This window comes from Diuraphis noxia, unplaced genomic scaffold, assembly GCF_037042655.1.
Source record: "Diuraphis noxia isolate RWA-SAM2 unplaced genomic scaffold, SU_Dnox_SAM2 contig0003, whole genome shotgun sequence".
NCBI classification, from domain to species: domain Eukaryota; kingdom Metazoa; phylum Arthropoda; class Insecta; order Hemiptera; family Aphididae; genus Diuraphis; species Diuraphis noxia.
The window spans coordinates 62,568,797-62,669,723 of record NW_028301713.1 but is presented as its reverse complement, the minus strand read 5'-3'; the positions used below and the strand labels follow the sequence as shown (position 1 = coordinate 62,669,723).

The window sequence follows — 100,927 nt, the reverse complement described above, 5'->3', positions numbered from 1 at the left end:
TGTACCACGGTAGACTACCAAAAAGTAGTAGTAGTTACCAAGGTAAAAAAGTCCGAGGTATAAAAAGTCCGTGGTTAAAAAGTCCGATATAGGTACGTCATATAATTAGGTAAAAGGAAAAATTAATACTTAATTTAATTAAGAAATAATTTTAATATATAATTATATTTTATTTGTATGATTAATTATTTTGATTGTTTTATATATATTTATATATTATAATTATTATCATTGATTTTTTTTTATAATATAATATTATACCGGGCTATTTTATCTCGGACTTTTTAGGCTTAGGGCTTTTATACGGCGGACTTTTTTGCCCGGACTTTTTTTCCGCGATTCATGTACCACGCCCCAAACTTCCAAATCATAACTTTTTCGGCCACAATAGGAAAAAAAATATTTGGAATAATGATTTATCGAGATTTTTTAAAGCCTAGTATTTGGGTTCCCTTATCAATACGAAACCCTCTCGGATTGGTTTACAGAAATTTCTAATTTATATATATCGAAATTATTCGATTTTTTATTCAATTAAAAACGCGAAAAACTATATTATTTTGTAGTAATATCAGTTAAAAATCCATTTCAATACCTATAATTATATACCAATTTATAAGTTCGTTTTTCTCATTGTCTTACAATATGTTTAATTTTGTTTTTAATAATATTATATTTTTTATTTAACTCAGAGATATTTAAGCTTTTTCATTCCATGGCTTCTTCGTCTCTTCACAAAATGTTGGTGGCTCTCGAATTAGTACAAGGACCACGGTTATCTACACAGCCGTGGTAAGGACACAGAAATATTATATTTTAATGTTTAATTATTTATAGCAATTTTTAACTTATGCTATTATACAAACATGAATAATGTCAAAATAACTAATTTAAAAATAATATTGCGTAGAAAACTCAGATTAATTATTTTACGCTTATAACGTTATTCTTCTTCTCTATAAAGGCTCCCTGACAAACATTTAAGATGCTCAGATTTAATACCTCTGGTATTACTGATCGGCTCCGTAATGTACTAAAATTAAGTTCATACAAATATTAATTCATATCTGAATTACAAAATAAAAGTTAGCTTGAATCACGTTTTACTAAAGCCTAAAGGTCACATCAAATAAACTGTCTTAACATACACTTATTATGTTATGTTGAATAATATTTATCCTACAAATTATTTTCTTTACTTGACTTAAAATAATTATCAATCAAAAAATCAATGTGTCATTTTCATTAGACATTTAGCAATGTATCGACATTAATAAATATAAAACCAAAAAAGGAAATTATTATGAAGTGTTTTAGTTATATGTTTAATGTGTATTACACCCACTGACGTAAAATTGGATGGTCTACAGTTGGTATGTGTTTATTGTTAAAAGCTTAAAACTATATAACGCATATCTTGGCCGCTGCCGTGCGAGCCACACACGTTGCTTATGACAGAACTGTCAAGCGCACCGAAGAATAAAATTGCATCCAGGACAAGATAAGAATTATTTATAAATTCATTATCTTATAATAGTCATAGTAATGTTGATATTACATGCAGTATACGCAGTTAAAAATTTCCAGAATGTATGGCTGTTTTGTACCCACCACGATCGCCGCCGACTTGTGGACTTGACTATATAAAATATAAATATATAAACATTGTTTAGTACGAAAAAAAATACATGTAAATAACAACACAAATGAGGCATATTATGTTATGTATACAGTAATAATAATAATAATAATAATAATATTATATATAATTACTAATAATAATATTACATTGGTTTAGCAAAATCATTTAGTGTTGCCCGGCGTATGGTATAGGCAAAATAGGTACATAACTGCACTACTGTAGTATTATAATATTTGTGAATAATTTAATGTTAGCTCTTCGCTATTCCGATCACCGAAAAGATGTGGTTGCACACGAACCAAAACGTACTCCAGTATAAAAAAACCACAGTTCCCGATTCTCAGCTCTAGTAATACGCGCGAAGTAACTACGTGTTTTGCTATAATTATTTTTTAATAAAAGGCAAATAAAAAAAAAAACTACATTATCTTGGTGGACGGAGTATCGAGTGTAGCCAGTAAGGCAGTATAGGTATTAAGTAATAAACTAATAAAGTAATAACTAGGTATACTATACCTATGTATAATACACGCGTATGATGTATTGGATATTGTCTTCAGTTATTATATTCACTGTGTAATAAACTGAACTCAACTAAATATTGATAAAACAGCGTAGTGTTAGTCTATGAAAAATTATAACATTTTTTTATTTATTTATACAATGGTTTCAAAACGCCAATCATGTTTACAATATTATAAAGTTAATTAATTAAGGATTACAAATAAGTTTACGGATACATTTTAGCTTGATTATGAGTTTGGATAGTCCTCTTCTTGAGCTTCAATTGCTTAAAGTAAAACATCTTGTGGTAGCCGTGGATTTAGTCTGTAGTTTTTGGTTCTTCCCCAATGTTGAAGTAAAGAGCGTCTTCTATTGTTTTTAATTTCGTATGAAATTTTTAAATTGTTCATTGATCTATGTAATCAGGTATGGTATTCCATAGTGTCGTTGTGAAATTGTGTGTTTCGTATGTATCATGGAGCTTTAAGAGCTATTCTAAGAAATTTGTTTTGTATCGTTTATAATTTTTGGTTGAGATATGGCTGCCCATGCTGAGCCTTCATATGTAATTAATAGTCTTTGTATTGATGTGTATATTACAAGCGAGCATTTAATCTGAAGTGTTGAACTGCAATTTATTAGGGAGTATACGATTTTCAATCGTGTATAAGCTTGGTTTAATTTCCTATTTATATGCGTTTTCCATGTTAATTTTTCATCAAAGTAAACTCCGAAGTTTATTGATTGATCTTTATTATCCCACAATATAGGCTGATATTTTTGATTTTTAATTGAGTTCGATTTGAATATCTCTTAAGGGTAAATATTTTCGCTTCGCTTTTAATTGGGTTAAGAACTAATTTGATAAAAATTTAAATTTAAGTGAAATGCACAAAAATCATTACATTAATTCCCAAATATTATGAAAACTGTATCAAAAGCTTAGATTAAAATATCACCTATTTATAATTTTTTATAAATAGAGGTAGAGTATTCACATAATTTATCGCTTAATTAGTATTTAGAGTTTAAACTAATTTTTTATCCAATTCATGTACATTTGGATACTCGCCCAGACGCCTTAAAAGGTGTAGGAACCTATCATTGCTTAAAACTTTTCCACAGGGTAATGAGCTACTTGCGCTTCCAGTCCATATATTGTCATCAAATTTACCCTTTATATAACAAAAACAAATTAAATCAATCTGACTTATCAGTAAAGCACGACTGAGCATGCTATACCGGATTGAGCATAGATTATTTTATGCGACGTTGTCGGACATATACTCATACTGTAGACATTTTTTTCACATATTATTACTCCAACTCTTCAACTATTGAAATAGCTAATTTAAACGTACCGAGCTCAGATTTATTGACAATATTATTTAAAGAATAGAATTTAATTTAAAAGATTTCAATCAATATTACAATCGTAAGAAAATGGAATCGATATTTCAGCAAACTTAGAAACAGATACCGTTATATATAAATTATTAAATTTATTATTATTATCAATTTAAAAACAGCAAGCGCAAGTATGAATATTTTATTATTGTTATTGCCATTATTCTGTGTTCAGAACATTTACTGAATTCGTTCACGTTCACGATCAGTTCATTATAAGGTCGTTTATTTAATTCTTTTTTCATGAATAGTTTACAACTAGCAGTTTATCATCAAAACTTTTAAACATATAAGACTCAACACAAAAATGTTAACAAATTTAGACGTTAGACTCGTTAGAGCATATACATTTTTTAAAGTATCAAAATTATATACATATATTTATAAGATAGTAGATAAATTTATCGTCTTAAAAATCATTCAAATTCGTTAAAAACATAAACGTTTTTCGTGTTCTATTTTTAAAAAAACAAGTGCGTTCACGTATCGTTCACTAAATATGAACGCGAACGTTCGTGAGCATTCATGAACGACGTTCTTTCCAAACACTGCTATTATTATTATCAAAGGCAGGCACGTACACAGAATAAAATTGGGGGGGGGGGGGGTTACAAAATATAGCATAGCAATAAAAATTATACAGCAACATAATAAAACAATTTCTTCCAACTTACTCATTATTTTTTATGTGACAATTATAATGCTACATAATAAAACTTTATTATGTATGTCATTTGTTCAGTGTTCAGATATAAATATATTTAGGAAATAGGAATATTAGAAATAATAATAGTAATAAAAATAAATAAAACTTTAAATAATGTGTATTATGAACAGAACAGAAATGTATTTAATTATTATATGCACATACAATTACCTAGGTATATTAAAATTTATATATTTTATATTAAAAAAATACATACTAAAGTATAAAATCCCATTTTCGTGGTAACATTGGAAATATATCGATAATTTCTTCCACATTTCAATCAACATATCGGTATATGTTGAGTAAGGCTAATCCAGTAAGTCTCGTTTCTCCCATACTGTTTCGTAAGTATGTTTTAAGTCTCCGTATAGAGTTGAGAATGACCGTTCAGCAGTAGCAGTTGTAACAGGTAAAATAATGTGTCCATAATTGTCAAAAGACTGTGAATGTTTGGGGAAAAATCATAAGACATTGCAGACAAAGTATAGTCAATGATTTAGTTGGATGGTCTTTATCAGATACATTTTTCCATTTTTGAATCCCCCCCTCCCTGTATACGGCCCTGAATTCAAATGCTACAAATAAATTGACAGATTTATGAAATGTTTATAGTATCGACTGCAAAATTCGTGTTATTTTTTAATTCGTACCGTATTTTAAACTATTATAACAATTAAAAAAATATTTTTTGTATAATAAATTTCATAAAGTTGAAAATTGTCACCCCGTAGAGTTTTTATGCTCTAACATTCTTTTTTGAACTACTATATCCTTTGATTCCCCAACAAATATGCTTAATCATATCGAAAATGTATTTTTTGCACAATCGTGTTGTAGTCCTATCAAAATCATAAGTACTACATTGTGTTCAATAAATGTATATTTAAACTTGATTTTTATATTACGATATTTTTTTACACGAGCGTACTTTATAACCGTAAAAACTTGAACATTTTTAACTAATATCAGCTTTTTTCTGTATATGACGAGTAAACATATGGTTTTAAAAGTGATTCTTGATGTAATCTACATCAAAAAATATTAAAATTTAAAATTCAAATTAGGACGAACATATAGGTATTTAAACGAAGAATAATAACGTAGATATTATTTTTATTTTTTATTTTTGTAATTTAAAAACATAGTCTTTGGCATCTATACCACGACCGATGAACTTATTCACATTGTTTTATGGTAAATTAGTGGTATTGCCTCAAGATTTCAAACAATATAATATGAATGAAATACCGGTAATGATTATCATTTTGAATATAACTATTAGTTAACGAGAATCTCATCGTCAGCATTATAATATTATTCATCATCATCTTATTACATAAATAATATCACACAATATCACACGGATGTTTACACTATAATATAAACAGTGTGATTCTACACTATTATGTCTTTATCTGTGGTGTATGTAGTTCCATAGGCTCGGACGACACCCACCGACGTTCGCCCCAAAATCGGCAGACTCACTCTCGCTAAGTTTGCCCAAGGTGGCTGTTAATTTTTATATGTAGTGACATGTGATATAACAACCTGTGTATTATAATATTTTGAGTCTATTTGATTTTTAAACAATAAACGTATTCTTTTAAATACTTCAAGTATATTATTAATTGTATTTTAATCGATATTATAGGTTATAAATTTATAATAGCAAATAAGTGGTAGGTATACCTATTTCTTCCTCCTTCGTCCATCAAATATATGACAAGTCTGCAGTCAAAATAGGGTAAGTTAATTTATAATATAATTAAATCCTTATACATATAGAGTATAGACTATAAACTATTATAATTATTTTATCTATATAATTAACCATAATAAACGCAATGTTTTCACCATAAATTAAAACCAACATTCCATAATACTGATAGTAAAATAAGTTATTTATAGCAAAATTAACACATCATATAATTATCGGGAAATATATACATCTCCGCTCTGCAGTTTTGATTTTCATATACAATGATATTATACTATTGAACTCAAATTCGACCTATCCAGTAAAAGTGACCCTCTGGCCACTTGACACTTACTGTACAGTAGAGAGTTGCGCTGCGGAAGACAATTGCTTGCGTTTTACCATTTTGGGTATAAAATTGCGTGCAGTACTGCCAGTACTTACCGGAATAACAGAGAACATGATTTTAACTATTCGAAGGTGAACGATTGCTTTTTAAATTGAATGCAACGTTGCTAAATTTATTACAAGTTTCAATTTTTTCATAATTATTTTTAATATTTAAAATTTAAATACATCCATTCAGAAAGTATTTAAATACAATTATTAAAATGTTATTATTACAAGAATATTATAACATTAAAAATTATATCGTTATTAAAAATCAAAAAACTTTATTAGAGACTAAAAAATCGACAAAATATTTAAACAAAACTTTTTTTCATAAATATAGTTCAGATTTGTCAAAAAATAACGATTTTAGTTATTTTGTTGTAATTTAAAAATAATGTATTTGGATACCTGAAACTTTAATAGTAAATTATTATATTGTAAACACCTACTGTTTTACTACAATGTCTAATTGTCTATGAGTACTAAGTAGGTACTCTAGCTATATAATATAGTAAAAAAAATATACTATTTTGATAAAATATATTACAATGTTATCTTTGATATCTTAAGATTTATCTAGTAATATAGACTATGGCCTTATAGATCGAAAATAAGCAGTTTTTAGTTATGTAGGATCAAAACCCTCTAACCTATCTAGATACTATTATAGCAACTATGCCCTCTATGTGTAATTATGGAGATATTTTTTCTGTTGGAAATGGTTAGGTTAGGATAGGAACATGTTAGTGGTAATCAAATACGTTCATTTTGCTTAAAGTAGGGAGGGATTACCCTTTTCGATTCACTTTCCTGGATCCTACCATTGATCCTATGTAAATCCTTATTAATTATATTAAATGCATATCATTAATTATAATAGAAAGCACTTCAGCGTCTGTACAAAACAGCAACACATGGATGGACACTCGTATAGCTATAAATATTCGTTAAAACGGTATTTTTCTCAAACATTTCTAAAGCTTAATATTATAAATTACAACCGTACGGTGTTGTAAACATTCAACTATGTATACAAAACTATAAAAATTTTGTTGCTACGTGGATACTATGAACAGCGGTTGTTTTTTTTTTTTTATTGAATTTAAGTGTTTCTGACATAGGTATAGTACGAACACTATACTGATAGTTTATTATACAATCTAAAAGTTATACCACTTGGCACTTATAACTTATTAAGTTATAACTTAGGTAAGTAGTAAGTACCTTTCGTATAATTTACTGACCGTACCTATATAGATCAGATCAATGTCACTGCTTATTATAATCATTAATCATAGTTTATTTTTTCAATCTTATTGTAAAATAATATATTACTTATATGCTATGTATGTGAAACATTGGTTTTAAAATCTAGTGAATAATAAAATTAATGTTAAGTGATATAACTTTCATTTATGATGTTATATATTAGTCATATCAGTCATATCGGTTAGTTTAATATGTTATCCGTTTTATCCAGTTCCAAAATGATTACATTAAATGGTTATCACTCTATAAAATACCAGTCGTCTAATTGTATTTTTGGAAGTCAGATAAATTCACTCTTATTTCCCTCCCTACAATAAATCCCAATACCCTATAATATTACCACTGATTATAATATTATGCCGTCAAATATTTCATTTCGTATTACGTTATTTTATGTAATAGGTACCTATTATATTTTTACCCAGTAGTGTACGCAGAGCATAGAGTAGTATAGTATAGTACTACTCTATGACGGCGAGGTAGGGTTCTAGGGTTTTAACCCCTTGTCCCTCCCCCCGAAATTTCTTCCTTCGCGAAACAGCGAACCCATCGTTCAGTGGATTACCGGAGAACGTGCCGCGGTGCACGCGGGTATACAGTACACTACCCGTTGCCTTTCGCGCGTATCCTCCGGTCTGTTGCGTCGCTGTCATCCGGTCCAAAGTCTTCTGATAAGGAGTTTGAATTTCGGGAACAGTGAACGTTATTCGCGTGGGCAAAAAAGACAAACCTCGGACAACGCGCGCGTTTGACGCGTTTCCGCACAGCGGAAATCGGTTCCACCGGAGTGGAGCCCATTATCCGAATGTTGCATCCGGATCAATCCAACCAACTAACTCTACAAAACCACTGTTGAACACTTTGATTACTTTGGCCAGCTCAACTTCATCCAATACGTCCCGCACAGCGTCGTCCCTCAGCCGAGTACTGGGCCCATCGCACAGATCGAAGTCGCGGTGCGATCGACGAGCTGCAGCTTAGCGGACTGCTGGTCTCCACCAATCACCAATGTCCAACAAAAAAAAAAAGACTACTCGACGGCTTAACTCTTACAATCGCACGTACCGTCGTCATCTTCCAACATTACGTCACCGGACAGCCCGCCCTCGGGAATCTCAAGTGGAATCGACAGACTGCAGCAGTGCAGCTGTAGCAAGTCCAGGGACGGAGCGTTGTAGCTTGACGCTCGACGACACATAATATATCGTCATATCGATCGCAGTGTTGGCTAAAAAAAGATACCCCACGATCCTCGCTAGATTGATATCATCTTCGTCGTCATAACCAGCGATCATAATGAATATAATCATTTCTTAGAAGATCTAGAGTAGTGTACCTATATAACATTTATTTCGTCAATAATATGGTCAACCGTTATCTTATTTTATCGTTAATGGCTGAAAACTGAAATTCAACGTAGGTATTCGTGTATTCATTTTTATAGACGATAAATCTTACGCGCGTTTGACAATGTTATACTAATAGTTATGTTTGTTTTTAATCCGGTACTGGATCGTATAAAAACCATAGATTGATATAATATACTCCTTTAAAAGGTTGTATCCATATTAGTAGTACTCTAAAATAAAAACCGCCATTCGTATATACTGTAACGGGCACTCCTGCTCAGTGCTTGGTTGCTTGGTACGTTTAGAGGCTGTTGTTCTTCTGGTTCATCAACAATAACGATCTACGATTTCGAAAACTTACGAACATTTCTAGTTTTTCACCTATTTATTCCTTGGATGTTTTAAATATTTTCCGATTATTTTTTTTTACCCCACCCATTATTTAAAAATAATTGTACCATTATTTGTACCTACAAAAATTACAATCAAAAAACGAAGGCAATATGATTTTTGCTCCACTGTATGCAGCTAGGTTCATTATTCTCAAACATGAAGTTTCGCTTTGGAACGACAAACTTTTCACAAAACTTTTATCATTTAATCATTTATAATGTTACATCGTAGACTGAAAATATATAACTACATGTAAGTGTTTCACTGCTTGCTCTAATCGCGCATTCACCACAGTAAATCGTTTAGTGAATTTACGAGTGATTACGACACGCTAAACTTAATCTACACGATGGTACCTATTCAATCATCAAACCTTTGTATTACGAATTTACGAAACTATATAACATCTCGATGATATATTATTATGAGACTATGACTATGTGTTTTGTTTGCCGATTTTTCTCGGCTGTTATGGAATGTAAATCTATTTCGTTCGGTACCCGCAATGTGAATTAGTTGTTCGTCCACGTGAAGTTCCGCAGATCACCCGGCCATCTATACGATTGAATTAGATAGGCCAATAATATGGTATTAAAACATCTCCGCGAATACGCCCGAAATCGTATATATATACCTATATAGTGGAAACGGTTTCACGAACGAGAAACTCAGAAATACATTCAAACATTTTTATTCCAATTTTATTTTTTTAACCTTGTATTATTTAGTGTATATCAGTTAAACAATGAAAATATTATTAGATAACCTGAATCATAACCGAATTGTCCGAATTATAATGATGCATATTTTCCAGTGCTTGAGACGTTCACTAAAAAAATGAATTCATTCACGACTTCGTGTTTATTTCAATTTTCAGATGACCATTCGGTTCACGTTGAAGAAATAAATGTGTTTGTCGGTCGTTCGTTTAAATTATTTAAATTTTATTTTTTTACAATATGAATCATAAGAAATTATGAAGAATATAATTATCATTATAATTAATCAATATATTTAAAACGTATAATTACTATGAAATGGTAAATAAGTAATTGAGCGTCTTAAAAATCGTTCGAATCCATTGAACTATAATCGAGTGATGTTCGCGTATCATCGTTCGCTATAAATATGAACGTGCGTTCGCATGGACGACGGTTGTTTCCTGCAAACACTGTTAACTTCACCTTTTTCTCTTGCAAACATCGAAATAATATATCACATTTAACGACTCGCTTGCAGGAATCGATTCGGACGCTATACCTTTTGCTCGTCGCCACCGGTGCAGTGCGTATACAATTTATACTGAAATAGTGTCTACGACTGCGGTCGCGTACAGCATCAGGTATAGGGTATTATAATAATAATAATATATGACCATAATATGGGTGTTGGGTTTATACCTCTACTACCTGTATTATACTGCAGTGTTGTGGTGCACACACCATCACACACTCGCACGTACACGCACGCGCGCACCGGCCGCACGACATCACCACGACCACCGCGTTATCTCTTATTAATATTTTCGAAAACCTACCTGCCGCGCGCCAAAGAAGACGGTTACGGCGGCGGCGGCGGGTGCCACCACACTGCCGCAGTAGTTGTGTGTCCCGAGAAGTAGTTTTTTCTACTACACTCGGTGGCCGGCGACCGTTAATAACGCGACTACAGCGGCAGTGCGCGCGCGTGTGTGGTTTAGTGCGTTTACATACACTCCGTCGTCGTCGTCGTCGTGTGCCACACCGTGTGGTTGTTTCGGACATGTGAGAGTGTGTGTGTGCGTGAGTGCAACTCGACTTAAATTTTAATATCCGGCATGTGTTTGTGATCGTTTTTGATTATTATTTCGAGTACGTCTGATCCCGATGACCGGTGCAATTTTTTTCGTTTGCGAAATTTTTTGTCATTTTTCTGTTTTTATCCCGTGCGTTTTTCTATAGGTGTGTTACTGTTGTCGTTTCTCGATCACGCCGCGAGTGTTTTTTTTTTTTTATATACTGTTGTTTTTCGATTGATCTGCCTTTGGATTTATACGAAACGTTGGATACATTTTCTCGACTATACAAAGTAAGTTTTTCATGCTGTATAATAATTATGTCTCCATTGTTGTACGGGTACGCGATTGGAGGAGTGCCGTGTAAAGGCACCTGCTTCGGTGTTATATAGGTACGATTCCCTTACGAAAATAATTCAAATTTAAACTGGTTATGTGGGCACTAAAATATATTTTATTGCAATTGCAGCAGAGTATTAATCAGTTAAGGTCATGTAGACTTCTTCATTAGTCTTAAGTCCTTTTTTCGGCGTATTATTACTGTAAAGTTTTAAATCTGAACCGTTTGGAGTTAAATAATCTTATAATAATAATGTTTTTAGATGAACTTCTTAATTTTTAATACGATTAAATTTTTATTTGCCTTTAAATATCATTAAGCCTTCTCCTTTCCTAATTACATGCATATATTATAATTTCTAAATTTATGTTGAGAAGAGCAAAATTAATTATCAAGTAAATGTACCAAAATATAATGAATAATGTGTTTGAGTAACCTTTAAGTATTGAAAATTATTCATACCTGCGATCTTTAATAACTTTTTAAACAATATTATATTATCGTTATGGTAGGTAGGCAGTTGTTTTTTTCATAAAAAGTCCTGTTACAGAAATTCAAAATTGTTTTAGTAACTGTCAGATATAAATTAGTAAACATAAGAACGCACTTAGCCTATTACATGTATTACCTGTATGGCTATATATTTTGGATAGTGTGTAAAAAAATAAATGGATGAATGTATATATTATATGACAAAAATATTTATACAATATATTATATTATTATATATATTGTATCAATGAATAATACATTTATATTTTACAATCGAAAATAGTTTTAAGTAAATACAATGATACATAAAAATCAAAACGTATATTTTATATTATTTCGACGAAAAACAAAAATTATCTACTTTTTATATTTTTGCGTTCTATATCATGGACTATTTATCATGCGTGGGCGTATCAAATAGGTAGTTATAGGTAGTTATCAAAATTAAAAACGCATACGTGAATTAAATTTTAACCTACTTCTCTTTTGCTATTCTTAGTTATGTAGAGCAGAAAAACCTAAACACACAGTAATTTCGTAAGTTTATTGTCAGACACTTGGACGACTAAAAATAATAAATAAGATTACGCTAATGTGTGCAATACAACTGACATTCAATAAAATATGTTTTTTTAGATAAATTTACTAAAGACTATTTTAATTAAACTTATTAAAACGAATTAAGGTTTAAACAAGTGAACCACATCACTAATAATTTGTGCGTATTAAGCTGAGTATTAAGCTTAATATAATTTTATGATCGATTTGTGTATAGTACATGTACATAATGCTTCTAATATAATATTTTATGAACTGCGTCAATAGTCAAAGCATATAGTAAAACCAGACATCGACAATACGTCACAAATCACTATACCTGCAATGACGTAGAATTGTAAATTTATTAATACAATTATAAATCCTAATGTAATTGTTGACTTTCTATGGTTTTCTTCTGGCGGAAAAAAACGATGTTACCTACCTATATGTATCTAACAATCTCATGGCTCTATGTAAATCGGTAGGTAAACATAATTATATTTCCGTGACGGTGGAGAATTATTACACGACCCGGGTTTTGTGTATACCATTGTTCATGTAGTTACTCTAGATATATGCTAGCCAATCGGTATACCACTATACGAGTCATTTCTCATTTATCACTTTTTTAACTTACGAGTATATCCAAGGAAAAGGGGAGATTAATGAAAACAGAACAATTTGAATAAATATTTTGTTGGGGCTATACCTAGTTCCCACCTAGTAGGTACATACTATTGTTCTACGTTCGTTTTACGACCCTCCAAAAGTGTTTTTGTTACCTACATATTATTGTTTATTATTATAGGAATTACTATTTACTATATTATATATAGTTAATGATTATACTACACATGTGATACGTATTAATCATAGTTAGATCTATTAACTTCCTGTGTTTTTCGTTAATAGTTAAGTATAGTTAAGTATTTTAATCAACCTAACCTAACCTATTGGTATTTGGATTTACTGTGTATATACTGAAAGTATTTGATAACTTACGCGCATTACAAGTGAACGTATATATATAGGTACTTATAAAATAGTTTAAACAATGCTAGTATTTTATACGGTATATTATATTTATTGTAGTCTACTATATAGTTTATATAACAAATTATGAGAGTAAATTTAATCAATAAAATTAGTAATTCTTATTTCTTATTGGTAAACATTTTATTTGTTTAAGACTCAATAACTCAACAACCTAATATATATCAAAATACACACATCATCACAACATATTTAAAAATTGAGAAACTATGAATACGACATCTATTTTACATTTTTAATTTGTAGAAAAAAACTTTACACTCAAATAGTAGGTAAGTTTTTTGGTGGATTTTCTTATTCCATTTAGTTCAGATAAGATCCGTATACCTACAGTTCAACAATAGTATTGTAGGTGACGTATGTGTTTATTGTAATAATATACACTAATATACAATAGGTAGTCAATAATACTGTATGGTCAGTTTTACAAAAAATACACAAAAGCCAAATATTTTTCAAATTATATACAGAACAGATTACAGAGTAGCAAAATTCTAATCGATTTAAAATGTCAAATGACGTGTTTATTATATCACTGTTATTGTTTAAAATCACGATATCAAACAAATTCGTACTTATACTTGTATTTATATAATAGATATACATATATTATATTCTGGCATCAGTGGCATCATTCATACTCAACGATGAGTTTTGGAAACGATTCATCCGTTGCTTTAATTAATGTGTTAAATAATATGATTTACATGCTACAACTAGAGACCATTATAATATTATTAAACATCATTATTTTGTCATAAATCTTAATAATAATAATGATTGCTAATGCCCTAATGACCATTCGTGTTGTATAATAAATAATAGGTATAATCCATGTACTGATAATAATATGAATTGGTAAATATTATTTGTTCATTTCGATTTTCGGACAAAGCATAATAATATAAATTATAATAATACAAATCGTAAAACCAATATTTCAAATAATGACTAATTAATTTCGTTATTTTCCTAACTTTGTTTTTGAATTGTCGTTATGCATCATTCACCGAGGCACTGAGCACATATTTTCCACTCGTAGAACCTTCGAACTGTGGTGATTTATTGGTACTACAACACTACTTGTATTTTTTTTATTATTATTATTGCCTCATTAAAATTGTCGACCCAAAATATTATGTAGGTATTTTTTTTTCAATAAACAACAAACCTCTATGTAGATATTTTAATATAGAAGTCTCATCATAAGCGGTGGTTGTGGTTTATATGCGGAGGGGGGCGCTAAGCATCCCAAAAATATTGAAAGCTTCTTGGAATTATTGAACAGTTTTCAAAATCCCTGATTCTTAATTTTTAGAAAGAATGATTTAAGCTCCCCCCTCCCAAGAATATGATCAAATGTTCGTTTCAAATCTTTCAAAAAGTACGTTGGACCGATCCGAGTGTGTGTAAAATATGTCTCTCAGTAAACGACGATGCAATAAATATGTAGGTTTTCTCCAACACGACCACACACGTGTGTGAGTATTTATCTCGACAATTTCTGTTTGCTTAAACGGACTCGAGTGGTAGATTCTTTATGCCTACACGGCCGAGGTGGGTCGATGACGATAATAATAAATAACAACAATAAATTGCGCAACTCGACGACGGTCGGTCTATGGCGGAGAATGATTTTCGACCGGAACACGTGAATCTATAAACAATAATAATTCCGCGTGAATATCACGTGGACCCGTTTTTCAGTGCGCACATAGACACCGCGTGCGATATAGTGTAATAATTGTATAAATTTCGGCAAATTGACCTTGAAAATTAATGGCGAGTTGAAAAATGAATGAAGCCGTCGCCGTAGCCACGACGGCCAGTTCGGTGTGCATGGGAAAGTTCACGTGTCTAGTGTGCATAGCTGCCCGGAGGCAACTCGACGGCCGGCCGGTCAACCTACTTACACGCTAAATCCACCGGAGATACAACATTCCTCCTTCCGGATCTATACAACACGCGCATATTACCGGCTATACGTGTGTATATTATCGTACCTATATGCATACGATTTTTATGACGTCGCTATTGCTATAAGTAGGGATCACCAGGATACGGATGATGATAATTAATAACACAACATATTATAATAGTGGTATTCAAAAAATTATCCCCCGTTCCACCCACCACACCGCGTTCATGAACTTTCTATTATTTCGCCGTTATTACCAATAATAATAATAACAATATTACATTTAACGTATTTTCCGCCTCGATCGCGTGTCTGGATATAGGTATATAATATTATGATGTAGATACGTCGAAGGAGGTATGTCGTACACATATAATATCATGTATATATAATATGTAGGATGTAGCCGACCGACACGATAGGCAGCTGAACCCAATTACACAGGTGTATGTTTAATGTCTATATAGTATGGGTAAACTATATAAAAATCGTGTTATAATATATTCCGTTTTGGTTCCGAAAGCAATTGTCTGCGGTGTTACCGGAAGCCGTATATTGGTGTCGTTGCAGGATCTATTGTCGATGGCGGCGTATATATGTTGCTTGTAATGATGGGTACGAGCGATGACCGGCTGACTGCTGCAGGAGCAGGACTATCGTATAATAATATGTAGAGCTTCACGACAACACGGTTTTCGCCGTTCGATGGTTTTGTATGTGTATACAATAATATAAAATAAAATTATATAAAGTTTGATCAATACCTGGTGAATGGTGGGCAGGTACCTATAGAAACTAGAAACATATATTAGAAACGATGAGAGGAGGAGTGCAGTTGATTAACCGTGTGTCGCGGAGCAGTGATGAATACGATGAATATATACGATGTTTTTCGACATCTATATAATATTTTACTGTAAATATTATAATAATATTATATTATCCTATGGCCATATAGGATTTTGTAATGCGCGGAAGGTAGATAATAGAATATGATATTTTATATTACATAGGCATGCGTATTTACAATACCAACGAGGAAAATTGGTTCCAAGGGCGATGGTTCTACATATACACGAAACGGTTCGAGACGATTATGTAGGTTGTTGTGTACACGCTGTATTTTTTTTCTTCTCGAACGTCTCAATCGAGTGGCTTTTTTTATTAACATCGTTTTGGAAACTGGTTTTTTGTATAGATGTAGGTATATATCTGAATAGTAGCCGTCCTATAAGAAAATGTGAATTTTATTATAATGAAAACGATTTCCCTTACGAACTATACGCGCATAAAAATGTCATCGGTTCACGGAACTATTACTATTACTCTTTTTATTTTTGTTTGGATTGTAACCTACTTATTTTATAGCTGCATTCAATTCAATTAGCCTTTTTGATGTGTTTTCTAAGTGTTTTTTGAAATATCAAACCACTATCATTATTGACCTCTACAACCGAGTATAGCAATCGCATTAATATGGGTATACACAATATACACAATACCTACCAACTTAAAAAATAAGTAGAATACCTATTGGATATTACCTATTATTAGTGTATATTATGCACCTATAACTACCATATATTAAAAAGTAGAATATGTTATAAAACGTAAGATTAATGTTACGGTCAAGTATGGTACAAATGTACGACCATCGTAAAACAATAAACATAGTTTTTACTTTTAACAAAATGATAATGACATTTTACAATTTTATCACTGCATGTGGTGAAAAAAATAAATCGTGCTTGATGTATCATTTAATTAATAATTCTATTAACATTTAAATTGTCTAATGACCTTCGTTTTATGATCAAATTATATTCCAATTTATTTAGGTATCTTTTCATTCACATCAAAATCTGAGTAGTTTTATATTCTATATCTTAAAACTAAATGTGTGCAGTAAAAACGATGTGACTATGATAATATTAAACAAGCATATTGTAGATAATAAAAAATAGTGTTGTGTAGCAACTACAGTAACAATACCTACATGCCATTCTATTAAAATGGTTATTTTCTTCTTTTGTTTATATAGGTATCGTTTTTCCTGATCCTGACAATACGACCGTAAAACTATACAAATGAATAACTACGATTGACAATCAGAAATAAAATCATCATTTATACCTTTATAGTAGTTCGTTATAGTACATTATAGTATAGTGAATAGTGATCATAATTGTAAGATCTGATAATAAGAATTACACGATTAAATAGATTATGGAATATATTATGCAAACAGATATTAGAATAAATAGGTACTCTATGGCATAATACAATATTTTTACAAAAAATATGATAATAATTTATAGTTTGTTTGTAATGCTTCAGAAATTATCATTAACAATAGGCGGTAGATATTATATTTTATTCGATCTAAGCGTTCTATGGAACTAAACTGATAATACAGGCAACTAGAAAAAAATAATGTTTTTTCATTCACTTTACGGTTTACTGCGGTTAGTCTTTCACATAAAATGGTCATGCAACAAAATATAATGTTCAATTTTTTTGCTTAAAACATGGTGCTACTGCTACAACAAAAACATACCTATGGTTCTTTATATTAGGACATAGTCACACAAGTACACTCTAAAGTGTGCGCACTGGATAATCGGTTGGTCTATATTGACTTATCTGTTGGCATATTTTTTTTTTTAGGTATCCCATATACACAATTTTATAGGTAATACATATTATTTGTGTTATACGTGACATACATATATATAGTGTGCAGTGTGCACTAATAATTTTCTATTCTGAGAAAAAAATTATAAATTATGATATATTTTTTGTTGGCATAAGCTATGGGAATGTAACTAGTGACCTTTAGTAATGTATGTATACTTTTAGTAACGAAACATTTTACATAATATTTTATTGTATGTAACATTGTCGTGATAATCTATTGTGGTTAGTATGGGCATTTAATATTATTTTTATTGTATTTGTTATTTATTGAAAGTATTATGGGCTAAGAGCCCAAATGATTATATTACAAGAAACATTTAAGCACTTGAAATTTTAGCATACAATAAAAGACATAATAATCAATAAGAAACAAAGATTTATGATATACAACAAATAGTAAATATATGAAATGAGACACTGTAAATTTTTAGAGGAGTGAGTGAAACGTTTAAGTATTGGTAGTCCTCATTATAAAGTATTAAGAGTGATTAGTGCTTAAAAATATACCACCCTCCTGAATAGTTAGGTTAGATTAGGTAGGATTTATCATATTATAGATATTGAACAAAACATAAATAAAATAAAAAAGGCGGGTAAGTCGTGGATGTCGGTCTGCTGTACAGTAGGTTACAAGAGGGTTACTGTAATGGATGGAATTAAATTTGAATCCAATAATATTATATCATTGTATACGAAAAACGATTCTGAGCGAAGACGGTTTATGTTTATCTGTCTAGGATATATTATAGATTATTAAAAATTTTCAAATCTTAGATTTAAAAAGAAAAATTTTTAATAATTTCTATAGTTTAAAATAATTTGTGAATTTTCGTGATTTTTACATATGTTGTTAAAATTCAAACATTGAATACTTGTAAAAAAAATTGTGCCAATATATTTCATTTATATTTCACCTCTGCTATTGTAAAAATATGATAGGAGCCATGTATTAAATTTTCAAATCTTAGATATAAAAGGAAAATTTTTTATGAACTTCTAGCATAAAATAATTTAAACATTGCCGTAATTTTTACGTATTTAGTCAAAATTCAAACTTTGAATGCTTATAAAAAAAAATTGTGACAATGTATTTCTTTTAATTTTCAACTGCTATTGTAAACATATGTCAGGAGCCATGTATTAAATTTTCAAATCTTGGATATAAAAGGAAAATTTTTTATGAATTTCTAGCATAAAATAATTTAAACATTGCCGTAATTTTTACGTATTTTGTCAAAATTTGAACTTTAAATGCTTATAAAAAAAATCGTACGTACGTATTTTTAATATTTTTTAACTACTATTGTAACAATATGTTAAGAGCCTTGTATTAAATTTTCAAGCTTTTCTGCCTAACAAATAAATTTTTATCGATATTAATTTTAAAAAAACCAATAATGATCGAAAATTTCAAATGCCTATGAATAGTTCAACTTAGGTCGAACATTTTTGAAAATTGCATGGTGGATAGAATATATTTATATAAACATTCGGCGAAAATTTCATGTATCTATGGTCATTTGTTTTAAAGTTACATCAAAAACCAAAATCGATTTTGTCGAAAAATGAGTGTGCGTAAAATTTCCCATTTTCCCCTTAATTTTTAGTTTGTTTTTTCTCGATTATTTAGAAAAGTATTAAGAATTTTTCACTTTTGACCCCCCAAAGTACCAACTAGATTCACTTTCTGATCGAACGAGGTACTGAAGTCAAAAATCGAAGCACTTTTACTGCCCCAAAACATGATGACAGACACAAAAAAAAAACACACACATCATGGTAAAATCAATACATTCATCGCTCCGCTCAGAATCTAATACACAAATATTATTTATGATTATGACTATAATTGTGCGCAAATTATGTCTAATATTATGGTTACATTTTAAAGACATTGTATTTAGTTTTCGTTTTGTGGTTTTACCTAAAACATAATCAAATAATATATGAAGTGTCAAAACTTTTCTTTACATTACCAGTACTCTGCAGTATCTAGGCAGTAGTCAGAACCCTCTTCAATTTTCATCTCTTATTTCAGAAGTGCCTAAGCTACAAATACTTAACTACTGTAAATAAACCTTATAAAATTTAATACATATTCCTGTGTCGAGATTTTTAATAATCAATAAAGCATTAAGTAAAAATGTAAATACTTCAATGGTTCATAAGGATTATCTGTGTAGTATTAACATTTCTTCGAATAACAAATAATTAAAAAAAAATCCATATTTTGTTGTAAAAAAATGTATCTCATTGAAAGCTGTTACCTAAGTATATCATTTAATATTAATAGATGTAGTACATGATATAATGTTTATAAATAAAATGTCAATTATACTAACAATGTAAGTATATATATGTACATATAGGTACATTTTATATGTATACTTCATATCTTCATACCACTTTTTAAAATGTTCCTATAAATTGAAATGCATTCATTGATTCAATTTTAAATTAAAATTGTTGTTCCCTCATTTTTAAAACATAATATTATTAAAAACATCAATATTTTAAAATTTTCACTATATTTGTAAATATAATTAAATTATTGTATCATCTTATTATAGGTATAAAATGTAAATAAAATTATTATATCATAATTACGTATGTACATTACTTACATTTAAATAAAGGCTATAATATGGTAGGAGGTATTAGATGAACCATTCAACCATATCATTGTACAGACTTGTGAAATACCCTAAATTATAATAATAATAGATAGATATAAAAACAATAATGACTCAACGAAGTAATAAGTTTTAATAAAAAAAAGAAAAATATATATATATAATGTTGTGCATCTAGAGTTTATATATAATAATATGCACTATACAGTCATACATATACTATAGGTACTAATAAGTTTTTACTTAATATGAATATCTAAATATAATATTCAATATTGCAAAATATGAACGAACATTGAATTATTCGTGGACACATAATATATATCCACATAATGTCAAAGTTAATCACACAATAATATAACATTTTTTTAACTGTTTCATTTATAATATTGTTCATAGATCCTATTGCATTGTTGTAAGTTGCGGTTTAACTCGGTTCATAAATTATTTTTCCTACCAACACAAATGATGGTTATTATTTAAATATTTCATTGGCGAAATTTCTCGGCAAAGGTAAAAACGAAGGTATATCAATATTTCTTTTCTTTCGACGTACGAAAAGAATACATATATAAGGGTTCCTCCATAAATAGTATATATACACAGTAATCTTTTATAATACTGAATCACGCTATAAAGTAAATAGGGTGTGTTACCAATCATGAAATGGCTTCTAATCTTGTGTAGACGTCAGGCTGAAGTCTAAAACCAATATAATATGCGTTACTCACGAATATTAAAATACACTTTAGGTATACAATATAAAATAAACTATTGCGTAAAATAAGATTAATAATTTAATAATATCATAGTTTTTACTGTTATCCCCAAATAAAATATCGGTTATTAGTTATTATATTTATTAAATATTGAGCGATAGCATACCGCATACAAGCGGTATTATACTTACGTCACTTACGGTCAGACCAACAAGGTTTTCAACTAAAGGGAAAAAATTGTAAATGATAAATTGATAACTATAAGAAAAAAATAAACCCACTTTTTTAACTTTGATTTATACCCTTAATAATAGCTGAGGTAACAGACATCAAAACTAACGAAAATACCTATATGGCCATATATGTACGTAATTTTACGTTTTAAGAAGTCTGCGAAAAAAAAATCATATAATATTATCTTCCGTCATAATGGAGTGTAATTCTTATATTTCAGATATCATACACAAAATAATATTGTCCACCGATGAGGTTATAATATTATGGTAAATAACATAATATAGTAACAGCTAAGATTCAATTACGTTACAAAAATAATATATACTCTTAGCTGCACCAATAACTATAAGTAAAAACAATATAATATTATGTCTCCCACCTATATATCTCTCTCAAACTACAAATACAATTCTATACTATATCTATGCTATATATATATATGTATATATGTATATATGTATATATGTATATATGTATATAGGTAGTTCAGTTATTTCAGTCAATAAAATGTGATATGCGTCATGTCTCATGTACTTATATACTTTTGATTTTCAAATGTACTCATTACATCTTACATCTTTGAGTACATTTTTTAAAAACACTTAAAAGTTACAATAGTAGAGTTTTAATATTATTATTAACTCATAATTGATTAACGCGTAAATGAATAGTCATAATATAATATATATATATATAATCATAAAATATGTGGCACATAGGAGCAGGCACATTGTTGTTCCGATTTTGAACTTTAACGATGGGCAACAATCCATTATCCAACCATCAGTAACTAAAATGATGAATACCCGATACGAAAAATGATACTAGCTTAGTGACTTGTGTGTATATAACCAAATAAAACAAATGAAATAAAATAAAATATCTGCAGAGTCCTACTGCTAAAGCCTAGAGGATGTCGTGAACGGTGAATGGTGCACGTGCCGCTTACATCTCTCGCATAAGTGTATAACACTATGAAATATGTACCTATTATATACACACAGGTCAGATAGGTATAGTCGACTCACACGATAATTATTACCCACTCGTTCTAAGTACCTATATCAATCGTGTCTGGACATGTAACTAATAAGCCAATGCTTATGGGTCGTACATGGTCGATATCAGTGATATATATTTACCCTGATATATTATAGACTATTTATAATACATTATGTATATCGAGAGAGAAGTAATGTTTGTGTGTGTGAAATTGCGTCGGGTCGAAAAAAATGGTTCGTCGATGCGCGTATAAACACGATAAACCAACAACGTTGAAAAAAAAAGCTTGAGATATTGCGGGTTTCTTCACGATGATGGTAAAATAAAAAACGCTTCATTGATATAGTAAGGGTCGTTGCGTGTGGAACGTATTAAAAAAAAGATAAGAGTACTTGAATAGCCCTTTTGATGATTGTGACGACCCGTGTCGTATCTTCATCGGGTCGGTAAACATTTTTGAAACATCTCTCTCGTGTAAGTGCCTAGGTATAGGTAGATATAGATGAGATAAGTACAGAATGTAGATGATATCATACAGTCTGCGAGTGGCAGCTCGCTGAAAAAGTCATGATTTCAAAGGGTGCAGGTGGTAGGGTAGGGATGGAATTTCGTGTAAATATATATATATGTGTGTGTGTGTGTGTGTGTATGTATGTATGCGAGTAGTTATAACGTACACACATAAATGCTTGAGAACTCATAAAGAAAATATTCCCAGTGTGTTTGGCGAACTGAGACGGTGAATGTTGCTGCAGCAGTTATAGCACACAAACACACGATTGCACACGGCGGGAAACGTTTTAATAACGGTCGACCAATGTTTTGAGACCGTGTAATTACCGTAAAAACAAAGAGTGTTTCCGACTCACTGCCATACGGAATTTCACTTTTATACAATGAAAAATTAACAGCAATGTGTGTATAGGTACCTATATATTTTTTGTAGTGTTTAAGATATAAACGATTTTATGTAAAATGTAAAATGTATATTAAATATTATATTATAATATATATAATATATAGTTTGGATGATTCACCATGCAGTTTCAAACCCATTTTTTCATTGAATAATTGATTAACATGTAATCAAATTTTTAAGTAATACCATTGAGTATAGATATAGACTATATATTATAGACTATCTATACTCAATGGTAATACATATAAAGACCATATTTTCAGATTAATATTTATTCAATTTAAGGAGTATCCTGTGGTAGTGTGGCTATATGTATAATAACTTTTTTTTTAATTCGTAAACCACCCTTTTTTTATTATAAATTGTTATGGAGTAACCTAACCTATACCGGCTATACCTATACCTATACCTATTCTAGACTAAAATATTTTACACTTTATGTTATTGTGAATGACATAATTATTAAAGTCTATATTACTGATAGTAGATATTAAGGCTAATAACTCCAAAATCAATCGATTTAGATGCATATCCCAATTTAATCATCTGATTAACAATATGTAGGTAATAAAAAAATTGAGATTCTTTTTTGATCAAAAGAAGTTTGTAATTTGTATCGTATAACAAATAAACATAATACCTATTCCTTTTAAATCTAAGAACCTGACTTGTGATATGAAGACTTGTGGTTTAGGAACTCGATAATCATAATTTGAATTTGAACGAACAAATTATCAAATAATCAAACGATGAAAGGAGGCTGAATCTTACTTGGAAAATCACTCTACTATATTTGGTTTACAAGTATTTCGATTTCGACGGACAACTCAAAATATTTCGTCAACTCGTTTAAAAAACACGTACCTTAACGTCCTTAACAATCATTATATTTACAACTTATAACTATAATATATTATTTTTTTAGTATTATAATGTCTGCAAATAACGTCGAAATGCATGTAAACAAACGTGTGCTAAAAAAAAAACACGTTCCTAACCAATACCTACCGATAATAATACATATCTACTAATTTATACGCGTGATAGAACGCTCGCAATATGGAATGAGGTACAATATATGCTTTATCAGCATCCGTTTGGCAGATATCTCGAACGGGTTGGACTCGATCGGTGTCGGGGTCTCTCAACTCTGGGCCCATCGATCGTATATAATATATACGTATAATATTAGTACACTTAACAGTCTTAATTTTTAAAATATCACCGTAATTTATATTTGACTATTTGAGAGTTGTTTGTATTATCGTACGTTCGAGTTGACTTGTGTACCTATATATATATACCCACCTCTCGTCATCACAAAAATCAAACGATACATAATATTATCATTTAACGATCGTAAATTTTGATTTAATTATATTACAATTTGTGCGAATAGTGAAGAAACAATAAAGTTAAAAAAAAAAACACTTATCAGTGTTGAGTTATTGGAACAAAATTATTAAGTTTCCGATTTAGTAAGCCATTTACAATATTTGCTGCATATATAATATTATGTGATGAGATCATTAAGTGATTTCCAAAAAAAAAAAAAAAACAAATACTACATGTATAGCATACAATAACGAACAATAAACTTCAACACATTACACATACCTATACGTAATAATATATTATATACATTGTATCACTATTGTTTAAGTATTTAACCTATAATTCGTAATTAAAGCCTTGTCCTTGTATTAATATGGGAAAAGTAATAAAATAATAATAATAAAAAATTATCAGCCACGTATATAGAATTTCGCAATAATATATATTATTATTGTAGAAATAGTTCAATAATAAAATACTAGTACTTATACAACTTAACGAGTATATAACACTATAACAATCTATTTTCTTTTAAAAACGTTTAGGTACGACCTACCTAATATTTAATATTAAAATAATAAAATTACATTTCGATGATTTTTGAATAAAATATCATTAATTTTAAATTTATATAATATTAATATTTTATTTTGTATACTACTTTCAGACATGGATAGTAAAATATAACAAGTCTCATTTTACTATACCCTCTATAAAAATGACGACTGTATTACACTGTATAAACGCGGGGTTTATAACGTAATAATGTTATAATATTATTATAATAACAGTCTTGTTATTATTAACTTTGCACTCCACTATATTCTGCAGATAATTATCAATTTTATTTTGGCTTAATACTAAAATACAACTATACAACTATATATTCGTATATCTTCATGGTCATATGCTCGTATAATCATATGCCATGGTCACGGAGAAGGTACCCTATAGGGGAACTTACGCATGTTTCTTCTGCCCTCCAGGACACCTCTTTCCGAAAGTTAATTCAAAATGATGATTAAAATCAGGAATATTCAGTATAATCAAATCCATTCTGGAAATTGATTTGAAATCAAATTTATGCAATAAAGGAAATGCATTTAGATACAATATTATCCAATATATATTCTTATCCCGTTCACCCTAATATAATATTATGCACATGCTGATTTTTAATATAATAATACTACCTATATAGTTTTCAAATATTACAGTTTCAGCGTTAAAATTGCCAAAAAGGCAGATTATCGATGGTAGGTATATTATCAACTATCGTAATAAATAAAAGTTGAAATTACTTTTAACAATTATTTTATTACGAAATATTTACTGTACTTCACACCATTCATAACATATAAAGTAATTAAAGTATAATTTTTTATTTAGTCTAATAATTTATATCCAACTGCCCCAGCAATACTCAAATCCCAAAGGAAATGTATAAATAATTAAAATAATGTATTTTTATAAGTTATCAAATATTTTATATTTATTGATATAAATCTGAAGAAAAAACCATCATAACTAATAATTATAGCAGTATTAATATTGGTAAATAGGTATCTTTATTACGTTGTAATTGATTGAATTAAAATTAATAGGTTACTCTATAAACAATTGGTGTTAGTTGTAGTGCAATTATTATAATATTTTTTTTATTCAAACTTTAAATAATACCTATGTTACTATAATTTTACTTTAACGGGAAAAAATTTTTGGGAAAAAAACCCATTAGAATAAATAATTATATGCTTTCAATTACAGTGTTATCTTGCATACTAAATATTTTACTTTGGTTAAGGTTCTATTCGAAAGTGAGTGCCTTAAATAAGTTAGCCGAATGTCAAGGTTTAATGTTAATTACCGACAACATTCTATGCATATATTATATCCACAGATAATTTATAAAAGCATACAAGTCTTGGAAAAAGAAAAATATAAACAATAGACCAAAAAAACATATATTTTTTAAACAAGTTCATTAAAAGATTCCAATCAACAGTGCTAGTTTTAACCTTAATTTTCTGGCAAATAGTGGTACAATTCGCGTAAGGTATTGTAAAAGTTAATAATAGTTAATAGCTTGTTAAATATACGTAATCTGTGTGTACCCGGTACCTAATACCTATATAATGTTATTTTATTGTATTCTTTACTGAAAAAAAAAAACATTCCATTCACGCCTATAATAACTTCTCAAAAAAATTTACAATTCATGTCTTTAAGACTACAAAATACGTATAAAAATAATAATTACATAGCTGATACAAATCATTATATCAATATTCATTTTAAAAATTATTTTATGATATTAAAATAAAATATGCTAAAAAGTGTATTAAACATAATATTGCGTCTATCGAATTCATGGATAATATATTAAGTATAACAAGGTAGGTTTAGGACATATGTATATTGTACTTATGATGATGGCTAGTTATACGCCATTCAATATTTTTTAAATATTCTAAAGCGTTTTCTAGATAAATCTGTTACTTTTTATAATATAATGATATATGTATTATTTTAATGATAGGAATATAATATAAATATATTGTCAAAACAATCATATATACCTACCTCTATTTTATTTTTTAAATTAAAATTATATAACTTGAGGATGTCTCACAATTATTATTTTTTTATAGGGTTACGTTTTTAATGAGTAGGTAACTACCTAAACAACGTCTATTGCAACTGTATAATATACGTACACTGCTGCAATACATACCTATATAATACATGCATATGGGAATGTTCCCACACATTTTTGAATTTGATATATATTACGTGTATAATTCTTTTTTCTATGTTATTTTTACTTGGAAGATTTCCAGTTATTCAACATTATACTGACAAATCGTGTGTATTTTCAGATTTTGCTGAAAATCATAAATGGATAACAAAAAAACACCGTAGCAGCAATGATATACCAACAGAAATATGACCAGTGATCCTCACTTCCTAAAGGCCCTCAAGAGACATCCGGACAGGAGAACTTTACAAGTATGCACCTGATAAACTTACTAAATTTAATTACGCTAAAACTATATATGGTATTAATATAATTTATTTACCAATAACAATTTTAATTCACTGTATCTACAGTTCATAATAATTAATTTCTGCGATTATAATAAAATACAGAAGGTATTTTAAAATATTTTAATATATCAAAAATATAAAAATAATATAATATAAGTGGGTAATTTTTTTAAGTAATATAACCGTTTGACGCATGTTTTTTCGGCACTTCTTAATACTATCTTAATTAGTTACTTATGTAATTTAGATAATTATTAGTCTTCAACGATTATATTTTTAGATTTTGAGCCTCGCAAAGAATATATTGATTTTATAATGAAGTGGTTTTTTTTATTGGTTTTTCTTTATATCTGTCGTTAGTTTATCACCTTATGAGCAATAAAAATTCTTGAATTTTCAACTTCAATATTATTTCTGGTAAGAAAGTGAATTGGTACTAAATGCTTTAGTCAGATTCACTTTCCCACCAGAAAAGATACTGAAGCTAAAATCGAAAGATTATTTTGACTACTTATCGTGGTGTATAGAGTATAGACAACAAAAATACAAAAACCCAACATTGTAAAATCAATACATAATTATGCTCAGAATCTAAAATTGTAATGCAGCCATGCAGGCAAAAAAATTTATACTTTATAGTTTTTGTATCTTGTCTGGTTTTAATAAAAATACGACTTGCCTTATATTAATGTAATAAACCAAAAAGGTAGTCTAATCTTTAGGTTAAGTTCGTAATGTACCCTGTATACAGTATAATAAATAAACAATAATAGTACTTATACATATTTTGTACATCATAATAGTAATCTTTAATATTTACAACGATTACTTACTAAAAATACTTAGCTTACATTTTTTATAAGGTCCATTTTTTAACGATGTGTAAGTAACATCTTTACTTTGAAAATATTTAATTTGTTTCTTTTACTTCCTACAACCATAAAATTTGTGTCTAAAAATAGTTTTATAGCTTTAAATAAATCCCATTTTAAAATGCAAATATTAAAATCTGTTTTAGTAACACTATTATTTATTTAAAAACAAACACATTTTTTAAAAATTTATATTTTATACCTAAGTTTTTAAGCGACAAAAATTACAGCGATTAGAAGAATATTTTTTAATGTTGACTGATTATCTTTTTGATGATAAGGTAATGAATTATAGTTGATTTAATATTTATTTGCTTGTATTTGATTCAGTCCTCTCACAACACGTTTTAGGCCTAATAAAATTTGATTTGATATAAAAAAAAATATTCCTTTCGAAATTTCAACATTTCAAAAATTAAAAATTCATTTCAACAAGCCCCCAAAAAAGTCTAGCTCCTGAACTCCAGGTCCAACAGCCTTCCCCTTTTGTAAGGGCTCTGACTTTATTCGTGATCTTCTGTATCCGTGTTTTCGTCTAAACATTCATATTTAGTATAAGATGTAATCAGTGATCAAAAAAGAATCATATCATTTAATCCCTAACTTGTAGATAGGTCTCAAAATGTTGTTTTGGGGCATCACCAGGTATACCGGTCAAGAACCGTTAAAAGGCTCGGTTTGTAGTCACTACAACCGCTAGCAGCTATAAAATAACTATAAATAGCAACCCACCAATTCATTAATCTATTCATCATTATTTTTTAGGATCTTCAAATAATTTATTATGGACTTCAAAGTTTGGAAGCATTATATACCTACAGAGATTCCGCATTGCGCACTCTATGCAAAACTGTCAGATATGAACACCACGAAGCCAACGATGTATTATATTTGTACGTATGGAATTTGAAAACATATATATTTTAAATAAAGTCGTGCGCATGTGGTATACTAGGTGGGCCACTGCCCACTCTGCGAACCATTCTGTTGTCTATATATTTTATACACATTGCGAGACATACCTATGGCTAAACTTTGATAATAACATGAAAAATTACAATTTTTAATGATTATAATAGTAACTATAAATGCATTGAAAAATTGAATTGAAAAAAAATTTAAAGTATCTTAATGATAATTGGCTTGGTCCACCCTGCCAAAATTTATTATGTCACTGAAGGTACTACTAAAATACATTTTATAGTATTAACACGAGGTTAAATAAAGCAGAGGTTTCACCCGTTTTTTGACTGACAGCACCTTAGTTAAGTATTTCCTAAAAATCTGTGACTCTATTAGTACCTAGTACATCATGTACCTATTTATAATATTTTTTATCTTTGATCAACATGTTTTATATAACCCGTGTTATTATATTTTGCACTAACACTATATCTTTGATACATTCTTTTTTTAACTGTGAAAAACACACATGATTACTTTATATTTGAAATAATTACATAGTATTCTAAATTCAAGTTTGCGGCACCTTAGTTGGAAACTTGGAAATCTATGTGATAACACTCTACTTAGTACTTATAGTTTGTTTGTTTTTTAACTGTCTATACCTATATGCAATTAATATTAAATTTCTACTTAATCTAAAATTTACTAGTAAATGTCGTATTATTCCTGATTAATATTTTGGCTAGCATACTCCACCAACCACTGATCCACTACAATACTTTATACAACTTATAGCCTTAAAGGTATAAGTACATGATTGTTGAGCACCTACGTAATACAATGCATTAGAAGTACACTCGTTACAAATATCTACAATGAACACATTATTGAAACGAAGTTAGGTGTTACATATGTAAGAAATTTGTTAGAACCGTTTAGATTGTTAAATACTTAAAGTATTAACCTCTCTATCCATGTTACATAATATATGTCCTCGGCAGTCCTCTTTTAATTTTTATTGTCCCAAACCTGTGCCAATAGTTTGTGTATCTACCATTTATACTCGTGGTTATGACAACAAAAGGTTTGGTAGTGCCGGACATTTGCCAGAACCATTTCCCACAGTCACCACACAGACTATTTTTGGGTGCAATGCCAATATATTTGTGAAACTCTAAAAGATATGCCTGCTAGAGGTAGCTTTAGGGCATGTTTAAAATGAAATTGTATAATGGATCGCTGGTATAGCGTATTTGTTTCCTAATATGTGTTTAGCATTTAGATTTTAGATCCACTAAAGTTTGTGTCATAAAGTTTTTGTGGCCTTATAGCATATTAAAAAAATATAAAATAAAAATATTTTAGACCTAAGTACATAATATTATACCATCATAATAAATAATAATAACTACACCTTTAGTTAAATTGTATAAGTATATTTGAAATATTCATATATACGTATACTATTATATATAAATATTATACTCTTTCTGGCACATTCTTTAAAATATATTTACAAGTTAAGATAATTTTTGAGTATGAATAATATGATAACAATTTCAAATTCCCAACATTAATATTCAGTATCGTAATAATATTTTTGAATAAATAATGAGTATATTTAATATATATAAAAAAAGTCAATGTGCTGCCATCTAGGATTTTCTCAAGCAACTGTATCTTCTAGCATTTTACGCAAATATTCACGTATAGATAGCAATCTCTCTCGGTGATCCAATTTAGACATTGTAATACACTTTTTATTTCAAAGTTTTAAATGAACAAATTTTATTTTTACATAATTTGATGTCGTTTAAAAATAATATTTCTAAATATTAGTTTTATTTTTACAATATTTAGTATCGTTATTATTTTTAAGGTTTTCTACTTTTTTAAACGACATCATACCCTTTAATTTTATATTATTATGGTGCAGAATATTTTCGGGAATATTTCAATCTATAAAGATTAATTTTCAGACAAGTAGTTCATTAGTTATAAGCATTTAATGTGTATATGAGTGTAGTAGTGTGTATAACATTGGGGTACCCCGCTTCAATCACATTGCTAATTTGAACTTAAATGGTCATAATTTATGAACTACTTGTTCGTAAATTGATAACGTAGTATAGTAAGTTAATTTTTTTGCAAAATGTCAATATTAGATATTCAAATTTTTCAGTACCGGAGAGTTGGCGATGTGTTGGTTCGTGTTGTTGTCGGGTTCCGTGTTCATTGACGGAAAACTGTTCCTACCCACGTCCAGGTAAGATCTTTTAAATACTTGATCGGACATAGGCGCAAATAGCCTAAATATTAATATCCCCCACCCCCTAAAACATTTCCTATTTCTTTTTTTAAATTTTAACCACAACTAAAACATAAAATCTAAGGCTACCCACAAACATTGCATAGCAGTCACTCTTCATTAATTAGTGTTTAAATATGTTTTTTCAAGAATTATTTCAACATAGGTACCTTATTAGTTTGTTAGTAAAAAATTCTTTGATAAAAATAAATCACCTATCTACTAATGACTAATGACAATATAAATTAACTATAAACTACTAAATATCATATTTTATCATAAATAATATAGGCTGACACGCCTAATGCACTCATCATGATTTGTTTTTCATGTATGCAATGATTTATCATCGAATCCAAATTTAATATACCATTATTATTACTACAGTGCCGAGGTATACTTCAAACCTACTATAATCTGAGAAAATCGAGTAGGTACTTAATCAGGATTATTTTTTGCTCCTTAGAAAAACGGACGTACAATTACGTACGTAATCATTTTCCAGTGTTTGTCTGATGTTGAATCAAACCGTTTTTTTTTTTTTTGTCATCGCTGCCAATAATATAAAAGAGTTATTTCCATTTAGTTAGGTATGTTACTTGTAAGAGTATGTACCCCAATACTCATACCGCTATTTTATACCATCCATAATAATTATTATTATCTACGCATTATAAATAGTGGTGTCATGAGGCCCATGACATTCCAGTGAAACGAGTCTTATTGTGCTGACTTAAGTTTTCGAAACTCGTTGACTACAGTCCGACAAACTGCGACACCCATTTTATAGGGATTACCAATGCGCTGTGCCCAAGCTAAGACGCATATTCTATATAATTTACAGCTTCCTTGATGTTTAGATGGTTTTATATAAATGCCTTCAAGACTATAACTTAGAATTTATAGTGTTAACGTACAATTTGTTTGGCTTGGTTTGGTAAACCCTAATGTATATCCTTAGGAAATATAGTCACTTACGGCATACCTAATAACAAGCTGTAGTATGACGATTTATATAGACTACTACGAAATAACAATAAACCATGACTTAAATATTTTATGTAAGACAATATAAAATAGTATAATGTATAAACCTAAACCATATGTTTTTATATCACAATAAACTATACAATTATTTCCTGGTAAATATATTATGTATTTACAAATTTTTTGCATAATGTAATGTCATTATAAAAATTAAAATTGAGAGAAGAAGAATTATTGATAAATATTTAAAAACTAGATGAAGATGATTGTAGATACGGAATTTATACTGGGTTAATATCTTGTGCAATAATAAGTGATGCCTACCCCTTTACACTCCAGTCCATTTATCAAAATTCTCAGTAGATTTTAAAAGGCACCTAAACCCTAACAAAATTTAAGCAAAAATTGAGATTTTTAGTTTAGTTAGGCAGTTAATGTTTAGTCACCGTGTCTACGAGTTATTCTTATAAGCTTTATTACTTTCATGTTTCAAGTGATAATATAATTTATAAACATCATCAAAATAACAAAATATTCATACCAGAGTTACAATATTAATACAAATTGAATTAAAATATATAAATCATATTCAATACAAATAAAAAAACAGTAATTTGTATAGGTTTTAAAATATCAAATAGCGAATATATATATACGCGTAAGATATTATAAAATTTGACTTACATAAAACACAAGTATTTGCTGAAATAAAAAATTGGCATTAAAAAATATTTACCAACATTGAAATAATATTTCATAAATGTTAAATAAAGAATAATTATTATTTATTGTCTTCTATAATATATCGGATATTGAAAAAGCATTAGATAATCATTATTATAATTAAATAATTAATATTAAACATTAACGTTTTTTTTAGTTAACTAAATGTAGACGTGTAATAAGTACTAAGTATAATAATTTTATTGGGTTATTGTTATACGCCTGAGTAATAATTATAACCTAAAAAGTAAAAATTAATAATTGAAAATTTATTTATTTAAGTAATCAAATATCTATATTTTTGTCACCACCGATTGATTTATGTGAATCGGACGTTTAATTTTTCGACAAACCGGTTTATAAATCATACAAGTTAGGCGTTTATGCTGCAAAATATATTAATGTGTTATGAAATGTATCACATAGTTTCCAAGGCGTCGTTATATACTCGTAAATAATTGTTTTGTGAAATTACCTATTGAGTATCATAGAATCATCTATCAATCAGTTGAATATAGTGATTTTCTATTATCTATTTTATTATGAATAATAATTCATGCTTTTTATTTGAGAATTTAGTTAGTAATATTTATTTTGGATCACGACTGCTTAAAATTGTGTAACTATCAAGTTACTAATGTTAGTATAGTCACTATACCGTATTAATGATTAAATATTTTTGGTGTTTAAAAGAAGACATTTTAATACAAAAATATAATATTGGTTAAATGTTAAACCTAATGATGTTAGGTAACAAGTAATTGTTATTCATGCAGCAAAAAATAGAATAATTCATTTTATTTTTTAAACCAATAATTATTTATTTATAACTTATTTCACTTATATAATTTATACTGTATAAATAATTATTATCACAAAATTTATTTTGAAGTCAAAAATAAAATTTAACGTTGTAATAAATAACGATTATAGTTTAGAATATTTTGTTCAACGTAATCGATGTGTATATTATATTTTAAAGTCAATTTATTTCTAGAATGTTTTGAAATTATTTTCTCTTATCCTGTCCTGTAACGTAACGTCCAGTAACTCCCTCGGCAAATACGTAAAACAAAAACGCCCTAGCACACACTGTCACCGATAACTTCCTCTTTTGTTGTGTACATATTGTAACTGATAAAAAAATGATTCTATTCGGTGTTTTGCATTCTGTTTATTTATAAAACGCAAATAATAAAAATCGATTATAAATCAATAGTCTTGTATTACACTGTCACACAGTTATAAACAAATATTAATTATTTAAAAATGTGTATACACGTATATTTTATATTAAACTCGTATAAAATGCTGATCTTGTACATTTTTAACAATGCTCAATACAATATATTTTATTTCGTCGTAATTGTCTTCGGTTTGATTGTCTCTAAAAATTTTCTGGTTCATAAACGATTAATACCAATGGGTTGGTAGGTACTTATTGTAATACGGCACGAGTTGTTAAACACTTAACGAATCTAACCGAGTAAGGGGATCTTGACGTGACGTGATACGCTTACAATAGGGACTAGAATTGGACTTAATGCTCGCCCACTTTTGGGAATCAAGACCCGATGCGGGTTCGGATTATGGATGATTTTAAAGGAGGACTGTGGTTCGGGCCAAAAAAAACGCCTCTGATAAACCAGAACGTTAATAAACTTTTTATCTTCGTCCTACGCCATATATAGTACAGCAGATTACTTGTCTCCTTATTTTTTTTTTTTTTTTTGCTACATTATAGAACAACATGTGGGAAGTAATATGGAACTTATTATTACACGTGTTTTTTTAAAGGGAGTTATAAAAACAAAACAAAAAAAAACATTCACGGACACACGGAAATATTACTGACGAATAGACAAATATAACGTCGTACTTATATAAAAATAATAATAAATATCATATTAACTCGAATGTGTGGCATCTGTATATAAAAATACAATATTTATATTATTGCGCTACTAGCATTTTTTTTTAGGTAGGTAGGTATAAAATTATAATGTATAGGTATTTTGTGTTTATACTTTAATCTAGATTTCGAAAAATACAAATAATTGTATATAATAATTATTGCATGGTATTTTTCTAATATCGTTTAATATATTATTATTATTATTGTTATTGTTATAGATATATTTTTTATAAGGAAATAATTTGAATTCAAATATTTCAGTGTAAAATAGTACAGATTTACAATTACATGTACTACTTGATTAATTATGATTTATGATTATCGACCGTCGTGGATTTCGATTGTCAAATTAAAATTCATCGTTGTTTTTGCTAAAACGTTCTAATTTATATGAATGTTTACTATACATATTATGTAAATTTTTCGGAATGAATGATTTCCTAACATGAAAAATTATTGGAATTTTACCGTACAATCCGTATGTGACATATAATTATACTGCGTAGTGCAAGTCATTTTAATTTTGCACACAATGGTTTGTGAGTTGTGTAATATTATTTATAGACAGCGTTTCTCAGCCTATAGTATGCGCACCACTTGTGTTAAGTACTCGGAACGTTCATGGTTGGTATGCTAAAAAAATCTCCCTTCAAAAAAAAAAAAAAAAAATGGAATGGGTCATTAAATATATTAAATATTATTTGGTTTATTTGATATTAATAATAAATAATGAATAATGATTGCACATATTTATAAGGAAAAAGTCTATAATATCTATAGTAACACATAAGTACACGAATAAAAAAAGTTTTATAAACACAGATATAAACAGTTATTATGTTAGACATTATACCCCACGAAAAACCAACATTGTAGGGTAGCAAGTCAGTCAGTCGTTAAAACTGTAAATACCTATTACCTTCTCTATTAGAATATTCTATGAAGTAGTTTACTCCGATTGTAATTTTATTATAATACAGTTATTTCTGAGACACCAATGTTCAAACAATATAATATTAATTATAAATTTTATCACTCATTAGTTTCATTCTCATCAGTCTATACAAACAATCTATATATTTCGTTTTAAACAAAATCATCATTTTTTTTTTTGAATAATTTTAAATATTGAATGTTCTAAGTATTGTAATATTATAGCGTATAATTTAGTACTAATATGTATTATTGTAACATATTTTCTAATAAGTATCCATATTCAATAGTATCGTTATTAATTACCGATATAAAGTGAATAATAATTATTTCAACTTTAAAGTTAATCAAATTTAAACAATAAATAACAATTGAAAAATAAATTTTGATAATATTTTTTTTTCGTTATTCGACTTTCATCAAAAAATTAGATCTTTGACATTTCACAAATCATATAAAAATATAATTATGTTCTCATGGAATATAACAATAAAAAAATCAGTTTAAATCTTTGACATTCAAATTAAATATTTATTTTTTTATTATTATTTAACAAATACGCCTCAATTGTCGGGATTATTGGCGTTTCAAAATACATATTATAGTTTACTTAATTTTTTTACAAAATAATAAATTGTAAATAAGTGAAAAATTGATACAATAAGTTTTAAGAGAAATATGTTTACATTTTGTGTGATATTCTATAAGTGTTGCTAATGCTAATTATATTTTATGCAGAAGGTTGGTCTCTTTGAGAAATTCTAAAGGTGATGATGTTCTCTCTTGAATTTAATATTTGATACTATTAAAAAGCACACATTTAATTTTATAATTTATAATTATTACATCATTATGTACACGCGTGATGTGTTTATTCTGCTGATTCGAATTAACTGTAGAATATCAAAAACGTGTAAATTGTGTACTGTGTAGGATAAAATCATTTAGACGTTGTTGTTTTGAATATAATACTTTATTATAATAATATCCTCTCGGTAATCCATACGCCAAGATTCTCAATGTAGTATAATATATTTTATCATATCCTACATAGTACATAAATTCAAGCGGCATTCATTGTATTAGCTATAGGTACCTATATTATGTATACTGTAGATCCTGCGGGTCATGTGGGATGACATTATAATATCCTATAGGAAATAAATTTAAAATACGTCAAAACTATGGTGCGGGGTAAACGCCCTTATTAATATTATGCAATATACATTAACACCACCAATAAATCTAGTTGCATTATATAGACAACTACCCGCGACAATATATAATATTGTGCAAGTATACTCGTGGGTTACCTAATCAGATACAGACATAGAGAGGAACTAAAATATCATAATAATTATGACATACTATAATAGATTACTATGTGGTATGTGCACTATGCGGGGTCGTCCTTAGGTGGTTGTGGGTGTCCGGGTGGGCAGGCCCGGGATCTAGGCCCTGCGTTTGAAGAACAAAAAAATTAAGAGAAATAGATTAAAAAATTATAATGTTTCATAAAATTTTAAATGTTTAAATGTTTAAAATCTAAATTTCTATTTCTAAATTTAAAATGTTTTTAGAGGATCAGTTAAGATATTTTTTAGAAATAAAATACCTAGAGATTTATACTTAATAGTATGTATGAAATAAATATGATTGTTACAATCAAGACAAAGCAAATGTACATACATGATAGGATAAAACATTGCGGTTGTAGTTATACTTTCAGAAAACCCTAGAACTCATTAATTTACTTTTTGGAAATACCAGTTGCTAAGACTTTTTTACTGTGATTTAAAGATAACAGATGTTTTTCTTTTTTTTCCAAAATATGAACAGTTCTTCCGAAGTCCATCAATTATTTTGAATCAATAAATTATGATACTAAAAATGTGGATATTTAAAAAAAAATATACTGAAAAAAAGTAGGAAACAAAAAATTTTTTTATCATTGCTTTTTTCCGATTGTCATTGACACTTGTAAATAGTAAATGTATGTTAAGATTCTCAATTATTTTCGTACTGGGCCTTGAAAATCCTTAGGACTGTTAGGACAACCCATCTACTGCTGCAGTGTGCCAGTGTGTATAAAATTATAAGCTATATAACTATGTAAGTACAAGACGTATTCGTGACATTTATTGTAATTTATATAATATTTCTACATTATATGAATAATAGTCATGTTTAATATGTCAACGAAAAAATACGTCACCACGAATATTCGTTTGTCAAAATGTGTGGATGTATTATTGCTCTAGGCGAATGTATAAATTATACGTGCAGAGCGATCGAAAATACAAAGAGATCGGTCTCGATTACAGTCAGATATACGGATTGTTAGTAGTTTATACTGTTTATAACCGGATACGACAAATTGAGTTTTTCGTTTTTCTGTATCGAAAAATAAAACGAAAGTACACCACACAATTATAAAAGTATTATTATAGCTATTTGACCCTCGAAACACGCGGGGCACGCGCGTTCCGTCGTCTCAAGGTCCCTATGCTGCAGTCATGTTCGATATAATAGTAATTATAGGTACCTACTAATTTATCTATTTCTACCTACCTACCAGTGCTTTACGACGATAAGACTTGCAAATTAGACTCAAAACGTCGTTGGTGTGTCTAAAGAAATCGGCGCGCGATTTACTAACCCGTCACCCGTTTTGTATACGAAATTGTGTCGTCGGGTGACAATAGGAGTCGCTAGGAACGCTGTGTATGATATACGTAAATACTGACGTATATACAACGAACGCCCGCAAAAGTTTACGAGAAACAAAAAAATCGTCGTTTGACCTCGACCTTCGCACGGCGAGCGTACTCGGGGTATCCACCTATATAACACAGGTCTTAAATTTTCATCAAAGACCACTTGTTTGAACGCAGTGGTGTTTAACACATATTTTAATATTTTTAAAATTTTTTTCAGTGGCCCAGGGCCCTCCATGGTTTTTTTTAATTTGATTAGTGAATTCTGTTTTTACGTATGAAAACAAACTGATTTTAATTAATTTATAGTATTTGTATTATATTAGTATTTTTTAATCAATGGTATTATATATAGTATTATATTTATACACAATACATTTAATTTGTAAGTGTAATTGAATGAAATTGGTACATTTTTTAATACGGCATTACGGCAAAGATATAGTTTAGCTATTAAACATTATTTGAAATCCAATTGAAACAGTTTCGATTTTTAAAAAGTTTGTAATTGGTTAAATATAAATATGCTATTTAAAGCTAATAGATAAAATTAAAGTCATTAGATTATTAATTAGGTAGTAAATTAGTAACAGATAATTCTTCTTATAATTTAATATAAGTAAATAATATCTATAGTTTGTTTATGCTGTACCGCAAGTAGTAATTCGGTTTTTATCTTTTAAAAACTTGAAAGTGTTACTAACTACTATATTATGTTATTTAATGACTAACTGTAATAATATGATATTATAATACATATATTTTTGGGTCTAAAATAATTAATGTAAGTAGTGTTATGCATGGTTAGTTCATTAATGTAAGATTATCGTCTAGTGTTATAAATATATTTGGTGTTAAAAGTGAAATTAATTTTTACAGTGAAAAGTACAGAAGCTTTGTAGAGTAATTTTATTTTACTAGTACGGTAATTAATTTAACTGTACTAAGTATTTAAAGCGAGTACTTGAGTCCTCAATAAAAATAATTTTCAATACTTCATTCGTAATACCAAAATAATATATTATGGACCCATCGGGATGTGACACGATCCAGATTCCAGATACATCATAGGCGTGCGCAGGTCTCTTTTTCAGGATATGCATGGACAAATATTAAAATATCAACAGCTTAATTTAAAAAAATAAATATTGTAACAAATACCATGACGAAATACAAATTACATACGTAATTCGCAAATACTCGGTAGTTGATAACTGATGACTGGACGTTTCAATTTTCTAGATCCGATTTCGGCCCCTTAAAGAGCTTCAGGGTAATGCAGCTACATACCCTGCATACCCCTGTGCACGCCTATCAGATACATTCAATAAAGACTACTGATCTGCAACGATACCGCAGCGACCGCGGTGTATACGCTCGCACTTCGGCGGCGGCGTCTCGTCGTCATTGTACTGTGTATTGTAATATACAATAATAATATTATAGTAGTAGTATAGTATTGTAGGCGCGTCATCCCCGTCACGGTGCGGCGGCGTGTGCAACGAGTATACACACGCACGCACGCGGACGCCACGAAAGGGGCCCTTTGGCAAATGAATGGGGCACGTTGACAACGACTGGACGATGGCGTGCCCGGGATCCAGGTGGAGCGGTGTTGAACGGTCGCGGAATGGGGCGGTATGGATGGGGCCTCATGGTGGGGATGGGTATGAACGGTCGACGGTGATGACGACGGTTTCACGGATCGCGCATCTCCCTCGACGCCGCTCCCGCCAACCGATGTGCCCCCACTCCGCCTACACGTCGCACCGTCGCGCCCATCGATGCCGTTGCATGCACGCACGCACGCACGTACGTTCGTACGTAACGAAACGCGACGGAGAGTTGCGCAGGCGCACAACCGAGAAATGCAACACCGAGAGTCCGGCGGCATGGCGTGTTGTCATACTCACACACCGCTCGGCGCTCGCACACACACGCACAGAACCGACGACTACGATCGCGCTACTACTACTACTACGTTACGTCGTTTACTTCTCTCAGCAATCGAGTGGACTAGAAATAATATTCACTCAACAACCACGACGATGATTTTAGATTGCTGAGAATTAATGCGAAATAAATAATTTATTATTAAATACGATATGATTAATAATCCGTCTTTAGTAGTTTTCTCGGTGTTCGTGCTCGGTTTTTGAGTGTGCGTGCGTGCGTGAGTATTATCAAGTGGAAAAAATAATATTTTCGTTATCGTTATCATCGCGATCGGGCGTTCGTCGTGTCAGCCGCGCGCACATTAGTGCACACTACACACTCGACGTGTGCGGTACGTTTCGTTTCGATTGCAATTTTGTTGTTGTCCGTCCACGGCGTTCGTAAAATTGACGATATCTGTTCGTTCCTGTCGGTTTGCTACTCGTCGTGTATTTATAACCTAACAAAAACTCGGCTTCGGTAGTGGTGCGCGCGCGCGTTTATGCCATGTTGTGTTATTATTATGTGCGGCACCGCGTGTGGTGATTTTACACGCAAAAACAATGATGTTGGCCGCATCGACACAACAACAACAGCGACGACGACGACGACGACGGCGATAACGGAACGGTGAAAGGATTAATTCACGTTCGTGCGGTGTGCGTATATATCTCGATATTGCCGAGACGTGCCTACCTACCTATTTAGTTCGGTATTTGGTTTTTTCCAAACTCACGACCCGGTATTCTGGACAAACGTCGATCGCCTTCGGAAAATGAAAGGTAAAACGTTTGCACTGTACCTATCCGTAATAGCCATCAGGCACTACTGCTGAATTTACGTGGACCGTGTTGTATAATTTAATTTGTATGTAGTTCGTACGTTTAGGATAGGATTTTATTGTGTGAGCGCGCATGCGCGTCCGTGTACATCTATGTGCAATCGTCGACAGAAACAACAGTTTTGAATATCATTATCGTTATTATTATTATCGTCATTATCATCATCATTATAAATACTTGTATTATTATATACACTGCGTTCCACCTGGTCGTCGTCGTGATACACAATGTACATGTTTCGGCCGAGACAAACGACCAGTGACGACGTTAGATACGCGCCAGTCTTACGGCGCATAGTACAACTGACGAACAATATTGTTAGATCACCGTCTATAATCATATGATGGTGATTGTGTGCCATTCACAATATTCCCGTAACTTCTCTGGCCGCGGCGACACGTCCTCATCAGTGTGCGCGCAGGCGAAAGACGGTTGAACAGTGAGAACAAGTCGCTTGTTAATTATAGACCGCCGAACACGACGTTAGAATTACTTGTGTCGCTAATTATGGTGTAGATGGTTGGCGAAACTAAGTGATACCATTAAGTGATAACCGCCGTTATAAATATTGAATAGGCCCTGGAATTATGTGGTGAAATAAATCGCCAATGAAGTGTTAATGATTGCTAAGAAATAATATGCAATGACAAAAAAATCATTCGTTTAATATAAGCTAATAAAATAAATACCATTATAATACCTACTAAGATTATGAAATTAATTAACTGCGCGCCTACCATTATAATTATTGTCATTAAAACTTGGCCTATTGCGAACTGTATTATCTTCCTCCCTGGACTGAAGTTGTAGCATACTTATGATGTAAACTAAATAATCAAAACTATTTAACTATAAATTAATTTTATGTTTAATGCAATGCTATTATGAATGTCTATATTGGTGTTTTGTGTAATCGTTCGTAGGCTAATATAATACATATATAGGGAAATACATGAATTAATGTTAGTGATGATTTCACAAATATAAGGTTTTCCTTCTATTTTAAATCACATTCAGGGGAAATATTTAAAAAAAGTGTATGTACTTCATTATGATAAAAATGATATTATACTCATGTTTTATGTATGACAACTTATCTTTCTATTGAACTTTCCGACTAAACATATTTGCAAGCTGAAACAAAATCCTATCAGTTAATTATTTTATGTCTACACAGAGATAAATAATGAGAAAAAATCAGCATTAAAATAAAACGTTTTTGGTTTTTCAGTTATTTCCCCTCCACTGCCCCGATTTAAATCCAACTGAGTATTGTGTACCTATTAAAGTGATTAAATCGAGCACATAAAAATAGTGTCGTAGAGATCTTCATCCAGTTAGCACGCTTGACTGTGGAATTCGACTTGAACATGTTCAATGTTACATCATTTGTATTCATTGTGATGAATCAATGACGAGCAAAGTTCAACCCATTTTAACCTAAATAGCGTGTTGTTAATCATTGTCTACGCCGGCCTCAACAGATTCGATTATTTCCATGATACTATGATAGTATTAATATTATGTCCTCTTCATCATAATATAATATGTACATGGTTTTATTAGTTATAAAATATGTATAACCCATAAACCAGAAATGTATAGGCTACTGGGACATAAATACATAATGTTATTATAGATTAATATCTATTTATATCCGCTTATACATCATTATCGTTGAACAAATTGTTTCTTCATATAAATCTGTGTAAAAAATGTTGTTAAAATAATTTTTGAATAATATTTAAATACTATCACAGTATCAAAGGATATTGCTTCCAAATATTGATTAATAAAATATGTTATATTGTATTTATATTGTTATATTATATTACTACTACTTAATCGTTCATAAAACACACCATCACCTATTTAAATATTTATAAATTTCGAATAATATATATTCATCACTATATTAGTATATCAATGTTGACGAAGTGATTAATTATAAATATTAATTGAATTATATTTTCAATTGAGTTATATCTTATTTTATCAAATGCTTAATATAATTTGGAACATTACAGTATCTACCGATACATTTTTGGTGTTTAATATCCAGAGTATGTGGTATTATGGTAACTTTTAAAACTGTTTGTAAAAAAGCAAAATATTTTAATATTTATGTATAAGTTGAGAAGGTATTGAATTAAATTACATACATTTACACGTTGTATGCATACATATTTATAATATTGTTCTTGTATAGTTATAATATGTATGTTAGTAATTTCTGGTATCTATACTGTAATAGTTTAATGATAAATGATTATTGATTAAGTAGTGATTACTATTATTTAGTTAATTTATTTGATGAATCGCTCGTTTTTCAGTGAATATGTTTTATATTATATAGTAAAAATGTACAATTGTCAGCAAAAAACAGGGTTATCTTGATCAATAAAACCAAGCAATATAGCTGGTAACGAATCGAGTTTGTACAATTTGGGAACCAATCATTCGAGATTCTTAGCATAATAATATGTTAAATTACATTTAATTAGCTCCTCGCGTTTATTATTTTTGTCTCGGCGCATTAATAATTGCCGCTTTGTGCAGTTTGGCGTTAATTTTACTTTGCTAACCCAGTCTAGGTGTTAACGAATTTATTGTGAGTTAGAAATTTTAAACACGAATTGATTACGATCACCCACCTGGTTTATGTAACCCTTTTGTAATCACACATATAGGTACCCAATAACCATAGGTAATAGGTATTATTATATCCGACATCAGTGAACCGTTGAGAAATTCGTAACTGAATTTTCCATATTGAAGCCCACTAAAAATGAGCTTGTTTCTTCGATGATAAAGCAATCCTACGATATATTCATTTTTTCGAAGATATTAATGAAACCCACAACGATGACGATTGGATGTGGATCGATTATTTAATAACTATTGTCGAAACTAGTGCGTCATACAATCGGCATTCGGATTCTAATAATATAATGCTATCATTTTATCGACTAAAACCAATTTTATGTTTATTGTACATTATTGTCCTCGTCCGACCAGTGTTGAGTTTAGATAATATTATTGTATTCATTCCAGAGTATTAGCTAATGGCTACAGAGTTCACACGGACGGCAATTAGTCAAAGTGGCGAATTGATTAATGCATTAATCAATTCGCCACAGCTGCCAATAGTTGAGTATTTGGTATATTTAGGTGTATAATATGAAACTCTGATATACATGCATAATGTGTGTTTGGATGGAATGTAGAAGATTGTCGCCAAACGGAGAAATCAATACAAATTGCATTATGTCGATGTACAATTTTTGCCTCGATTTTTGTGCTTTCTCTCTTTTTCCATTGTCGATTTATGGTATGTACGACCAGGTTAGGTTAGTGATTTTACATGATCGTGAATGTCGCTACATTGTCGTTGCCGCACACATTTTGTAAGCGATCGACAACGATTTTAATTTGGATTTTTTCTACCGTGATCGCGTTTAAGTGCGGAAGTGAACATAACTCGTTTTGCGGACGCGTAGCGAATTCAAATTTAATATGATTTCGCATCGGAGCAATGTAATAAAACGACGGCGGCCCGGGGAAAGCGGATTGTCGCCGACACAAAATCGCGCCAATATACCCACCGATGATGAAGTTATAGTACTTTCTAATGGTTTCTACGTGTTTGCAGTAGGTACATTCGACCTATCAGCCGTGTCTTTTCTACGTTTTGCAGGCCTCAAATGAAATTTGAAAACGTTTTACTGGTAGACGCGATGCAAGATTTCTCGAAATCGCCTTTTGCGGTTTCCGCAGTATACACCACAGTCTTACGTGGTATGCATTTTCGGTGTTCTCCGTATAGATTCCGTTATTATAATATTATCTTCATGTTTTACATTCTTCGTTAAAAATAAAAGTCGTTTGATGTGCCGACGATAGAGTATTGAGGTTGACGCAGTTAACTTACACTTTTAGTATAATTAGAAAAACTCATGTTTGATAAACACAATTTGTAATTTTTTATTTGTTTTGTTTAAAAATTAAAAAATTGTGTATGTAAAATAACATTGAAGAATATTTTAGCAAAATAGAAATATAAGAAAAAATATTATATAATATTGTACAGTAATATATAAATTGGAATTGAATAAAAAAAAAACAAACATTAAAAAGAATTTTTATATAAATGAAAATACTTTTTGCGATAACGTATACTTTTACAGTTTTACACAAAAGAGTTACAGTATGCGCGGTAGTCATTGTTTTTAATGGTCTTTATGTTATTTCTCGCTAAATCGTATACGTGTTATAATAATCTCTCGAGTAGTTCATAGGAAGTGAATCACCGCTCATTGTTTTCGATGCGTGCACTTAATATTATATTATACCTAGAGTGGACGCCGCGAGGGTATAGTATTATAATATATTATTGTTCTTGAGGCAATTTCTTTGATTGGGCCGTATTAAAAAGGGTCGGGGAGAAGGGAAATGCGACTTTTTTTACCCGGCTTGGTCAAATTAAAAAAGGGCGATTCTATATCATAATGAATCAATGAAATTAATAAAAATAAACAAGTTGACTATAATTTCACTTGATTACTAAAATATTATAGATATTATAGTCTGCAGCAACGCCAGCAATTAGCCATGCACGAATTTAAAGTATATAGGTACATGATTATTACTTTACTATAAAAATAGGTACCGTTCAATAATTAGTTACCTATTTATTGATAATAATAACGTTTATGAATGTTTGAATGTTTGATACCCACTAAAATAGTTTGATACTATTTATGGAGTGAAGATTGGTGAGTTAGGAAAAAAGTTTGAAACAATAATGATATTTATACCGTTTTTCTAAAGTAAACACTATTATAATGAACTACCATTTTTGATTGGGGTGTTACCTCTCATAATCCGTATTGTGGTAGTGGTGCAAGAGGGGAGAGAGGTGCTTATAAATATAATTACATACGGTGTCACACATGCTTGCCCAATTTCCGAAAATATAATAAAATAAATCTTTCCTATATACCTATGTCTGCAGAGTGTAAACACTATTTCCCAACGAATATTCGAAAGCAATAGCTACCGATTAATATCAACTATTAATTAAAATTTAAAAGTAATAATAATTCTATCGACAGTCGTGTCCAACGTTTTTAAATTTCGGGATATCGTGAGCACAGAAAGTTTCTGCAGCCTGCGTGTCAATTTTACGTAATGCACCATCCCGCCGCGCCGGTTTGGATAACCGGTAACCGTTTAAAACTGCCTGCAGCATAATAGATATTTATATAATAATATTATATTACATTGCTATTATAATATTATACTATCCAAGCCGAATGCATCAATATTTAACAATTATATTAGGTATATTATTATTATGTTGCGTACACTCCTCCATACTTAACAATATTATTACGAATTATAAATTTTGATTTTCTTGCTTCGTCGTGTGTGTTCACCGTTTAGGCCATCGCCACCGCCGCCGCATGACGAAAAATGTACCTACAAGTGTACAACGATATTATTTTTATACGTAGGTTGTCCTCACCGAGTTTAAGAAAAGTATTGTCTATTTTTTAACTTCCATGCACGCGTTGGATCGCGCATATAACATAAAAAAAAAATAATAATAATAGGTAGGTAGTGGAATTTCTATCCCGCTCCTCTATTGCCGCAATAATAATAATCGTATCGCGACGTGTGCAATGTATTTTTGTTGTTGTCGATGATGATGATGATGATGATGATGATAATGTTGTTGTGCAGTGTAATAATAATGATATATAATATATAGAGCATAAATCATACATTGCGACAGCATTGTAAATTTGTAACGGATCTCTTGTCTCACACACGTATACTTGTCTATGAGGTACCTACGGATATTATATATTTACAATGTACGTCGCACCGTTTTCCGGTCGACGACGGCTATCGGTGGGCCGGAAATTTCCTGCCTGGCTGTAGCACATTATATTATAATAGCTGTAGAGTGTACAGGCGGTGGTCTCTTCTCTTCAACGATAATAATATATTATGTACACATGCACCCACTCTCGTCAAAGTGTGGCACTCGAAACCATCCGCAGCGCCTTAAATTTATCGAATTAATAATATTATTAGTTGAATAATATTATATAATTGAAAAATAATTATTCACAGATCACGGTGTGCACAATCTGTTGGAATAATACGACTCCATGGCATTTTCTTCTTAAATAATTATTGTTTTCACCCAAGAGTGAAAAAATTGCTCGTGTCTGGGCGAAAATGTCTCTTAAACCTAATTAAAAACTTTCGTGGAGACAATATCTACATATTATATACCAAATCGCTCTTTTTAGATACGTACCACATGTATCAATTTTAGACCCACGCATCGTATAAGTATTTTACGCGACGAAAACGACTAGCGGCTAAACGCAATAATAATATTGTTACATCTTTGTGCGTATATACCTACATAATAAATAATATTATAATAGTACAAATGTACAATAATATTATGTAGATGTACGACTGATTGTAATAACGGCGGCCCTCTGCTGGGCGAGGCGTCACGGATCGTTCGGCGCATTCTTCGTTTTTATTATATATAGATGGTATACTTATTGTTGTTGTGTAAAAAATTTAGTTGACCGGAATCAACCTTTTTTAAAAAACTTTAATATGTGACCAAATAACGCAAATGGTCAACGGGAAGAAAGCTCTCGCGCTGATTTCGCAATCAGATTTTTGGTAATATTATACCAACATTACAATAATATTATTATCATGACGGATTTCCGCAAATTATAACAGTAGTTATTATTATTATTATTCGTGTACAAAAACATAAGCACATTAAAGCTTTAGTGACGAGCACAATAGGGGCATTATGTGTAGGAATAATGCATGTGACGCTGTGAAAAAAATTACATCTCTGTTTAATATGATGTTAATAATTATTATTCATTAATTACGTTTTATTTTTTTTAACGAATTATTGTTTTCCTCCTTTGGAAAATGTATGTCGTACAAGCATGACGTAGGTACTATATAGCCACTAGTTATACGGTATACATATTAATATATTATTATATTTTAAAAACTATTTATATTAACGCGATAATTATTTTCTCTTCGTCACATAATAAAATAAAACAATACATAATATACTAAGAAATCAGACGTACTTATAAAACTTTTACAATGTCTAATGTTTTATTTTATCTATTTAAAAAAAAAAAAAATTATTTATCAATGAATTGTACATAATAGTACTATACTATATTGCTCTAGTTTTATGCTCGACTTATAGTATTAATTAGTTCGTTCTAATTATGCGTTAAACCTTGATAATACAAATCATGGAATCGAAATTTGTATGTTAAATTATTACATCTCTAATTCATAGATGGAGGGCGATTCGCCCCTTTGTTATCGTATTGGTTTTATGTTTATTTCGTAAACAAGGTTGTAAACTGAACACAAAATATAATTACGATTGGAATCATTTTGAGCCAAACCGATTTTTCATTGAATTAGTTTTCAAAATAAAATGAATTTTTTTGTATGTTAAGATATTTTAATATTACCTATAATAATATAAACAAATGAATTAAAATATTATACATAATGTATTGTGTTTATTTCTTCAAAAACTGTCAAAAACAAAATTAATAATTATATTCACTAAATTTTACATTATTATTATTTATTATATTACACAAATTTCGATAATATTTCAATATCTGCCATGCTACTTCTAAAATATTAATATTATTTTACTCGATTAATTGAGTAATTTTGGCTGTAAAAGAAAACTGATAATTTATCCAAAAAGTGCGATTTTGACCGAATGGTCATCAATATTAATTTAAATTAATTGTTTTATCCATTAATATTAATGTCCTGTTTGAACTTCTTTAATTAAAAATACCCTCAAGTTATTCATTTTAAAATCTACTTCACATTATCTGTACAGTATGACGTATATATTTCACATAAAGTTTTATCGTTTTTTCTAGTAAGTAGTATATTTAATATTATATGCCATCACTTTTATTACTTCGAATAACAACTATATATTACGTGTGTACACACACAATTATACAATTATTATTCTTAAATTCTGATAAATTGATTGATGTCGCAGACCTTGTAACATCATTTTTATTTCGAATATACTTTAATTTTCATTTAATTGAATTTGAGCGTTTGACAGTTGATGATGATAATTACAGTTCTAAGCTTATGAGTTATGATAAATGGTAAATTGAATCGTATTTTCGAGGTTTATTTTAAATTATAAATACGAGCAATATATATAAGTATTTGATTGTAATTTGTAATGAATAAAAAATATATGCATGCACAAAGCGTTCAAAGACCGTGCACGGTGTGTTATATATTGCGTAATAATATTATATGTTTGTAATATATTTGTTTATTGTATATCTATAAAAAAAAACATGCAATGTCACCGACATCCGGGGCCTGCCACTGAACGATAATACTACCGACATTGCAACACGATAATATTATATTATTATAAAAATGAAAAATAACGGCCAACACAACCGTTCCCTTGACGGTTACAACTAAAACAAAAAAATTTATCCACGGAAATTGGACCGCACTCGATTGGCTACATTGTTTCGTACACGTACATAGTTTTCGGACACTGGCCACTGCGGCTTTCACTACTATACAGAATAATATAATGAATACAATATTATTTTACAATAATATTCTTCGGAAACGGTAATTTATATTATAGGTGACGACAGAAAAATCGAAATGCCAAATATTCGTTAAGTTATACAGGATGGTTCACCAATCATGACCGTCCTCATTTATTCCTTTAATAATGAAGAATTCTGATTTTTGGAATGGAATTTTTAAGTATATATTTCAGAATCGTATTTACAATTATTTAATTTTTTTTTTACATACCATTTAAGAGCGTCCTGTGGTGATATTAACTTACTTTATCAAATGAGTACCATCTCGTTTTACTGTAAAAACAGTTGATTCTATCAAAATATTTTTGCATCTCTTTCTAAACTCAGATGAGAAGTTTTGAGTATTGATTAAAATGTATATTATGTTTGTATAAGAATAGTAATTTTTAAAATTATTTTACTTACAAAAGTATAAAATCATCATACCCTCTCCCCATATCTTCCAAAGCTATAATGATCGTTAACCAATTTGCCCTTGTTTAATTCAAAAACTAACTGTTAAAACTTCGACTGAGGTACATCAACATTTTCAATAAATCCTCCTGCTTAACACAATCGTTCTATTTGGAAAAAATATAGTAAATTTTATGAATTTTATTGTCACGAGACCCTCCTTAAATCAGGGTTCTTCGACCCACCCTATCTTTATTCGATGCTCGTGAGCACATTAGTAATTACCTAAGTATTTTTAATCGTTTCATTTAATACGAATGCAGCCGTGAGATTGTTTCAAGTTAATAGGTGGTCCACTGCAATATGATTTAAAATGGTGATTGAAAATTTAATCTTTTGTAAATATACACTCAAAAATTCCATTAAAAAAAGAATTCAAAATGATAAATTCATCATTTAAGGAAAAAACGGGGGCTGATCTCGGCTGATGAATCACCCTATTTAATATTATTACATCGTGTAAAGAGGTATTTCAATATTTGCCGTTTGCGATCCGGATTCCAGGCGTTAATATCGATTCCGAAATATCTCGTTTATGTGGTGGCGTATGAACCTAATCGTAAAATCCCGATCATTTTCAATGAGTTGATGTATAATGCGTATTGTATATTATATTGTACCGGGTGGCAGATGCAAACACAATAATATTGCCCCGAAAATTTGATGGCGGATGGAGGGTCGTAAACTCTACGGTTTACATAAAACAAGCGCGCGTGTAGTTAGGGTTGCCACCTTTCCTGGTTTCTCCCGGATACTCCGGTTTTACAAATAAATCTACGGGCTACGGGTTCAGTGAATTATTCTCCGGGTTATCGTAAAATTAGTTCTAATTTTTAGTATTTAAGTATTTCATCACTTCAGCCAAATGAGCAAGCAAGGTTGAAAAAAAAGGCTAATGAAATGTAAAAAAATTTATCGATTAGGTATTTAAAAAAATTTTAAATACTTCAATTAAGAACTTTAATTTAAAAATTAAATAATTGAGTATGGCGATGCAATAAAATCTGTAAACCCTATTAAGTTTAAATGATATTGAAGAAGACCGACTTTACAACGAAATAAAACATGTGCAGAGAGTGTGGGCTGCAAAGCTTTCAAAAATAAACATATCTTCAGATTTAATGTGGGTAGAACAGTTCAAAAAATATGATTTCAGTGAACTTCTAAAAATTGTTGGAAAAATATTTTCAATACCTTTAAAATATAAATAACGGTTTTGTAGAACGTGTATTTTCTTTGATGGGGAATTTGTGGTTTGAAGAAAGAAATCGGCTATCAGTGGAAATGGTGAAATCCGAATTATGTGTCAATTTAAATTATAATATAAATTGTCAAGAATATTTGCAGTTTTTGAAAAATCCTCAACAAGAAAATTTATTTAAATGTGCAACAAAAAATGTAAAGTACGATTTTAAACTTAAATAAACATATATTGTACTTTTAAATATCTAATAAAATATGTGATGAAATGAACTTTTTTTCAAATTGTTATACCGTTTATTAATTATATTTTAATTTTTATCTGTTCTACGCATAGGCATATAATATAGTACAATTTTATTTTTATTTTTATTTTTTGCTTATCAGCCTATTTCATCTCCGGGTCTGCCCTCTTTCAAATCTGGCAACCCTACGTGGAGTGCACATATATAAAAATTCTGAATCTTTTTTCAACGAGAGAACACGCCGCGGACCGTCAAAAATTCATTCTTCTGCGCATCCCCACGCGACACCCTACCACATGGAACCGGTTTCGATGGCAGGGTGTCGCGTGGGTATTCGCATGATCGGCACGTACTCTCGGTGACCGAGTGTACGACGTGTACTCGCCCCGAGCCGTAGTATTGTATTGAATTATTGTAATTATTACGCTACGTATAATGTATTTATATAATTTTATAATTTTTTTATTATTATTGCCCGTTACATCGTCGTACCCATAGTACAATAAATACTAAATAAATAAAAAATGTATTTTACTATGGTCGTGCTGATGTGTGCCGACTGCCGGAGAAATTGTCGCACGCCTGATAAACAACTCGTTGTCGCCATGTCTCGCGCGAATTCCTTGTCACGGTTCGCATCGTGCGGTACGGCGATAATATGATTTTTTGTAATCGATTCGCATCGCTGTAGCGTACAGTTCTCGTACATTGCTCGACTTTTTTTCGATCATCTCGCCCGTCTTGTGTTTTTTTTCGAATGCACTCTGTCACTTTATTCAACGATGTTCATGTTCGATATTATTAAGCTTTTGGTTTACCCTATACACTTAAAAGGACGCTACACCCGAAAGTGTTGTCCCCGTCTTACAAATGTTTAACATTGCGAAAACTGTTTTGTACAAAAAAGAACCATTCAATCTGTAATCCAAGCTAAGCAATCAAATTCTCACACTATTCAAAGGAGAATATTTACAGTGCATTGTTGTTTTTTCCGATATCAGTATTGGTATTAAAAAAAAAGTTATTCAAGATTGAAAAACTCAAAAATATTGAATTCTCAAACAATAAGAACTTTTTTCGTATTTGTGATATCGAAAAATTAAAAACAACGTTGCACAGTAAATATTCTACCCTTTATATTTATTATGTGAGAATTTGATTGCTTAGCTTGGATTACAGCTTGAGTGGTTGTTTCCCGCGCAAAACACTTTTCGCAATGTTTTACATTTGTATAAGACGGAAACAACACATGCGGGTGTAGCGTCCTCTTAACCCGCGCGCCCCTTTTCTCTGACGGAACGTTATGGAAATACTCTATATGCACACATTATTGCACGCTCGTCCATTCTATGCATTTTATACAGAACGGTTCAATAAGCAAGATTTGGCCGTATATGAGCATATTAAAATTCAAATGTTTGAAATTTTTAAAATATATTCTTAAGAATTTTCAAAATACTTTTGATTTGATGTACAGTTTAAGAAGTTATTCTGTGGCGATACACACTTTTTTTTAAATCGATTTGATTGCGTTTTTTGAAATTATTTTTGTTTTTTTTTTAAGATTCAAACGAGTAGATTATTATTTATTTAACTATGTACTAAAGATAATAATTAGGTTTAAAAGATATCGAGACCTGATGATGATTTTAAAATTATAGTAGTTAACATTTTTTTTATTAACATTTTAAAATTTGTAAAAAAATATAAATTCTACCTTTATTTTAAATATTACGGTTATCCTTAGTGATCAAAGTTTAATAATACATTTACCATACTAGTTCGAATTTTGATTTAGATAGGTACACCAAAATAAAAGTTCAAAAAGATCTTGTGCTGTTCGGTCTTCATTTAAGTGTAAAAATCTAAATGTGAATAGATTCTTCATCTAAGGAAATAATATGAGGAAGAGTATATTGGTGAAACACACTGTATAGGATTACGCGTCGTATACAATAATAATAATAATAATAATAATATGTGCGTTCGTCGAACGCTAATGTTTTTCCATATTATAATGTCGTATGCATATGCGATGATAATGTGTATTCGATGGTGGGTCACGAGGGCGATGAGGAGGGGTACGCCGAAATTCTCCGAGAGAGCGAGCGAGGGAATCGGCAAACGGCGAGTACCTACGACTTTTGTGGCGTAGGCGTGGGCGGACGGCAGCGGCGGGAACGACCCTGCCGGCACCGACGCACTACGTGCCATCTGGCGTGAGCATGCCCGCCGCACACACCACCGCCACAACTCGCGCACCACGTCGCCGGGGATGGGTTTAGGCGGCCTGTGCGCGCAGTGCCACCGTCGTCCCGACAGTGGTGAATCGTGTGTGGCGTCAGCGTCGGTCCGTTCGGGTTTGGGTCGTCGTGCGCCGCGGTCGTCGTCAGCGAACTCGCGCCGCACATGCTGCTGCTGGACGCCGGTGCCGAGGACGACGGCGACGATGAAAAAACATTCCAAGCAGCTTGAGAAGCGCATCAATGACCAACGACAGTTGCTTCTGCAGCAGCGGTTGCCGGGGGCGGCCGCCGACAAGCGGAGACCGTCGTCGAAATGCAAAAACGGCATACTGAAAAACGAATCAAGTCCCGAACTGTCGCGGCCCGCTTCCCGCAAGTCCAGACAGTACTTTCTGGAACCCATTCGTCGATGGAATTCGTTCCATAACAGCCGTGAACGCAAGTCCAACACGGCCGCGTCCACCGGCACGGCCACCCCCGCGACACCGTCGTCTTCGTCCACCAACAACTTGCCGTACCTGCAGACCTTGGTTAACCTACAGCGGGAGTCTAAGAGCGCTTGTGCCCGATTCGCGCAGTCCGTGTTGCCCAAAACGCCTAGGGGATCCGAAAGTGCGTCAGTCTTCGGCAGGGCCTCTTCTACCTCCGTCTCTGCTACCGCCGACGATGTTCAGTCGCCGAAATTCCTCCAGCAGACCGGCGCCGGATGTCCGGCCATAAAACAAAACTCCAGCCCAAACCTGTTGTTGGTGTACGACCGCCGGCAGCAAGGTGTCGCGGGAGGAGGAATCGGCGGCGGAAACAGCCTGACGAATTCGCCCCGTCGTTCGGCCAGAAGACCGAAAACGCCACCGCCGCACCCTCACCACAACCAACAACAACAACAGCTAGCGGCGACTAATAGCAGTGGTGCCGGCGGCGTGGGGTCGGAAGCCACCGGTTCTTCGAAAATACCGTTTGCCATAATGGTGGGTGACACGCCGATCGTGTGCCAAGACACCGTGCCCAGAATCAAAGCGATCCGCGCCGATTTGGTGACGGAGAAATCGTCGTATCTGGCAGTCGACTTGTCTCCTCACCGTCGATACTCGTTTTGGTCAGTAGAACGCGCGTAAAACCTCTTGTGGGGCAGAGTGAACCGCACAAACTCACAAATCGGGAAATATTTTTTTTTTTTTTTCGGGGCGAAATCACGTGTGACCGCTGACCAGAATTTAATAATAAGGATAATATAGGACGCTTGACACTCACATTTAACCGCAAAGAGCCTACTGTGTTTAGTGCGAAACCACGATCACCGGATCAGAGTTTTTTTCGTTTTCAAGTTGGTCATCGACAGACGTGATTTATGTCATCAATATTAATACGCGTGTTTGTGTGTGTAAGTGATCCACATGCAAGTCAATCGCATTCATAGTTCTGAAATTTGGTGCATGCAAAGATATACACCTCAAAATCGATTTTCCAAAATTTGCATCTTAAAAACGGGCTCGCTGAGCGATTTTTTGGCTCACGAAAATTGTTTTAAATCATAATATGAAGTTGCCATTGGTTACACCAAATAAAATATATTTATTATATTATTAAAATATTTTATACAACAAGTATATTATTATAATTATAATTAGATATGACTTCAGATTTAAATTTTAATATTTGGTGAAATAGTTTTACCAAAAATTATTTAAAGTTTACTCATCACGGGGGTAAGTCCACTGCCACTATTTAATCTATCATGCACAACGCCGTGCAGGATCAACTAATATAGGAGATAATAAATAGTTTAGAATTTGTCTCATGATTATAATATTATATTATACGATATTGTATTACTCGTATTTGCTGCATAATGTATATCATTTACTATATTATTCCGTATTTCCTCGGCGATAAACTCATTCAATCAATACAAAACGGTGTATATAATTTAATTTTTTTCAGAGATATTCTGTTATTACGGACAAAGACTGGATATTAATAATGGTTTTGCTCTGTGTGTGGGTGTATGGGGGAGGGGGTTGATTGAAAGCGAACGAATAATGCTAATGCCGCCACTGTTGATATAGCCCGTGGTTTTTTATATTGAATATTTGCTCCGTAACATTTCACATTATAGGTATTGCGCAATTAACCAATCGTTTTCGCATTAAACATTTTATTTAATTAATACTGGCTCGTATTTAACTCCGTTCGAGTTATTGATGTTTTCGTGGTAGGTATTCAATTAGCATACGATGCTCATTTTTAAAACATAGTATTATATCAATACATTTTTTAAATAATTATTTTTAGTGATATAGATTTATAATATTGCATGTGTACCTTTTTGATAATCAAATTTAAATTATATATATATATATATATATATATATATATATATATATATATAATGTATATTTTGCTAGCGAAGTGCTCGGTTTCGTAATTATCTAAAATAAAACACTTGTGTCGACTACCTATTTGTTATTATTTTATTTGGTTTATGGAATAGGTATAGTCCAGGGCCAGTTGCTCCCCACGGCTGTTATCGGAATTTTAATAATATACCAGTTGCCCTCAACCAAATATACCAGTTGCCCCCAACCGAATGTACCATTTGCCCTCACATGTTAATATATACACGAATACAATATATAGCATGTAAAATAGGGGAGGTGAATATACAAATAATAAATAAATTATGACAAAAGTTCATAATAAATAATTTAATTATAATACTAATTACTAACTCAATGTGATAATTTGTCAAAAAAAATAAAAAACAACTATAAAATGATACCTTTGTAAGTATTTAATTGTAACAGTGTTAATGCTGAGTGAACTTCAGAAATAGATTTTGGTAGTGGTAGAAGTGTTTTTCTTCTCGCACGATAAATGCTTCTGCGAATGCACTTTATACATCGTTTTATGTTATATCACTTATATCCACGACGATTGATTGAACTTCTTCACGTATTAGTTTTAATGAGCGTTTGGAAATTTCATCCACAGCTTTGCACCAAGCGGCAAGCAGGCTATTATTATTTAAAAAAATTTTAATTTTATCCATCTTATTTGTATAGTACTCGTATATTATATTTAATACAATATTATATGTAATTTCAATCATATGAATTTGATTCAATCATTTTATACTATTTTACTTTATTTTCATAAATAATTTTATATTTTATTTATTATTTGTATATTCACCTCTCCTATTTTACGGGTTATATATTGTAATCGTGTATATATTAACATGTGAGGGCAACTGGTACATTTAGTTGAGGGCAACTGGTGCATTTTTCTCTAGGTAGTTTGAGGGGAATTGGTATAAAAAAGGTACTTTTTGGGGGCAACTGGTACATGCCCGTACATCGAATATTATAATAATGGCGTCCTTAGGAATTTCATAAATGCTCCGTTATTCGGTGCTTGTCATCTGTTTATCCTACTTAATATTTATACTGATCGAATAATAGACTATAAAACACTATAAATGCTAATGGGATTTTAATAAAATATACGTGTCCAGTATATTGGTCGTATCGCGAAGTTTCAGTTCCAATTTAACGTGAATAAAATATAATTACCGTTTATGTACATAATATTATAATGGTGGTATTATAAGAAAATATTTTGACAGTATAAATGGGAAAATATATAAATAGAGTATTGACAACCGACCTCAATAAACGCACAATCGTTCCTTATATAGATAATTTGGTTATGTGAAACATCGGTAGTATTTGTATGACAGTTATTAATTTTACATTGTCACTTGTAAAGTGTTTCACGGTATTAGTTTGTTTAAGTACACTAAACAATATACATAAGGTACCTATTTTAATTTCTCGTTTTAGGTAAAAAATTTAGAACACCAATAAGTACTTATACGGTGGATTTGATTTTTTTAATTTAAATTCAATTCATATTTCAATTGTATACTCAAGGGTTTTCACAATAAAAAGGTTGTTCTACATTTATGCTTTTGAGTCATTTCAAATGCATATCAATAATTTTTTATTTGATTGACACACTTTATTATACCAACATGTAGCAATAATTATAAGTTATAACCAACTCGATATCTACAAACGGAAACATCGTTATCAATTATTTTGCAATCTCCTGGGTTACATATTATATTTTGATTATTTCCATTTATTATTTAGTAGTTTTTTCCGAACCTATTTTTGAATAGTATCAACTCGTTGACGTTTGTTATTGCCTAAAAACAAAATATTTATTGGAAATAATAAATTACTTCTATAAATACCATCCGTTAAATTATAATATGCATTATGAAATGGCTATTGTAGTATTGTGTCATATTCACATTTACAAATTATGGCTGGTTTAAAGCTCAACAAGTGTGAATAATACAAATAAATGTTTGTATGTATTTCCGCATGCAATCTGATATTAGTAAAAAAAAATTTTTTTTTTTTGATCCAATATTAACGAGTTAATCATCGAGAAGATTTCTGGAAATTAAGCCGTAGTTATTATATCATTCATCAACTTGTAGTGATAGTTGTAGTAGTGCTGTCTATTGTATTCTTCTATTGCATTTTAGTTATATCTAACAATATAACTCGTAATATCTGTGATTAAAAGTTAATATTTACTTCACAGAAGAAACCTTTAGTTTTCAAGATTAATGACAACGAAACGCTAAATATAAAGGAACTATATTTATGTTTTCGTGCGCCTAAGTCAGAGGTGTTGACTGCAGTATATCGAAAGAGTAAATATTATTACTTTAAGAGTAAAACTATTAAGTGTAGCTTATCATCGTCATAGAAATAACTCTCTAAAATTAAATTTTATCTGATGACTATGCCGATGCTCTGGTTAAGTTAGGTGTGCACAAACCTAACCTAGCCTAAACACTCATCGATCAAGTTAAGTAGTTTATACAAAACTTTTACTATTCGTGTCAAAAAAAAAAAAAAACGCTACGTTTGTTTGTTTATTTCGTGTCTCAATCCTCTTCCCCCCATCTGGTCCAATATAATATCTACTACTACGACTCGTGACAATTGATCTCTTTTCGAAATGTTTATGAGTACAGACATAAATATCTATTCTATATACGTAGGTAACCCATATTATTGTGGTATAAAAACATACTATATATGTATAATGCGGAACATTATAATAATATTTAAAGGGTGTGGTGGTTGGCTGCAATTACTACTTAATACTTATGCCAGGAACAGAGATCGTCTGGTGTCGCAAATTCCCGGACTGTTTTTAAGTTAACTAATGTAACTTACTTGTAACTTGTTAGTCTTATATTTATAAATACAGTGGACGAATAAACTTTTTATCTGCGATATGAAAACACAAGCTTCAAATCAACGATTCATAGTACTATTATCCCGTCATTCATTGCTGTGTCAGTGTCGTGTGTGGCAAGCGAATTCATTGAAACCAGTTAACAAATTGTGTCATGCCATGGCATCACGTTATAATAACGATATATATTCCTCGATTTAACTCTTTTAAGACACGAACCTATACTCAACACGTTTAATTTTGAACACCTTTTATTCAGATTTAACTATATTTATAGGCAATATGTAATTAATTATTGATACTGTCAATAAATCATGTATAAAATACTAACACTAAAACCGAGATTAAAACCTAGTGGCAAAACTTTTTTAAAACAAAGAATGACAAAGGTCTTCTTAGTCGACCCGGGTAGTAAGATATTTGTTAAAAATTTTAAAAAAAGTATTACTAAATAAAATTTTAAATACTTAATTATAATAATCTACACATTCTAAGCAGTGCAAAGAATCTATTTTACAATTTTGTGTATGTTTACACGATTTATAGACTTATAGTAGAAAAGTTTTGATTTTCAAGTTTGAACGGTGGTTTCTAGTAGACAATTGGATCTATACTCAGTATTTTAATGAGATCAAAATACAAAATTGCCAGTTTTGATTTTTTTTTTCTGGTGTTACTTACTATCAAATGAATAACAGTATAATATATACAATATTCTTCATAAATAGTAGACTACAAATTAAAAATAATAATTTTTAGTTAAATTTAAATTTTCGCATTTGAAATTACAACTTTGATGAGATTTGATATTTATACAAACAATTATGATTTTAGTTCAGCGGTCCCCCCAATATTTTAGCCGGCGGTACCCTTTTGTTTGTATAAATTTTGTTAGGTGCCCTTCTGTGAATATCACGAGGAACGTGATAAAATTAAACACTAGTTTTCATTAATTAAATAATAACTGATTTAAGTAATTTTATTGAACATATCAACAAATTATAATTTTACGGTTGAAAGTAAAAAGAGAAAATTCTATTTTAATAGTGAAAAACTAATAACTAATGAGATATTTGAGGCTGCTTACTTTTAGAAAGTTTGACAATATTTTTATCTATTATTGAATTATTCGACACATATTAGTAACATTATATTCAATATTAAATATACAGATAGTATGTGCTAAGTAATTGTTTACGTAAAATATTTTTGCCTTTTAAACTACAATACATTTTTAATATATAATTTAATAATTTATTTCATTTTCGGATGAGCCGTGGTACCCCTTAAAAATGAACTCGCGGTGCACGGGTTGGGAACCGCTGTATTAAGTTATTTTGTTTAGGATTTGAAACTTATTTGTATATTATAATATTTTATATAAACTCATTGCAGTGGTTAATTATATTTTAAAAATATTTATATTGATCGTATGCTCATTTATAAATTTATAATCTATACCGTATCTACTGGCTACTGCTATTAAGAAGTAAAATAAATTGCTGTAATAATAATAATAATTAGAAATATACGATGTGATAATAGGCTAACAGCTCATTTCCACTCAGGATTGTTTTTCGTAGATACCTACGCAATTATTTATCATTGAATTCAAATTAAGCATATTCATTAGGTACAGTGGTCAGTGACATACTCAATAACGAGGTACACTCGACTCCTACAATTGCACAGCAGAGTGGTTACTTGTTTTTTTAAACTTTATGAACATAAATGTTAAATTACAAAACAAATAAATATTAAAAGGCTAGCTGAAGAAGATAGCATTGAACAAATTATTTATAAAATATTTAAACTGACTAGAAATGGATCTTTCACTGTTGTGTAAAAAGTCCAAAATTCCATCGACTATATTGTCCAATATTTTACGATTTTGTACGCCTCACAGGACCGCATATATTTTTAAAATATATATTCTTGGAAAATAATTATTAATGTCGGTCGTATACTGACTATGTATATCGTATAATCGATACTTATTGCTGTGTGGTATACTATACGCTATACACACACTGGCTCACACATTCATGTATATATAATAATATAGAGTATTTCATTAAGGTTTACATCGGAGTTAGTTTTTGATTTTAAGTTTTTTTTGTGTTTTTCGACATGTTTTACGTTTTCCCTTATCCACTGCGTATTTATATTACAAGAGTATAGAAGGATATGTAGATATATATATATATACATACATGACAGTTGATTAATGAAACGTGTCACACGCGTGAAATAAAATCGTTGCCTTCGATATCGACCAAACAACACCCTATCACGCATATATATATTACACACACACATATATCGTAGGTATATATATATATTCAGGAACTATAAGTTTCATCCCGATTGTTATTATCGTTGATTGTATGAGTTTCACGGCTCGGAAACCACTCGCGTATGTTTAATTGTAGTCAATTTAAAACGAGCCTATTATTCACATGATTGGCATTCACCACTCGCTCAGCGCTGTCATTCGTTGTTCCGTACAGATCGAAAAATATTTCTCTGCTTACTGTGGAAAACCGCAACGGATAATAATAGATATAATAGGTCTATATATACCGTGCCGAAGACACACCGTGTCGGTATTTAGTAAACGTGAGTAGGAAAATATTATACAAAATAATGAATCGGCAGCAATAATTTACATAAAAAAGAATATCCGTGACGTGAGATAGACATTGTAGTTCACCTGCAAGCACGCTCATACTCAGATTTCGTTTTAATTATTATACATTCATCCAAATTCTGTTTCTCACTCAATTTTTAAGGCTATGTAAGTAGTGTCCTGTAATAATGATGCTCTTTATTCTTTAAACGAGACCCTCCTCCCTTATATTTACTGAAGATTATTAAACTATCGATTTTGTTGAAAATGTTGATGTATAATAATATCTAAATAATTGAAGTTTTAACGAGTACCAATAGTTTCCGAGTTATTATTATTTATTAATCATAATAGTCATAATAATAACCCGCATGATAATAGAAATTCCATAGCTTAAAAGATGTGGGTGCTATGAGATAATGAAAAATTTACCAAGTTATATATCATCATCATTTCATCATAATAAAAAAGTATAGTAAAATATAAAATCGTTGTACGCATGCAAAAAGGTTTTTATTAAAATTAAAATATCTTAATATAATAATAATAATAATATGAATCATTTCATAATTTTATATTTCATAAAATATCCTAACACCAGTACTGAAACGTACATGCAGATTAAACTAACAGATGTAACGATTGACTGACTGTGCAATAATTTTTAAATTCTACTTTTATTGTAAATTACGTATTAAAAAAAAAAAAAACGTGTAAATTATCAATTGGAATTAAAAACACTACTTAGTTCATTGCATTTGTTTGACGGTTAGTCATGTGTTACACCCGGTATATCAAGAGAGAGACTCACTGTCTTTGGGGGCGCAGGTGATGCAGGAGAGGGTCGATCCCTTTACCCGTGACCCGAAAAGTTAGCAGCGTGACCGTGTTGCATTTCAATCCCTAACACACCACCACCACTCGTTCGACCACTCTCGCCACCAGTGCCAACGTTATATATGTAATTGAGTTGAAATCCCCGTCGAATTGGGTGCTTGTAACCTACGACATGTGCGATTTAGCTTTGTCCCATTCTTTTACGGTTTTGCGTTTTAGGTATACCTTTATGTATGTATGTATGTATATAATGTGCATAATGCGCATACATACGGCTCAGTTTCCGACGAGTTTATAAATAGTCCATGTGTGTGACGAGGCTGTTTTGTCGAAATCCTAAATACATCATGATGTGACATGTATAATTCGCTATACAACTTTTATATTATAATGTATATGTTTCCATTATTTATTATTATAATATGTACGTATTTAAGTACTGGTCGCATATAATGTATTATGTCTGTTGTCGCAACTATGATTGTACGAAATATTATATATTACGATATGCGCTTTAACTGTGGAGAAATTAATAAACGTCCGTTGTTGTGGTGTGCCCTCCCCCCTTTTGGCTGTACCAAATTATGTATAAGAGTAAACATATTTTTAATATCGTGATATCTTTTGTTACAGTTTTGGAAAACGAACCGGAAGCAACGCTAGACGACCCAACGAATGTTTCGTGTTGGAACCATCAGAGATGCTGGTGGTAAGTGATGTTTTTTTTTCGTTATTATTAGTCATCGACCTCTATATCTGTTTTATTCGTTGTTTTTTTGTTCATACGACCGTCGAAATAATATACTATATCATATTATTATAAGTGGTGTCGGTGGTTAGTGGATATACTCATTTCGTTCTAATTGTGGACAGGGTTAAGCGTATAAAAAGATATTGCACCGCAAGCCAAACCATTAGCATTAATCAGCGTGCGAGTAAACAAAAAGGTTTTTTCATCGAATAATGATTTATAGACGTGGCCTGGGCGCATCCATATCAAAACTAAGTTTGTTGGTAGTTTTTTTTTAGTTATTCAGACATATTCTGCACATACCTACATGCTGTCAGTTTCTGTTATCTAATATACCTATATACAGCAGTAACTGGTTTACCGTTTTAGAAATTCATTTAAGCTTTTTTTTCTTTTAACAAAAAATAAAAAGTTTACTAGAACAAAGGATTAATATTATATATAAGCTTTAAAATGTATATTTTTATGATATTTGATATTCAGTGGTGAATTACTGAATTCCCATTAATCGATTTTTGATATTTTGTTGTATTTCCAAAACGAATAACTGTAGACACTTGAAGTTTTCACTGAATATTGATAAATATTAGTATTTTCCTTGCATAGTACAATTTACAAACTATTTGACTCTTTTGAGTTATATATAGCTATGAAAAAAACAACAAATGTTGTAAATTATTTTTCGGTTAGAAATTCATAAAAGTTTTTCTTTTCATATAGCTGTCATTCGAAATTTTAATACGAAATTCCCAACAAGTTTTTATACCTTTATCAAAAAAAAAGTTTCTTGGAAAGTTACGCTTTATAAAACCATGAGGTATTTTCGATTTTTATTAATATTTTTTTTTAATTATTAAATTTGATTATAATAACAAATATGTTTGAATACACATCCATTACAATTTTTGTATTGAAATTGACAGCTCAACTTCTCAGCAGAGCCTATCCCTCTTACAGGGGGACCTTTTAGGTATTATATTTTGCTATAGGCTATTCTTAATTCTCATATTAAGCTATGATGAGATTTTAAAAATATTTAGATTAATTTCAAGCCTATTAATAGGCTATAAATTGATACCATATAACGCCTATTGCATTACTGATAGTAAAATTAATTACTATAATAATAATATAAATATATCATAAAATAAACTTAACTGTATACTAGATCTTCAACCAGTATCGTTTTTCGCACCTAATTAAATATATATCACATTAACATAACTAGTAAACAAAATCGAATTTAACATAACAATTCATATTATACTATGACTCTCTAAATGATAAGGTACCCGACAGCTATTGTATAACATAGTGGAAACCTTTAAATCTGCAATTTTGTTATAATTTAAGAATAATTACCATAATTTTACTACTTACATTATAATATATTATGACCATATTGTACCTACAAAATATGGATAATTGTTAGTTTTAACAACTCTTAATTTTCAGGATGATAGGTATTAAATATTAATATCAAATAATGAATAATAATTGAGTCAATAAATTTTGATAATTTGGTAGAGAGTATAAATCTTGTAATAAACGTGTCAAAATCATATAAATAAATAAACAACTATACCTAATGAATGAAAAATATAAATGTATTGTTATATTTGGTTAAGGTAGGTACTATGCTATATTTTATTTCATAAACATGAAACGTAAAATTCATATTTCCTAGAATAATTTTAATATTGTCTTTATTAAATTGCGTTAAACTGTGAAAATGCTCGAATATACCATACTAATTACGTATGTATATTATATAGTATGATTTCTTATGTATTATATATGTGTATAAATTTGATATCAAACTTTATTATGCTTAAAAATTTAAATTTATTCTTGTTTTATAATAATTACTATTACAAAAATAATTTATAAGTTTTCAAGATAAGAAAATTCCTCTAAACTTAAAGTTCAAAAGTTAATCACAATTTTGGATAAAGTAATGGTTTATGTAATTAAAATTTAGTTTGCGGAAATTTATCAATATTTGCACAGTAGGAACACTTTAAAACTTCGGCTTTATTAATGTTAAAATATTCTTATTAAAGCAAACTTATACCTTTTATTTTTAATTTCTACAAATAATTTATTTCACCTTACTTTTTATAATTTTAGGAATTAAAATAATGATGTTTATCTCTATGTTTAATTATTAAATTATTTTCGAAATTAATTAAATGCTTATAATTAAAACTTTACCCCACTGTTTATAGTATTTTCAAGTAGGTAGTTTGTTTTTTTTTTAAATTAATTAATTTTATTTGTTTCTCCAATTCAGATGCACCTTATATTCATGCAATTACTTGAAACATTTTTGATATTATTTAACTGGACATTTTGTTTCATTGTAAATGTGTATGTAATTAATTAAATTAGTTGATTAATTTATTCAATTTAAGTTTATTCAAAAATTATCATTATACCTTAATTATTTTGGTTTTTACTGTTTTAACTTTCAAGTAATATAATTCTTAGCTAGAAATAGGAAGGTATACATTTTGAAATTATACAAATTCGAATCACTGTGAATTGTCATTTGTAGTTTTCCTTCCGTTATAAGTTACAAATTCTGAAATAGTGTAATATTTTTTAAATAAAATGTATCCAAGTCATAATATTTAGTATTTAATATTCCATTATTATAATGTAATATTATTAAGTAGGTATATTAATTATACCATAGTATAAAACACTTTTATTTTACTCTAGTACTTTTACAAAAGATTCAAATGATTTTTGAAATGGTTTAACTACTTTAACTTGATTATTTGTCAAAACTCAAATTTTTTTTTCTTTAGATGTAATTGAGTTTTTACTTTTGGTATTTCTAAACACAATATAATATACTTGAAAAGCGAACACAAAAAATAACTTATTTGCTCTCGTGCATGCGTCGATGGTTTAAAAATACATAATATATTTTCATAATAAATAACTACCTATGGATAATTGAAATCGCATGTGTTCGTCCAGTGTGATGTAATAAAGAAAACTGTAAACATTCCGTTGCAATTCAAATAACTATATTATACTAGCCATCATCCACTATTTTATTTCTTATTATATTGCAACACGAGACTATATTATGTTGCTTCTGTATAGCCGATTCCTTGGCCTTTTCTCCTTCAAATTTAATTTAGTTTATGGTTTTTAATTAAAACTTCAATCAATTACCATTTGCCACTTTCCGTGATTATTATTTGTATAGTTACACGTGCGTATATGCGGGTACTTCTATTGTATGCTGTGAAGCCATATTTGTTATTAGTAGATATTATTATACTTATTAGTTATTATAGTAATACTGACACCGAGCAACAGTGTACTACACATTCTTCACATCAGTCGTTTGTATGCATCGCAGTTGTTCGGATTTCTCGTTAAATTAATATAGGTACAAATGTTGAGGACGATAAAAAAATTGTTCACGTGTCGATACGTCAATGACGTCGTAACGCGACAAAATTTCTCTCTGATATTTACCAATGGTCAGTGAGTGGGTACTCTGCAATGCAGTATTTTATGATTACATTTAACAACGTTATATCTCAAACTTCACAAGGCAGTAATAAATAATAATGGCATAATGTAACTTACGTAGCGTCTTTTTTCGTATACTATTATTATGCATTCTCTACCCTACTTTAACTATAATACCATATTACACATGATAAAATGTTATCGCCCGCCAAACTCTTATTATTATGTTATAATATTATGTACCACCTACGTGTAATATTACGCCGTGTATTTGTATTGTATTGAAATGAGTGTATATCATATTACAACGTGTGCAACTAAAAATTGTACAAAAAAGGCATTAATAACACGCGAACTTCTCCGAAGAACCCGAGCTACTCGCGACAGTGCGCCACACACTATATATAGAGTGGCGTCGCGACCCACCCACCCACCGTCCGACGCCGACTCAAACTACATTATAATAATATGTCAACCACTCTTGCGATCTCCTCCGTTTAAGCTTAGCCCCCTTAAATACTTTTATAGTTTCCCCAAAATATATATTGGATAGTAAGGCACGAACAATATATTCTCCATTACTAGACAAACGATTTTCTATAAAAACGAGTATGATGCTTTTAAACTATTTAGCTATTCGGTATTCTCGATATTGAATGAGATTTTGTCAATTTATTAAAGAATTACTACACATTAGAAATAAAGTTTAAAAAACTGAATATTTAAAATAAAATAAATAAATATATATATATATATATATTATATAGGTGTATACATTTTTATTTGTTATACATTTTAAGCGACTTGCCGTTTATTAACTCAGTAGAGTCGCAGAGGAGAATGTGGACTATAAGAAAAATGTTCAATAAGTTTAATGATGAAAAAATATAAGGTTCTAGTTGCATCTATGCTTCTCTGATAATTTTTCTCTTTTTATGGCTATTATAGATAAATTAAACCCAAGTACCTGATTGTCCTAATTGTCTGCTGTGATTTCTCAGTGACAACACCGTCCCCCCTGATAATTATTCAATACAATACACGAATAACGTCAAATTCTGTGTACATGGATTGTATCTGGCTTTTGGATCCATAAAATTACAATATCTGTACCTATCAAGACGATAGTTCTATGAAAGTTTTCCGTCTCGCGCAGTCAATCGGTTATTTCATTCGTAAATGATTGCACTGATGTTGTCTTCGTTTGCTACAATATAAACTGATAAGAATTATTTCGTGTCGTATACGTAGTATTATAATTTATAATTTATAAGTTTAGACAATGACACAGTAAGAGAGGGAGAGAGACCTATATTGTCGAGAGACTTGAATAATTATATCATCATCATCGACAGGAGGACTTTTTTAAGAGATTAAAAAGCAAAAAGTGTCTGAAACCTCACCCCAACCTACACAACACAGATGACAAAAAATTAAAAAAAAAAATAATAATGAAAGAAAGAAAACACCGAAAAAAACGAGTAGGTTAAGCGCAATATTGATCCGAAAGCACCGCCACCGGCAGTCGACGGTAGCGACGGACACCCACGCATCGTGCCCACCACCTCCTTTCCACCCCGCATCATACCACTCGCCTACCCGTGTATTTGCCACTACCACGCGTATACTTACTACACTGCTGCCGTTCAGTCCTAGCTCCTTTGACAGTGGAGGCGGTGGTACACCTCCATCGTTTTTCGGCCCCTTAAAACGTCTCGCTCACGCGTGTAAAGGGGCATATGATTGACTCCTTTCGTATGTATGTGCCTGTTTTCCTCCCCTCCTTATAAACTATTATTATCGACGTATGTATGTGTAAAAGCGAAGGGCGTGCAACAGGGTTGAACCACGTCATATATAGTATATTATATACTTTGCTATTATATTATGTACCTATATAGGTGTAGGTCGTATACCCTTACACACAGCGCGTCGGTTTTCCGGGTTCATATTATGGATAAAATATAAATATTATTACAACAATAAGAGACTATACGTTGTTTTCGTTCCGTTCTTTTATTAGTTTTCGTATATTATATTTGCGTTTATATTATTGTATTTACACGAGTATTTATGAGCTGTTGCGACGTGTAATATATTATATATATTGTGTATTTCTCTTTTCAATGCCATTTTCTTATTTCCTTTTTATCTCTTCAATATGCCACACGCTCTCACAGCCGCTAATGAACAAATTTGTAACTTTGTCTGGTATCACTCGCTTGAATACGATATCTATACCTATATTATATAATTTAATATCATAGTATAAAGTATACGACATAGTTTATTGATTTTTAATTTACGAGTCTATTGCATTAATGCAGCTAACTACCACGATGGTGACGTTGGGAGTGTGTCCAGTGACGCAACAAGGCAAACCATTTATAGTTAGTGTCACTTTATAAAGGGCCTGTAATTCAAGTTTTTTTAGTTTTCTGCTCTTATTAACATTCTAAACAAAATATCGGGTCAATCAATATAACTCTAATCATAAAAATAAAATAATAATGTACAATTTTTGTCAATAATAATTAAGTATAATATAATAAATATAAAAACAATGTTAATGGGTATTTTTATATTTTAAACTATTTTCTATAAGTATAACATATATAAAGTATATACTATTAATTTTTATTACTAATATTTGCCATTATTTTATAACAATTATTTATTATATACATATTATAATTTTACATATTAACACAAAAAATAATATTAATATACATAAAAATAGAAGGGCATATGTTTTTGGTCGAAAATGTCCTCCTAAAATACGTGTTACAACCTACTAACTTAAAAACCAATAAACAAATACACAAAAATAACTCCTACCGTTACACACGACACCCAATGACCTGTTTCTGCTGCAGGTTTCCACTAATAATAAAAAATAAAACTATTAAGTATTAATTATTATTAATTATTAACAAATTAGTATCTATATAAATATAATATTATTTAAATAATAGACTTTTGTTGTATAATTTTTTAATTTATGTGATTTTATCTTATATGAAATGAATGTGTTAAATACTCGCTGCTCATGGTATATTTAAGTACTAGGAATTTTAACAAATTAAAAAAGCCAATTAAAAAACCAACGAAAAAATTCACAATCTCTAATATTAGAGACAAAGCAAGAAAAAAATGCTTATGATAATATTTTTACTGTTGTAACTTTCCTATACATGAAAAAGGGAAAGATTTATAGATAATATGCATTAAAATACTCTAGTTTATTGTATTGTATTTTCTTATTTTTTCCTTTGACAGTTTTAATTTATTTTTATTGAATTATGTGTTTATACTTGGACCATATTTCAAAATCATCTTATTTCAAAATATTATGATTTTGATATTTATTGTGAAATGTTATGAACAAATACAGAAATAAGCTATTGTTTGCTTAGTCGGGACTCCTTAAATCAATTAATATATTTATAAAATCCCAGTGATGATAGATACCATCTTTTATCACATTGATTTACACTTTTTATCAAAAATGTATGTATTTTATATATGTTTGACCTATATATATCCCGTACCAATTTATTATGCACAACACGTCATCATATTATGTCGAGAGTACTCGGTCGTAATAATCGTCAAACGTAGAAAATACCTATGTATTATTATAAAACAGCCATAGCTGTGAAAAATATATTCAATAGTATATATAACTATACTAAGGATTCTTTTTCCTTCAACGACTCTTAAACGTTTATTCATGATGATGATGTACCTACGTATATCATTGTCATTCCTTGAAGCTCAAGAATAATATTTAGGGCGTTTGATATCGTTTATGCATTAAACATCGATTTTATGTGCGGTATACCGTGCATTTCCCTCCGCTATAAGAATATGAAATATAAGATTAGGTTACTATTAACTACTTAAGTATACCTAATTGATTAATTCTTAGTATATAACATAGCATTAAGCTCTTTTTAACAAGTCGTTTTGAAAATTTTACCCGCAGTCAATATAGTAATACTTATTTGATTAAAAATACACAGCCAGTTATAATAAATAATAAACTAATAAGATCATTGCTTTCAGCCACCTTCAAGTTTATCACAGAGGCAGAACTGCAAACAAAATATAAACACTTAATAAATAATGAATTTGTTGATTTAAACAATAAATCAATGGCCTATCGCCTATGTCGCCGAGGGTAAATTCTTTTATCAAAAAATAAAAATAAAAACATTTTTGAAGATCCATTTCTCTACACAATATTATATTATTTCACAACAATATTTTGCGAAATAAAAAAATAAGTTATGTAACATTTTACAATTTATAGATCAAAACCTTTTTGTAATGTTTCTAAAAAATGTATAATTTTGGTTAAGTGGACTTAAATTTAACACCTCGCAATTTGTAAATTTATTTTACATTCACCACTTTCATCATCATCTAAATATAAAGTTATATGAACGTAGTTATAGTTATATAGTACTATATTTTTATAATTTTCAAATCGCACAATTCATTAAACTTTTTGTGGAAAATAAAAGAATGTCGATTTTTATATACACTCGAGTTTTGCATATAATCTACTATGTTTTGTTGAATTTGAATATTGACAGCTCTTATAACGTTTACTCAACATGTAATTTCCGTTTCAACTAATGAATAGTTATCAATTAAAATTTCTATTTAACTTTAAATTTGATATTTTCTTTATTGTTTCAAAATATATAAATCATTCATCGTTATTAAAAACTAATTTCAAATTTGTATATTTCATGTAGTGTGATTAATGAAGTCATTTTGTTTTTAACTGAGCTAATTAGTTGAAAGCTCGTTAAATTTGTAGAATTTAATTTGATAAGATTATACCTAGTAAAAATTGGTATCGTAATCATCTAATCAAATTTAAATTAACTAATTAAATAAAGAGCGGGGGAATATAGTATTTCTATAATCTCATATCTTCTTGACTTATGATTTTTTTATAAATTTCTATTACTTTTTTAGTTTTTGTCCTTGTTTAGAAATCAAAAAATGTCTTTTAAAATAGATAAAATATTTCTTTTCTATTAATTATTATTCTATTTACTTGAACATTTTCTATAGATCAATACTAAACATTAATACCAATTTTCACCTATCAAAATATTTTATTTATTGTATAAACTACCCCTCTGTGCTAGTTTGCAGAGACTCCCAAACCCCCTGTGTTAGCGAAAAGTGGATACGAAAGGAGGAGACAGAGTCGTTGGAATTATTAAAATCATGGCTGTAGGTACACGTCGGTAAAAACTCAAAAGCTGTAGGAGGTAATAAGGATTTCTTATAAGGCGTGGAGGTATCGTTTCTAAGGTACCTAAGTGTTTTTTTTTTCATTACAAATAACTTAAAATGATATATTATGATCGAAAGAAGGAAGCTATTTGCCTATTTCCATAGATAAATACATTTAAATATATTTGATCATAATTTCAAATTTTTGAGATTACTTATAATACTTCAAGAGTGTATAGTGTATACTGTAACGATACAAACATACATATTTGAGAACCCTCCTCACCTGTTTTACGGTAAATTATTAAGTGATTAATTTTTTTGGACATTTTGACGTATATGGCATATATTTCTCATAATTTAAATGAATAATTTTTTACTGAAAAACACTAATATTAATATTTAAAAAATAAATAAATAATAATAAATATCCACTAAATAATTTACAATAAAATAAAAGGTCGAGAATACTCGTTTTAAAATCAAAAGTTTGTATGGTCATGAATTAAGTAGTACAAATTCGAAGTTTATAAATTATGGTCTTTGTATAGATTTACCTAAAAATTAAAAAATTTGATTCATTAAGAGGAAGGGTAAGCATCATGATTTATGAATCACCATGTATAATAATGGACACACGTATTATACGATTTAGATAGATATGAATTGTGATTATGTATATCTGTAGTGATTCATGATGTCGGTTGTAAGGAATAATATTATACATTTATAGTAATGGTTTCCGTAATAATTCGTCACCACGCCTGAACACCAAACTACAATCATTACAAATGAATCATTTCTATAACATTCGTACCGAACATAAAGATCGTCGTCTTATCATTCTGAACTGTAAAGAATATAGATGAACATTACCTCCTACTACTTCAATCGAACCAGTGAATTCTTCCTAAGATCGTTTTTATTTTCTTCATATAGACAATTCAAATATGATAAAACAACATTTGAATGCTCAGTTATACTAAATTGTACAAAAAAATACTACAATGTTTGCATAGTACATAGAAATACTATTTTTTTGTTTAATAATTAATTTTTAACGGGTTTGATGTTGATTTTCTATTACATTTATTTAGATTTTTTAATTTACTGCGGACTGTGAAGAATTGGAACGATTTTTTTGTTTTACATAATATATATAATATAAATACCTATTTGATTTTTTTTTTTTTTAGTTCCAACAAACTGAATAATTGAACAGATATTCTTCATTTTATTTTAAAATAAAATGCAGTATTTCAGAATAAATACGTAGGTGGTTAGCAAAGACGCTAAGTCGTGCGCGGGCTTGGACACAAGTAGCGTAAATAATTATCCCTTAACGTTTACACCTACGTGAGCAATATATAGTGTGTAATAATGTGTAAGGCGGAACTAGCTGATATAGTGATATACAGGGTTCGGGACTTGTAGCATTTACATATCCATGATAGGTGATGTAAAACATAGCAAAGTAATATACGTTTTACAGTACGAAGAAATCAAATATAAAATTTTATTTTCCATATTTTTGCATATTTTGGGGGTTTTTGCATATTTTAGAGGTTTTTACATATTTTTTTTTTCATTATATTGACGCGCATATTTAACGATTTTTAACGATTGATGAATATTGTTTAAAATGTCTTAGATAAAATGTTGAACAATTAATTACAAAAATTAGTTTTGAGTGTAGTCATACTATATTTATGTAGGTCTACTATCTGTCACAAAAACACATGAACACGATTTATAAAAACTCAATAAATCGAAAACCATGAAGTTATCTGAGGTGGTCAATTGAAAAACGTCTGATATGCGTATCTACAGGCGTACTTATCTACAGGCTACATTCGTGTCGCTCGGCGAATAATGAAAATAATCTAATTTATTGTGTAATCGATAAACTGCACCGGTACACCGCAATTATTATTGCTAGCCTGTTATTTGCCGTCGTTAATTCAAGTTCGAGTTCGATTCATAGTGTGCCTGTGCGTTTCATTGTTTTTATTTTCACGAAATTTGATAGGTATAACAATACCAAATGAAAAACAATCAGTATGTGGTCGTTTAAGAAGTTATGTAACATAATTTGGTTCTGATACTTTGTCCATGGTCGTGAACAATTTATTTTATGAAGTATGTGAAATTCGAATAAGTGCAAAGAAAAATGATACACTAAATTTTTTTAATTTATTAATTAATAATTATATTTAAATTCCAATTTTCTTTTTTTATATTTAATATTTTGCTCTAAAGTGTCACTGATGGCTTCTTTAATCACGTCTTTCTCGCCTGTTATTTTCTTGCTTTATTTTTTGTGTTACCTTTCCCGCATTATGCTTATTGTGTCTAAATTATACAGATTCCATATTACATGATAAAAATAAAAAAAAATTAAAAAAAATATATATTTAATATTTATATGAAATAAATCCCTTTTTTTATGACTTTTTTTACGTACTTATTTTTTTCATTTTTAGTGCTATAAGTCCCGAACCCTGGACTGATATACAATATTATACTATTATAGTACGATATTCCCCTTTACTATAAAATTAATATGTGTGTAATAATTAATTTTACACTATTAAAGTGACGTTTTAAAATACATATATAACAGTATCCATTATCCAACTACTTCACATATTTAAATCTCAACACTGCGTGTTGACTGATTGTATAATTTCAAAAATTAAAACCTTCTACAGTTGTACGGTACCTATAACCTATATAAAATGAAGAAATAAATAAAATATAATATACCTATTAATAATTGTACATAATTATTTATCATTCGTAAACTAATATTGTTATTATTTTAAAAATCCATCTCAGCGCAAGGATTTTCATGTATGTTATTTTTCACTCGACAGTAGTAATCTTTTTTTATATCATTGGTTTTTATGTACCGGAAAAATATAATGCATAGAATTCGGGTCAGATGAGGTCGAGATATCTATTCATTCATGATTGAAGGTTAAAAGAAAAATTATATTTACTTGTTTCGTATTATTTTGTTGTAATTATTATGCTTCCTTATTTTATTTTATTTTTACCTTTTTAAAGTTTTTTTAAACAGCACATTTTTACTATATAAATAAATATAAACATTGTACTTATTACGCCTTTAACATTGAGGTTCATTAGAACTTAAAACTGTGTTAAGTATAAATTATAAATTATAATACATTATAATATATTATAAATATCATATGCATTTTGGTGTTTTCCTTGAGATTACCTGCTTAATTATTATTGTTTACGGTTGCGTATCAATTTTACATTGTTTGAAAAAAGAAGAATTCTAGACAGACAATTATTAGAAGGCCTACATTTCCGCTCTGTGCTCGTAATTTCTCTCCTTTGTCGTTGAGAGATTTAAGGGTCGTGATGTAAATTACATATCCGGTGTTACATACGGGGTTTTAATAAAGCGTCTTGTGATGGTTAATAATTTAAGAAATTTATTTTACAACTAATAGTTTGTGTTATATTTTTAAATTTTCAATATATCTATAAAAATGTATTTGGAAAAATATTTTATGATTGCATATTACAGTCAACTGCCTAAGCTAATTAAGACAACTGCACGTTAATAAAATACTGGGCGTTAAAAGTAGATTTGTACAAATCTAACGGATAAATATGGGTGGCCGTGTTTATACAAATTATGCGCTTGGAATATCTTTGTCCTTGTTGAACCGGTTGTGCCTCATTTTTTTTATACCTCGCATATTATACAACCACATAATTTAATGTTTACACGACAAAAACAATAATATTCTTAAAAGTTTTTTTTCTTTACTAAAACAGAACAATCATATTATAATGCTTTGAAACTCAATAGTCAGTATATCTAAACGTCTGAAAATAAAAAAAAACATATAATATTATACCTATTCATCAAATAATACTTTTTGGGAAAATGATTATTTACAAGTGTGCCATTAAAATCAAATAATGTTACATAATATAAAAATCTCAGTGTTATTCTATTTTTAGAAATTGATATTTCAATAGGTTACATTTAGTTAATTGATTCGAACAATTGATATATTTTTATTTTTTATGCTATTCATCGAAGTGTTTACGTCATGTACATTTAAATATTTTTATGGGAAGTTTTTAATTTTAAAACCTTTTAAATCAAACATGATAATGTTAATTACGGTCTATTGTTTGAGAATGTTGGATTTTTTTTAGGACAAATAAACAAAATATAACATACTTTAACAATGATATTATATTATTTAACGAAGGTACAGCATTAATTTATTTATCTTTGCAATATACAAATAATATGTTTCATATTAGATTCGTGTTTCACGAATAGATATTTCCTCGCGGGACACTGTTTAATTTGATTATAAATTTATATTTATTTATTATACATTGCAATCTACCATTTCTTATCGTACCTATGCGCAATATTCAAATTTGCGATTTAATATTTTATTATATTCCGTGCCGAATTATATCGTTTGCATATTAATGATTTCAGATGGATTATGCGGACTCTCAAAGCAGTCTGCGCTCGTTGAATATCCCCCGGCACACCGGCATGGAACGTGGTGGGGCGATCAACCTCGTATTCGACGACAGCGTAAGTGTTTTAAACACTATATCATTAATGGATTTATAGTAGCTGAAAATGATATGAGTAAAATCTTGTTATTATAATATGGTTTACGCGTTTTGTGTGATATGGTGGTGATACAGTACATTGCTGCGATCCGGCCTGAACTGTACCAGAAAAGCAATCGGAGCTCGCACAGCTCGGATACCAGTTCTGCGTATTCGGGCAGCGACACCATGACCAGCGTGCATTCGGGGAGCGTTTCGGTAGAGGCGGACGAGGTGGACCTGTCAGGGCTCGTTGAGTCGATCGTCGACTCGGACGAAGATGACCTGGGTGACAGCAGCGAGAGCCTGACCGTCCGGGACACGGTCCGGGAGTGCCTGGAGAAGGACCCTTCGGAGCGGGCCGAGGACGATGTGGAGGTGCTGCTCGAGTTCACCCAGCACTTGAAGGCATTCACCAACATGACGTTGGCCGTGCGCCGGGCACTGTGCAGCGTCATGGTGTTCGCAGTCGTCGAGAAGGCCGGCACTGTGGTGATGAATGACGGCGAGGAGCTGGACTCGTGGAGCGTGCTGATCAACGGCCACGTCGAGGTCGAGCACGCTGACGGCATTCCCGATCAGCTGCACATGGGCGACAGCTTCGGCATAGTGCCTACCATGGAGCGGCTGTACCACAGGGGCGTGATGAGGACGAAATGTGACGACTGTCAGTTCGTTTGCATCACGCAGACGGACTACTACAGAATACTACACCAGGGCGAGGAGAACACCAAAAGACACGAAGATGACGGAGGCAAATTGGTCATGGTCACCGAACAAAGGGGTACGCTGGAAGCCGGCAGACGGGGTCACGTAGTCATAAGGGTAAGTTCACTGCGTGTATGTTTAATAATATTATACGTTATTAGTTTATTACTATATATACCGTCGTAGCTTTACTTATATCGTCCGTTTACTTACTCGTGTGCGTTCTGGTTGTAGGGAACACCGGAGAGACTGATGCTTCAACTAATCGAAGAGAATTCGGTTATAGATCCAACTTATGTGGAAGATTTTCTTTTAACGCACCGGACTTTCATTAAAAACTCGATGGAAGTCGCCAACCAACTACTGAATTGGTTTAGTGAACCATCTGCGAGGGACCGTGTGACCAGAGTGGTGCTGCTGTGGGTCAACAACCATTTTACCGATTTCGAAATGGATCCAGTGATGATGGACTTTGTAGAAAAGTTTGAAGCGTGTCTGGAAGAGAATAAAATGGGTGGACAGTTGAGATTGTTAAACATTGCTTGTGCTGCAAAGGCGAGGACTAGGTGCGTTACTCTGGCCAGACCGTCTAGGGATCAGGTGCTACATTTTTCCATTCTGGGAGGATATGAGAGAGGATTCGGAATATTTATCTCAAAAGTATGCATTTTTAAGATTGTTAATACGATTATAATTTAATTAAATGTTTTTACAATATTTTAGGTCGATAAAAAATCGAAAGCTGAAGAGGTCGGTCTGAAACGAGGTGACCAAATTTTAGAGGTTAATGGACAGAGCTTTGAACACGTAACCCATACGCGTGCTTTAGAGATCCTTCGAGGAACTACGCATTTGAGTATTACTGTCAAATCGAATCTTTTAGGTAAATATTTTTAATTACTTTTAAAATGTTTTGTTACATTTAATTATTGTATACTATTTAACAGTGTTCAAAGAAATGCTTGCAACGCCTGATAATTCACCTCGACCAAGAGGTCGACAAAAACCGTCTGTGGAAATCGCTCGTCTTCAAGACGATCCGCGAGCTCGGCCGTTGCTCACTGCTCATCTTCCTCCGCCTATCCAGCAACCCATTAAAACAAATACATCCAACACATCAAGTGGTGGAGGATTTATGACTCTTGGTCCCAAAAAACGTCTTCAGCGTGCTCTGATGAAAATGAATATTTTACCCAAAAATATTATTGGCGACGTGTGTGATGATAGTTCCGTGTCGGCTAAATCTGACTCAAGCTCAAATTTTAAACAGTCACATAGCCACCCGGACTTGACCTCAATATCATATCTGGACGATACAAGGGTAGCAGCAGATTATCCAGAACACGTTTTAAAAGTTTATAAGCCTGATCAGACTTGCAAATACCTATTGGTGCATAAAGAAACTACAGCTCATGAAGTTGTCATGCTTGCTTTACAAGAATTTGGGATCACAGAACCGAGTTCTCTTTATTCATTATGTGAAGTCTCAGTGTCAGAAGGTGGTATAATTAAACAAAGAAGGTTGCCAGACCAACTACAAAATTTAGCAGAACGAATTGGACTAAGTAGTCGGTTAGTCTTAAATCTAACCAATTTTTATTTTTTTATTTTTTTTATTATTTGTATTTAATTTCTGTTCATTTGTTTTTATAGATATTACTTAAAAAATGTCAGTAATACTGAAACATTAGTTGGAGATGAACTTGCAGCTGATTTAATAAGGGAAAGTCATGTACATTTCTTGCAATTGAATGCTGTTGAAGTAGCAGTACAACTTACATTACAAGACTTTTCGATATTTAGGCAAATTGAAGCAACAGAATATGTTGACGACTTATTTCAATTAGACAGTCGTTATGGAACACCAATGCTTTCTAAATTTGCTGAAGTATGTTTTTCATATATTTTTTATAAGTAAATTTTTATTTAATAATAATTTATTTAATTTCAAAACATTTTAGTTGGTGAATACAGAAATGTTTTGGGTTGTAACAGAAATTTGCTCGGAACACAACCTTATTAGACGGTCAAAAATGATCAAACAATTTATAAAAGTAGCACGTACGTGTACAAAATAGATTGAATTAAATATTGGATTATATCTTTCTGATTTAACTTTTATTTAATGAGTATGTAATTTTATGTATACAGGTCAATGTAAGGAATGTAAAAATTTTAATTCTATGTTTGCCATAATTTCTGGACTTGGACATGGAGCTGTTAGCCGTTTACGCCAATCATGGGAAAAACTGCCAACAAAATATCAAAGATTATTTAGTGATCTTCAAGATTTAATGGATCCTTCACGAAACATGAGTAAATATCGTCAACTAGTCAGCAACGAACAATCCCAACCCCCAATTGTAAGTATAATCTGATATTTAAAATTTAACACTTGATGAAGATACTAATTTTTAATTTTTTTTAGATTCCGTTTTATCCAGTAGTCAAGAAAGATCTAACATTTATACATCTTGGTAACGATACTCATGTAGAAAGTCTAATTAATTTTGAAAAGTTAAGAATGATTGCCAAAGAAGTTAGAAATCTAACAAACATGTGCTCATCACCTTACGACTTACTAACAATGTTAGAACTTGGTGGACAGCCTACTTCCAATGCAATGGTAGCTTTGAATCAGCTTACTACAGGTGTAAGTGGAAATGCTCATCAGGGAGGTGCTGCCACATTTAAAAGAAGAAAAAAGTCAACTGCTGCTCCAAATCCAAAAAAGATGTTTGAAGAAGTATGCATAATAAATACCAGCTTATCAATATAGTTTAAATCTAAACATTTTTCTTTTAAAATTATTTTAGTCCCAAATGGTAAGAAGAGTCAAGGCATATTTGGCGAAAATGAAAGTGCTCACTGATGAAGAAAAGTTACATGAACTGTCAATGAGTTGTGAAGGTTCTAGTACTGGTGGGTCTATAATGGGATCTGGACCAATAAGAAAAAGACATCCATCGCCTACGCTTTCAACTGCTAGTAGTGCTAGTAGTGCCAGTGAAGGATTGAAGAATACTGGTCCTAAATTCGGTAATTATTATTACTGATGATATTCTTGGTTTATTTGTGTTTTTTTATCCAAATAATAATATATTAGGCTCTGCTTCACCACAAGCTGTGCGAAAGTTATTGTCTTTAAGTGAGCCGAGCAAAACCAGACTGCATCAGCCCAGGTATCATATGGCACCTTCTCCAGGTCCTCCAACCCGCCGCAATGTCCACCAACCACCTAGTGTTCCAGCAACGTCTCATGAACGTTCTCATTCAGATACTACTCCTCTAAACCCACCACCACCTTTACTCTTATCATCGGTTGATCTGAATGCCGAGAGCAGTAGTGTTACTAGCTTATCAAATCTGTCGCTAAGAAAAACTGTGACATCCAGTAAGTTAATTTATATGGCATTTTAAAATTAGTGCATAAATGCATACTCACTTAAGTTTGCCCTAGCGGGTTCAGTGACTTCCAGCGATTCAGGACACTCGACACAAACGAGCGGATCAACAGATGTTTGCATGCCTCCAGGAGCATCGCCACCACCACCACTCCACTTAAGGAGACATTCAGTACTGCAACCTCCAGGTACTAATTTTTATACTCATTAATTTAATTTTACTAATTTTACTTGAGCTAATTATTTTTATTATTATTAGCGGGTTATCAGATTGGAAACCGCCCTATTTATTCGTCAAACATGCAGATGATGGGATCATCGACCAATTGTGTGCGGACGAGACCACCTCCAGCTTACAACACAAGCGTTGCCCAAATGGCAGCTAGGATGCACCGTTTAGGTAGAGCACATTCGCATGAAGGTGTCACATCAACATATTATCTACGAGATGATGGTGATGATGATGATGGTAAATATGACTAAACATATTTTCTATTATTGATTAGTGTTTTAAAAGTGTTTGTTAAATATTTTTTTAGATGACGAAGATGCACAAGTGTCTGCTGTATGACTAGTCAACCACCCATGATGTAAAAATAAAAAATGGCCATGAACATATCAAAACAAAAATTGCTTGTAAAAATTTAAAAAAATATTATTTCCATTAATTTTTAAGTACAAATTATTAATTTTGAATGTATCGTTTATATTATGATATATCCAATGTAATGGTATAACGTTAAAGATTTTTTTTAAGGTTCTTCCAAAATACTTAGTACCTAATTTTCTTTTTATCTTTTCTACCAATTTTTCAATTTTAATTCGCGTGGAATAACAAATATGTTAAAAATAAACACTGATCTAGTTATCGTTTTTATTTTATTTTTTATGTATATATATATATATAATATGTATCACTATATATGTAATTACTTTAATAACATGTTTTTTATTTTGTTATTTAATTTTACCGACCAAAATACAAATTTCAATCATTATTATAAAACACTGATTATTATAGTTTTAACTTATCTTTCGACATAGGATATAGTACATATTTTAATTTAAAAGACGCCTATCATTTACATAACATGTAAGGTGTCTATTGTTTTGGTCGAAAAAGTATTATTATTTTTTATGCTATTATAATTTAACTGGTTTAATCAAATTGTCTAAACCAACCACATTACGTAATCTTGATTAGATTATTGATTTTGTGTTATGATTTATACTTTATTTTTTTTCATTTGTTTTAAATTTTATTCCTAAATTTTATATTGTATATCTAACTTGAATTTTAATTTATGTATTGTTGCTACTGACTGAGTATGTGTAAATCATTCGTAAAGATTATCGTGTTTTTTAAATTGTATTTTTATTTACTTTTTACCATGACATTAAGCTATATGTATATGTTGAAACATAAACAAAATTATGCCAAATCATAATTATTACTACGATCACTGGTATTCTAAATCCTTAACAAATCAATACTACGCCTTATTCTACTAGTCATACTCTGTTTTGGAAATAGTAAAAAGAAAAAAAAAATACAACTATTTATGAATATATACAAAATTTATTTTAACACTTCTAAGTACGTAGTGTATTTCTGGGATAAAAATTTGATAGTTAAAACGTATTATTTTTTTTAAAGTAAACTGCACAAATACCACTTTTAGTCTTTAGATTTGAATTTTCTACTATATTGAAGTTTATTCACAGAGTATTAAAGAAGTTCAAATTTAATACAAATCTTATTATTTCTTTTGTACATCTAGTGAGGAAGTTTTTCTAAAAGTGTGTATTACGTACATTATTTTTATCTAGACTCAAGTGCATGTGACTAATGTAGCTTTATCATTATTCACTGGTCTACAAATTATTAACAGAAATATTTAAAAAAAATTATTATTTAAATACATACTAGAAAGCGTCACTCACAACCAATGTTTTAAACAATATGGAAGGAATGGATCATGGAATCATGATGACAATCCCAACCCTTCACTGCCATTTCAAGACAAAAATATTATATACAGTTATGTCTACTCACTGTTACTATAAAAACTGTCCCATGTAAACCTATAGATTTATTTACAACTAAGATAGAAATGAAAATTGAATGTTTATCTTTACGACATCAGGGTCACATGATTGGTAACTGTTATACTTATAATAGTAAATAAATGTAATTATGAATTATACTGTAATTTAATACCTAAAAGTGCTAAAAATGTAATCAAATAAATAAACAGAAATCAAATAATTATAACATGGTAAATACTTAATATATTTGCACCAGAAGTTAAGTCTTAGATTTTTACGTTATTTAAGGAGTGCCCTGTGTGCAAAACCATTTCTTTTTTTCATATGAGAACCATCTTTTTTCCTAAAAATTTTTATTCAGAGTATACTCAAAATGTGATGAAATTCGAATGAGTAGTTTTAGAATTATTTAAATTTATGCAGGTACTGAAGGTAATAAGTTTGGCAAATATGGGGGCTATGATATGGCGAATCCTATAAAATCTTAATATGATTCTTTTGTGTGGTCTATTTTGGAGTAGATAATGTCCATCAACCGTCACAGTACCACATACCTATATATTTGTTTCCCATACCATATGCAACACCAATTATGCAAAAATCATCCAATAAACTGAATGATGAGTATAGCCAATAAGTAATAAGGATCCATTAGCTCCATAGTAATATAAACATTTTGTTTACTTAGGCACCAACTTATATATTTGCATTACATTCGGTGGGTAATTAATTAATAGGAACATTTTCTTAAAAAGTCACTTAAACCATATTATATGGTCCATATAATATTTTAAAATAAATGTATTACGTGATCTCTCCAAGTAATAACAAAAGAATTGTGTGTTCCAGCAGCATATACACAGATATTTTTCAATGATTATATAAAAAAATTATATACCTATAAATTAATACAGTATGTACTTATGTTTATGAGAGTATTTTTTAATTGCATATATTTTTAAACATCTATAAGTATAGTAAAAAAATACCTCTACCAATGGATGGTGATGAACACCTATAGGGGGAGGGGCTAGTTGCTGAATTATATTGTCTAAAAACTCAAAATTACTGTTGTCACTGAATGCCATCACCTTCTTTCTCATGACCAATTGGTTAATTGGTACATATCTGTATGATTATAATGATTATCTGTTTTAATTTTATAGAAAAAAAATGATAATAAAAGTGCATATTCATTTGTTTGTCAGCTGAATATACTGCCGAGACAATTGTTTGTTATATTTTGCTTGTTCACGGACTGATTCTTTTAATTCATCTAACTTTGATATCAATTCTTTTTCCCTTCTTAAACATTCCTCTTGTTTTTTCTTTATCTCGTACCGTTTTTGGAATACCTTGCTATCCAAAATTATATAATTTTCTCTCATTTCAACAACCTTCAACATTTGCGTCCTAAATTAATTTTATCATAATTAGTTATAGAAATTATGAAATAATTGTTCTATAATGATTATCCCACTAATACGTAATGTAAATATACACTGAAGACTGACCAATAGTTATGAATAGCTTCAAAGATATTTTCAAACTTTTCTGCTTTGATTAAATTTATTTCTATTTGGCGTACAACATCCAATTGAATATTTTTATAATCTTTTTGTAATATTTCCACAGTCCCATACTGAACACTTATAGTTTTCTAATAATAAAATAACAGCATTTTAGATTTACAGGTTTGAAGAGTTTAATATTTAATTATTTGATAACTTACATCTAGTTGTTTGATTTGTGATTTAACATTTTCAATTTTTTCTTTAAATTCCGGAGCAAACTCTATTAAGCAGTTGCTTATGTTATTGTTTTTATTCTTTTCGTATTCGACCAGTGATACACATTTTTCTAATCTATATGTAATAGGTGATTTGAAAAATTAATTTTTATACTTATAAAACATTTTCAGATGACTAATAATATGCAGATTTCGTTCTATAAATAGAAAATGTTGTACGTCTAGGGCATTCACAAATTTGGTGATTTGATTAAATTCTAATGCAGTTGATTTATAGGGTATATTTAAATTGTATTCGACTCATTGGTTTTCAAATGATTTCTATTTTATACATATTAATGATTACACTTGTTAACTGTTTAAGTCTATAAGTGTAGGAACTAGTCTGAAAGTGTAGGAACTAGGCATAGGCGTGTCCACAGGTCATGCCTGTCATGCACAGGCATGACCTGCAAATTTGATCAAACTTACATCATAGTACATTTTGATGAATAATATGAACCTTTTTTTCTCAATTTCTATTTTAATATTACATTTTTTGTTTTTCATCATGAGTATAATTCAAGGTAATGTCCCCAAATCCTAACAGAAAATTTTTTTTGAGGGGGGGGGTGGATTGGCAGTTTCCCCATCCCCTAAATATGCCACTGTTGTGCATGACCTGCGAATGAGGTCTGGACACGCCTCTGGAACTAGGAGTAAACTTGAATTAGAACAAAATGTTTTTCAATATTTATTCACATATATTTTTTGTTTTTATTTACTTTTTTTTAAATTGTTCCCTACAGTTAATTTTTGTGTTAAAATGAATACAATTTCTGTAATTATAATTTTTTTTTTTTTCTTAAACTGATATATTATCTTCATGTGATAGAACATCATAAGACTAAGGTGAGAATATATTCATTGAAACAAATAAATTATTTTTAACAACAGAAAAACTATAATCAATAAATATTGTAACAATAAATACATTGAAAAAAATTGTGCTTAAGGCAAGTTGAAAATATATTTCTTTTGATAAATAAGTTACTTGTGATAACTGAAATTATATTTAGATGCACAACAATTAATTGTTATAAAAAATATTGAAAAGCATAAATTTACCACTGATTTTGAATAAAATATATACCTAAGATAAAATATCAGGGTTAGAGTGATATTCTATTTTAATGAAATCATTTAAATTATTTAAATTATCATTAGCAATTATTATTACCGACATATATTTTATAGGTATCATAATATATAAATAATGTAACTATCAAAAACAGCTATTGATCAATATTACTGTACATTATTATGTTTTAGTGTACCTAATATTAAATCATTTTAACCATTTTAACTCTTCAAACATGTTCAAAGGCTTATAATAATATAGGGCTATCTCTATATAATTTAAAATTAAGCTCAGTGATTTAACTAACTGGAAATTAAGATTAATTGGGGAGGGGTACTTCTGCTATTCCGCATTAAATTTGCTTAAAAAATATATTAAATTACTTATGTTCAAGTGGTCTGATGATATTGTCATTGTAAAATTTTATTTTTTCTTTAGTTTCTCCATTGTAATACTTCGTAATAGAATTCATTATTTCTAATTGTTTTCGTTTTTTCCGCTGTTCCGATGTTATGTTTTCTAATTCTTTTGATTTTTTTTTGTTTTCTAATTCAATATTCTAAAACCAATTTAGAGAAGACACAGCTTTAAAAAATAAAGTGTGTTTCAGGATTTAGAATAGTGTAATTTAATAATCTATTATTAATTATAAGTGCACAGGATTGATTTTAATAAATGGAAAAAATGTGGCTAGAGGCTTAGGGTACATTATATTGTTGATCCGGGCCTGGGTATTCACCAATGGAAAATGGACATTTGAGTATTTGACATTTCCAAGATGGATAAGACTATTTTTTTTATTACCATTGATTATTTATTGGATGGAGACAGAATATTCTATTTTATAATCAAATAATCAATGCTATTACAGAATACATATGTAGTCAGTGATATTGTACTAAAACAGTAAATAATGAAATGTAGAAAACTGCTTAATACATAATCTACTTTTGTTATTACTAGATACCTGCAGACTGTAGTGTATATAATATCAATGGCGTGGCGATGGGGATAATCGAGAGCATCTCAGTTTTTTTTTGGTGGGTGATGGGTGACTCTGGGTGAATGGGAAATAATTTAAATTCATAATAACGAATTTAGGAAAATAACACATAAAATTATATTTTAATATTGTCTAATATTGATATAAACGAAAGCTAAAGTATCCAGTATAGGCAGTGGTTACTAACCATTAGTTGGTAATAATACCTACCTAGTACCTAATAAGTACAATTGTCTGTGAAAAGCAATCAACCCCCTCCCCCCAACTCTATTTCCAATTGAGAGACAAAATTATTGTCGATGGGTGGGTGGGTGGGTGGGTATCGCAAAAATATAATTGCCTCTGAAAATATTGGAGTTCGCCACGCCACTGTATAATATTATATTTATAAATTTGTGTCACTAAAGCTACTATAGTTATCTGATCTTTTAACCAACTAGTCGATACAAACATACTAAATCAAGGCTCCTTGCCTGTTCCCACTCCCTCCCATGTCTATATTTACACAGCCTTCATACTTTCAATTTATAAACCAAAGGGCTAAGACCTATAAGTATTTAATTGTATTTGTGTAGTACAGTTATATTACATAGGTAGTCAATCAAACAAGTAACATGCACAAAAGGCTTTCCCAACAGCATAATAATATAGTAAGTACTTGACAATAATTGCAATTAATATGTAAAACTCTCTTTTAACAGTTTTAACTTAACTTTTTTTTTCAGCCTAGAAAATAGTTAATAATTTAAAAGTACTAAAATGTGTATTAAATGCATTTAAAATAATTTCTTGTTTGGATCTAACTACAATCCTATATATGACACACACAGACACTCACGCAAAGTATGGTTGCGCTTCTAAGTTAAAAACTATTTTAATAGCTTTCATTAACTTAAGATTAGAGTAATGTGAAGTAGGTATATATAAAACATAAAATATTTAGTCTATTTAAAATGTATTAGGTAATATGATATAAACTTGATCATTAAATAGACATTAAAATTAATAAAATATGTTTAAGACATATATACCTCTAACTGAGACCGTTTTTTTTTTATTTCAACTTGTGCATCTAGTATGATTTTATCTTTATCAACACACATTTTTTCTAGTTTTTTTATTTTTATATTTTCATCTTCAATTTGTTGACGTTTTATGATTATTTCTTTTTGGTTTTCTTTTATTCTACTTTCAATATTCATTAAATATCCCAGGCTATTTTAAAAATAAACTTTAATTAATAACAATAAAAAAAAATAATAATAAAACTAAATATATCCTTATTTAAAGAGATTGAAAAAAATATATTGTTTATTATACTATAAATAAAATAATTGTTAAAACTGATTAATTGAGAAAAAATGTTACACCACTAAACCATAAAAAAATTGAGTATGACACTGCATATTGCAATTTATCCATCCTCTTTAAAAAGATGTTGCACACTTGCACACTATATTTTGTTTTCACTCTTTACCCACCCTCGAAAAAGCAAATTTACATTTAGCGGAACCAACCTTGACACCCTGTGTTATTACTTTTAATCTTATTCGCCTTTAAGTTTATAACATTATCCATGTCTCTGCATTTGCTATTTTATGATATTTTAATATGTATATAAGTTAAAAGTATGTAAATTATTAAAATTTAAAAATGCTCACAAATTGCATAAAAATTAAAATACTTATCACAAAACAGCCATTGTAATGCAGGAGCACAGCTAATACTCTTAGCTTTAAGTATGATAATAGGTTTATAAGCTATGGTATTAGCAGTATTAGATAAGATTTCAACAAACAAATTTGAATTTACTTTAAAATCTATTAGTGATCTACTAAAAATAAGTTTTGGGGAGGTTAAATACTTAAATTAAAATGTGGCATAGCCAATCTCACATTAACATCTGAAATTTACAATTAAGATAATTATTTTATATTAGTTAAATTTATTCAATGAACTAATGGTATTGTTACAAAATAATGTCTATTTTCAATCCCCTTATGGCTTAGGACATATTTTTATTCTTTATTCGTTTTTATACTTAAATAGAAAATTATAATAAGATTTTAATTTTTGTATGACACAAAAAAATTTTTTAATTTTTTAATGTAGGCCCAGAGTCTAGAAAGATGATTGACCAATTGTTTAGGCCCTAAACTTTAGGGTATAATCTTTTTTTTATCCATCTTTTGATGCCTACTGAATAATTAATAACTTCAAAAATCAAATTATGAACAAACCTGAAACCATCTACCTTCAGCAAATTATTATTACGACACGTCACACATACATGAAACCTTCAAATGCACAAAAAAGGGACTGCCTTCAAGCCAGCCCTGATGCAGAAAATAACCTACCTACATCTAAGTCGCTATTTTCATTTAATTTATAGTATATACCTAAATGAAAATTAATATAATTTAACGTAAAATATCTATACAATACGTCTCATTATTTTATGGTGAAAAAGGGTAATGCAAAACAATGTAAGGGTTGCAGGAGAAAGTGTGACAACACAGCATAAACTTATGGTTATGGAGATCTAGTGCAATAAAAAAAAGGGTGACCAGAAGGGAAAATATAAAGAAGGAAGCAAGAATAAGGTGGTGGAAATTATGTGGTGAGAATGAAAAAGTATTAACAAAGAAAATGAGAGAAATTGATATAGTGAATGTAGAAGGGAGTATAAACTAAGTGTGGGAAAGTGCGTAGTGGATAATATTAGAACTTTGAAGTGTGGCTAATACTGTGTTAGGTAAAAGCAGAGATAAAATGCCAGAAGATAAACAAACATGGTGTTGAGAAAAGGAACTGCAACCCATAATTTTAAAGAAAAAAACCCAGTTTAGAAAAATGAAAAATAGAAAAGCAGTAGGTCCAGATAGAATACCAGTAGAAGCTTGGAAAGTGCTAGGGAGATTAGGAGTAGACTGGTTGAAGAGGTTCTTCAACAGTTATTTTGTGTAAGACAAGTAATTGAAAAGTATAGAGAGAAAAAAAGGAAGTTATGTATGATTTTTATTGATCTAGAGAAGGCCTACGATAGAGTTCCTAGAGAGGTTTTGAAACAGGCATTGATGAAGAATGGGTTGTCAAAGGCGAATGTAAATATCATTGAAGACAATTATGAAGGAGCGAATACGAGGGTTAAAAGCTTTGATGGTGAAACCGAGGTGTTTAGGGTTGGAGTTGAAGTTGGAGTGCACCAAGGTTCAGCGTTGAGTCTTGAGTTTTTACTTGTTTTCTTTAGTAGGTAATAGACAAAATTACAAAAAGTATACATGGTGAGGTTGAGGTACCATGGTGCATGTTGTTTGCTGATGATGTAGTGTTGGTTGGAGATAGTCTGGAGGAGGTGAACTATAAACTGGAAGAATGGAGGGAAACACTTAAGAGAAAAGGGTTAAAAATGAGTAGAAGTAAAACTGTGTATATTGAGTTTAATTTTCATCTTGAAGATAAAGTCTTAAGAGTAAACTAGAATAGGTATATAGTGAATATGGTGGGAGGTAGTGGACGAAGTTGAAGTTGATAGTTTCAACTGTTTCAAGTACTTATAGGATGCATATTAAAAAGAATGGTGGTTTTGACAAAGATATTGTGAATAGGATTAAGTAAGAATGGATGAAGCGGAGAGAAGCGTCAGGTGTTTTATGCGATAGAAGAATCCCATTTAGGTTAAAAGGTAAATTATTTTATAAGACAGTAGTAACTAGTAAGGCCGGCGATGATGGATGGATCGGAATGTTGGGCTATAGATAAAACAATGGAGAAAAGAATGAGTGTTGCAGAGATTAGAATGTTAAAGTGGATGAGTGGAGTGATGAGAGACGACAGAAAAAGAAATGAGTATTCTATACAATATGTATAATACATGTAGTAGGTACACCATAACATGATAATTATTAATAAATAATAATAAGATATCACCTCTAAAACACTTAACCTGTGTAGAAGAATTTCTTCAGTAACAGGAATCTTATTGTGTAACTCATTTAAGTTTATAATTTTTTCTTCAACTATTATTTTAACATTGTTATATTTTTGAGTCTGATTAAATATGCGACTAATAATTTTGGAACTTGCATATTTAATATTGTCCAAGTCTTTATTTATTTCTGTATGAATATTCCCAATTTGAAATTGGAGATTATTACAATAATCAAATTTTTGTGTGTTTACTTCAACAAGTTTATCAATATTTTTGTACATTTTTAAAATTGTTTCTCCCTCCCAAATTAAACAAATTTCTAATTCCAGACATTTGGCCCTCAGTGATAGACTTTTTGATACTGATTCAACTTTATTCATAATGTTATTCTTTACAATTAACCTATATTATATCAAAAAAATTGTAAATCATAAATAACAATAATTTATAACTACCTAGGTACTTCTAGTAGATATTTAGTTTTATTAAATAGTTTTTCATCAATCATTAGTTATTACTGCATGTTATTAGAAAGTTATTAATCAAAAAGATATTGAACTATTTAAACTACCAAAGCAATCGAAGCATAATAGATTAATTAAAATATTTTAACTAACTAATAATAATGTAGATTATATCCAAGACCTAAAAATTAAATATGAATTTAATATAGAAAATATACTCAAACTAATAAATAATAACGATTACTACAGTCTACAACAAGCATAGGGTATCTAATAATTACTAAACCACTAGGTATTGTTATAAGTAAAACCCATAACTTCATCATGACAAAATATAAGCAATTGCAAAAGACTCATAGTATTTAATATTTAGCTATTTAGGTACAGAATCTCGTTTTAAATTTTTATTTTAAATTTATTGGTAATATAAGATAGGTACGGACGGTACGGTATAAATATACATTTTTACCTACAAAATGAATATTTAACATACATGTTTTGTTGATATTTAATTATCAATTTGCGAGCTTCATTAATTAACAAGACATTTTCATCATTTTTTTTTAAAAGACTTTCTTTCCATTTGCAAAAAGCATTTTTTATTATAACATCTGTGTTATTGAACTTGTCAATTTCTTGATTTAGTATATTTTTTTGTGAATTTAATTTCTGGTAAATGTCACTAGTTTGTTCATCAAGTAATAAGCTAATAAATTATTAGTACATTCTATAAAACATTCAAGTATAGCATACTGTCTTTATTAGATTAATCTGTTCTTAAAAACTTACTTTTCTTTATAGTATGCATTCAAAACATCTGTAGTTATTCCAATTGATTTTGTTACATCATCAACTTTAAAATTAATTTCAACTTCAAATGCTTGCATTTTTTGTTTGTAGTAGTCTTCATTATTTATCATCCGCATTGACTGAAGCATTTTTTTGTCATCTTTGTTGTAAAAAAATGATTATATCTATTGTTTTTTTGATATATCACTACTTAAAATGTATTACCATAAATATTTAGAGTTGTATGGCAAATTTTGTCGGAAAATAAATTACTTTTAATATAATTTATTATTGCCTGACAATCTGTTTGTACAATTTGTATGTACTCATAAATAACATCAGATATTGATGGATCAAACTCATAATTGAAACTAGAATGTTTTATTTCAGATATTAAGGTCATTAGAGATTTCACTTTTAATTCTACACATTGTATCAATTCATTTCCAGAAAAAGTCTTATATGCAGTCATTGCAACAAAAAATATTATATATATTATATTTATACAGAGTTTAAGAGAAATAATAAATAATTAGATTTAATAAATAAATAACTCTTTTTTTTATTAAATTATTGATGGGGGTTGTATATGATATTTCATAGAATTATTTTCAATGTTTTAATTAAATTATTGTTGTTATGAGCAACCGATTTGATATACTATTAATAAATATTTTTAAAATTGTTTTTATCAATTATGTAATAATAAGTGCTTAACAACACTAAGATTGATTTTGAATATTTGTATGTACATAGCTTGGTGATTTTTTGATAGTAATTAATAATTCTGTTTTAGATATAGATATTGCTTTTAAAAGCATCAACAATTGTTTTTATGCATAAATTATTTTATTTTTTATAACTGTATACTGTACAAATATATTTAAAACTAAAATATCACATTTGAGTAAAAATTAAGTAGAACAAAATTCCTAAGATCCAATTAAATTGTACTTGAGCAGCTGAATTTCTACCTGTACTAAATTTATCAACAATATGTAACTTCCAACCCATATTGCTTTGCACAAAACTATGGTAATATACTATATCCGGCCAAGAAGAATTTGGTTTGAATTCTAAAACGGCTGGATCTCCTAAAATACATAATTATTTTTAATTTTATTGAAAACTCTTTACTAAAATGATGCTTTAATTTACCTGGTTCACATCTCATATCCAATGATTTATTGAATTCTTTAAATGAAAGAAAATTATCATCTAAACGGCGATCAAATCCCTTTCGTTCACGTAAACATAATGGACCCGCTAAATACATTAAAATATTGATTAGGAACATATTTAAAATTATAATAACATAACAGACTTATATACCAGAAGTAGGTCGAGCTTGTCTTCTTAATGTATATTGAACACCAGCTAATATTCTAGTATGTTTCTGTGAAACATCTGTCATACCATCATAGCCACCATTTGGTTCATCTGTTATTACAAATGGATGATAATACTGTGAACTATGGGGGTTGTTTCCCCCATAAATATGTATTACATATGTAATACCACGTTTCAACCATATTTCAGGTATTAAATATCCATTTATAAACCATGCAAGACCAGGTGAAGGTAAACCTACAGCAAAAAATTGGTTTCAACAAGTTTGAATATAATAAATTTAAATTACTTACCCGTTAGACCTTGAAATCCTTTTTTCCCACCTGATGGACCTAAGGTAGCAGTCATCATACGTAAACTCGAATCAATAATTTTTGGTTGTTCCCATACATCTCTGAAAATAACAGTTATTTAAAAAAATAAAAATAAATTTACTTTATGAATAAAAATTTACTTTTTTAAAGTTTCAGTATTCACAGTAAATGGGTAACATGTATCAATTGGAGGTTTAGGATCTAGATCGAGTTTTAATACACTTCTTGGGAAATAATCATGAATACTGGGTTCTTTTTGATGATTCATACGACCAATTGCCCAGATCATTGAATTTAATGTATTAGTTTTAAATTCTTTATCTCCAACATCATCTAAAATTAAAAGTATTATTTTATATTAATATTAGAATAAACTATAATTTTGAATCTTATAATTCAAACCATAATAAAAAAAAATTGGAATAATGGAATATTATTAGATAAGTATGTATATTAAACTATAGCACCATTGCAATTGCTTAACAATAATAAATTATATAATAGAAAGTATTAAAAGTTCAAAACATAAATATACAATTAAACTTAAAGAAATTGAAATGTTTGTAATATAAATCAAAAATGTTGAATCATCATAAACATTTAAAACAGGTGTATACAAAAAATATAATAACTTCCATTAGATTAATTTTATATTAATTAAATAAACATACATGATTGTAAATTTCTTCTATATGTTATGATATTGATCCCATTTTCTCTAGTTGCAGTATGTACTTGATTGTCATCTAATCCACCAACCAGAGTGTCTTTACAAACTCCTTTATACTGCCCCAGAACTTTCACACACTATATTAAAAATCATTGTTATTGAAATATTATTTTGAAAATTGAAGTAAAAAATATCTCTACAAACTGGAGATTTATCCGTTATATTATAATCCATTGCTTGGCCTCTAAAACCATCGATGTATGTTATAGCAATATCAGCTCCTAGCATTTGAGGTGCTTCTTCAGATCCACTAAATCCAAATGCCATATAATTATCTTCATCTATTTGTCCAGCTAGTCTTATTGTAATTTGAGGGCCAAATACTTGCCAACTTAGTTGAAGCTTTTTATGTAATTGAACACAATGCATAATATTTTCTATTTTATCCTAAAATAAACATCAAAAAAATATTATTTATATTACATTTTGCAAACAGTTGTTACTTCATTGTGATAATACTCACAGCGACTTTTTGTAAAGATGGAGGTACATTCGGTTCATCCGGTATTAAAACCCATCCAAAATTTTCTTTAGTTTGTAAATCATACACGCTCAACCAATCTATGTCAAAAACTGTAGTATCTCCAACCAATTCTAGTATAATAGTTTCGTTTAAATAAGTTCTTAAATTATCTAGGCTGTAACAAAATCAAATTAATCAAATACATGTTAAGTAAATTACTTCTGTAAAATATCTACTCACTATCCTGATTCATCTGGAATTTTTCGCCCTTTAGCTGATGGTTGAGGTCCATTCCCAACAATAAAGTATGTGTCTATGAAAAATTTAAAAATTGTTTAATTTCAAGATATAATATTTGCTATTAGATTTATATTTACCTTTTCCAGCGCCATTATAAGAAAACATAGGAATCTTGATTGTTTTAGAGTCTAATATTTCAATTGGTCCAGATGAAACTCCATGTGATTTAGTTGTAAGATCACCAATTATTTGTTTAATTGGTGGTTCAAAATCTTCTGGGACATAAACATCACCAAACGCAATCTAAATTATGTGAAGCCATGTAGGTATATAATAATTTTATAATGTTGATAAAATATTTATTCTTGTTAAAATAAGATATTGAACTTCTTACATTTTTTGATAGATCGTAAATAGCAAGCCAATTTATATCAGTCAATTTTTTATTATCGGGAAGAGTTAATTTCAATTCTTTTCCTAAATATCGTTTAAGCACATCAGTCCTGTAATGATAATATTACAAAAAAAATTGCTTAATAATATTTTAATAGATTTTCATTCCTTATGTAGGTAATGAATTTGTCATTAGCAAATACCTACCAAAAATAAGAATAGATTGATAATTTAAGAAATCATCTTTCTTACCGTCCATATTCATTAGCCAAAATAAATCCTTGAGGCCCTGGTCTACTAGAAGCACCTGCCCAGAAAAATGCATCATTCGCACTACCATCAAATGTGAAATCTGATATCAATAGTGTATACTCATTAACAGCATACACTTCACCACCAACTTGATGATGATATGAATTCAGAGTTCCTAGTGATTTACCTCTATACTCAGTACTCATGACATTGTTTCCTGTGGGATAAAAACGATGTTAATAAACTTTTTTTTTTTTTTTCTAGGGCATTTAAGTTTCCACAATTACTTTCGAGTAAAAATATTAAACATAATAACAAACGGGTCATTAACGCTGGACACATAATTTTGTTCAGTTATATATAATAATACAATAATATTATTTAAAACGTATAAACTATTTTTAGTAAGAATTTAAACATTAAGGCGGTAAAGTCTTTACATTTTGTTCTGTGGTTTAATCACGTAAATTATTTTTATCTTTAAAAAAAATTACATTATCACCGACATTCACAAGAATGGCATGCACGATGTCAGTGGCAACTACCTGTTGTTACCTTCCAGCAGACTACTGAGAACTGAGTCAGAGTGAGACGTTAGTCATACTAAAAAGAGAGAGATTTTGATAGAATTAGAAAGTGACAGTGAATATTATTGCTTTGCTCTGTGTGATATTGTTCCAGTATATTATAGTGCATGTAATACCTGTCCATTATTTTTAAATAAAAATTTAGTTCAACTTCAACGTTCAATGTGACCAATTATTTAACAATCTCCCGACTGGTCAACTAATGACTCTATATTACAACTAGGTACTACCTACAACTTTGTATTATTTTATTAAACGATCCCACCTATTAAAAACATATAGTCCATGTAACTTATAAGTAGGTATGTAACTATAATCTGACATCTGTCCACATCATCTCGATTTATTTCAAGATACCTACATTGCAGTTACTACTATATTTCAGTTAGCTGTCTTAAATAATTACTAGTTACCTATATTAAAAAAAGGTATAGCATATTATATTATTATATTAACCTTATATTAATATTACATTATTTTAATACGTATTGTCATAATGTAGAGATTAGAGTAGATAATATCTTCTATAGCTGCTGAAACAAAGTCTATATTCCCTACGCTGTGCTTATTGTTCTGTTTAATCAATTATATTTGTTAACTATCAATTATCAATATCTTTATTATATTTAAAAGTATTATACAATTGCCTTATTTATGCTTGACTCGTGTACTTGTGTTTCTCTGATAGAGACAGTGTAAAATAAACCAATTCTGCAATAGCTGGTTTAAAGTTAAAACATAAGTTATAGTGAGATTTAAGAAATATTTATCTTAAGTCGTGGGTTATCGGTTACCTAGTAATTACCAATTATTAGTACTTAGTAGGTATTAATTATTACTTATTACAAAGTATACGTACATTACGTACACATATTTTAAACCTTAAAATTACTTTTACAGTTTTTTCTTAAATGATTATTGTAATTGTTTAATTGTATGATAAAGTAATATATATAGGTAAATATAACCAGTAGCAGTTTTACGGGGGGAGGGGGGTCCAGACCAGCTGGACCACCCCCATCAGATCACAAGTTAAGGCTGTGATTCATTATTCGCGCAGGGCGCTTGATTGGGGTTTGACAGTAATTTTTTTTATTACTATTACGATTTTTATATGCGGATATATATCTAATATATCTTAAATGCTATGTTTTTTTTATGTAAGAATTAAAGGGTTAACCTTTTTTGTCTTATGTATTATGAGATAATGTTAAAGGACCCCTCCCCTAGAAAACCGCCACTGCGACTTTGTTTATATCATATAACCTGCTTAACTAGATACCGATAAGGATAGGAATGATAGGATATTCAGAAATCTAAGGATGTCATCCCCTCTCCCCTAATTATTGGATGCCCACCACCAAACAGGGCAATTTTCCCCCGGACAAAAAAAAAATATAAGTACCTAAAATATTAAACAACAATATTCAATGAAAATCAATAAATGTATTAATGGTTAAATAATGTATAAAAATAATTTAAATTTGATCGTCATAATAATACTAATTCTAATATCAATATTAAATAATTAATATTTTTTATTTTTGGAAGATACCAATAACTCATAACTCACGTTATATAAAAAATTGAAAATATTTTCATTTGAAAAATGTCCACTTAACTTTTTTTATACTTATCATCATTACCAAAATTATTATTGAAAGCTACCATTCTATTGTTCAAAATTTTAATAAAACTCTTGAGTTGCTATTTGAATCTGCTACAATGAAATGCCGCATACTTGGATGCTTGATACAGACTGTCAGACTAGTGTTGGAGAAATATTATTCCATTCTTCCATAGAATTATTTGTTCTCCTAAAGTAGTGTTAGTCACAAATTCACAACAACAATAGTCTTTAATAAAATCATGAAGACTAATTATGGCAATTAGTAATTATTATAGAATAACCATATAGTGTATTTAGATATGTTTGATTAAATATATAAGTGTATAATATCAAAATATCAAATATTATTAATAGTATAAAGTAGGAACCAAGTACCTGTAATAGTAATACACTAATACCAATGATGAATTGGTGAATTTTGTTAATATTTTTGGGATTACTTTAGTTGCGTACCGTAAAAAAGGTATACACGAATTGCGTCCCAAAAAACACAGGACGGAATTCGTATATTTTAATCAGGGGTTTTTAAACAACTAACAAAAATAAATAACAGTTATGAATATGGCCACAAATCAATCAAAAAATTGTTTATGAAATGTAATAAAAAAGTAAATAAATGTTAAATCATTTAGAATTTAGATAAAAATTAGGTTTATATTTATTCATTACTATAATTTATATCATTATCAAAACATCATATCAGAGCCTAGGCTCCCTTATAATTAATATACCTCGGAGAACCCCTGAAAACGAAAAAAAATTATATTACCTAGCCAATATAGTTGGACGCAATTCATGTAGGTATACCTTTTTAACGGGACGCAACTGAGGTGCCCCGACTCTATTAGACTAAAAAAAACGAATGAAATCATTGATCGTAGTAGAAATTTACTCATCGAGTATTTTGTCCCTCAAATGATTGGGAGCTGGCTCTTTGTGGCAATTATTTATTTATATGGGCCTAAAATAGATAGCTCTAAATTCAATCGAAATCTTTGAAAGCGGACTGCCAATTGTAGAATATCAGATATATTTTTATATCTTCAGAACAGGTAGATGGATTTTTGAACATTGGGGTGCCAGGAAAACCCACCTCTTTAGTACCCCTCATCGGTCTCATCGGTTGAAGTATGGCTTTTGGGTGTGGAGAAAAAATCTGGATTTTTTCTCCAGACCCAAAAGCCATACTTCAACCGTCTCATCATCTCCATAGTCGGAAAACGGACATTATTCATCATTTTAGAGGAGGCTAATATTTATAAATACTTTATTTAATATCAAAGCCACTCCATGTGCAAGCAAAACTCGACTTACCTCAAATAGCATGGAAAACTTAAGAGTAATTTATTTTAGACATGCTGTCTTAGAGACGACTATATGAGTATATCGGTAATAATATACCATCCGGTATATTATTATCCATGACAAATTAGTGAACTATATTATTTTTAAGTTATAAGAAAGATAGATATAGATGGCTTCAATCTTATATTAATCAAATTTTTTGTAATATTATTCTTATTTATATTGGCTCTCCAACTATATTTTAAATGAAGATTACTTTACATTTATTATTCATAGTAGTGACCAGTGCACTTCATATCTTTTATTTCTCCGAATTTTTGCATTAAGAAGGCTCCTGGTGCTCTTAAGCACTTTCCAATTTTCATCTATGTTCATTGACCACCCGACAGATGATTGAAAACTACTAGTTTACTGAACGAATGACCAAAACGGGTGCTGATCCACGTATCTTTATGTCGGTGAGATAATATTATAGTAATTATACCCATTGGGAGGGGGGGCACTCGCAA

The 100,927-nt window shown here is 30.0% G+C and overlaps 3 protein-coding genes across 6 annotated transcripts; 1 reads left to right on the top strand and 2 right to left on the bottom strand.

Annotated features, from left to right (window-relative positions):
* The first annotated feature begins 11,032 nt into the window (after positions 1-11,032).
* PDZ-GEF (PDZ domain-containing guanine nucleotide exchange factor) lies at positions 11,033-84,360 on the top strand. 4 transcript variants are annotated; one of them, XM_015511102.2, is made up of 19 exons: positions 11,033-11,429; positions 27,901-28,030; positions 29,707-29,834; positions 32,030-32,113; positions 64,439-64,514; positions 77,815-77,916; positions 78,033-78,761; positions 78,879-79,304; positions 79,368-79,527; positions 79,592-80,216; positions 80,298-80,532; positions 80,606-80,705; positions 80,796-81,007; positions 81,073-81,390; positions 81,461-81,683; positions 81,751-82,038; positions 82,105-82,236; positions 82,308-82,517; positions 82,588-84,360. In XM_015511102.2, exons 2-19 carry the CDS (start codon positions 27,968-27,970, stop codon positions 82,617-82,619), a joined length of 4,143 nt encoding a protein of 1,380 aa, XP_015366588.1. In that variant the 5' UTR covers positions 11,033-11,429; positions 27,901-27,967; the 3' UTR covers positions 82,620-84,360. The 4 variants fall into 4 exon arrangements, 3 of the variants coding, with proteins under 3 accessions (XP_015366588.1, XP_015366586.2, XP_015366585.2); XR_016190772.1 differs by lacking the exons at positions 11,033-11,429; positions 27,901-28,030; positions 29,707-29,834; positions 32,030-32,113 and adding an exon at positions 55,071-56,152 and having other exon boundaries at positions 82,095-82,236; XM_015511100.2 differs by lacking the exons at positions 11,033-11,429; positions 27,901-28,030; positions 29,707-29,834; positions 32,030-32,113 and adding an exon at positions 55,071-56,152 and having other exon boundaries at positions 82,114-82,236.
* A 581-nt stretch (positions 84,361-84,941) lies between these two features.
* LOC107163608 (uncharacterized) lies at positions 84,942-93,626 on the bottom strand. The gene is made up of 9 exons (XM_015511081.2): positions 93,380-93,626; positions 93,155-93,314; positions 92,859-93,071; positions 91,917-92,303; positions 89,002-89,185; positions 87,351-87,526; positions 85,830-85,962; positions 85,612-85,757; positions 84,942-85,510 (listed from the first exon to the last, which is right to left on the bottom strand). The coding sequence occupies exons 1-9, from the start codon at positions 93,624-93,626 to the stop codon at positions 85,291-85,293; spliced, it is 1,866 nt and encodes a 621-aa protein (XP_015366567.2). The 3' UTR covers positions 84,942-85,290.
* Positions 93,627-93,981: 355 nt separating this feature from the next.
* knk (cytochrome and DOMON domain-containing protein knickkopf) lies at positions 93,982-97,476 on the bottom strand. Its single transcript, XM_015511074.2, has 13 exons — positions 97,184-97,476; positions 96,897-97,113; positions 96,646-96,754; positions 96,389-96,554; positions 96,252-96,324; positions 96,012-96,186; positions 95,693-95,935; positions 95,490-95,625; positions 94,959-95,151; positions 94,798-94,898; positions 94,487-94,741; positions 94,313-94,420; positions 93,982-94,248 (listed from the first exon to the last, which is right to left on the bottom strand). The coding sequence occupies exons 1-13, from the start codon at positions 97,236-97,238 to the stop codon at positions 94,052-94,054; spliced, it is 2,028 nt and encodes a 675-aa protein (XP_015366560.1). The 5' UTR covers positions 97,239-97,476; the 3' UTR covers positions 93,982-94,051.
* Between the last annotated feature and the right edge of the window lie 3,451 nt (positions 97,477-100,927).

Coding starts and splice junctions, on each gene's coding strand:
- PDZ-GEF (XM_015511099.2), top strand. CDS start 55,086: ATGGGTTTAGGCGGCCTGTGCGCGCAGTGCCACCGTCGTCCCGACAGT. Junction 64,515..77,814: donor AACCATCAGAGATGCTGGTG/GTAAGTGATGTT, acceptor TAATGATTTCAG/ATGGATTATGCGGACTCTCA. Junction 82,039..82,104: donor AAGAAAAACTGTGACATCCA/GTAAGTTAATTT, acceptor AGTTTGCCCTAG/CGGGTTCAGTGACTTCCAGC.
- LOC107163608 (XM_015511081.2), bottom strand. CDS start 93,626: ATGACTGCATATAAGACTTTTTCTGGAAATGAATTGATACAATGTGTA. Junction 93,315..93,379: donor TACAACTCTAAATATTTATG/GTAATACATTTT, acceptor TTTACAACAAAG/ATGACAAAAAAATGCTTCAG. Junction 85,963..87,350: donor ATCAGACCACTTGAACATAA/GTAATTTAATAT, acceptor TATTACATATAG/ATTAGAAAAATGTGTATCAC.
- knk (XM_015511074.2), bottom strand. CDS start 97,238: ATGTGTCCAGCGTTAATGACCCGTTTGTTATTATGTTTAATATTTTTA. Junction 96,325..96,388: donor TTATAATGGCGCTGGAAAAG/GTAAATATAAAT, acceptor AATTTTTCATAG/ACACATACTTTATTGTTGGG. Junction 95,152..95,489: donor TAGAAGAAATTTACAATCAT/GTATGTTTATTT, acceptor TTTTAATTTTAG/ATGATGTTGGAGATAAAGAA.